This window comes from Anomaloglossus baeobatrachus, chromosome 5 (assembly GCF_048569485.1).
Source record: "Anomaloglossus baeobatrachus isolate aAnoBae1 chromosome 5, aAnoBae1.hap1, whole genome shotgun sequence".
In the NCBI taxonomy this organism is placed as follows: domain Eukaryota; kingdom Metazoa; phylum Chordata; class Amphibia; order Anura; family Aromobatidae; genus Anomaloglossus; species Anomaloglossus baeobatrachus.
Window position 1 is genome coordinate 241,466,601 of NC_134357.1, and position 144,179 is coordinate 241,610,779.

At 46.8% G+C, this 144,179-nt stretch overlaps 2 protein-coding genes across 2 annotated transcripts; both read right to left on the reverse strand.

The window, feature by feature from the left end:
• Positions 1-8,760: 8,760 nt before the first annotated feature.
• Positions 8,761-24,928, reverse strand: CLP1 (cleavage factor polyribonucleotide kinase subunit 1). The gene is made up of 3 exons (XM_075349271.1): positions 24,810-24,928; positions 23,850-24,500; positions 8,761-10,030 (listed from the first exon to the last, which is right to left on the reverse strand). The coding sequence occupies exons 2-3, from the start codon at positions 24,492-24,494 to the stop codon at positions 9,353-9,355; spliced, it is 1,323 nt and encodes a 440-aa protein (XP_075205386.1). The 5' UTR covers positions 24,495-24,500; positions 24,810-24,928; the 3' UTR covers positions 8,761-9,352.
• Positions 24,929-54,023: 29,095 nt separating this feature from the next.
• On the reverse strand, positions 54,024-114,071 carry LOC142311139 (uncharacterized). The gene is made up of 7 exons (XM_075349285.1): positions 113,996-114,071; positions 107,551-107,879; positions 103,597-103,697; positions 103,167-103,343; positions 102,980-103,055; positions 83,285-84,281; positions 54,024-55,622 (listed from the first exon to the last, which is right to left on the reverse strand). The coding sequence occupies exons 2-7, from the start codon at positions 107,876-107,878 to the stop codon at positions 54,905-54,907; spliced, it is 2,397 nt and encodes a 798-aa protein (XP_075205400.1). The 5' UTR covers position 107,879; positions 113,996-114,071; the 3' UTR covers positions 54,024-54,904.
• Between the last annotated feature and the right edge of the window lie 30,108 nt (positions 114,072-144,179).

Genomic DNA, 144,179 nt, shown 5'->3' on the forward strand with positions numbered 1-144,179 from the left:
TCTAAGCTATTTGCAGCGATCGTAGCCACCGGGGCTGCGTTTTCGCCATGACGTACTGGGTAAGTACCAGGGAGCCCCGTAAGTACCAGGGAGCCCCGGACGTTAACCCCTTAGCGACATATGACGTACTGGGTACGTTATGTACCCAGTACGTCATATGTCGCTAAGGGGTTAACGTCCAATACACACACACACCATTCTTCTCACCTGTCCCGCGCTCCCTCGGCTGCCTCATCTCTGCTTCGTGCGGCCCCCAGGCCCGTGCCCCCGGTCACTATCGCGGCAGCTGCAGTGTCACTGTCAGTGATTTATGTGAGATGACTTTATTGTCGGCACGAGAGCGCAGCGCCAGCAACACATTCATCTGACATGAAGTGTAGACAGTGGCTGCGGCGCCTGCACTTGCCGCGATAGTGAACAGGGGCACGGGCCTGGGGGCCGCACGAACTACCCTGAGGGGCCGCATGCAGCCCGCAGGCCGCGTGTTTGAGACCCCTGGTATAGACGGTCAACCAAGCCATAAATACTGTATGTACTGTCAGAAGTGTTACTGCCAGCTATGTCCTTTTTCTTGTGTCTTCCTAGGGACACAGTAGTTTTCATAGAAGTCATTATCGCAGAACTGACTTCTCTATGGCTGCAGCAATCTTTCGTTTATCAGTATATCTGACACATTTTCCAGTTTTTTTTATTTTATACTAGGTTGAGGAGGCAAAGAAAAAAAAAAGATGAACTTTCTCTACAGGGGTGAACCATTGAAATTATCTTGGACTGAGTCCACAGCAGAAGAAGCCTTGATATAACAGTACCATCCTTGTGTGGATTAATTCTATGAACATCTTCCTCTTTTCAATAAATGGATTCAATGTGAATAGTTTTTAAATATACCACTACACCTTTTTAATCTCTTTATTAATGACCTTGTGGATGGGATTGATAGTACAGTGTCAGTCTTTGCTGATGACACCAAACTATGTAGGATATTAAAAACTGACCTGGATAGTACAATATTACAAAAAGATCTGGATAAGATGTCAGAATGGGCAGATACTTGGCAAATGAGATGTAATGTTGATAAATGTAAAGTAATGCACCTAGGACGGAGTAATCCTATAGCTGCGTATACATTAAATGGAAGTAAACTCGGCACTACAGAACAGAAGAAGGACTTGGGCATTCTCATTACAAATAAGCTGAGCAGCAGTGATCCCAACGTATTGTTACCCCTCTATAAATCACTTGTAGGGCCACATCTGGAATGGGATTCAGTTTTGGGCTCCACATTTTAATAAGGACATTCAGAAGTTAGAATCAGTTCAAAGGCAACTAGACTACTACAAGGAATGGAAGGCCTCCCATATGATGACAGGTTGGAAAAGTTAGATATGTTTAGCTTAGAAAAAAAGATGTCTCAAAGGAGATCTCATTTATATGTATAAATACATGTGTGGTCAATATAAAGGACTGGCACATGACTTCTTTGTTTCAAAGACAATACTAAGGACCGGGGACACTCACTGCGAGTGGAAGAAAAGCGATTCCGACAGCTAAATAGGAAGGGTTCTTTACAGTTAGAGGTAGTAATGGCAGATACTATAACGGCTTTTAAAAAAAAGGGCTGGATGATTTCCTTATTACACAAAACATTGTTAGTTATAAATGACTTAGGGACAAAATGTAGAATTGCTGGAGGAAGGTTGAACTAGATGGACCTAGGTCTTTTTTAAACCTATGTAACTATTACTAATCATTGTGGATAGAGAGTAAATTCACAGAATTCTGGTCCAATATACTGCTCCAGCATCACATTGAATTATACATTAGGTAGTGTGAGGGTGAATAACAGCAAGTGGATCTTTATTGCTTATGAGGGCATGGCCATCAGATATTTTTTGTGTGATCTCACCAGAGTACCACTTTAAGGGCACTTTTCCACCTGCGATTTTCTTGTGCGAGTGCAATCTGATAAAACATTGGATTGCACTCACACCAGTATTAATGAATGAGGCAGCGTTAATTCACTAATAAACTAATTCAGGTCAGCTACAGGAGTCATCACATGACTGTGCTACCATGGCAACCACCCAAAAGTGGGGGCGGCGGTAAGTGAAAGTAATGGCCGTGCGCATATACATGTCGCTGCCAGACTTTGGCAGCGAGATGTAAGGGGTTAAAAGTTGCAGGTGGAAGCAATTCCACTTGTAACTTGCAGGCACACATGTCAGCTGTTAAAAACAGCTGATATGTGCACGGATCGCCGCGACCTGCCCACGGCAGGGGGCGGGTATTAACCTCACACATTCCATGACGGATATATCAGTCATGGGTCGTGAAGGGGTTAATTAACAAAAAAGCGTGTGCACATGGCCTTAAAGGGAACCTGTCAGGTGTAATATGTACCCAGAACCACGAGCAGTTCTGGGTGCATATTGCTAATCCCTGCCTAACTGTCCCTGTATACACTGGCATAGAGAAAGAGATCTTTAGAAATAGGATTTCAAAAGATCCTTTATGATATGCTAATGAGTGCAGGGATGGGCAATTAATTTTCCCATGGGGCCTCATGAGAAATTGGGATGGTTTTAGAGGGCCGGACTAATATAATTAACTCGGTTCTACTATATATATATATATATATATATATATATATATATATATATATATATATATTATACTAGAAGGTGGACCGATTCTAACGCATCGGGTATTCTAGAATTTATTGTGTAGTTAATGTATGTTTTTTGTTATATATATCGATGTTGTTGTGTGTAGTTGCCAGTGTTTGTGTAGGGCACTGTAAATGTTCTGGGTGTTGTCTGGGTGTGGGGGGGTGAGAGCGGTGTTGTATGTGTGTTGCGTTGTTTGTGGAGCGCTGTGTGTCTACAGCGTTCTGTGTGTGTGTTGCACGGTTTGTGTGGGTGTGGAGTGCGTGTGTGTGTTTTGGGGGAGGTATGTTTTGTGCAGTGTGTGTTGCACGGTATGTGCGTATATTTGTGTATGCCGCGGTGTTTGTGTGTTGTGTGTGTGCGGCGTTGTCCGTGTGTGTGTGGGTGTCTGTGTAGGGCGGTGTTTGTGGTTCCCAGTGTGTGTGTGGTGTTTTGTGCGGTGCGCGTGTGGCGCTGTGTGTGTTTTGGGGGGAGGTGTGCACCCCCATCGTGCTCCATCCCCCCATGCTGCGCACCCCCCATCGTGCTCCATCCCCCATGCTATGCACCCCCCATCGTGCTCCATCCCCCATGCTGTGCACTCCCCATCGTGCTCAATCCCCCATGCTGCGCACCCCCCATCGTGCTCCATCCCCCATGCTGCGCATCCCCCATCGTGCTCCATCCCCCATGCTGCGCACCCCCCATCGTGCTCCACCCCCCATGCTGCACACTCCCCATCGTGCTCCATCTCCCATGCTGCGCACTCCCCATCGTGCTCCATCCCCCATGCTGTGCACTCCCCACCGTGCTCCATCCCCCATGCTGCGCACTCCCCATCGTGCTCCATCCCCCATGCTGTGCACCCCCCATCGTGCTCCATCTCCTATGCTGCGCACCCCCCATCGTGCTTCATCCCCCACGCTGCACCCCCCCATCGTGCTCCATCCCCCATGCCGCACCCCCCATCGTGCTCCATCCCCCATGCTGCGCACCCCCCATCGTGCTCCACCCCCCCATGCTGCGCACCTCCCATTGTGCTCCATCCCCCATGCTGCGCACCCCCCATCGTGCTCCACAGTCACACATCAGACAGTATACACGAACACATCTGATCGCATACGCTCACACCCCACTTCTCCCTGTGCCCTCCGGTGGGCAGTTCCAGCAGCTGTGCTGCATGCCGTGCTCCTTTGCCGACACTCACAGATCCGATCGCACACACCCGATCGCATACACGCACACACCCGATTGCACACACGTACACGCCCGATCGCATACACGCACACACACACTGACGATATCGCACATACGCGCTCACACAACACAACATCCGGAGATACCACATGCTTCCGGCCATGTGATCCTCCGGCAGGTCCTGGAAGGTCACTGCACGCACAGTATCGCCACTGAGAAGTAAGCGATATCACTGGATGTTGTTGTGTGTGGATGCGATCTGATGTGTGTATGAGGTGTGTGTGAGAGTGAGTGTGATCTGATGTGTGTGTGTCTGTTCTTATGTGTGTGTGTGTGTTCCGCCGCTGCAGGACCTTGATGCGCTCACCTGCTCCCGGTCGGCGTCTGGTGAGTATGACTGCGGGGTCTTCTTTCTTCTGTCTTCTCTGTTCTGGGGGTGCGTGCGGAGGTCCGGGGCGAGCGGCTAATCCATGTGGGGGGCGGGGCCAGGCCGAGGCGAGCTGCCAATCCGTGGGGGGGCGGAGCCAGGCCGAGCCCAGAGCAGCTAATGCATGCGGGGGGCGGGGCCAGGCCGCGGCGAGCGGCCAATCCGTGGGGTGGGGGGGCAGGCCGAGCCCAGCGGCCAATCCAACAGTTGTCACTTTTATGACACTTACTGTGACACTGTCACGTGACACAATTTTGGAGCAAGACAGACAGACAGACAGAATAAGGCAATTATATATATAGATATATAGACACACACATATTATATATACACACACACGCATATATATACTGTGTGTGTATATAATATATGTACACATACACACACTGTATACATACATACACACAAAATCCCCATATACTACATCACTACACCCGCCACATACTACACCTGTAATATACATCCCTATACACTACACCTGTAATAAACTACACCTCTATATACTATACCACTATATACTACATCACTACACCCCTATATACACCTGTAATATACTACATCACTATATACTACACCTGTAATAAACCGCACCACTACATCACTATATACTACACCTGTGATAACCTACATCACTAAACCCCTATATACTGCACTTGTATTATACTACACCTGTGATAAACTACACCACTACATCACTATATACACCTGTATTATACTACACTCCTATATACTACACTTGTATTATACTACACCACAACATCACTATATACACCTGTATTATACTACACTCCTATATACTACACCTGTATTATACTACACCCCTATATACACCTGTATTATAATACACCACTACACCCCTATAAAACTACACCACTACATACTACACCCCCCCATATACCACACCTGTAAAACTACATTCCCATATACTACACAACTACACCCCAAATATTTGTCAACAGTTACCCCCCTTCCCCCCGCCCGCCCCCCCATTGTCCCCGCAGGTTACTTGTAACCACACACCTCTCCCTTCTTATTGTTCCCTCCTCAGGCACCTCCGCACGAGCCCACCGCTGAGCGGCTTCTTTTTCACATGCCCAGGCTGCACCAATGCTGTTTTCCTAGGAGCCCCCGCCGCTGCTTCTCTCCGTACGGGCCCACGCCGCTGCTGTTCTTGTACGGGCCCCCGCTGACATGCTGCTTCTCTCCGTACCTGCCCCAGCTGCTGCAGCTTCTTCTTCCTGCCGGGAACTTTTCAAATGACACGCGCGCGCCGTACTGACGATATCAGGGCGCGCGTGTGTCACACAGAAAGGTGTCGGGCAGGGAACAGAGGAGAGATTCCTGCATTTTGCTGCCTGCACTGTGCGGAGCTGCAGGATCGCTCCCTGCCCGGCATGCAGTGTGTGATGAGGGCGATCTGACCAGGGGTCTCCCGAAGCCTGGAGCTCCGGACAACAGGTCAGATTGCACTCATCACTGACCAGCTAGCAAGGACGCCCTGAACAAGGCTGGCCGGTCACAGAGAGTAGGCGGGCCAGATGTGGCCCGCGGGCTGCCCCTTGCCCAGGTCTGGACTAGTTGGAAGGGCGTCACTTCCTACGCTCATACTGCCCTCTTAGCATGTTAGTACACCCACAGGGGTGTGCTAACATGCTATTCAATGCCCACTGCATCAACAGCAGTGACACGCGTACCTGTGTCCGTTGCACTGCCTCAGAACGCTTGGCATAGGGTCAGTGCACATGATCAGAAGTTCCCAGCAGTTCCAGTCATGCGCCCTACACCAGTTTGAGGCCGAGATGCATACACCCAACTTCATAGAGCGGATGACAGAAAGTCCGTGGATCATGCGCAGAGCAGAAAGCCAGCGTCAGGCGTGGTGGCAGCAGAGAGGAGCGCAACCACATCTCTGACTCTGCACAGTGCTTACATGCTAAGAGGCCCGACTACCCAAGGGAACTAACTCCCTTGCAACTAGTCGCTGGCCTCATTAGCATATAATGAAGGATCTTTAGTAATACGTCTTCTAAAGATCCCTTTATCTATGTTACTAGATATAGAAACCATTAGGCAGGGATTAGCAATATACACCCAGAACTGCTCTGGGTGCATATTGCACCTGACAGGTTCCCTTTAGGCTAAGTTCACACACTGCGTTTTTTTTTACGCTGCGTTTGTGCGTTTTTTGACACAAAAAAAACGCACAAAAAACGCACCGCAGCAAAAAGGCATGCATTTTTACTGCGTTTTTAATCAGTAAACAATGCCATTAAAGATTGTTGGGAAAAAAAAAAAGGTCTGATGTCATTTCCTTCTTCAATATGTTCTTCATTCTCCACTAGTGTATGCAGGAGAGCAGACAGAAGCTGCCAAACTACAAGGCTCAGCATCCTCCTTCCAGGACTGTATGCAGGATTTCTTTGCCCCCCCCCAAAAAATGATGTGGGCTTCACCATATTTTTGTATGCTATCCGGGTACAGCAGGCAGGTACGCGCTGCCCCCAACCCCCTATTTTTACCTGGCTGGGAACCAAAAATATAGGTAAGCCTTTTTTTTTTTTTTAATTATTTCATGAATTTCATGAAATAATTAACAAAAAAAAATGACGTGGGCTTCGCCCAATTTTTGTGTCCAGCCAGGTTCAACTAGGCAGCTGGGGATTGGAATCCGCAATGCAGGGTGCCCAAGCTTTCTGGGCACCCCCGCTGCGAATTGCAGTCCGCAGCCACCCCAGAAAATGGCACTTTCATAGAAGCGCCATCTTCTGGCGCTGTATCCAACTCTTCCAGCTGCCCTGATTCCGGGTGGCTCGCTGGGTAATAATGGGGTTAGAACTAGCTGTGTATTATCAGCTGGCTCTAAGCCCGAAATTCATGGTGTCACGCTAATATTAGATATGGCCACCATCAATTTCTAGTAAAGAGTAAAAAAAAAAACACAACACAAAAATATTTTTCTACTAGAAATAAAACACAACACAATTAGTGACTCCATCTTTATTAAAAATAAAGAACCCCCCTCTGCAGTAATCTTGGGTCAAGGGCCCCACGCCGTCCAATCCGGATCCAATATCATCTGATCGGTTTGCTGGAAGTCAAAGCGATCAGATGATGTGTCAGGTTCAAGGCCTGAATCACATGACACAGCAGCTGATTGTATAAACGGCTTTAATACAATCAGTTGATGCATCAGTGCAAAAAAAAAAAAACAAAAAAAAAAAAAACTACACGTCTGTGCAGCGTCGGACTGGCTACCGTAGGAATCTCCAGTAATGCCGGGCCTGGAGTCAGGTACCTGCACTGCACTCCGGAGCTGTCACCTGAGCTGTCACCTGAGCTCCGGCGTGCAGCCTGGACTTTACAGCGAGCGCTGAGTGACTGATTCCCCGGCACTTGCGGTTCAGTTCATGACAGCTGCAGACATCCCGGGCTGATCTCCGGTGCTCTCACCTGAACTCCGGAGATCACCGCGGCCTATCTGCAGCTGTCATTAACTGACTGCAAACGCCGGGGAATCAGTCACTCTGCGCTCGCTGTACAGTCTAGGCTGATGCATCAGTGCGCAAAAAAAAAACAACAACAACAACTACACACGTCCGTCCTCACTCCCGTCCGACCGCTGCAGGAGCTGCCGGTAATCAGTGATGAAGTCTCCTGACGGCATCAGCTGATAGCCGGCCGGGCGGTAAAATCCGGCGTCACCGCGAGACTTACGATCAGCTGATGAGTCAGCTGCAGGACCTGGCGGTGATCACCTATCGTACGTGCCTGGGAGCCGTCACACAGCCAAGGCAGGGGTGGCGGTACCGGGAGTCTGCAGACAGGTATGACATTTTTCTACTGTTCACTTTTGATTTAGCAGCCGCTTCCACCTCCTGCACGGGAGCGGACATGGCACCGGGTGGGAAATGGAAGCAGCGGTGGCGGTACCGGGAGGATTCACACTTCTGTGTTTAATGACAGAAGGAATTCTCTTCCTGTACATGTCACTTTACTACCCACCCCTTGCGTTTATAGCTGCGTTTTTAGTCATAAAAACGCACTAAAACGCAGCTATATTTGCAATTTGCGGTTTTCATTGCATTTTTGAACATCTCATTGAACTCAATGGGTGGAAAACGCAGTGAAAAAACGCAAAAATAATTTGCCCACAAAAAACGCAGCTAAAAAAACGCTGTGTGCAGACAGCAAAAATGAAAACTCAGATTTTGCTAGGGAAGCAAATTCATGCAGTTTTCTGAGCAAAAACGCACCCGAAAAACGCACTGTGTGAACTTACCCTTAAGTTTATTTCTCCTGGTGCAACTTCAAGCAATCTGTGCCACATTGTAGAGCTGTGACTATAAAACCCTTCTTTATCCAAGAGAATATAAACTACGGCAATTTTTTTCCAGAATCCTCCCAAGGCTCATTAAGGTTGATAATGTAGCCAATTTATAGAAACATTTCTACAAAACATTTCATATTCATAGTAATACACCTTACATAGGTATGTAAAAGCGCTGTGGAATTAATAGTGGTACATAAATTAATATTATATATTAAGTAAATAATTGTGCAGTTTATTAGTGAATTATCTGCTGTTTTTTCTGTTGTCCCCTGTGTCTGTACTCTCAGAATCTTAGACGCATCGTCACTGTGGACCAGGAGACTGTGTAATTCAGATATATTTCTATCATATTAGAAAAAAAAAGGAAAAAAAAAAAGGAACATCTATGTTCAAAACGCATTGCCTACATCAGGAAATACCAAAAAGCAATGACCAGTCACATTTAGAACAGGAGTAGTAAACAAGGTCACATGACTACACAGTACTTCTTCCACCAGGAGAATTTTTTTTGAGAAATGGAAAAATATAACAAATAAAAATGTTTTTCTGTAAAGTGCAAGCACTATAGTGCTGTTTAAGTAGGCTTATGTTCCATAAATAAAATGTGTTAACTTAAAAAGAGACAAATGTATAATAATGATCATTGTAAACGTTATTCAAAAAAGTAAAATAAATCTTTAATACAATGGTAAACATGCCTTTTGTGCCACACGACGCAGAAGACATTGACAAATATGAACAGTTTTCTGTATATTATTTTAAATCCATGAATCGTATGTCCATAATGAGCAGGACACATTTAGGCAATGGCCTAGGTGCTGGTGAGAGAACAGTCAATGTTTGTCTTTCAGTATCAACTCCAGTAATGACAATGAAGCCAGCAACATTTTTTTCCTCCAGACCATCATCTGCTGCGCTGCCATCTATAGGCACAACACTCAGGAGATGATGTGCCATGTCCCTGCCTGGTGTGACAGGCACCAGCTTTAGCTGGTTATCTTCTTGTGACATCCCCAGTGGAAGGCAGGAGTCGGGGATGGATGGGGCTCCAACTTTATAGACTTTCACCTCGCAGAATTTGACCTCAAAGGCATGAGGATAAAGCGATCCACGTGGGCCATAGAAATACTCCCGAACCCGCAGATCCCTGGCTTCCCTCCGACATTCTTTTGAACGTTCTGAAGCTCCACCAGACTTTGGAAGAAGCAGTGTGTGGACAAAGTGGGGGAGGTCCCTCCTCAAGTCATTATATAGTCTTTCCTGGTCCAGGACTATGACAACGTCCACTTCAAAGGCAGAGGCAGCATGTATCAATGCCTGATAACCTGATCCTTTCACCCAACCACAGGTGTTTATGAGACAGCCACTGACTGATGCGCGACGATTCGCTTCACATCGGAGGTTGAAGACATGAGCCAGGCGGGATGTCAGCTGAGGGAGATGGAATATGGAGGTTAGACTTTACAAACTATGTAATAATGCCTCAATAAAAACCTATCATTAGTATGTGGCACCCATAACAAGCGGCCACGTAATAAAAACCTTTTCTAGATAATCCTGATAAATAAAATCGTCCTTAAACAGCAGTAAAAAGTCTTTACTTTTCTGTAAAAGTCAGGTTCCAACTTATGGGATGTAAGAACCCAGCATTCACAACCCTCCACAATCACACTGAGATCTTGTCCTGACTAAAGCCCACGTCTCACTAAGCGACATCGCTAGCAACATCGCTGCAGAGTCACGGTTTTCGTGACGCAACAGCGATCTTGCTAGCGATGTTACTGTGTGTAACATCCAGCAACGACCTGCCCCTGCTGTGAGGTCGCCGGTCATTGCTGAATGTCCTGGACCATTTTCTTCAAACGCGATGTCCTGCTGGGCAGGACACATCGCTGTGTTTGACACTGTGCGACAGGGTCCCAATGACAGGAGAGATCGTTATACAGTTCGCTACTGCGACCTGTATCGTCGCTGAGTCGTTGGTAAGATCTGACTGTGTGACATCTCACCAGCGATTTACCAGCGATCCCTATCAGGTCGCATCGTTTTCGGGATTGCTGGTAAGTTGCTAAATGTGAGGGGGGCTTTAAGCACTGTTTGCACTTTAAAAACAAACAGTAACTATAGTTTGCATTTTTAAACAGCTATTCTTTAATTAGAACAGAGATCTTGTGATAACCTGGCATTTAACAGATACATTATGGGGGCCACTGTAAGCTATGGATAACTGATGAGTTTTTTAGGCATTTCTATTTTGTATCAGTCAGTAGTGATGGACAAAATGATTTGTGGTACATAATTCAGAGCTGTGGTCCGCTCCTCTGTTCAGCCGAACTTCGTGTCTGGCATCTCCTGCATGCTTCCCTGGCCATGTGATATGATATGTCAGGCCTACAGACTAGAATCGAGGACCGGACCAGAACTCAACTGGGTAACACAGAGCTTAAAAGGGAACCCATCACCAGATTTGGGACTTCTAAACTAAAATTAGCACCTTAAGCAGCGCCTGTGCTGCATTCTATAAAGGAGCACATTACTCCCCGACCACCCCCCTCCTCCGTTCTCACCTGTGGACCTCAAAAATACCTATATAAAAACTCCCACCCCGCATGTAAATTGTCCAGTCCGATGGGCATACTAAGGGTGCTTTCACACTTGCGTTGTTTGGCATCCGTCACAGTGCGTTGTGTGCGCACACCAGGCACTACCGCCCCCATCATCACCGCACACATCCCGGCACTACCGCCCCTATCATCACCGCACACATCCCGGCACTACCGCCCCCATCATCACTGCACACAGCGGCACTACAGCACCCATCATCACCGCACACACCAGGGCACTACCGCCCCCATCATCACCGCACACATCCCGGCACTACCGCCCCCATCATCACCGCACACACCAGGGCACTACCGCCCCCATCATCACCGCACACATCCCGGCACTACCGCCCCCATCATCACCGCACACATCCCGGCACTACCGCCCCCATCATCACCGCACACATCAGGCACTACCGCCCCCATCATCACCGCACACACCAGGCACTACCGCCCCCATCATCACCGCACACACCAGGCACTACCGCCCCCATCATCACCGCACACACCAGGTACTACCGCCCCCATCATCACCGCACACACCCCGACACTACTGACCCCATCATCACTGCACACAACCCGGCACTACCGCCCCATCATCACTGCACACGCAGCTACTACCGCCCCCATCATCACTGCACACGCAGGCACTAAAGCACCCATCATCACCGCACACACCCTGACGCTACTGCACCCATCATCACCGCACACACCCTGACACTACTGCACACACCCCCATCATCACTGCACACACCCCCCGGCACTACCGCACCCATCATCATCATCATCATCATCTCCCACACAGGCACTACAGCACCCATCATTGCCGCACACAAACCGACACTACTGCACCCATCATCACTGCACACACCCTGGCACTACTGCAGCCATCATCACCGCACGCACCCCGACACTAGCACACCCATCACAGCACAGGCAGGCACAACTGCACCCATCATCACCGCACACACGCCGGCACTACCTCAGTGACGTCCCCGCTGACAACGCAACTCCCTTCAGTTTCTGTGTGGAGCTCACAGGAGTAGTGCTGCGCGGGCCCGGACTGTAAATGTCCGGATCCGCGCGGTTTCAGCACTATTCCCGGGCCCGATCCGCGCGAGGGATTCCAGGTGCACGATCCGCAACCGGCAATTAATAAAAAAAATGAAAAAAAACTAATAAATAAATGAGCGTTTCATACTTACCGAGGCTCCGTCATGGCGGCACACTGCTTCCGGGTCGTGCTTTCACTTCCTATGCTGTCACACAGCTTTCTGTGTTTTCCCCGCCCACCGGCCATCCTCTCAGCTGTGATTGGTTGCAGGCTGACGTGCCCCCAGCCTGTGACAGTGTCTGCCGTGCAGTCATCGCTTATCGCGGTCAGTACTACGCTGCACTCAGAGCGAGCAGTCGTGCTCTATGGCTGCTCACTGTGACATGTAGCAGAGCTGGATGTGTCTTCGCTGGATCTCATGTGGATTATGTCGGAGCTGCAGGGTGTTGGGATAATAAAGTGGTGAAGGAGGAGGCTGCATTTGTATTTTATTCTAAATAAAGGATTTCTCTGTCTTGTTTATTTACTGTAATTTTACAGGTTTGTGATGCGGGTATCTCACAGACGCCCGTGCGATCACAAACCTGGGGTTTAATAACAGCCGTGCACTGGTATTAACCCCTGCTATTACCTTGATTGCCACTGCACCAGGGCAATCAAGATGAGCCAGGTATACCGGGCGGCTGCGGGCTGAGGATATACCAGCCCCCAGCTGGCGTTATCATGGCTGGGAATGAAAATTGGGGGGGACCGCACGTCGTTTTTTTTTTTTTAATTATTTAAATTTAAAAAAAAACGCATGCGGTTTCTTAGGCAGCAGTCACACTTGCAAGCTACTCCCACAAGTCTGACAGCGCATCACCCACACACACATCTGACAGGAGCGTGCATGTGTTTATAGGTACATGCACGCTCATGTTCAGACAGTGGCAGGCTGTGCGGTATGATGTCAGACCCGCACGAGTCTGACAGCGCATCACCGGCAGTGCTGCACACTTCTGACAGGAGCGTGCATATGTGTGCAATTTTATCCCACATCTGCATCTCCTGGCAAAAAAAAGCCAAAAACCAGCAGTATGAAAACCATTTCATTACAGTTTTCTGCCAGGAGATGCAAATTTATTGATGAAGTAATACACCAAAATCCTGCACCAAATTTGCACCTCCTGGCACAAGACCGCACAAAAACAGCGTCTAAATGTTGGTTTCTTATTAATTTTTGGACCAAGGGATGTAAATTGTGTGATTATTACAATTTTACACCATATATGGGAAAATAACTGCGGCAAAAAATTGCGGCAAAACACTGCGTTTTTTTGCCAGGAGGTCTAGATTGGATGCAGAAATATGGTGTAAAAATCTCAGCATCAAATTTGCATCCCTTGGCCCCCCAAAAAAAAAAAAAATTCTGCCACAGGTGGAAATTTGGTGCTGAAAGCTGGTGCAGACGATTTCAGCACCAAATTTGCACCTCCTGGCAAAAAAATCGCGGAAAACTAACTGCGGCAAAAAATTGCGTTAAAACACCGTTTTTTTTTGCCAGAAGGTGTAGATTGGATACAGGAATTTGGTATAAAAATTTCAGCACAAAATCTGCATCTCTTAGCCAAAAAAAATTGCGATTTTTTTTTTTTTTTTCCTGCTAGGAGATGCAGGTCTGTGAACTCTGTGACCTCCACCTGAGGTCAGGTTACCTGCGATAACAGATGAAGGACCGTTGGAACTTCCACCTGTGACCGCAAATGACCTGAGTGACGTCACCGCTCAATGCGCAGCTCATTCATTCTCTGGAGCTCACAGAGAGCGGTCGGTCGTGCCGCTCTCTGTGATATTCAGATGTAGCAGAGCTGAAGTGGCGTGGGACTTCTCCTGTGGATTACGTCGGAGCTGCAGGGTGTTTGGGGTTAATAAAGAGGAGAAGCAGGGGGTGTTTTGTACTTTATTCCAAATAAAGGATTGTTCTCTGTGTCTGTGTTTATTTACTGTCACTTACAGGTTTGTGTGATGCAGGTATCTGATGGACGCCTGTGCTATCAAACAAACCTAGGGTTTAGCAGCAGCCGTGCGCCGCTGCTAATCCTGCTATTACCCCAACTGGCACCGCATGACGCCAGCGGGAAGAGCCAGTAGCGCACACCGGTATGGTCGCATCTAACAGATGTGTCTCTACCGGACGGCTGCGGGCTGAGGATATACCAGCCCCCGGACGGCGTTATCTTGGCTGGGGATGAAAATAGGGGGAACCGCACGTCGTGTTTTTTTTTTTTTTTTTAAATGTCACCAGAATCACACATGCGAGGGGTGCACGCGGGTCTGCCATGGCAGCACCCGGCAGCCTCGCACGTGTGACGCGTGACAGCGGGGCTGCAGCCGTCCGCTATACCTGTGCTGCCGAGTGTTTATTTTTACCACCGTGAACTGACCGACAGACTGTGCTGCTTTCCCCGCCCACCGACCTGGCGCCTGTGATTGGTTGCAGTTAGCTGACACGCTGTCACTCAGGATGGGGGCATGTCTAGCTGCAACCAACGCGAGCCGGTGGGCGGGGAAAACAATGAATATTGAATTGTCGGCTCCGGAAGGTAACAGCGTGACCCGGAAGGAGTGTGCCGCCATGACAGCGCCTCGGTGAGTATGCCGCGCTCGCTCCTAGCCCCCTAGCCCCTCCACAAACGTTTTTAACCTCCGGATTCCAGTCCCCATTGACTTACATGGGCACCGGATTCCAGAGCGGATTGGACTTATTTTTAAGTCCGTTAATGACCCGCCGGCCACGGATTATTGGCATCCTGCTTAACTCTACACAGAAGCGGCGGTGTTCTACTGCCGCTCCTGTCAGCTTCATGTAGCAGAGCTGTATGCGTCGCGGGACCTCGTAGATTACGCCAGACCTGAAGGGGTATTTGGGGATTTTAATAAAGTGGTGAAAGAGGGTATTTTTTGGTCTTCTATTCCAAATAAAGGATTTTCTTCGAGTGTATGTGTTTATTTACTTTCACTTACAGGTTAATCATGGAATGTGTCTCAGACGCCTGCCAGGATTAACCTAGGACTTAGTGGCAGCTACGGGCTGCCATTAACTCTTTACCTCGATTGCCACCATACCAGGGCAATTCAGGATGAGCCGGGTAGAGTCCCGGGACTGTTATCTAATGGATGTGGCAATTCCGGGCGGGTGCTGGCTGATATTTTTAAGCTGGGGGGCTCCCCATAACGTGGGGCTCCCCATCCTGAGAATACCAGCCTTCAGCCGTGTGGCTTCATCTTGGCTGGTATGAAAATTAGGCGGGACCGCACGCTGTTTTTTTCAATTTCTTTATTGTACTGCACAATATAGACCCGCCCACGGGCAGCTGTGATTGGTTGCAGTGAGACAGCTGTCACTCAGCGAGGGGGCGTGTCTAACTGCAACCAATCATAGGCGCCGGGGGAAGCAGGGAATATGAGATGGAATAATGAGCGGCCAGCATTTTCAAAAGAAGGAGAAGCCGCCAGAGCAGTGAGACAGCGCCGCGCCAGTGATCGGTGAATATGAGATAAGGGGTGAGAGAGACCAGGAGTGATTTTAAACGATTTAGATCGTTCTGCTGGACATGCTGAGCATGCGCAGTAGAACATAACGGAATCCATCAGCGGATTCCGCCACTTTGTCTATGGGGGCGGATTCCGCCACAATGCACTATCATTAGACACCTTGGCGGATTCTAACGGAATCTGTCAAGGTGAGATATTTTAACCAGGGCTTGGGAGTCGGAGCTCATTTTGGTGGAGTCGGAGTCGGAATAAAATGCACCGACTCCAAAAATATATAATAAATTGGGGACAGTAGTGCAATGCAGAATGTTCTGAATATTTTACTAAATAATAACACTTAGTATATTGCTTATATTTAAGTGAAACATTTATTGTAGTACAATGTGAACATCAGACATTTAATCATTTTTATGATACAATAATCAAGATATTTACACAAAATATATTTTTTCGGAATACAACTTTAGAACACAAAAAACTAATAAATTGTTAATATGTAATACAAATAAATATATATATATATATATATATATATACACACACACACACAAGATATATGTAATCTACTGTATATTACATAGTGTATTACATGTTTACAATTTATTACAGTTTGTGTTCTAAAGTTGTATCCAATAAATATATTTTATGTTCTAGCCAAATATCTTGATTATTGTATCATACAAATTATTAAATGTCTGATGTTCACATACACATGTTCATGTACTACAATAAATTTTTCACCTAACTATAAGCAATATATGTAGGAGTTGGAGTCGGAGTTGGAGTCGGTGCAAGAGAAATTGAGGAGTCGGAGTCGAAGGTTTGGCTTACCGACTCCACAGCCCTGATTTTAACGACCCAAAAAACGCTACATGCAGCGTTCCCTCCGCTCGACACTGCATCAAAATAACGACTCAGCATCGTCCAGCGGATGCAACGCAGACACTTGCGTTACAGTGCGTCGTCAATACAAGCCTATGGAGAATAGCGCAGTGCGTTAACGGACTGCGCTATTCTCCATAGCGGCGGATTGCCCTGAACACAAGTCTGAAAGCTCCCTAATCTGCGCCTCCTGTCCCTCATTTCACCATCCTCCTGAGATGATTGAAATGGATGGCGCCTCAGACGCCATCCACGTAGGTGGGCAAAAACTCGTCTGCACAAACAAACTCCAAGCTCGCGCAGGCAAACCGCACAAACCAGCAAGTTATCTGCGTAGGCACAAGATTTTGCCCGGCGATGTGGATGACGTCACCTGCTTCATTCACGTAGACAGACAAGATCTCAAACTTGCACAGAGAACTCGCCGGTTCGCGCAAACGCACCAATGTTTTTGGCTGTGCTCACAACAGGGCAGAGCAAAGTGCACCTGTGTGAGTCGGGAATGTGGAGATTTTCCCAGCTACGTGAAGGGCGTCCGAGGCATCATCCATGTCAATCAGCTCAGGAGAATGGCGAAAGGAGGGACAGGAGGCGCAGAATATGATGCCTATCAGACTGGACAATTTACATACCAGGCGGGGAGAGCGGTCAACAGGGGACGTCAGGGGGATAACGTGTACCTTTATAGAATACAGCACTGGCACTGCTTAAGGTGCTAGCTTTAATTTAGGAGGCCAAAATCTGGTGACAGGTTCCCTTTAAAGTCATCTGTACTTAGAAGACTATGTCCTGATAAAGCTCACAACGAGAGGCAAAAGAAGGGAATTTTGTTTACTTACCGTAAATTCCTTTTCTTCTAGCTCCAATTGGGAGACCCAGACAGTGGGTGTATAGCTACTGCCTCTGGAGGCCGCACAAAGAACTACACTTAAAAGTGTAAGGCCCCTCCCCTTCTGGCTATACACCCTCCCGTAGGAGTACGGATTCCTCAGTTTTAGTACCAAAGCAAGAAGGAGGAAAGCCAATAACAGTTTCAAAAACAAATTCAATCCGATAACAAGATCGGAGAACTTAAGAAACAACATGAACAACATGTGCACCCGAAAAACGAAACCCTAAGAACAAATAGGGCGGGTGCTGGGTCTCCCAATTGGAGCTAGAAGAAAAGGAATTTACGGTAAGTAAACAAAATTCCCTTCTTCTTTTTCGCTCCTAATTGGGAGACCCAGACAGTGGGACGTCCAAAAGCAGTCCCTGGGTGGGTAAAAAGATACCACATGAACGGGCTGTCAGACAGCCTCTTCCTACAGGTGGGCCACCGCCGCCTGAAGGACCTGTCTACCTAGGCTGGCATCTGCCGAAGCGTAGGTATGCACTTGATAGTGTTTGGTAAACGTGTGCAGACTCGACCAGGTAGCCGCCTGGCACACTTGCTGAGCCGTAGCCTGATGCCGCAATGCCCAGGACGCACCCACGGCTCTGGTAGAATGGGCCTTCAGTCCAGATGGAATCGGAAGCCCAGCAGAACGGTATGTGTGAAGAATTGGTTCCTTGATCCACCGCGCCAGGGTGGATTTGGAAGCTTGCGATCCCTTATGCTGACCAGCGACTAGGACAAAGAGCGCATCAGAACGGCGTAGAGACGCCGTGCGAGAAATGTAAATCCTGAGTGCTCTCACCAGGTCCAACAGATGTAAACCCTTTTCAAATTGGTGAACTGGATGCGGACACAAAGATGGCAAAGTGATATCCTGATTGAGATGAAAGGAAGAAACCACCTTGGGAGAAAACTCTGGAATTGGACGCAGTACTACCTTGTCTTGGTGAAACACCAGGAAGGGAGATTTGCAAGATAACGCCGCTAGCTCGGACACTCTTCGAAGAGACGTGACCGCCACAAGAAAAACTACCTTTTGTGAAAGCCGAGAAAGGGAAACCTCTTTCAAAGGCTCGAAAGGCGGCTTCTGGAGAGCAATGAGAACCTTGTTCAGATCCCAGGGTTCCAATGGCCGTCTGTAAGGAGGAACGATATGACAAACTCCTTGGAGAAACGTGCGTACTTTAGAAAGCCGTGCCAAGCGCTTCTGAAAGAATACGGATAGCGCGGAGACTTGACCCTTAAGAGAGCTAAGCGACAAACCTTTTTCCAACCCAGACTGCAGGAAGGAAAGAAAAATTGGCAATGCAAATGGCCAGGGAGAAAACCCTTGAGCCAAGCACCACGCTAAGAATATCTTCCACGTCCTGTGATAGATCTTAGCTGAGGATGGTTTTCTAGCCTGTCTCATTGTGGCAACAACTTCATGAGATAAACCTGAGGCCGCTAGGATCCAGGACTCAATGGCCACACAGTCAGGTTCAGGGCCGCAGAATTCAGATGGAAAAACGGCCCTTGAGACAGCAAATCTGGACGGTCTGGTAGTGTCCACGGTTGGCCTACCGTGAGATGCCACAGATCCGGGTACCACGACCTTCTTGGCCAATCTGGAGCGACGAGTATGGCTCGATGGCAGTCGGACCTGATTTTCCGGAGAACTCTGGGTAACAATGCTAGAGGTGGGAACACATAGGGGAGTCGGAATTGCGACCAATCCTGAACCAAGGCGTCTGCCGCCAGTGCTCGGTGATCGTGAGACCGTGCCATGAAAACTGGGACCTTGTTGTTGTGCCGTGACGCCATCAGATCGACGTCCGGCGTCCCCCAGCGGCAACAGATCTGCTGAAACACGTCCGGGTGAAGGGACCATTCTCCTGCGTCCATGCCCTGGCGACTGAGAAAGTCTGCTTCCCAGTTTTCCACGCCTGGGATGTGAACTGCGGATATGGTGGACGCTCTGCTTTCCACCCACGTCAAAATCCGCTGGACTTCTTGAAAAGCTTGGCGACTGCGTGTTCCCCCTTGGTGGTTGATGTACGCCACCGCCGTGGAATTGTCCGACTGAATCCGAATCTGCTTGCCTTCCAGCCATTGTTGGAAGGCTCGCAGGGCAAGATAGATTGCTCTGATTTCCAGAACATTGATCTGCAGGGTGGACTCTTCCTGAGTCCACGTCCCCTGAGCCCTGTGGTGGAGAAACACCGCTCCCCACCCTGATAGGCTCGCATCCGTCGTGACCACTGCCCAGGACGGGGGAAGGAACGACTTTCCCTGTGACAATGAGGTGGGGAGAAGCCACCAACGCAGAGAGTCCTTGGCAGTCTGAGAGAGGGAGACAGTCCTGTCGAGGGACGTCGATTTCCCATCCCATTGGCGTAGAATGTCCCATTGTAGAGGGCGCAGATGAAACTGCGCGAACGGGACTGCCTCCATTGCTGCTACCATCTTTCCTAGGAAATGCATGAGGCGCCTCAGTGAGTGCGACTGGCTCTGAAGGAGAGATTGCACTCCAGTCCGTAGCGAGCACTGCTTGTCCAGTGGAAGCTTCACTATCGCTGAGAGAGTATGAAACTCCATGCCAAGATAAGTCAGAGATTGGGTCGGGGTTAGATGAGACTTTGGAAAGTTGATAATCCACCCGAAACTCTGGAGAGTGTCTAGTGCCACCTTCAGACTGTGCTGGCATGCCTCTTGAGAGGGTGCCTTTATAAGCAGGTCGTCTAGATACGGGATGACCGAGTGACCCTGCGAGTGCAGAACAGCTACTACTGCTGCCATGACTTTGGTGAAGACCCGGGGGGCTGTTGCCAGACCGAAAGGTAACGCTACGAACTGCAGGTGTTCGTCGTGTATGACGAAGCGTAGGAAACGCTGATGCTCTGGTGCAATCGGCACGTGGAGATACGCATCTTTGATATCTATTGATGCTAGAAAATCTCCTTGAGACATTGAGGCTATGACGGAGCGTAGGGATTCCATCCGGAACCTCCTGACTTTTACGTGTCTGTTGAGCAACTTTAGATCCAGGACGGGTCGATACGATCCGTCCTTTTTTGGGACCACAAACAGATTGGAGTAAAAACCGTGACCTTGTTCCTGAAGAGGGACGGAGGTCACCACTCCTTCCGCCTTTAGAGCGGCCACCGCCTGCAACAGAGCATCGGCTCGGTCTGGTGGTGGAGAAGTTCTGAAGAAACGAGTTGGCGGACGAGAACTGAACTCTATCCTGTACCCGTGAGACAGAATATCCCTCACCCAACGGTCTTTGACGCGTGACAGCCAAATGTCGCCAAAGTGGGAAAGCCTCCCACCGACCGCGGGTGTGGGAATCGGAGACTGCAAGTCAGGAGGACGCCGTCTTGGCAACGGTTCCTCCGGCTGTCCTTTTTGGGCGTGACTGAGACCTCCAAGAATCTGAGCGTCTCTGGTCTTTTTGAGTCTTTTTTGACGAGGCGAATTGGGACCTGCCCGGTCCTCGAAAGGACCGATAACCAGACTGACCCTTCCTCTGTTGGGGTTTGTTTTGTCTGTGTTGCGGTAAGGATGAGTCCTTACCCTTGGAGTGTTTGATGATTTCATCCAAACGCTCTCCAAACAATCGGTCACGAGAAAAAGGCAAATTGGTTAAGCACTTCTTGGAATGAGAATCTGCTTTCCAATGTCTCAACCACAGGGCCCTACGCAAAACAACGGAGTTGGCTGACGCCACTGCCGTGCGGCTTGTAGCGTCAAGAACAGCATTAATCGCGTACGACGCGAATGCCGCCATTTGCGAAGTCAATGGTGCTACCTGCGGGGCAAATGCACGTGTGACTGAGTCGACTTGCGCAAGCCCGGCTGAGATAGCTTGGAGTGCCCATACGGCCGCAAAAGATGGCGCTAACGACGCTCCAATCGCTTCATAGATGGATTTCAGCCAGAGCTCCATCTGCCTGTCAGTGGCATCTTTAAGTGCCGCTCCATCTTCAACTGCAACCAAGGATCTAGCTGCAAGCCTGGAAATTGGAGGATCCACTTTTGGACACTGGGTCCAACCCTTGACCACCTCAGGGGGAAAAGGATAGCGTGTATCTTTAAGCCGTTTAGAAAAACGCCTTTCAGGATAAGCGTGGGGTTTCTGGATTGCGTCTCTAAAGTCAGCGTGGTCCAGAAAAGTGCTTAATGTACGCTTAGGGTATCTGAAATGGATTCTCTCGTGCTGCGAAGCTGACTCCTCTACAAGAGGAGCTGGTGGGGAAATATTTAACATCTTATTGATGTTAAATATAAGATCATTAACTATGGCGTCACCATCTGGTGTATCTAGATTGAGAGCGGTCCCAGGATCAGAATCCTGATCAGTTACGTCCGCCTCATCACCCATAGATTCATCTCGCTGGGATCCTGACCATTGAGATGAATGTGAAGGCCCGTCATAGCGAGCCCGCTTAGGCTGCCCGGGGCCATCGTCCGAGTCAGAGTCTTCACCCTGAGGTGTATGTGCCCGTCCCGGAGCTTGGAGGTAATTCAGCTGAGGGGGACCAGGGGGCAATGATTGCGCAGTGTCCGTGGCCTGAAGTACAGGCCTAGCTCGCAATGTGTCAAGAATTTGTGACATAGTGAGAGACATTCTGTCAGCAAAAGCTGCAAACTCAGTTCCTGTCACCTGGACAGCATTCACAGGTGGTACACCCTGGGTCACGTCCAGCAGAGGTCCCGACTGTGCAAGCGCCGCAGGGGCCGAGCACTGCACACAATGGGGGTCCGTGGAGCCTGCCGGTAGAAAAGTCCCACATGCGGTGCAGGAAGCATATAATGTCTGTGCCTTGGCACCCTTGCGTTTTACGGACGACATGCTGCTGGCTCTCTGCAATGTGAGAGAGTCTATAGCCAAAGGGCGACCAGCGCTATGCAATACAAAGTATTTGTAGAAACAAAATACTAAGAATACTACTGGCACAAGAGGGGGTGAGCCCTGAGGGCTGCTTACCGCCCGCTGAATAGCGGGTAAGAGGCGCAGAATTCCTTGTCTGGGTCTCCCCGGCTCCCCTCTGCAGCTCAGCGTGTCAGCAGGAATGGCTGCCGGCGTCTGGAGAGGGGCGGTCCGTGGGAGTTCCTAAACAAAAGTGCGGGAAACAGTGTCCCCTCTGTGCCTATTGTGAGGGCTGGAGTATGTAAAAACGACTCCAGCCCTCGGCGCTGATGCACTGACCAGCGTCCCGCCCCTCTCCTGACTGGCAGGTCTGGGGGCGGGAACGAACGGAAGCAGGCCGCAAAAGCCGGGGACTCGAGTTATCAGCGCGGCCGCCGTAAAAGCGCGGCCCGCGCTGAAGTCCCCGGCGCACCACAAGTGCCAGCCGCGCCGCAGTCCCAGCGGCCGGCGCGACCGATTCCCAGAAGTGTGCCTGCTTCAGCGAAGCTGAATGAGGCCATGGCACAAGCGCCGCAGCGCTGATGTCCCCGGCGCACTACAACACCCAGCATGCTGCGGTGTGAGCGCCAAATGCACGGGGACACAGAGTACCTTGAGGAAGCAGGGCCATGTCCCTGATGTACTCCGCTCCATCCAGCATCTTCTCCAGGGGCTGTAGATGGAGCACGGTCTCAGTGCCTGGAGACCAGTAAATCCCACTTCACCCAGAGCCCTGTAAAAAGGGATGGGGAAGGAATCAGCATGTGGGCTCCTGCCGCCGTACCCGCAATGGGTACCTCAACCTTACAAACACCTCCGACATACAGTGGGGTGAGAAGGGAGCATGCTGGGAGCCCTGTATGGGCCCTCTTTTCTTCCATCCGACATAGTCAGCAGCTGCTGCTGACTAAAAACAATGGAGCTATGCGTGCGTGTCTGACCTCCTTCGCACAAAGCTAAAACTGAGGAATCCGTACTCCTACGGGAGGGTGTATAGCCAGAAGGGGAGGGGCCTTACACTTTTAAGTGTAGTTCTTTGTGCGGCCTCCAGAGGCAGTAGCTATACACCCACTGTCTGGGTCTCCCAATTAGGAGCGAAAAAGAAATAACAATTTCAGTAGAATGCACAATGAGGCTGTACTATACTTTTACCTCTGGCTGAGCCTATGATGAAGTAACGTCATCATAATGTGTTGTACTCTTCTGCTGTTCTAAGAGTTATTGCTCCATAGAGTATCCAAAATCCTACACAACCACAAATGACAGATATACGGAACTTCAAGTACTGGTAAAATATCCAAATTCTGGCCAAAATCAAGACCTGGGCTAGGTTGTTTTTTCTTATTACAAAATCCCAAGAACGTTAGATCTATTTAACTGGCACCCAAGTGTCTCAGACAGTTACTCACCTTATTGTACAGCTTAATGTTCGTTCCCGGAGTAGTAGATCCAAAATGATAGACAAGTGGAGCCTGAGCGGAGAACCCTTCCTCTACATCTGCAGGTCTCTCCACACACAAGGCCCCAACTGTGCCAGGTACTGACACTGAGCCCTGCCCCACATCCAGCTCCACCAGGGTTGGCCTCCGACCTCTGCGCACACCATAATTCAGTAGGAGACGGCACAGCGTGGATTTGCCCACATCTGAAGGGCCGGCCACTAAAACCCGGGGCCCCCGCTCTCCTTCGCGCTCTGCTTGGGCTCGCATCTGCTCAAGGCCCACGTGAGCATTGAGATAGAGCAACATTGGGGTATCTTTAGACACATAAGCCACATCAGGGCTTCCCCACAGCTGGACAGTGCAGCCATGCCATGTGAACACAGCCCCCCTGCTTCCTGGTGGGAATGTGTACTTCTTGTTCTTGGTCAGTTCTGTGCCGAACGCCTCGGCGAGCCCGGAGATCAGCTCCACCTGGACTGGGGCCGAACCTTCCACCTCCAGCCGCAGCTCCGTCTCTCTCTCAAGCTCAAACTTAGTGGAGGGGCCGCTGGAAGAGGGCCAGGACCCCCCAGCCTCAGAGCTTCCACCAATAAGAGGCTCATCCGACGACATCTTGACCTGAAATGAGACACATGCACATGTGAGAAGGAGAATACCAGAGGACATATAGGCACAGCCAGATTATAGTCATATATGAAAGCCCATGGTGGAGACACAAAGAAACCCCTGGAGTTGGGCCACACACAAAGCAGGGCTGGTGCAGCTCTAATGCCAGGGGGCCGCTGTGGGGGCTTACTATGGTACACAAGGGGCACGCATTATACACTACTATGGGCAGCTACAATGCAGCCAATAAGAAAAGGACAGCAGCTATGCCTGACAGGCCGAGGCGCCTCCAACAGCCGCAGCCCCGTGTATGCCACTCACCGGTCCGCGCTCTCCTAATTATGCCTGGTGAGCTCGTGCTGCTCCGTTCAGGGCCTGCCGACGTCAGAGCATCACGTGACTGGCTCTGGCCACGTGACTAGCAGCATGTGTTCAGGGCTCCGCTGTGTGCGGCCGGTGTGTTTTTGCTGGAGAGGTGCCTGTGCACTGTGCAGTATGGTTACATGTGTAGAGGGGTGGATGGGGCTACTACTAGTCAGGTGACCAGACCAGAGTAGCTGCACTGTAGCCTGACCTGTGTGATGCGGAATGCCCCTGGGCGTTCTTCAAGGGGCTTTCTCTATAAAGTGTTCAGTCTGTTGTTTAACCCCTCCACCCCCGGACAATTTTTCATTTTCGTTTTTTCCTCCCCTGTTCCAAGAGCCATAACGTTTATTTTTCCGTCAGTATATCATAGATAGGGTTTGTTGTTTGCGGGAGGAGTTGCACTTTTGAATGACACCGTTCATTCTGCCCCATATTATACTGAAAAATGGGAACTTGATTTCAAGTGCCGGGAAATTGCAAAAAAAAAGTGCAATTGCACAATAGTTTTGGGTTTTTATTTACCATGTTCACTATGCAGTAAAACTGACCTGCCAGTATGATTCCCCAGGTCGCAGACCCGGACTGACCATAGGGCAATTCTGGCAAATGCCAGATGGGCCGGTGCCTGTAGGGGGCCGCTCTCTGCTGTCACCGCCACGCTCCTCAGCAGTGTGTGCATGCCGGGTACACTAGCTGCAGCAGGACCAGGAGGCAGCGCGCTATGCTGCGCCGGCCCTGCTGTGATAGTGTGCCTGGCATGTACACACTGCTGAGGAGCGTGGCAGTGCCAGTGACTGCAGCTTCCTCCTTCCTATTCAAATGTATTTGCGTCTTTCAGCACAGCACTATCAGCAGCTTCTCACACTGCAGTGCGGGCAGCCGCAGGGATGACAAGCACTGCCGTCAGGAGGTTAGATGAGATCATTACCTGCTGTGACGATCTCCTGCACGCCTGATGTCAGCGCTGTCACTGCCTTCTATGCCCGCCGCGTTCTCACGTCACATCTCGCGGGCAGTCCGAGACTCTCACTAGCGGTGACGTCACGGGCTCCCGCGATTCTTCGCTGTGAACGCGGCGGGCATAGAAGTCAGTAACAGCGCTGACGTCAGGAGTGCAGGAAATCGTCACAGCAGGTAATGATCTCATCTAACCTCCTGACAGCAGCGCTAGTCATCCCCTGCAGTGACCTGGGCTGACCTATTGATGTTAGCTCAGGTCACTGCACTCCTCTCCCAGCCAATGGGGAACATTCTGTTCTTCATTGACTTGGACAGTGATTATGGTATGGATCGTCGTGGGACCCCTTATTGGATTACGCTGGACCCGGATTTAATTGTTCTTTTAAATAAATTGGTGAAAGAGGGAATGTTTTGGGGAGTGTTTTTTCAAATAAAACTTTTTTTGTTGTCTATTTTTTTTATTACTGACTGGGTTGGTGATGTCGGGTATCTGATAGACGCTGTTACGGGGGGCTGTCTGATAATAACCTAAAGGAGTATCAGACAGTCAGGGTCCACCGTGCAAAGACTCTGCTGCAGACTATGGCAGAGTGCAATACCTCTGTTAACTCACAGAAGGATATAATAAGTAAGTAAAGCAATTCCTCCCTTACTTGGAGGGTGTGTAGAATGATCTCTGTTAATAACCACAGAGACAAAGGCAATATGTGCGAAATGGCACCTACCTAGGTCCGCTCTTCTAGTGGTGCAAAAGAGACGAACAGCAGCGTAAGCCGCACAAAGCTCCTACCTGCGTTCGCTCCACTAGTGTGCGAGGACACGAACCACTAGATATGGCACCTGCCTAGGTCCGCTCTTCTAGTGGTGCAAAAGAGACGAACAGCAGCGTAAGCCGCACAAAGCTCCTACCTCTGTTCGCTCCCCTAGTGTGCAAGGATACGAACAACTGCCAGACGCAGTATAAGGAACGTTACCCTAGCGGCAACGTCCACCTACGAGTCGAACCACAAGGCCCAGCCAGACCATGTGCCTAAGGCACCTGCCTATGTCCGCTCCCCTAAGAGGTAAGGATACAGACAGTAGCCGAAGCTGTAAGGTATAAGAACGCTACCCTGCCGGTAGCGCTCACCTAGCATAGACAGAGGAATGCCTAGAGGAACGCGCACAGAGCGTCTACTCTTATGCATGAACCAAGAGGACTGAGCGCCATGCGGCATGTGTCAGGGTCTTATATAGACTCTGTGCCTCATCCAAGATGGAGGACACCAGAGCCAATCCGCTGCCAGAACGACAGGAGTGACGTCATGCTGGCCTATCACCGAGCAAGGCATCACAAGCACATGACCAGCGACCAATCGGCATAGAAGGTGTCAGAGACATGTGACCTCGTGTCAGCGATGATGTCACCCGCACATGTGCAATGGCTCCAATATAGGACTTAGTCTCCGGCGCTCGCACATGTGCAGTAGCAAGAAATCTGGACTTAGTCTCCAGCGCTCGCACATGTGCAGTAGCAAGAAATCTGGACTTAGTCTCCGGCGCTCGCACATGTGCAGTAGCAAGAAATCTGGACTTAGTCTCCAGCGCTCGCACATGTACAGTAGCAAGAAATCTGGATATAGTCTCCAGTGCTCGCAGCAACCGTAACAGACGCCATAACATCACTAACACCAGGGCTTGATGCCAGATGACATTACACATCTGGCATCAACCCCATAAATTACCCCGTTTGCAACCGCACCAGGGCAATGGGATGAGTTGGGGCGAAGCGCCAGGATTGGCACATCTAATGGATGCGCCACTTCTGGGGCGGCTGTGGCCTGCTATTTTTTAAGCTGGGGAGTGTCCAATAACGGTGGACCTCCCGCGTCTGAGAATACCAGACCACAGATGTCCGCTTTACCTTGGCTGGTGATCCAATTTGGGGGGGTCCCCACGTTTTTTGTTTTAAATTAATTTAAAATAACAGCCTGGGGTGCCCTCTGTTTTGGATTACCAGCCAAGGTGAAGCTGCCAGATGTGGTCTGCAGGCTGCAGCCGTCTGCTTTACCCTAACTGGCTACAAAAGATATGGGGGAGCCTGTGTTGTTTTTTTTTTAAATTTATTTATTTATTTTTTGGCTAAATACAAGGTTAAGCACCCTTTAGTGCCACATGAAAGTCACTAAAGGGTGCCAGCTTAGAAAATGCAGGGAGGTGGGACATTATATATGTCTTTCTCATCTATCTATCTATCTATTCATCTATTCATCTATCCATCTTTCTATCTATCTATCTATCCAGTATCTGTCTACCCATTATCTATCTATCTATCCATCCATTATCTATCTATCTATTAATATATCTATCTTTCTATCTATCCATTATCTTTCTATCTATCTATCTATCCATTATCTATCAATTATCTATATTATTTATTACTGTTAAAGCATTAAAAAACGCAGGGACCAACCTGCAAAAAAATGCACCAAAAACGCACCAAAACACAGTAAAAACGCACGTGTTTTTCGATGCGTTATTGGTGCCTTTTTGTTAACGGAGGTGCGCTAATCCTTCACTCAAGAAATTTCTTAAGAAAATTATTTGAGAAAAATCCTTTTTCTAGTGCGCACATAGCCTAAAGGTACCTGGATGTAAATGATTATTTGTGATATTGCCTGCGTCTTATCAGTATTGTGGTTCCTGTATGGACCGCAGTCTGATAACAACAACTCCCAGCATCTCCTTACCATTGTTAAGGACATGCTGGGAGTTGTAGATTCCGGCATCTTCCGAGCCTTCCGATTAATTTTTATTGTAAACTACAGAGCGTTTTCCGAGTGGAAAACACCAGAAGAATGGAGCGGTCACTTCTTTTAATCACTTGGTCATTTTAGAAACCTGAAGTGGGTAAAAGATGCTCAAAATCCTGAACCTGTGTACAGCGAGAAGATGCATATGGTCATTCCAGTATTTTTCATAGTGGTTTCCATGGTGGGATCTGCCCCCCAAAAAATGTCATTGCACATTCCATAAGGCCTAAAACACACTTCCGCATAAAAAACGTCCGTGTGACACGGTCCGTTTTTCGGGTCCGTGTTCCGTTTTTTTGGGGCGTTTCTCCGGTACGTATGGCATCAGTGCGATCGCGTATGCGAGCCGTGTGTACGTGTAAAATGTCCGTGTTTGTGTGTAAAATGCCCGTGTATGTGTACGTGGAATGTCCGTGTGGAATGTCCGTTTGTGTGTTGCACAATGTCGTTGATACATGTCGGCTGACAGCAGACAGAGTTGCGCGATGAGAGTGAACTCGGGTGAACTTCACCCGACTTCATTGTCATGCCGCGGCTCTGTCTGTGTGCCGCGTACTGATTAGCGGTCACCTGTGAAGGATTCACCAGTGACTGCTAATCCCCCGAGTGACTGAAGTGAGCAGCCCTCTCTCATACTTACCGCTCCCCGATCACCAGCGCGGCGAGGAACAGCTGTGCAGAGAATACGCGGCAACAATTACTTTGAATATGCCGGCCGCTCATTAATCAATCTCGTATTCCCTGCTTTCCCCGCCCACCGGCGCCTATGATTGGTTGCAGTCAGACACGCCCCCCACGCTGAGTGACAGCTGTCTCACTGCACCCAATCACAGCAGCCAGTGGGCGTGTCTATACTGTGCAGTAAAATAAATAAATAAATAATTTAAAAAAACGGCGTGCGGTCCCCCCCATTTTAATACCAGCCAGATAAAGCCATACAACTGAAGGCTGGTATTCTCAGGATGGGGAGCCCCACGTTATGGGGAGCCCCCCAGCCTAACAATATCAGTCAGCAGCCGCCCAGAATTGCCGCATACATTATATGCGACAGTTCTGGGACTCTACCCGGCTCTTCCCGATTTGCCCTGGTGCGTTGGCAAATCGGGGTAATAAGGAGTTATTGGCAGTACATAGCTGCCAATAAGTCCTAAATTAATCATGTCAGGTGTCTCCCCGAGATACCTTCCATGATTAATCTGTAAATTACAGTAAATAAACACACACACCTGAACAATCCTTTATTAGAAAAAAAACCACTAACAAATTGCCTTGTTCACCAATTTTATAAGCCCGAAAAAGCCCTCCATGTCCGGCGTAATCCAGAATGGTCCAGCGTCGCTTCCAGCTCTGCTGCATGAAGGTGACCGAAGCTGCAGAAGACACCGCCGCTCCTGTCAGCTCCACGCAGCTAATAAAGGAAATAGCGCGATCAGCTGAGCTGTCACTGAGGTTACTCGCGACCAACGCTGAATACAGCTGATCGCGCTATTCCCTTCATTAGCTGCGTGGAGCTGACAGGAGCGGCGGTGTCTTCTGCAGCTCCGGTATGTATGTGTCCAAAATTATCACCAGTGACAACAGCAACTTCCTGATCACCTATCTGTAGAATAGGTCATCAATATTAGTTCAGGGGTGTCTGATTTTGTATCCTGCCCATCAGCTATGTGACCGCAGCACTATGGAGAGCAGCATCCTTTTCATTATCTGCGAGACCCAGCTCTGTAGGGAAAATAGCGGCTTCACCAGGTCCTGCTACTAAGAGCAATAAATAGGACTGAGCTGTAATACTGGACGCAGCCGTGACTGCATGTTATATGGTTGTGTTACACAATCTACAAGGGCACAAAGATATTACACATTCAACACGCGAAAAGTGGGCTTGTGCACCCCCAAATGCCAGGGCTGAATTTTAGTCCCAGTCCGGCCCTGCCAGGTCGGTACCATTTAGTAGATACTAAACATGGATAGTTTTTTTTTTTTTCCACCACTGAGATAAAAGTATCAGAATTTGTAAAGAAAAAGAAATAGCGCTTTTGTTGCCATTTTCCGAGATCCATACTGTTTTCATTTTTTTTGGATCTGGGGCTCAGTGATAGCTTACTTTTTGCCTCCAGAGCTGACATTTTTAATGGCACCATTTTTGTGTAGATGCTACGTTTTGATCGTCTGTTATTGCATTTTAATGCAATGTTGCAGTGACCAAAAAAAGTAATTCTGGCGTTTGGAATTTTTTTCTCGCTACACTCGCCGGGTTCAGAAATACACATTCCTATCAAAATATTAAATCAATTATTCTGATTGGTACATGGCATGGTGAGAAAAAAATTACAAATGCCAAAATTAAGTTTTTTGGTCACTTTAAAAAATTATTAAAATGCAATAACAGGCAATCAAAACATCTCATCTGCACAAAAATGGTATAATTAAACACGAGAGCTCAAGACTCAAAAAATAAGCCATCACTGAGCCCCAGATCCCGAAAAATAAGAACACTACAGGTATCAGGAAATGGCGACAAAAGCGCAATTCTTTTTTGGACAAACTACTGATTTTTATTTTCACCGCTTAGATAAAAGTAAACCTATACAGTTTTGGGATCTACGAACTTGTACCAACCTGAGTCATCAAATTGACACATCACTTTTATATATATACTAGAAGGTGGCCCGATTCTACGCATCGGGTATTCTAAAATTTACGTATTGTGTAGTTCATGTATGATTTTTGTTATATATATATATATATATAGAGAGAGATGTTGTCTGTAGTTACCAAGTGTTTGTGTAGGCGCTGTACATGTTCTGGGTGTTGTCTGGGTGTGACGGGGGGTGAGAGCGGTGTTGTATGTGTGTTGCGTGTGTTGCGTTGTTTGTGGAGCGCTGTGTGTCTGTAGCGTTGTGTGTGTGTTGCGCGGTTTGTGTGTGTGTGGTGTGTTTTGGGGGGAGGTATGTTTTGTGCAATGTGTGTGTTGTGCGGTATGTGCGTATATTTGTGTGTGCCGCGGTGTTTGTGTGTTGGGTGTTGTGTGTGTGCAGCGTTGTCTGTGTGTGTGGGTGTCTGTGTAGGGCAGTTGTTTGTGGTTCCCAGTGTGTGTGTGTGGTGTGTTGTGCAGTGCGCGCGTGTGTGTGTGTGTGTGTGTGTGCATCAGCCTCTCTTCTCTCAGCCTACCTCTCCCAGCCTCCCTCCTCCCAGCCTCCCTCAGCATCAGCCTCCCTTTCCCAGCCTCCCCAGCATCAGCCTCCGCCAGCATCAGCCTCTCTCCTTCCAGCCTCCTCCAGCATCAGCCTCCCTCTCCCAGCCTTCCCCAGGATCAGCCTCTCTCCTCCCAGCCTCCGTCCTCCCAGCCTTCCCCAGCATCAGCTTTCCCCTCCCAGCCTCCCTCAGCATCAGCCTTCCCCAGCATCAGCCTCTCTCCTCCCAGCCTCAGCCTCTCTCCTTCCAGCCTCCCCCAGCATCAGCCTCTCTCCTTCCAGCTTCCCTCAGCATCAGCCTCCCTTTCCCAGCCTTCCCCAGGATCAGCCTCTCTCCTCCCAGCCTCCTTCCTCCCAGCCTCCCTCAGCATCAGCCTTCTGCTCCCAGTCTCCCCCAGCATCAGCCTCCCCATGCATCAGCCTCCACCAGCATCAGCCTCTCTCCTTCCAGCCTCTCTCCTTCCAGCCTCCCCCAGCATCAGCCTCCCCTTCCCAGCCTTCCCCAGGATCAGCCTCTCTCCTCCCAGCCTCCCTCTCCCAGCCTCCCTCAGCATCAGCCTTCCGCTCCCAGTCTCCCCCAGCATCAGCCTCCCCAAGCATCAGCCTCCACCAGCATCAGCCTCTCTCCTTCCAGCCTCCCCCAGCATCAGTCTCTCTCCTTCCAGCCTCCCTCAGCATCAGCCTCCCGTTCCCAGCCTTCCCCAGGATCAGCCTCTCTCCTCCCAGCCTCCTTCCTCCCAGCCTCCCTCAGCATCAGCCTTCCCCTCCCAGTCTCCCCCAGCATCAGCCTCCCCAAGCATCAGCCTCCACCAGCATTAGCCTCTCTCCTTCCAGCCTCCCCCAGCATCAGCCTCCCCAAGCATCAGCCTCCACCAGCATCAGCCTCCCTCATCCCAGCCTCCCCCTCCCAGCATCAGCCTCTCTCCTCCCAGCCTTCCCCATGATCAGCCTCTCTGCTCCCAGCCTCCTCCAGCACGCCGTGCTCCTCTGCCGACACTCACACACCCGATCGCATCCACTCACACACACCCGATCGCATCCACTCACACACACCCGATCGCATCCACTCACACACACCCGATCGCATCCACTCACACACACAGACACTGACGATATCGCACATACGCGCTTATACTCACAACATCCGGGGATATCACATGCTTCTGGCCATGTGATCCTCCGGCAGGTCCTGGAAGATCACAACAGCACAGTACCGCCGCCGAGAAGCAAGCGATATCCCAGGATGTTGTGAGTATGTGGATGCGATGTGATGTGTGTGTGTGAGTGAGTGTGATCTGATTTGTGTGTGTGTATGTGTGTGCTGTTATGTGTGTGCTGTTATGTGTGTGCTGTTATGTGTGTGTATATTCCGCAGCTGCAGGACCTTGATGTGTGGATGCGATGTGATGTGTGTGTGAGGTGTGTGTGAGAGTGAGTGTGAGCCGGTGTACACTGGTAACTATGATACACATCGGGTAACTAAGGGACCTTAGTTACCCGATGTGTATAATGGTTACCAGCTTTCACGGCCTCCGTGAAGATCCCAGCATCGCAAGGTTATGTGTGGCACTGCTGGGATCCTGACGGAGCTGGTGTAGAAGCAAGAGATATCCCAGGATGTTGTGATGTGTGAGGTGTGTGTGAGAGTGAGTGTGAGAGTGAGTGTGATCTGATGTGTGTGTGTACTCACCTGGGAATCGGGGCTCCGTGTCAGTTGGGCCAGAGCGAGCGTGCATTGCGTGAGGGGGGCGGGGCCTGCAGAGAGCCGGGGCGAGAGGCCAATCCGTGTGGGGGGGTGGGGCCATGGCGAGCCCAGCGGCCAATCAGCTTTGTGTCACCGTAAGGACACAATTTCGGAGCATGACAGACAGACAGATAGACAGACAGACAGACAGACAGACAGACAGACAGACAGACAGACAGACAGAATAAGGCAATTATATATATAGATATTTACTATATAGTGAACATGGTGAATTAAAAAACAGCAAAAACATTGTGCAATTGCAATTTCACTTATCCACTATTTCTATACATTTGGAAAAAAAAAATCCCATTTTCCAGTACACTACATGGTGAAATGAATGGTGTCATTTAAAAGAAAAGTACAACTCATCCTGCAAAAAAACAAGCCCTCATATGGCTATATTGATGGAAAAATAGAAAAGTTATGGCTCTTGGAAGAAGGGGAACAAAGAAACAAAAATAAAAACTGGAAAAATCGCCTGGGGGAAAGGGTTAAAAATAAAACATTTGGGTTTAAAGCAACATGTTTGTGGCAAAAATGTATTTTGTTTACTTTCATGGCTCAATGTTATAAAATTCTGTGAAGCACTTGGGGGTTCAAGGTGCTCACCAAACATCTAGATAAAAGACCCCAAAAACAATCGTGCAATGGAATTTGTTTTATTTTTTTTTGCAGTTTTTCCGCACTTGGATCTTTTTGCCGTTTCCAGTACACTATATGGTAAAACTAATGGTTTCATTCAAAAGTACAGCTCATTCCGCAAAAAAAAAGTCCTCATATGGCAATATTGACAGAAAAATTAAAAAAAAAAATGGCTCTTGGAAGAAGGGGAAAATCGCCTGGGGCTGAAGGGGTTAAAACTTTATTTTTTATTTATTTTACTAGTACTTTATTACTGCACAATCCAATCGCTTCTCCTGGTCAGAGCAATGCTTCAAAATCGCTCTGAACAGGAGAAATACTGTGTTAGGCCAGAGTCACATTTGCGAGTGACTCACATTGAATCACCCAGCACAGCCACATGCTCTCCGGACAGGAGCATCACAGGCAGCTGCATAGAAATACATGCAGCCGAGCTGCTCCTGCCAGAAGAGCGGCCAGCTGCACCGGGCGCTGCGGTGCGAGTCACTCGCAAGTGTGAATTTTGGCCTTACTGTGAATGCTGGCACACTGCTGGCATTCACAGGCAACGTCATCATCTGACCCCACGCTGCCATGCCAACACATTGGCACCCAGATGATGGGGAACGGCGCGATACCCGCCAGAGCGCATTACATCACGCTGTCAGAGTTTAATAGTGCAATCTAAGGGGCTAAAAGAACAGGTGGATCTCTGATCCACCTGGACCTGTTAGCCTCATATCTGCTGATCAGATCAGCAGACATGTGCAGGTATGACTGCGGGCTTGTACAGGTAACGGGACAGACACGGCCAGGGGCATATCAGTACGTCCTTGGTCATGTAGGGGTTGAAAAAATTGCTTTACTCCCAGCCTTGATCTAGCGCTAAGCCTTCGCTGCAGCTCCCAGAGTCTGTTGTCGTCTGCAGTAATTACTTAATGTGGACAGTGCCACAGCCAGTCGCTGAGCTCAACCCTTATAGGCGACAGAAGCTGCTGAACTCAGTGATTGACTGCAGCGCTGCAGACATCAAGAGCATTGGCAAAGAGTCTATGCTGGACTTGGCAAGGATGAGAGAACAGTTGTTTACTTATAACAAACTGCAATTGGGGAAACAATGGAAAACCCTTTTCAGGACTCCAGTGTAAATGGCGGCCCTCGTGCTGTTTGAGTTGTTAGGCACATTTATTATAATAATAATAATCTTTATTTGTATAGCGCCAACATATTCCGCAGCGCTTTACAATTCAGGAGGATCATATACAAACAAGTAACAGTTATAGAAAATACAATATTTAAAGGGAAAAAAGACAACCCTGCTCGTGAGAGCTTACAATCTACAATGAGATGGGGTGGGGGGCAAGGTACAAGTGCTTATTTACAATGACAGTCCTGCTATCTCAAGATGGACCAGTTGGCCAGAGCCTTGAGATGCATTTGGGTGCCATGGAGTTTGACGTGGGGTTATTTTCTGAGAAGTTGTGGAGGGATTAGGTGAAATTAGTTTGGCTAGGGATTGTGATAGGCCACCTTAAAAAGATGCATTTTTAGGGTGCGTCTGAAGCTGAGTAAATTGTGATTCATCCTAACTTCTTGGGGTAGAGCGTTCCAGAGGTTTGGTGCAGCTCGGAAGAAGTCTTGGATTCGGCAGTGGGAGGTTCGAATTAGTGTGGATGTTAGTCGAAAGTCACTTGCAGAACGTAGAGAACGGGTGGGATGATAGACAGAGAGGAGGGTGGAGATGTAGGGGGGTGCCGCATTGTGGAGAGCTTTGTGGGTGACAACAAGCAGTTTGAATTGGATCCTGTGATATATGAGCAGCCAGTGCAATGACTGGCACAGAGCAGAGGCATCCGAGTAGCAGTTAGCCAGATAGGTGACCCTGGCTGCTGCATTAAGGATGGACTGTAGAGGAGAGAGTCTAATTAGGGGGAGACCAATTAATAGAGAGTTAGGAGTACTTTGCACACTACGACATCGCAAGCCGATGGTAACGATGTCGAGCGCGATAGTCCCCGCCCCCGTCGCAGCTGCGATCTCTTGTGATAGCTGCCGTAGCGAACATTATTGCTACGGTAGCTCCACATGGACTTACCTGCCCTGTGACATCGCTCTGGCCGGCGACCTGCCTCCTTCCTAAGGGAGCAGGTCGTGCGGCGTCACAGCGACGTCACACGGCAGGCGGCCAATAGAAGCGCAGGGGCGGAGATGAGCGGGACGTAAACATCTCGCCCACCTCCTTCCTTCCGCATAGCCGGCGTGAGCCACAGGACGCAGGTAGGAGATGTTCCTCGCTCCTGCGGCTTTACACACAGCGATGTGTGCTCCCGCAGGAACGAGGAACAACATCATAACATCGGTCCTTCCGAAATTATGGAAATGATCGACGCTACACCGATGATACAATTTCGCTGATTTTGCGCTCGTTAATCGTATCAAAAGCGATTTACACACTCCGATATCGACAGTGACGCCGGATGTGAGTCACTTTCGATTTGACCCCACCGACATCGCACCTGCGATGTTGTAGTGTGCAAAGTACCCCCTTACAGTAGTCAAGGCGAGAGTGGATCAGGGCCACGGTGAGGGTTTTTGTCGTTTCTATTGTGAGAAAGGGGCAGGTTCTAGAGATGTTCTTGAGGTGCAAGCGGCAAGAGCGGGCAAGAGATTGTATGTGGGAGGTGAAGGAGAGATCAGTGTCAAGTATAACACCCAGACAGCGGGCTTGCTGCCTAGGACTTATAGTTGTGCCATACACAGATGTCAGGTTTAGGAAGGGTGGGAGATGGAGGGAAAAGAAGAAGTTCAGTTTTGGAAAGGTTAAGTTTCAGATAGAGAGCAGACATGGTGTTGCAAACTGCAATCAGGCAGTCACTAGTGTTCTGTAGTACAGCGGGGGTGAGCTCAGGGGATGAGGTGTATAGCTGTGTGTCATCAGCATAAAGATGGTACTGAAAGCCAAATCTGCTGATGGTCATTCCAATTGGGGCAGAGTAGAGGGAGAAAAGAAGAGGGCCAAGGACTGAACCTTGAGGGACCCCAACAGTGAGAGGAAAAGGAGAAGATGTGGAGCCAGCAAATGATACACTGAATGAGCGACCAGAAAGATAGGAAGAGAACCAGGGAAGCGCAGTGTCCTTTAGGCCGATAGAATGGAGCATAGAGAGAAGGAGATGGTGGTCAACAGTGTCGAAGGCGGCAGAAAGGTCAAGAAGAATAAGCAGAGTGGTCACCGTTACGTTTTGCTGTGTTTTGGTCACTTTGACAAGGGCAGTTTCTGTTGAATGTAAAGGGCAGAAGCCAGACTGAAAAGGATTTAGAAGAGAGTAAGTGGAAAGGTTGCGGGTGAGACGAGAGTAGACTAGGCGCTCCAAGAGTTTGAAGATGAATGGGAGATTGGAAACTGGTCTGTAGTTGCTTGTGCAGGACGGATCAAGAGAAGTTTTTTTAATAATGGAGTAATGATAGAGTGTTTGAGGGAGTAGGGGAAGATACCAGAAGAGAGAGAGAGATTGAAGATTTTAGTTAGGTGACTGGTGACAACCGGAGAGAGGGACTGGAGAAGGTGTGAGGGAAAGGGATCAGTAGGGCAAGTGGTAGGACAAGAAGAAGAGAGGAGCCTGGAGACTTCCTCCTCTGTGACTGAGTCAAATGTGGAAAGTGAGCTGGATGGGATATGGGGAGGGATGGGATTCACAAAGCTTGGTGGCTGGGAGCTGATCTCTCGGCGGATGTTTTCTATTTTCTCTGTGAAATACGAGATCAGGTCATCAGCATGAAGGTCTGTGATAGAGGTCTGTGCTTTGGGACTGAGGAGGGAGTGAAAGGTGTCAAAGAGCTTTTTTTGATTGTTGTATAGTGAAGAGATCAGGGTGGTGAAGTAGGTCTGTTTAGCCAGGTGAAGGGAAGAGTTGTAGGTCCTTAACATGAACTTCTAGTGGATGAAGTTTTTCTGGTGTGCGGGTTTTATGAATGCAGGGGGAGATGTAGCTACATGTGTCAGAAATCAGGCACATATTATACAGAGAACCTGTTCTTCATGGCTTCACAATATTTATGGTGTATTTTCAGAGTATCGCCTAATGTGTGACACCATATGGCAAAACTTTGGCTCAAATTTCTGGCACAAAGTAAGTGTCAGATAAGCATTGTGTTGGTTTTATCTTGGAGTAGTCTAAAAATGTGCCAGACTTATAAAACTGCATGAAAAAATGATAAATCTGTGTAAATTAGTAGTGATAAATGTGCCCCATTACAGTACAGGCCCAGTGGATGGGATGTATAGAAATCTCACAGCCACTGCTTTTTTTCTACGCTGTGTAAACTGACCTGCGGTGCGAGAGGCAAATCCAGAATCTAATAGTTTCTCTTACAGTTACTCAGAGTTTTACTTGCAAATTTTCCCCTTGTATTAGATGCAGAAAACCCCGCAGGTAAAAAAAAAAAACACAAAAAAACGCAGTAGACATAACTGTATCAATAAAGTTTTGTCAAATGACAGGAAGTATCAAAAACACAGCAGCTTTTGTGCCGTCCCCACGCCTGTAGCAGCCGGGCTGCTCGGATCTGGACCCGCTGTGTGGCTCGAGGGATCCTCCGGACCCGGGGATCACGCGGACACGCCAAATGAAAAAGGGGGACGTAATTGTACGGGCTTGGCCGTATTCAGTTTGTGGTGCCACCCACGGTGTGTGGTGAAAGGTGGCACCACCGCTGCTCTTGTGGGACACCCCGGGGGAGATATAATGGCAGCTGGATGTTAACCCCTCCGTGCGTAGGGATGGTTGCCCCGGGGCCCAGTGGCTCTGTACAGGGGATGGCGATGGCAGCGGCCTGCGCGCCTGGACGTACCAGGGGATGTTTGGTCGCCGTCTTTTCCCTCTGCACTGTTTTTGCTTGTGCTAGACTTCCCGGTATGCAACACGGGAGTCCGCTCCCGGCTTGTTGTGTACCTGAGGAGCCGTACCCGCTGACGCTGAACCATGGGATCTACTGGGCCCTGGCGGTTGTCCTATCCCTCTCTGTGGGTGGTTGTCTGCCTTTGGGATTTTGGTTGGGACAGGACCTAAAATCCTGCCCTCAATTGGTTAATTAGCTAGGCCATTGGTTCCGGTCCTGGCTTCAAGGTCCAAGTATCCCCTCTGTGCACGGTTTCCGGGTTGGTTCTCCGATGTCGGCACCGGTCCACCTCGGATCTCCGGCTGCCGTCTTCCCGTCGCCTGCTGACGGGGATCACAGTCTGCCACCTAGCCAAGGCACCGGGGCTCCAACCCTGGCACCAGTCAATTTGAGCTTCACCTCCGCTGGAGCTACACCTAGCCCCAGCCTCCACTCCTCTCAACTTGAACTCCAGACTTCAACAACTGTTTTATCCGCCCCGGGCTGTTTAGACCACTAGGTGGGCGTTTCCTAACCACCTGGTCCTGCCCACTGGTGTGTCTGTCTTGCCCTTAGGGGGGTGGCTAGGGTTTCAGGTCGGCTGTATGTAACCCTGTGAGGGATGATGTTATGCGGGGGCTTCTTGTGTGACTACCTGGCTCTGCTAGGGCATCACACTTTATTTATAGCCTGATATAGCAAAAAGAGACAAAAACTGCAGAGTGAAAACCACAATGAAAATACAAGCAACCTAATGGGTGTAGAAATGCTACAGAAAATCGGCAACATAAAAAACTCACTAAATACTCATCATGGGAAAGCATCCTTAAATTTTAGCCATCGTTTTGGTGTCTAGAGTTGTTCAGCCATGCCTTTCTTTGGTGAAAGAAAGTGTCTAATACACAAATATGTTCAAGTCATGAAAGACAGTTTTGTGTCACAAATTAAGCGTCATACTAAATTCATGGGATATGCCGTAACAATAAGACTTGGCATATACCGTATCTTGAGAAAGCACATTGTGTTGAGTGGTGAGGTGATCAGAATTATTACAAACCAATGTGAATGAAGACCACTTCAATGATAGCGGCGCATCTCAGGGTCCTATTCTTGAGATAGATGGGACTATATTGTGGTTATGCCATAAATATAGAAATACTTCTTTCAATGGATTCTTTTGGCGCTATATAAATAAACTTTATTATTATTATTATTATTGATTCTTCCCTATGACATATCGTATCATTCAAATATTCAAATATAATATAATTCAAATTTCGCTCCTTCCCTTCCGAGCCCTGTCGTGCACCCAAACAGTTGATTTCCACCACATATGAGGTGTCTGTGTACTCAGGAGAAATTGCACAACAAATTGTACAGTGTATTTTCTCCCGTTACCCTTGTGAAGTAACATTGGAAAAAAGTAAAATTGTCATTTTTTTCCTTCCACATTGCTTTAGTTTCTGTGAAGCACCTGAACAGTTAATGAAATTTCTTGAATGTGGTTTTGAGTACTTTGAGGGGTGCAGTTTTTAGAAGGTGTCACTTTTGGGTATTTTCTGTCACCTACATCTCTCAAAGTCACTTCAAATGTGATGTGGTCCTTAAAAATAAAAAAATGGTTTAGTAAATTTTGTTGGAAAATTAGAAATTGCTGATGAACTTTGACCCCTTATAACTTCCTAACAAAAAAAATTGTTTCAAAAATGTTGCTGATGTAAAGTAGACATGTGGGAAATGTTATTTATTAACTATTTTATGTACAAACCTTATTTTTCGTTTTATAAGACACACCCCAAATTTAGAGCAAAAACAGGTGAAAAAAAAAAAATGGGGTCTATCTTGTAATCCAGTGGTGTCTTAGGCTAAGTTCACATTTCCGCTAAAATCTATCAGTCACAATCCGCTGCTCTTGTAAACAGCGGAATCCGTTTAGCGGATTCCGCTGCTCCCATAGACTTGTATGAGCAGCGGATTGTAACTGATGATGCTGCGTTGCACCCTCCGCCCGACTGATCAGTCGTGGAACGACTGACCGCCGGGCGGGGGGAATGCAGCATGTAACGTTTTTTGAGCAGCGAGATCCGTCGGATTTCGCTGCGCATGCTCTCTGGCTCCCTGCACACATCACCAGCTTTGGTTGGTTACCCGATATTTACTCTGGTTACGGTGCAAGGAGCCAGCGCTAAGCGGTGTAGGCCCGTAACCAAGGTAAATATCGGGTAACCAAGGTAAACATCGGGTGCTTTGCTGTTACCCGATATTTAGGCTGGTTACGTGTGCAGGGAGGCCGACACTTCCCCGCTCGGCCCCGCCCCCTCCCGCACTCCGCACATGTATGTACACACACACACACACACACACACACCTGTCCCCAGCCATGCAGACAAGCACTGCCACTGACACCCTCGTCTGGCCCCGCCCCCTGCTCGGCTCCGCCCCCTCCCGCACTTTGCATGTGCACACACACACATACATACATACATACATGCACATACACACACTCACTCACACATACACTCACCTGTCCCCAGCCATGCAGACCGCAGCACTTCCACTGACATCCTCAGCGCCTGGCCCCGCCCCCCGCTCGGCTCTGCCCCCGAACTCCGCCCCCCGCACACAACGGAATCCGACAAAGAATTCTGTTCTTTGTCATCCGTTGTACAGCGTTGAACAGCGCATCAGTCACATGCGTCAAGCGACGCATGTGACTGATACAAATCAACGGAAATGTGAACTTAGCCTTACCGGAGGGGGCAGTAGCAATGGTGGAGGAGTCACAGGAGGCAGGGGCAGTGGGTGTCACAGAAACTATAAGCTCGGGCTGCAGCGGAGGCTCGGGCTGCCGTGCTCGGGCAGCTGCTGCGGCTGTGGGCGGTGAGGACTTCAAAGAAATGGCGCCCAGAGTCTGCGTAGATTGAACTCTAGGCTCAATGGCAAGCTGAGCTATCAACTGCGCAAGCGCCACCTCCAGGTGCCAGTTTCCTGAAGTCCGCTGGATGGAGATCAATGGGTTGGAGGCAGCGTCTGCGCAGATGAAAGCTCCATCTGCGCATGCGCCAACTCCTGGCAGCATTATTTGAAGCCCTCACCGCTAGTCCAGCCGCTGGAGACCCTGCACAGCAGCTTCAGCTGCCAGAGACCCCGCGCAGACACCACACAACCACTGCAGACACCGCACAGCTGCCCCCGCACCAGCCACTCTCCACCACCCCAGTAAGCTACATTCAGATTATAAGACGCATTCCTCACTTTCCTCCCAAATTTTTGGGAGGAAAAGTGCGTCTTATAATACGAAAAATATGGTAACTCTCTGGTTTAAGGGCATAAAAATTCATAGTTTGAAAACTGCTAAATTTTCTCTATTTCCAATATTTTCACAAATAAACGTAAAAAATATCATCCTAAGTTTACCACTATCTTGAAGTACAATATGTCACGAAAAACAATGTCAGAATCACCGGGATCCATTGAAGTATACGAAAGTTATAACCTATCAAAGTGACACTGGTCGGAATTGCAAAAAATGGCCCGGACATTGAGGTGAAAACTATGCTCTGGGGTAAACAGGTTAATTTTTATGCCCTTAAACCAGACAGTTATATCACACAAAATCATTAATAAATAACATTTGCCACGTGTCCGCTTTACATAAGCACCATTTTTTAAACATTTGTTTTCTTACATTTTTAACCCCTCTAGATCAACAATTTCTAATTTTTCCAACAAAATTTAGAAACCAATATTTTTAGGGACCACATCACATTTGAAAAGACTTTAATAGGCCTATGTGACAGAAAATACTCAAGTGACACCATTCTAAAAACTTCACCCCTCAAAGTGCTCAAAACCACACTGAAACAGTGGTTTTTCACAGGAACATAAGCAATGTGGAAGAAAAAAAATGAATATTTTACTTTTTCCCAGAAAAATATTTCTTTAGCCTCAAATTTTCATTTTTACATAAGTAACAGGATAAACTGGACCATACAATTTGTTGTGCAATTTCTTCTGAGTAGTCTAATTCCCCATATATGGTGAAAAACTACTTTTGGGAGCGCAGCAGGGCTCGGAACGGAAGGAGCGCTATTTGCATTTTGGAACACCATTTTGGCTGGAATCAATAGCGGATGCAATATTGAGTTTGAAGAGCCCCTGATGTCCCTAAATATGGGAAACCCCCTCCCTACTGTTTGGGCGCATGGCAGGGCTCAGAAGGGAATGAGCACATTTGAATTTTGGCTGGAATAGATTGCGGGCGCCATGTCCCATTTGAAGGTCCCCCTCACATGCCAAAACAGCAGAAGCCCCCATAAGTGAACCCATTCTGGAAACTACACCTTTTAAGGAATTCTTCTAGGGGTGTAGTGAGCAATGTTAACCCTCAGGTGATTCACGGAAAAAAATACAAATTTTTCCACTAAAATGTTGCTTTGGCCACAAAGTTTTAATTTTCAAAGATGGTAATGGGAGAAAATGGACCACTTTTGAGGACCAGTGAAAAGCTCAGAAGGAAAGGAGCACCATATTGAAGTTCAGATTTATTTGGAAAGTTTTGGGAGTGCCATGTCACATTGGCAGAGCCCCTGAGATGCCATAAAAGCAGAACCCCGCAGCATAGGTGACCCCATTTTACAAACTACAGCCCTTTCCCATGATGCTACACAAAGAAGCAGTGTGTTTAAAACATCCACAGGGGTCTCTCTATTTAACTCAGATGTTGCCAATAAACCTTCAGACGCTTCCAAAGTCATTACTTCATCATATGGGCTGTCCCATATTGTCTACAGACATAGTACTCTTAGTGTATATAAACTTTTGACTTTATAGAAAGTAATAAAAATGCCTTAAAACATTCTCTCTATCTCATTATTCTGGCATTTGGCAAATATAAATAATTTTGGTTCCTAATTGACCTAAAACGGGAAAGGTTTACTCTGATTTCATGTCAGATAGTGAGTAAAACATGCAGATGTGCCTTTTTAGCTAGTATATGTAATCTTCTGGTTTCAAGTGTATGTCACTGAATTTTATACCACTGGGCGGTGAAGAAAGAATAAATATTTTTTTTTTCCACTAAAATTTTCTTCGAGCCCCAAGTTTTTAACTTTTATAAGGACTAATGAGGAAAAAAATGGACCACACAGATTGTTGTGTAATTTTTCCTGAGTACGCCAATATCCTCCATGTAATCGGTAACTACTTTTGAGGTATAGTGCAAAGCTCAGAAGGGAAGGCGCGACGTATTGGACTTCAGGATTTGTTGGAATGGTGCAATGTAATATTGGCAGATCTCCTGAGGTGCCAGTACAGCAGAAATCCCCCACAAGTAACCCCATTTTACACACTGCACCCCTCAATGAATTAATTTAGGGGTACACTGAGTATATTCACACCACAGGTGTGTCACAAAATTTAATATTATTGGGCGGTGAAGAAAAAATAGTTGAATTTTTACCATTAAAATGTTGTTTTAATCCCAGATTTCTAATTTTTATCAGGGGAATAGATAAAAAAAAAATCCCCAGTATGTTTTACACAATTTTTCCTGAATATGGCAATACCCCATATGTGTCTTTACAGTACTGTTTGCAGTACTTTTTGGCCACACAGTAGGGTTCGGGAGCGAAGGAGTGCTATTTGACTTTTGGAGCACAGATTTTCCTAAAATAGTTTGCAGACTTCATTTGTAGAGCCCCTAAATGCAAAAAAAGCAGAAACTCTCTAAAGTGACCACATTTTGGAAATTACTCCCCTTTGCGAATTTAATTACAGTTGTAGTGACAATCTTGTCTCACCCATGGACTCAAACGCAGTGAAAGTTGCAGAACTAAAAACTGCAAATAAGCCCTTGTAGTGCCCAGCATAATATATTGTAGTGCCCGTACATTGTTCTGGAAACACACACCCCATAAATTAAGCAGGCTTTCCTCACTACAACAATACCAGACATGTGGAAGCTAACTGTGGTTTAGGCAGACTGCAGAGTTCAGAAGGAAGGGGGCATCTGAATTTGGGAGAGCAAGTTTGGGTGTTCTTTGTTTTGTTTTTCTATTTATTTTTTTTGTAAGTGGGGGCAGCCATAGCGCTTTTCCAGAGCCTTTTTGCTACCTTTCTGCTATGTGAAAGCTCCCTATATTTCCATTAACAGATGACGGACCAGAGTGCGGACTTTTTTGTGGGTTGACTTGAATGCTATCGGTAGCAACTGTGTTATAGAACATTTATCTTGTGTTCTATGCTGAGCACTTACATAAGGGTTTACATCTACATCTCTGAAATATGTGATTCAGGTGAAATCTCCAATTGATCCATTTACTGGTGAGGCAGCAGAGTTACTCCAGACTCAGTTTGGCCTCTATTCAGCGGTGTCCGTCTTTTCAAAGGTGCACAAAACTGTTGTCGACTGCAGTTTTGTGCACACCTAAACAGACGTGTAAAAAGATGGACACCACCGGACCACAGGCCGGACGGGAGTTCAGAGTGATCCCATCTGCCACTTTATAGTGAATTTTCCTTTGGAAACTATGTCTGAATCACATTTTTCAGAGATTTGCATGTAATCCTCGGTGTAAGTGCTCAGCGTAGAGCACAGGATAAATACATACATATATATATGTAGAATTTTGCATATATATATGAAACAATTTTGCATTCTCTCTCTGTAATATTTTTAGCTTTTGAAGCAGTTTTGCATGAAATTATAGCAACAATATGGGAATTGAAAGCACAACTAAATATTGTACAGCTTCCGATCCAAAATTAGCCAATCACAGATGAGGTTCTTGTGACCAATCATAACCTGGATATGGCAGCCAATCACATTCCATTACATTGCCTCACATCTGCTGCTTAGTTTGTTTGTTTTATCTGTAGGTCTATCTAGTAAATCATACTGTAGAGCTTTATGATGGGAGCCTTCAGATTTTTGTCAGCGGAGGATCGTGTGCGAGTTGTGGTGCTACATGAAGAGGGTTATACTGGCCCCCAGATCGCAAGGAAGGTCGGCTGTAATCAGAGTACAGTTGTAAGAATTTTGCAGAAACATAAGAAGCTTGGAATTACCCAGGACAGGCCCAGATCTGGTCAGCCCAGAAAGTCAACTAAAAGGGAGGATAGAGTACTGATAAGAACATCCCTTGCCAATGGAAAGCTCACCTCTCCTCAGCTTCTGCGAGAATGGCAAGAGACGTGCAATATTGAGGTAGTAACATCAAATGTTAGGAAGAGATGTTTGGAAGCAGGATTGAGAGGGTGCAAGGCCTGAAAGAAGCCATTGATGACAGCCATACAAAGACAAAGACGAAAACTGTGGGCATTGAAATATTCAAAATGGAGGAAGGAGGAGTGGGAAAAAGTGCTATTTAGTAATGAAAGCACTTTTTGCATTTTAGGAAATGATGGCAAGTCTTATGTGAGAAGGTTTCCACATGAAGAGTACAAGCCAGAGTGTTTGAGCTTCTCTGTGAAACATCCGATGAAAGTAATGGTCTGGGGCTGTATGGCAGCTAATGATGTTGGAAGGCTTCATATTGTGGAGGGCATGGTTAATGCAAAAAAATACATAGACATCCTTAATAAGAAAATGCTGCCTTCTGCTCAACACCTGTTTTCAGGGGATTATATCTTCCAGGATGATAATGCTCCTTGTCACAGAGCTAAGACAGTAACGGAATGGAAAAAAAAGAACAAGGTGGCTGCTATTGACTGGCCAGCCCAGTTCCCGGACCTCAATCCAATTGAAAATTTGTGGCACAAGGTATCAATAGAGATATCTAAAAAAAACCGCCAAGGACCAAAAGAGAGTTGATTGAGGCTCCGATACAGGCCTGGAACCACATCATCACCCGTGAACATCTGCAGAAGCTTGTTCACTCAATGCCACAGAGATGCAAAGGCTGGCCAATAAAGTATTAGAAGCTAAAGATGCACTCAAAAGGCCCTTTTCAGGACTCTGAATTAAATAAAAAAATAATAAATCTTAAAAAGTAAAATTTAAAAAAGTCTGTGTGAACTTGCATTGGACGTTAATGAACTTAGAAACCTGTTCACCATTCTACACACTGTACTGGTGTAGGTATGGTTATGATGTAAAAAAAATATCAAAAATGCACATATCATAACAATCTATACACTTGGGACATTCAAAAATGAGTATGGCATACAATGAGGGATTACAAAAACAGATATGTTCCACCAGTTTCACTGTAGAGATGCAGAAGTATGAAATATGTAGTTTTCTTTATGCCTATGCAGGACTTATGAACACCACTGTACATACAGTTAGGTCCAGAAATATTTGGACAGTGACACAAGTTTTGTTATTTTAGCTGTTTAGAAAAACATGTTCAGAAATACAATTATATATATAATATGGGCTGAAAGTGCACACTCCCAGCTGCAATATGAGAGTTTTCACATCCAAATCGGAGAAAGGGTTTAGGAATCATAGCTCTGTAATGCATAGCCTCCTCTTTTTCAAGGGACCAAAAGTAATTGGACAAGGGACTCTAAGGGCTGCAATTAACTCTGAAGGCGTCTCCCTCGTTAACCTGTAATCAATGAAGTAGTTAAAAGGTCTGGGGTTGATTACAGGTGAGTGGTTTTGCATTTGGAAGCTGTTGCTGTGACCAGACAACATGCGGTCTAAGGAACTCTCAATTGAGGTGAAGCAGAACATCCTGAGGCTTAAAAAAAAAGAAAAAATCCATCAGAGAGATAGCAGACATGCTTGGAGTAGCAAAATCAACAGTCGGGTACATTCTGAGAAAAAAGGAATTGACTGGTGAGCTTGGGAACTCAAAAAGGACTGGGCGTCCACGGATGACAACAGTGGTGGATGATCGCCGCATACTTTCTTTGGTGAAGAAGAACCCGTTCACAACATCAACTGAAGTCCAGAACACTCTCAGTGAAGTAGGTGTATCTGTCTCTAAGTCAACAGTAAAGAGAAGACTCCATGAAAGTAAATACAAAGGGTTCACATCTAGATGCAAACCATTCATCAATTCCAAAAATAGACAGGCCAGAGTTAAATTTGCTGAAAAACACCTCATGAAGCCAGCTCAGTTCTGGAAAAGTATTCTATGGACAGATGAGACAAAGATCAACCTGTACCAGAATGATGGGAAGAAAAAAGTTTGGAGAAGAAAGGGAACGGCACATGATCCAAGGCACACCACATCCTCTGTAAAACATGGTGGAGGCAACATGATGGCATGGGCATGCATGGCTTTCAATGGCACTGGGTCACTTTTGTTTATTGATGACATAACAGCAGACAAGAGTAAACGGATGAATTCTGAAGTGTACCGGGATATACTTTCAGCCCAGATTCAGCCAAATGCCGCAAAGTTGATCGGACGGCGCTTCATAGTACAGATGGACAATGACCCCAAGCATACAGCCAAAGCTACCCAGGAGATCATGAGTGCAAAAAAGTGGAACATTCTGCAATGGCCAAGTCAATCACCAGATCTTAACCCAATTGAGCATGCATTTCACTTGCTCAAATCCAGACTTAAGACGGAAAGACCCACAAACAAGCAAGACCTGAAGGCTGCGGCTGTAAAGGCCTGGCAAAGCATTAAGAAGGAGGAAACCCAGCGTTTGGTGATGTCCATGGGTTCCAGACTTAAGGCAGTGATTGCCTCCAAAGGATTCGCAACAAAATATTGAAAATAAAAAATTTTTTTTGGGTTTGGTTTATTTGTCCAATTACTTTTGACCTCCTAAAATGTGGAGTGTTTGTAAAGAAATGTGACAATTCCTACAATTTCTATCAGATATTTTTGTTCAAACCTTCAAATTAAACGTTACAATCTGCACTTGAATTCTGTTGTAGAGGTTTCATTTCAAATCCAATGTGGTGGCATGCAGAGCCCAACTCGCGAAAATTGTGGCACTGTCCAAATATTTCTGGACCTAACTGTACATATATATTATATAATATATATATATATATATATATATATATATACATATATATACATACACATATATATATACATACACATATATATATATATATACGGTATATATATATATATTATATATATATATATACGGTATATATATATATTATATATATATATATATATATATAGTTACGATTTTTCTTTTTTCACTTTTCTACTTAGGCCCTATATAGGACATTAACTTTTATTAGTCTGATGACTGGTATAATGTGTTGTAATGCAGCGGCATTTCAATACCTTATATCTGTCAGTTCTGCAATGACAGAGGCCTCTTAGACCATGCTCTTGGCATGGTATAACAGGATGGCCACGCAGTTGGCTGAGACAGAAGTTGTCATGATGATCTCGGGTTTACATGGCAGCAATTGGGTCCCTCTGATCATGTTGCAGGGGTTCTGATCGGGTGTGAGAGGGGGTGCACTCCCTCTCCCAGCCCCGTAAATGCTGTGATCACTATTGATTGTCGCATATAGAGGGTTAAACAGCCAGAGCGCGGATATAAGTTACACCAAGCTCCCGGCGACAATTGTGCTGGCACAGCACCTGTGCCCGCATGATCGCCATGATGTAAATTTACGTCTTTTTGGAGAAACCCGTTCCTGACCACGACGTAAACGTCAAATGTCGAGAAGGGATTAAAGGTGTTTTCACACAAACAAAGTTAATTTTAAAGTCCTGGATTTATAACAATTTCCACAGTTGGATGTGTTTAAAAAAATGTTCCTTTACTGACATAATTTTATAAATGTGCCTCTACTGTGTAATGGCCGTGTCTGACTATACAGGGACATGGTCTGATCATACCACATCTCCTGGGCAGGAGAGGAAATAAAAGAGTATACAGATATTACAGCATGGGATCATAGCAGATTCTTTTTGTGAGGTAAAACATTTCCCTGCCTGGTTTTAAAAAAATGTTTTACTTCAAAGAAAGAATAATTTGCGATCTTGTGCTGTAATGTCTGTATACTTTTTTTTACTTCCACTTCAATTACAGATGGGAGGGATGACGATTGAGGGTAGAAAAGATGCACTGAGCATGGCTTCGAGACATCCAATAGACCGTTAACATAAACGCGGAACACGTTTAAAGCTTGATTTTAGAGGTATGAAAGGCTTGTGCAGAGACGTTATAAGGAGCTGAGGAGAGATGTACAATGTGTTACGGCAGGTTTATAATGGCGAACCTTGTGACAGGTTCCCTTTAACAGCATGTTCACATGGGTTGGATATACTGCTGATTTTTCAGAAGAGGATGCGGTGTATTAGGCCATGTGCCCATGTTGGGGTTTTGGTGCGTTTTTTGAAGCGCTTTTGATTGCAGATTTGTCACAAAACCTGAAGGGAATCCTGAAGTGTCATGCACATGTTGCTTATTTATGACCTGCAGATTTGGTGCAGAAAATAATTTGTGACATGTCCATTGTTTTCCGCATTTTTTTTCACCCATTAACTTCAATGGACTAGTATCAAAACGCTATAAAAATTCAGGTAACAAAATGATTGCGGATTTGCTGTGTTTTTGCTTGTGTTTTTTGCATCCTTTTTTTTTATAGAGACAGATTAGAGTTAAATAATAGATACTGATTGACAGACATATTGCACAACCCGCTCACATATAATAAAATTTCACCCTGTGCAACTTACTGGACAGCTTTTCATGACTACATAAATGAATGAAAAAACACCATGGGTCCCCCCAAGTTTGATAACTGGCAAAGGAAAGCAGAGCGCTGCGGGCTTATATTATCAGGCAGGGGAAGTCCATGGTTATTAATCCCTTTCCAGCCCAAAAATACTGTTTCCCCTTAAGTAAGACATGGTCTTATATTATTTTTTTGCCCCCGAAAAATGTGTTAGAGCTTATTTTTGGGGTAGGGCTTATTCTCAGGGAAACACTGTTGGAGGAAAGTTTACCTCCAAAATACTGCAGAGCCCTCTTCCCAGGAATCATACTTACCAGACCTCGAACGTCTGCGTGGCTCCCAGGTCCTCCTGCGATCTTCAGTGGGCGCTCCCAGCAAGTATGCTCCACGTGGTCCTCCCCTCCTTCTGGCTGATACTCATACATCAGATCACACAAACAACTCATACACACACATCAGAGCGCACATGCAGACACAATCACACACACTCACCACATCCAGCGATACTGATTGCTTACGGCCTGCAGTGGAACCTGGGAGGCAGTGTAGTGGAGCGCAAGGGTCTGTAGTTCCAGGTTCAACTGCCGGCCGTAAGCAATCAGTATCGCCGGATGTGGTGAGTGTGTGCGATTTGATGTGTGATTGTGTGTGCGATCTGATGTATGTGTGCAATCTGATGTGTGTGGGTGTGCATTCCACCGCAGGTCCTGTTGATCGGCCTATGGCGAGTATGATTGTCTTCTTTCTTCTGGGGGTCTCTGCTTTCTATAATGAAGTGTCCTGAAGTATTCTCTTTTTATCTGCATGAACACTTCAATATTGAACCGCGACTAGGGCTTATTTTGGGGTAGAGCTTATATTTATTTGTGTGTGGTGAGTATGACTGCGGGATCTTCTGTCTTCTTTCTTTTGGGGATGTGTGCTTTCTTTATTGAAGTGTCCTGCAGTAATCTTTAACCTTTTTATCTGCATGGACACTTCATTATTGAACCGCGACTAGGGCTTATTTTCGGGGTAAGGCTTATATTTAAGCTGAAAATGTTGAAAATTCCTGCTAGGGTTTATTTTCAGGGTAGGGTTTATTTTCTGGGAAATACGGTCCCAGCCTAAAGCCTCCCCAGAAGTGGCGCATCACATTGGATACTCGAATTCTGGCGTTTTGCTTCTGCTCTTTCCAATTGCCCTGGAGCGTTGGCAATCAGGATAATGGTAGTTGAGGTTGATGTCAGCTGTGAACTGTCAGCCGGCATCAAGCCTCGGTGTTAGTAATGGAAAAGTATCTATCAGGATCCAACGTAGTCCACAAATTGAAACCTGAAAAACATTGAGAGAAATCCGAGAAGAAACAAGAGACTGTCCCTTGTTCACCAATTAGAAAGCAAAGTTTGTTCACAGGTCCACCACAATCCACTGAATCTTAGGCAAGAGCACATAGTGAGCAGGAATATCTGAAGATTGACGTCACAGCTCGCAAGAGCCGACTCCTCTGGAGAGCAGTAATATGACTGCTCTTCAAACATTCCTGCTCACTCTGTGCTCTGGACTACATAAGATTTGGGTGGACTATGGCAGACCTGCGTGGGAGCTTTTGCTTTCTATTAAATTGGTGAATAAGAAACAATTTCTTGTTTTTATTTCTCTCATTTTATATTTTTCAGGTTTTGACTCTCTGGACAACGCCAAATTCCCTGGCCGACTTGCATGGGGTTTGTTGTTTTTTTTTTTATTTGAAATAAATTTGAGAACCAGAGAAAAAGTCAGGAAGTGTTTTTTCAAATGAACTGTGCTTTGTTTTTTTACTTACTGGGTTAGTACTGGGGGTGTCTGATAGATGGATGCCTCTCCATTACTGCAGGCTGCTATTTTTAGGCTGGAAAGTCCCGAATAACCATGGCCCTTCCCACCCAAAAAAGCCCTTGGTTTGTCTACTGTCCCTTGGCTGATTTTTTTTTTTTTTTTTTTTTTTTTTAAAAAGGGGGGTGAGGGGACCCGACACCGTTTTGTTTTTATTATTATTTTATTATAATTTTAAAAAAAATCAGCGTGGGATCTCCTATTTTTCAAAACCAGCCAAGGTACAGCTGACAGCTGAGGGATACAGCCTGCAGCTCCTGCTGTACCTGTGCTGGTTAAGAAAATTAGGGGGACCCCTACGTCATTTTTTTTTCTAAAGCCATTTATTAACTCTGCTAAACAGCTGTATAAGTCATCTACTATATTTTATATATTTACCATTTTTCTATCTTTGCACATCTTTTACATAATAATAATAATAATAAAAAAAACCAAAACATTAATTTCAGTATCATGCATTTTTTTCAGTACCAGTCACACGGATGGCCATACAGATGGCCAAAATGGACCGTGCAACACATGATTTTTTTACACTGCTGTGTGAATGGTGACTTAAAGTGAGCTGTGATATGGTCTGACAGCCTAGACAGGAGATGCTTGATTCTTCCCGTGTTTTCTTAGTAAAGCACAACGTCAATCTATCTCTATATAATGCTGGCACTGCCTCCATATACCATTGCTATAATTCTGTGGCAGAATACCACTCGGAGATGAATGCCGGTAATGCGACACTCATTACTGACTATTCAATTCACATTGTTGCTTGATGATGGTAACAAAATGCAGCCAGACTACTGACTGTAATGATGCAGGTGGTATCACAGTGTGCTCCATCATACATAAATATCAGTATGCGCCTATTGGAGACTGGTACCAAGACATAGTTGACTATATCTTGCTGATCGCCTCAACTAGGCGTTTATACCTAAAAATGATTTATGATATAGCACACTTTGAATCCATCTGGCATCAGGCTATGTGCGCACGTTGCGTACTAGCCCTGCAGAAATTTCTGCAGCGATCTGAACAGCACACGTGCGCTTCAAATCGCTGCAGAAACAGTCCGTAATGGAAAAAAAAAAGCCGATTCCATGCGCTCTGACTGCAGCCCCTCCCATAGACAGAGCGGGGGCTGCAGGCAGACCGCAGGAAAGAAGTGACATGTCACTTCTTAGAACGCGCGCTTCGGGCAGCAGCCGAAGCGCTGCGCTCTAATACGCCACGTGCGCACGTCTCCTGCATAATCTTCATAGATAATGCAGGGGACGCAGGACGCATGCAGTTACGGTGCGGTGCAGATCGCAGCGTAACTGCATGTAATTACGCAACGTGTGCACATAGCCTCACAGTCAATGGCCCTATACACATATACACAATTCAGGCGGTGTGGACGCAAGTCCTGAGGAAGCCACTGAACGTAGGGGTCAACAGTGATGTGAACCCTGTCTAAAATTAATTTTATATAACTCCCATCTGCAAATAATCATAACAATATAACAGTTCATTTAGAAAGATAATTGATTTTAATTTTTACAATTCTATTTTTAGACAACTCCAATTTCAATTTGAAGGTACAGAAGGATTTGTACAACCATTTGGAATGCTGTTTATTAGAGAACATAAATTATTGCATCTGTAGGAAAAATAACAGGGAATACAGGAAAAAAAAAACATGCACCATGGGACAAACAAAGAAATAGTGGGTCACAGTGTTTATATGTCGCAGTATAAAGGGGATAGGTCTTATCAGGTACTTGAATAACCTAACATCATTGCCAGCATTTGCCAAACTCCTGAGACGCAATATCAGTACATATCAATATTAGAAATGTATGTCGCAACACAGTGGTGTACCAAGGACTTAAAGGGATGGTTGCCCTGAAAACATTTTGAAACAAAAAAAAGAAATAACTAATTTATTTTTTGTTTAAAATGTTTCACTTTTAAGATGTGGCGTCACTATTGCAGTAGATACGGGGCTGTGCAGATGACCCAGACTTCTGGCCGGGTGCCCAGGATTTCAGATCCTACTGTAGAAAAGAGGCTAGCTTCCCCACCACTCTCCTTTCGATGGCCTACGAGATGCCTCAGTACAATGACGTCACTGCATTGTGAGACCGGTACTGGGCTATTGTATACATAAGGGAGGAAGATTCCGTTCCTTGGATTAGGCAAGTATAAACTTGCTTTTTGTAAGAGGTGGCATTATTACTTTTGGGGGATGACTGAGGCATTAAAGAGCCAAGAATAAATTTAAGGGGTACTTAATACTTTCTAAAGGGGATACCAAAAGGGTATTCTTTTAGGGGGGTAGCAAACATTATCATCTATTTAGTGGGTTCTTGATGTCCTAACCCAACACTGCATATATTCTTTGTCGTCTACCTGATGTGGACCCTCTGATGTCTAACAAGATGTGAATTACTCATAAAACATTTCCCACATTCAGAGCAAGAAAATGGTTTCTCTCCTGTATGACTTTTCTGGTGCCGTAAAAGTTTGGAGTTATTGAGAAAACATTTATCGCAACTTGGACATGAAAATGGTTTTTCTCCAGTGTGGAACCGGTGATGTCTATTAAGCTCTGATGAGCTACGGAAACACTTTCCACATTCCGAACATGGGTATGGCCTTTCATCTGTGTGAATTCTCTGATGCTTTATGAAATCTGAATTCCTAATAAATCGTTTCCCACAATCCATACAAGAATACGGCTTCTCCTTGGTGTGGATTCTCTGGTGACTGTTTCGTTCAGAGCTACTTAGAAAAGCTTTTCCACATACTGGACAGGAATAAGGCTTCTCTCCTGTGTGGATCCTCTGATGTCTGTTCCGTTCTGAATAACTGGTAAAACGCTTTCCACATTCTGAGCAGGAATACGGTTTCTCTCCGGTGTGTATCCGGTGGTGTACAATAAGATATGAATTACTGCTGAAGCATTTGCCACACTGAAAACAGGAATACTGCTTTGCTCCAGTATGGATTTTCTGATGGGCAATCAAGTTTGAGTTGGTACTAAAACTTTTACCACATTTTGGGCAACAATACGGTTTTTCCCCAGTGTGTGTTCGCTTGTGCGCTATAAGGTTTGAGTTACTGCTGAAATATTTACTACATTCTGTACAACTGTAAGGCGTTTCACATATGTGTACTTGCTGATGTTTCTGAAGAAGTGATGCAGTTTTGAAATACTTTCCACAAGTAGAACATAGGAAATCTGTGTCTTCTGGAGACTGGTTTGTGTCTTCACTCCCATACTCATCAGTAAAAGTAGACAGAGTGGTATATTGTGTATCATCTGTGGGTGTATAAATGTCAATGTTTGATAAATTGACTTCTTCATAGGAGGTTGATTCATCTGTAATATGAGAAAAGGTGTATTGTGCATGACCTATAGGTAAATAAAGGTCTGTATCTGTAATTCCTTCTTCACATGAGATGGGTTCCTCTTTAATATGCAGAGACATGTAGTGCAGTGGATCTGCATGTGTATAGAGCTCAGCAAGTTTTGCATCTTCATCTGACACGGAGTCCTCCTTGAGATTTGGTAGATATTGTTGTGCAAGATCTGCGGACTTATAAATGTCATTGTCTCCAAGATTTCCTGCAGAACTCGATATCGATTCCTCCTTAATATGAGCACAAGAATCTTCTTGTGCATGATTTGTGCCTATGTGAATTCCTGAATAAATTAAGTCATCGGCCTCAGTTGAGTCATATTCCTCTTTGATATGTATTGATATATATTGTGTGTGATCAGAAGTATTTGCTCGATCATTTGTGAAGGATTCTGTCTTTATACAGTAAAGATGTTGTTGTGAATGGTCGTTTGGTGTATAAATCGGAAATATTTCTTCCTTAACATGGGTAGAAGAATAGAGCTGTGTATTCTTTGTGTATTTATAAAGATCAGCGGTCTCCTCCTTAATCTGGCTGCACAGATCTGGCGGTGTATGATGTATGGGTGCATGAATGTTAGTGCGATTATTTCCTACATAGGAGCAGAATTCTTCCTTTATAAGAGGTGCACACGGTTGTAAATGTTCTGTGGTTATATTTATGTGACTTTCTTCATCTGATGGTTCCTCTTTCATTGCTGTATATGGCCATGTTATATCATCTACAGTTGTGTTCACGTTGGTGGTAGTCAGGAGTTCTGTATTGCCTGATGCAGATATCTTAGTAACGTTCTCCATACAGTTGATCATATTTGATTGCTTTGATGATCAGTATTTTTTACACTTTGAAGTTTTTAAAAGGTACTTTGATTTTCATGCACTTTGGTGAAGAAATGGAGTTTAAAATCCTTCAAATATATCTGTGTTTCCAGTGAAATATGCTGGGAAAAAAGAAAAATAAAAAAAAAAACAACAATTTGGTTAACTGGTCTTTCCAAAACCTGCATGCACGGAAATGCAGTATCATTTCTTAGTTAATTGGGTATTAAAAAACAGAAACCCCCACAAGTGAGCCCGATTTGGAAACTAGACCGCTCAAGAAATTCATCTAAGGTGTACTGAGCATTTTTATCCTGCAGGTGATGCACAAAACTTTATAACCTTTAGATGTGAAAACAAAACAAATTGCATTTTTTTTTTCCGATAAAATATTGTTTTAGAATCAAATTTATAATTTACAAGAGCAGTAATAGGAGAAAATTGACCCCATAATTTGTTATACATTTTCTCCTGAGCACAGAGATATCCCATATGTGATAAAAACGAATGTCTGAGCACATGCAAAGCTCAAAAAGTGGAGTGCTATTTAATTTTTGGAAGCAAATTTGATCACCTTGTTGCAACTGCAGAGCCCAAGAGGTGCAAGAAAAGCAGGAAACCCCCAAAAGTGACCCCACCGTACAATTTTCACCTCTCAATGAAGTAATTTACTGCTGCAGTGACTATTTTGCAACATCCACGCCATGCCTTTTTTTTTCTGGAGAATTGAAAATATGCCAGCCTAGTGCCCATACATTGTGTCCAGCTTGTGCTTATGGCAACATACACCCAGTAAAGTAAGTGTGCTCTATCCACTACAATAATGCAACAAACATGGTCGCTTGTGGCGGATTAGGCACAATAGGGATTTAAAGGAGAGGGGCATTTTAATTTGGAAGTGCAAATTTCACTGCATTTTATTTGAGGGGTGGGAGCCCTTGTTTTTCGAGTCTTTGTTCTACAAGTAACATATAACCCCCCTCCCTATATTTCCGGTAACAGATGACGAACCCGAGTGTGGGTTGTTTTTCTACAGGATAAGTTAGGGGTTTTATTGGTAACATTTTGGGGTACATAACATATTTTGATTGCTTTCAGTATAAGGCTGGGATCACATTCTTGTGATCTGTGCTGAGCACTTACTTTGGGTTTCCATATCAATCCCCCAAAATTGTGATTCAGACGAAACCCGTCAGAACCACTCACTAGAATGAGACAGATGGAGACACTTTGGACTCAGTTTTGCATCTGGTCCGGTTTCTGGTAGTATTCATCTTTTTCTTTTTAGGCATGGAAAGAACTGTGGTCGTCCACAGTTATGCGCTAAAAAGACACACAAAAAGATTGCACACCACCAGGACAGAGATCAGATGAAGTCCAAAATGACTCCATCTGCCCCATCATAGTGAGTGGTTCAATCGGGGCTTTTGTCTGAATTGCGGTTTTCGGGATTTGGACAGAAACCTCAAAGTAAGTGCTCAGTGGAGAGCGCAGGATAAATGTGAACTGAGGCTTATTCCGATTTTTGGGAAGCAGAATGAAGAAAGAGACAGCAGTATTGGAATAGTTCTTATTTTTACTTTTGCGCAGTACACTGTATGGTGTAAGTGATAAGACTCCTTTATTCTTCGGGTCGGTGTGATTACAGAGATACCAGATTTATAGTAAAAATTATTTTTATAAAATAGTTTTTTTGTCTCCATATTTCGAGACCTGTAACTTTATTCTTCGGCAAACGGCTATATGAGGGCTTATTTTTTGCTCGATGAGTTGAAGATATTTTTTTTATACCATTTTGGGGTATATAACATTTTTTGATTTTTTTTTTTCCATATTTGTCAGCTGCAGAATGAATAAAAACCAGCAAATCAGTAATTATTTTTATTTTCTTTTGCTCGATTCACCGTGCGGTAAAAGTGATAGCATCAATTTATTCTTCGGGTCAGTACAATTACAGCTCTCCCATATTTATTTAGCTTTTTTATGCTTTGCTACTCTTACACACAAAAATACAGTAATATTTCATAAAAATTATTTGTTTTTGTATCTCCATATTCTGAGACCTGTCTCTTTATTTTTTTTCTGAATTATCCATGTTAGGGCTTTTTTTAGCAGGACACTATGTCATTTTCCTTTTTACCATTTTCTACACATATGACTTTTTGATCGCTTTTTGTTAAATTTTTCCTGTGCGAGCACGATGAAACAGCGACATTTTTTGCATGTTTTTATGGCGTAGGTATTATGGAATAGATAATATGACAGTTTTATAGCTTGGGTCGTTCTGGATGAGGAGATACCGATTATGTATACTTTATTTTTTTCATGTAAAAGGTTGCATTTTTAGTAGCGAAACGGGTTTTTGTAATTTTTGTGCTCTTTTTTGTGTTGTGGTTTTTTTTACATATTTTAATTAACTTTTTATTACTTTTTGGCTTAGTTCCTCTGTGGGACATGAATATTTTTTAGTTTGTTCTCTGGTCTCATGTACTGCAGTACTACTGTATTGCAGTCCATGAGACCGGTCAGTGACTCACAGAGAGCCTGTTTGACCCTGCTCATAGCGTGATCTATCAGGCCACCGTGCTCTGGGGTCATCAGATGACCTCAGGGTAACATGGAAACAAGCGGTACCTGCTATTACGATCGTCGGCGTGGGTAGTTGGCCCCGATTAATTTGAAAACTGGTCCGAGCCGGTATCAGTTGTCATAAGCAGTTGTCACTCGCAGGATTTTTGGCCATGGGGGAGCTCTATTTACTTATTCCTGATCTCCATCTCAGTGGTTAAACCTGTAACACTGTAATGTTCTGGTGCCTACAGGAAAATGCAAAGCTTTGACCCCAAAGTAAGGCTGTGTACCCACAATGACTTATTGGTGAGTTTCTGACTCTGCACATTTTCACTGTGTTAGAGACGCAGCCATTTACAGTTCTAGCAAAACAGATGGGATTTATAGAGATTTCCTGCCCACTGGTTTTTTTTTTGGGGGGGGGGGCTATTCTCAGTGTAAACTGACTGCGGTACATGTTTTAGACCCACAACATGTCAATATTTCTTGCGGGTACACTGAGTTTGATGTGCAGATTTTTCTCATAGACTTTCATTAGGTGCAGAAAATCCACAGGTAAAAAACCCCACACATGCGTTTTTAGTGCGTTTTCGCATGTCACTACATCCAGAAAGTTGTCAAATATCAGAAGCAGCTTTGTTTAAAATATGACATACCAAGAAGTGACAAAAACACAGTCAAAATATGATAAAAATGCAAGTAACCTAATTTACATAAAAGGTGACAAAATGCTTTCCAAAAGCTCTTCATGGGAACATATACTGAGCAGATAGAGCTCAATGCTGGTAGTTCTGACTAACTCAGGCCAGCAAAGTGCAATGCATCTGTCTGAGGCAGCACTGAACTTTGCCTGCCACAATCACTGCACAGCAGCCCTATCAGGACATCCAGAACTGCCAAGTATTGGGGGCATTATTATGCCCAGCATGCCTCTGTAGCCCACATTACAATACCATGTTGAAAACTAAGCAGCTCTGCTTCTGCTACAAATTGCACTGAGAAGGGCAACTAAGCAATACACAGCAACACTTAAAAGGCAGCTACCGGGAGAAAGTGAACTGTATTCCTCCTGGAGCTGTCAGCTTTCAGTCATAGCGTGCTTGGAGAGGCTACATTCACTGCTTACAGCATTGTAAATGCACCCTGACACTTTACATGAAAAGATACGCTGCAAAGCCAGCTGTCAATTAAGGTACTGGGGTGTACTTGCAGCTGTCACTGTGTACTGTGCAGTGATTGTATGATTGTACCCACGCCTACACACCTCTATGACTGAAAGCTAGCTGTTTAATAATGGTGCTAGGGTGTACTTGCAGCTGCCACTGTGTAATCAGCAGTGACTGTACCCGCAGCTGCACACCTCTATGACTGAAAGCTAGCTGTTTAATAATGGTGCTAGGGTGTACTTGAAGCTGCCACTGTGTACTGTGCAGTGATTGTACCCACGCCTACACACCTCTATGACTGAAAGCTAGCTGTTAATAACGGTGCTGGGGTATACTTGCAGCTGCTACTGTGTACTGAGCAGTGACTGTACCTGCAGCTGCACACCTCTATGACTGAAAGCTTGCTGTGAACGGTACTGGGGTGTACTTGCAGCTGCCACTGTGTACTGTGCAGCCACTGTACCCATACCTGCACACCTGTATGACTGAAAGCCGTCGGTTCATATGAGGAATAAAGTTCATTTTTTCCTCGTAGCTGCACTTTCAGTGAGGTGGCCGGTCAGCATTATAAAGCTATTACCCTACAACAGCTTTTTTCAGGTAGATTCCTTGTGGAACTCACCTGAAAAAAAAAAAATGACCATATGCACTGCAATGTGAAAACGACTTGCTGTACATATGTTCACCCTTAACACATTCTCTTAAGTGCTTCAGGCTACAAAAACCGTGCCGTGGCTAAAAGCAGTGACCCGGCCATCCTTCAGGCGGCTTCCTCCAATATTTTATGTTAAATGTTAAAAAAACAAAAAGCGGGTGCCAAAGACGTCAAAGAAGTCGCAAAGAGTGAACGTCCTCAAAATAAGGTCTTGGGGATAGAAATTACTGTTAAAAGTGCTCGGACTGGCTTACCGAGCACCCACAGAACGGTCAGAAATGGCTGCCCAGCCAATGGCCCTCACAGCGGCGCCCACCTCAGCCACTGATTGTCTGGGTGGTCTTTTCCAGGGTATTGTGCTAAGATCAGTAAATACTCAAGCTGGGTGGGTGAGTGTGGCGTTCGGGGTACAGGGGGGTGTGGGGGTACTATTTTTATTTTGCATAATTAGTAGTAGCCCTTTTGTAAGTGTTTTCTATCCATGAGAGCTCCTTAGTCCACCACCACCACTGATGGTAGATTTCCATGGAAGAACGTCTGGTTTCCTTGGCTTTGTCTGCTCATTACAATGCAGCTCTAATTTCGCATCCATTATATCGGTATCATTTACATCTCCTAACACCAGGAAAGGAAGGCCCCGCCATACACCAGCGCATGCAAATCTCCGAGACCGCTACTAGCCCCAAATATACCTGCATCAACGCATCCTCTGCCTCTTGTCTGTTAATGCTGGTCAAACCGGAAGTTAACAATAAAGCTTTTCCTGCCCGTGCGTTCCATCTGCGCTGGGTTCAGGGCGGCTTCCTGTTTGTGCGTTCCAATTTGCTACGTGTTGTCTGCGTGTCAACGGCTCTTCCGTTTCAGTGGAGGTGGAATGCTGGGAGTTGTAGTCCACACCGCTGAAGATGAAATGGCTGTCCTCGGAGTTCTGGACTACAGTTCCCAGATTCCATGTTGCTTAATGGTGACACTGAGCGTGTGCATGCAATGCAGCTAGTTAAAAGATATTGATGATTATCTCAACTAATGAGCAGAGTGAATGAATGAACGCCACACTCAGTGGACAGGCATAGTTCCTAATGCTCCTAGGTACTAGCTCTGTAATAAAGCTCACACTATATAGTGTGGTAGTCTCCGTTTTGGTGACTGCTATGAGGGCTAGACCCCCACAGCTCCTGGTCATTGTTAGTCTACTTACTGGTCACATTGGCAATATTCAGAGATGCAGCGCTGCCACTCACCAGGTGAGGATGGTCATGCACCAGAGATTAGCCAAGTAGGCTTTTCTGGCCAATTCCAGTGTGCCAAAACGAGAAAGTAGAGACAAGCGGTGCCAGGTGAGCGACAGACTAACGTCATGAAGAACTGTGTCTGGGTACCCCTCTAATGAGGCTCACATGCACCTTCTATTAGGGTAGTGGCCACCGTACTTATATGGACACCGTGTCTATGCCTGATATGGTGTAATTGTGCCATCATTATTTGGTGAAGGTTACACAGTGACTTTGGCTGCCACACAGGTCATGTGACCAAAGATTACTCTATGCCACAGCTACATAACAGCATAATGAAGGGAAGCGGGGTCAAATTGAGACCCTCAAAGTACTAAGGCCCATTTCACACATCTGGCATTTCGCCGGATATGGCACACATGCAGTACAGTACATTCCTTTACAGTGGAAGCGCGACACCATGCGGTTGTGTGCTTCATACGCAAACGCATTTGTCCGCATGGTGTCGCGCTTCCGGATCTAGCGAAGTACCGGATCCAGCGGAGTGCCGGATCCAGCGGAGTGCCGGATCCAGCGGAGTGACGGATGTGTGAAACAGGCCTTACAATCTCAACAAGCAAGTCTGAAAACATCTCACTTATTCCAACCTTTGTGACTTGCTTGTCACAGTACCTTGTGGATCACAATATGACGCCAATCATTTGAATTATTCTGCTATAGGGGGGCTGCATACAGAACCCTTTCCTATTAAGCGCCTGGAATCGCTTTTCTTCCACCTGTAATGAATTCCCCCTGGTCCTTGGTATGATCTTTGTAAGGAATAAATCATGTGCCAGTCCCTTGTATTGACAACATACAGTACAGACCAAAGGTTTGGACACACCTCATTCAAAGAGTTTTCTTTATTTTCATGACTCTGGAAATTGTAGATTCACATTGAAGGCATCAAAACTATAAATTAACACATGTGGAATTAAACACTTAACAAAAAAGTGTGAAGCAACTGAAAATATGTCTTATATTCTAGGTTCTTCAAAGTAGCCACCTTTTGCTTTGATTACTGCTTTGCACACTCTTGGCATTCTCTTGATGAGCTTCAAGAGGTAGTCACCGGAAATGGATTTCACTTCACAGGTGTGCCCTGACAGGTTTAATAAGTGGAATTTCTTGCCTTATAAATGGGGTTGGGACCATCAGTTGTGTTGTGCAGAAGTCTGGTGGATACACAGCTGATAGTCCTTACTGAATAGACTGTTAGAATTTGTATTATAGCAAGAAAAAAGCAGCTAAGGCCGGTTTCACACCTGCGTTGAACGGCATCCGTCAGAATGTGTTGTGTGACGCATGTGACGGATGCGTTTTAAATAGTGTGATACAAAGGCAACGGATTCCTGTGAAATAACGCGTTGCGCTAAGCCGAGAGAGAGAGAGCCCCCATCATCACTGCACACACCGCGGCACTACCGCCCCCATCATCATCATCACCGCACACACCCCGGCACTACCGCACTCAACATCATCACTGCACTAACCCCGGCACTACCGCACTCATCATCATCACTTCCCCCCCCCCCGGCACTACCGCACTCATCGTCATCACTCCATACATCCCTGCACTACCGCACTCATCATCATCACTCCATACACCCCTGCACTACCGCACTCATCATCATCATCACACACACCCCGGTACTACCGCACTCATCATCACTGCACACACCCAGGCACTACCACCCCATCATCACCGCACACATGCAGGCACTACCGCACTCATCATCAGCGCACACACCGAGGCACTACTGCACTCATCATCACCGCACACACCCAGGCACTACCACCTCCATCATCACCGCCCACACGCAGGCACTACCGCACTCATCATCACCGCACACACTACCTCAGTGACGTCCCCGCTGACAGCGTGACTCACTTCAGTTGCTGCCTGGAGCTTACAGAGAGCGGCGGTGTTCTACGGCCGCTCCTGTCAGCTTCATGTAGCAGAGCTGGATGCGTCGCGGGACCTCATGTGGATTACACCGGACCTGGAGGGGTATTTGGGGATTAATAAAGTGGTGAAAGAGGGTGTTTTTTTTATCTTTTATTCCAAATAAAGTATTTTTTCGGGTGTATGTGTTTATTTACTTTCACATACAGGTTAATCATTGTGGGTGTCTCATAGACGCCTGCCATGGTCAACCTAGGACTTAGTGGCAGCTATGGGCTGCTGCCATTAACTTCTTATTACCTCGATTGCCACTGCACCAGGGCAATTCGGGATGAGCTGGATAGCGTCCTGGAACTGTCGCATCTATGGATGCGGCAATTCCGGGCGGTTGCTGGCTGATATTGTTAGGTTGGGGGGCTCCCCATAACGTGGGGCTCCCCATCCTGAGAATACCAGCCTTCAGCCGTGTGACTTTACCTTGGCTCGTATCAAAATTAGGGGGGACCGCACGACGTTTTTTTAAATTATTGTACTGCACGATATAGACACGCCCACCGGCGGCTGTGATTGGTTGCAGTGAGACAGCTGTCACAGCGTGGGGGCGGCTCTGACTGCAACCAATCATAGGTGCCGGTGGGCGGGGGAAGCAGTGAATACTAGATGGAATAATGAGCGGCCAGCTTTTTCAAAAGAGGAAAAGCCGCCGGAGCTTTGTGATAACTCTGCAGCGTCGCGCCCGTGATCAGTGAGTATGATAAAGGTGGGGAGAGAGACCAGGAGTGATTTTAAACGATTTAGATCATTCTGCTGGACATGCTGAGCATGCGCAGTAGAACGTGACGGAATCAGTCAGCGGATTCCGCCGCTTAGCACTTAGCGGCGGAATCCGCCACCATAGACAATAATTAGACACCATGGCGGATTCCAACGGAATCCGTCAAGGTACGCTATTTTAACGACACAAAAAACGCTACATGCAGCATTCCTTCCGCCCGACGCAGCGTCAAAAAAACGATGCTGCATCGTGCAGCGAATGCAACGCAGACACTTGCGTTACAGTGCATCATCCATACACGTCTATGGAGAAAAGCGCAGTGCGTTAACGCTATTCTCCATAGCGGCGGATTGTGCTGAACGCAGGTGTGAAACCGGCCTAAGTAAAGAAAAACGAGTGTCCTTCATTACTTTAAGAAATGAAGGTCAGTCAGTCCGAAAAATTGAGAAAACTTTGAAAGAGTCCCCAAGTACAGTGGCAAAAACTGTCAAACGTTACAAAGAAACTGGCTCACATGACGACAGCCCCAGGAAAGGAAGACCCAGAGTCACCTCTGCTGTGGAGGATAAGTTTATCTGAGTCACCAGCCTCAGAAATCGCAGGTTAACAGCAGCTCAGATTAGAGACCAGGTCAATGCCACACAGAGTTCTAGCAGCAGACACATCTCTAGAACTACTGTTAAGAGGAGACTTTGTGCAGCAGGCCTTCATGGTAAAATAGCTGCTAGGAAACCACTGCTAAGGACAGGCAACAAGCAGAAGAGACTTGTTTGGGCTAAAGAACACAAGGAATGGACATTAGACCAGTGGAAATCTGTGCTTTGGTCTGATGAGTCCAAATTTGAGATCTTTGGATCCAACCACTGTGTCTTTGTGCGATGCAGAAAAAGTGAACAGATGCACTCTACATGCCTGGTTCCGACCGTGAAGCATGGAGGAGGAGGTGTGATGGTGTGGGGGTGCTTTGCTGTTGACACGGTTGTGGATTTATTCAAAATTGAAGGCATACTGAACCAGCATGGCTACCACAGCATCTTGCAGTGGCATGCTATTCCATCCGCTTTGCGTTTAGTTGGACCCCAAACACACCTCCAGGCTGAGTAGGGGCTATTTGACTAAGGAGAGTGATGGGGTGCTACACCAGATGACCTGGCCTCCACAGTCACCAGACCTGAACCCAATCGAGATGGTTTGGGGTTAGCTGGACCGCAGAGTGAAGGCAAAAGGGACAACAAGTGCTAAGCATCTCTGGGAACTCCTTTAAGATGTTTGGAAGGCAATTTCCGGTGACTACCTCTTGAAGCTAATCAAGAGAATGCCAAGAGTGTGCAAAGCAGTAATCAAAGCAAACGGTGACTACTTTGAAGAACCTAAAATATAAGACATATTTTCAGTTGTTTCACACTTTTTTTGTTAAGTAGATCATTCCACATGTGTTAATTCATAGTTTGGATGCGTTCAATGTGAATATACAATTTTCAGAGTCATGAAAATAAAGAAAAGAGTGCATGTAATGCGAGATTCGTTGCCAAACGCAGTATGTTGCCATTGTTTTCTAATGCTGCTATGGCATGAGAAAAGATTCGTAGATAGACACTGGCCCATAGTTTTACACTGGAGTGAGTGCAATAAATTGTTTTATCAGATTGCACTTGTCCATGTAAAACGCAAGTGGATCCGAGGTCTTAATGAGGTCTCCTCTGAGACATCTTTTTCTAAGCTAAACAAACCTAACTTTTCCAACCTGTCATCATATGGGAGGCCTTCCATTTCTTGTAGTAGTCTAGTTACCCGTCTTTGAACTAACTCTAACTTCTGAATGTCCTTTTTAAAATGTGGAGCCCAAAACTGGATCCCATATTCTAGATGTGGCCTTACAAGTGATTTATAGAGGGGTAACAATATGTTGGGATCACATGATTTAATCTCTTTTCTTATACACCCAAAATCTTGCCTGCTTTCGCAACTGCTGCTTGACATTGAGTATTGCTGCTCAGCTTACTTGTAACTAGAGTACCCAAGTCTTTCTCCTGTTCTGTAGGGCCGAGTTTACTTCCATTTGATGTATATGCAGCAATAAGATTACTCTGTCTTAGGTGCATTCCTCTAGATTTATCAACATTAAATCTCATTTGCCAAGTGTTTGCCCATTCTGACATCTTATCCTAATGGTTTTATACCAGGAGATGCAGATCTGTACACTGAGTTTACTGAGGTCACCTGAGGTTATGTTACCTGCAGTCACAGGTGGAGGAATTTGGGAACCTCCAGCTGTGACCACAAATAACCTGAGTGATATCACTCATCACACGGTTCAGTCTCTGCCTGAAACTCACAGCAGACGGTCATGTTCTATGCCCGCTCGCTGTCACTTCAGATATAGCAGAGCTAGAATTATCTTGGGACATCATGTGGATTACATCGGACCTGAGTGTTTTGGGGGTTAATAAGGTGGTGAAAGAGGGTGGGGTTTTTTCATGTTATTTCAAATAAAGGAGTTTTTCAGTGTTTGTGTTTTATTTCTTTTGACTTACAGATTAGTAATGGGGGTCTCAGACTCCTCCCATTACTAATCTCAGGCTTAGTGGCAGCTGTGGACTGGCATTAACCCCTTATTACCCTGATTGCCTCCGCACCAGAGCAATCGGGAAGAGGCAGGTAAAGCTCCGGGTTTTCACATCCAATAAATAGCAGGCTGCTATTTTTAGGCTGGGGCGCCCAATAACCATGGGCCTCCCCAGCCTGAGGATACTAACCCCCAGCTGTCGGGCTTTATCATGGCTGGCTATCAAAATTGTGTGTGGGGGGGAAAGTGCACACCGTTATTTAAAAAAAAAGAAGCTGCATGCGGTTCCTTGTTATGGTCAAGAGACCGCTGACATTCCCATAAATATCCCATTTAAGTGTAAACACCTTTCTTTATCCACTACCCCAAGAGTCCAGAAGGAAATAACCTGGTAACCCCCCCCCCCAAAAAAGAGCACAAGAGTGGTTGGAATCTAACAGGCGGCACCCCCCTGACTATATATACACACAACTAGAAATAGCGGTGGAGCATATCTACTCCACCTAGATGCCTCGTTACCACGCCTAAGAAACTAGCTAGCCTTAAAGATAAAGAAAGGAATCCTAACTTGCCTCAGAGCAGCCCCAAAGGGATAGTTAAAGCCCCCAACATATATTGATGATGATATAAGACGCAAACAATACACAGTTGGTTAGGAATAGACTTGAGCAAAGAGAGGCCCTGTTAACTGAGACACCAAAGGATAGGATAGATCACTGGGTGCTGCCAGCAAAAACCCTAATATTTGCCAACTCCTGATGATCAACATTCTCTTAGGACCACACGATTCTCCACCCACTACATAAGGGAACTCTTGTGCAGGGCACCAGGCAGGATTAGCATCCAAAGAAGTTGTCACAAAAATGGCTTAGTAGCAACTGCCATAGGCAGAAAAATGTTCAGTGTGCAACAGGACTAATAATGAGCAGTCCATTGAAGTGGTATACTAAGAACAACAAAAAGTAAAGGCCTTGATCCGAAGGTAGTTATTTGGACCAGAGCACCTCCCAGCTCCAGCTCTATCACAGTTCCTTTATCACTAAGCAATTGCGGAATTTTATGTCCCGAGATAATAAATATCTTGACTTGTCCTCCATCCCAGGCCCATTGACACCGGTGCATAGTAATTCAGATTTTCAGGCGGGTTTCCATAGATCAACATTCCTCCATAAAAGGAAGAGTGACCATCCTATTATTCGTTACTTTATCTCAGACACAGGTATTAAACCCCACCTAATTACTCTTCAGATATCAACAAATCTCAAGATATGTGGTTCTTCTACGAACAGCTGAAAAGTTTTATAGTGTCTATGGCTAGGAGGGTAGACATCTATAGGGCACTCACACCCTTTGAGACCCTTTGCCTAGAGAAGGATCCTCCAGGCCATACCGTTTCGACCTTGTATGACTTGTTTCTCAGATGCAGAGGTGCGAGGGAAGGCTTGCCTGGGTACTTTGGGAAATAGGAGAGAGAGTGGGGGAGGTCATTCTCGGCTGAGGAGCGGACCAAAATCCTTCTCTTTATTGGTAAAACTTCACACTCTCGCCTTGACTACTGTAACTCTCTATTAATTGGTCTCCCTCTAACTAGACTCTCTCCTCTACAGTCCATCCTTAATGCAGCAGCCAGGGTCACCTATCTGGCCAACCGCTACTCGGATGCCTCTGCTCTTTGCCAGTCATTGCACTGGCTGCCCATATATCACAGGATCCAATTCAAACTGCTTGTTCTCACCCACAAACCTCTCCACAGTGCGGCACCCCCCTACATCTCCACCCTCCTCTCTATCACCCCACTCGTTCTCTACGCTCTGCAAATGACTTTCGACTAACATCCACACTAATTCGAACCTCCCACTCCCAGATCCAAGACTTCTTCCGAGCTGCACCAACCCTCTGGAACGCTCTACCCCAAGAAGTTACGACAAATCACAACTTACTCAGCTTCAGACGCACCCTAAAGACGCATCTTTTTAGGGCGGCCTATCACACTCCCTAATCAGATTCGATTCACATAGTCCCTCTACAACTCTCACAACATAACTCCACATCAAACTCCATGGCACCCAAAGGCATCTCAAGGCTCTGGCCCACTGGTCCAGGAAACCATTATCTATCCCCCATTTCCGTGAGATGGCTGGATTGTCATTGTAAATAAACACTTGAACCTTGCCTCTCCCCCCCCCATCTCATTGTGTAGATTGTAAGCTCTCACGAGCAGGGTTGTGTTTTTTCTTTTTTTTTTCTTCTAAATATTGTATTTCTATAACTGTTACTTGTTTGTATATGATCCTCCTGAATTGTAAAGCGCTGCAGAATATGTTGGCGCTATAGAAATAAAGATTATTATTATTATTATTAGTATCACAGGAGAGGTGCTACAAGATCCTATCTAGGTGGTATAGGTGTCCTGTGAGTATCCACGCTGCCTTTCCATCAGCCTCTGACGTGTGCTGGAGATGCCAAAAGGAGAGGGGAACCCTCACTCATATCTGGTGGCCATGTCCCCCGGTGAGATCATTCTGGGAGAGCATTTTCCAGTTACTCAATAAACTATCCTTGAGGCAGATCCAGCCCACAAAAGAGTTAGCTCTCCTGTCCCTCAGGAATGTTTCTCCTTCAGGGTTTAGGAAAGGTTTATTAAGACATTTTTTAACAGCTGCTAGAAACCTAATTCCAAGATAGTGGAAGCAAACTAGAATCCCATCACGGGATGAATTCATAGCAGAGTGCAACGAGATCCTCAGGATGGAGACCTTGATAGGTCAGACACTCGGCAACAAGGACAAAGTTGATGCTACGTGGGCCCCGTGGATCATGTTCAGGGACTCACCGGGTATGGGTCTATGGATTCACGGGAGGCAGGTATGTAGATAATTTTCCATTCTCTTATTTCTGTACCTGGAAGGTTAGCCTTGAAAATGTGGTTTTGATGTAGGAGGGCGCGTCCATTCGGCTGGGAACCCTTTGTACCCTTCCCCTTTCACCTTACTTTCCCACGTTTCTGTTGTCTTTACTGTCTCTAAATTCTTCTTCCACCTCCTCTTCTTTATCTCTTTATTTTTCAACTTGTTCTTCCTATTCCACACACATACGAATTGTACTTGCTATTTTTGGTTGCCAGTGGCGCAGGTGTAGTCAAGGAACTGTGATGTTTTTAGCAGCTAGCTTGGGATATACAGTTAGGTCCAGAAATATTTGGACAGTGACACAATTTTCGCGAGTTGGGCTCTGCATGCCACCACATTGGATTTGAAATGAAACTTCACAACAGAATTCAAGTGCAGATTGTAACGTTTAATTTGAAGGTTTGAACAAAAATATCTGATAGAAATTGTAGGAATTGTACACATTTCTTTACAAACACTCCACATTTTAGGAGGTCAAAAGTAATTGGACAAATAAACCAAACCCAAACAAAATATTTTTATTTTCAATATTTTGTTGCGAATCCTTTGGAGGCAATCACTGCCTTAAGTCTGGAACCCATGGACATCACCAAACGCTGGGTTTCCTCCTTCTTAATGCTTTGCCAGGCCTTTACAGCCGCAGCGTTCAGGTTTTGCTTGTTTGTGGGTCTTTCCATCTTAAGTCTGGATTTGAGCAAGTGAAATGCATGCTCAATTGGGTTAAGGTCTGGTGATTGACTTGGCCATTGCAGAATGTTCCACTTTTTTGCACTCATGAACTCCTGGGTAGCTTTGGCTGTATGCTTGGGGTCATTGTCCATCTGTACTATGAAGCGCCGTCCGATCAACTTTGCGGCATTTGGCTGAATCTGGGCTGAAAGTATATCCTGGTACACTTCAGAATTCATCCGGCTACTCTTGTCTGCTGTTATGTCATCAATAAACACAAGTGACCCAGTGCCATTGAAAGCCATGCATGCCCATGCCATCACGTTGCCTCCACCATGTTTTACAGAGGATGTGGTGTGCCTTGGATCATGTGCCGTTCCCTTTCTTCTCCAAACTTTTTTCTTCCCATCATTCTGGTACAGGTTGATCTTTGTCTCATCTGTCCATAGAATACTTTTCCAGAACTGAGCTGGCTTCATGAGGTGTTTTTCAGCAAATTTAACTCTGGCCTGTCTATTTTTGGAATTGATGAATGGTTTGCATCTAGATGTGAACCCTTTGTATTTACTTTCATGGAGTCTTGTCTTTACTGTTGACTTAGAGACAGATACACCTACTTCACTGAGAGTGTTCTGGACTTCAGTTGATGTTGTGAACGGGTTCTTCTTCACCAAAGAAAGTATGCGGCGATCATCCACCACTGTTGTCATCCGTGGACGCCCAGGCCTTTTTGAGTTCCCAAGCTCACCAGTCAATTCCTTTTTTCTCAGAATGTACCCGACTGTTGATTTTGCTACTCCAAGCATGTCTGCTATCTCTCTGATGGATTTTTTCTTTTTTTTCAGCCTCAGGATGTTCTGCTTCACCTCGATTGAGAGTTCCTTAGACCGCATGTTGTCTGGTCACAGTAACAGCTTCCAAATGCAAAACCACACACCTGTAATCAACCCCAGACCTTTTAACTACTTCATTGATTACAGGTTAACGAAGGAGACGCCTTCAGAGTTAATTGCAGCCCTTAGAGTCCCTTGTCCAATTACTTTTGGTCCCTTTAAAAAGAGGAGGCTATGCATTACAGAGCTAAGATTCCTAAACCCTTTCTCCGATTTGGATGTGAAAACTCTCATATTGTAGCTGGGAGTGTGCACTTTCAGCCCATATTATATATATAATTGTATTTCTGAACATTTTTTTGTAAACAGCTAAAATAACAAAACTTGTGTCACTGTCCAAATATTTCTGGACCTAACTGTATACCCTCAGCCTGCGTGCTGTGCAATTGTTTGATTATCTTCTTCTATTCTAATAAACTTTGATTTGAACAAAAGTAAAGGCCTTCACTGGATTCTCAGCAATGTCCTTTTGTTAAAGATCAGCAGTGGGAACACAATGGAACATAAAGCGCATATGTAAGTAAAAACAGAACAATGTTCAGACAGAGAGAAAAACTCCACTATTAGTTTTTTCACTGAGAATGAACATTTTTCATAGCATTTCAAAACGAATTGAAACAGAATGAAAATACACATTGCACATAAAAGAAAAATGCATGAAAACTATTCAGTCACAGGCTAGAAAACAAAGTACTGATCCCAGGCTCCAAAGGTGAGATCAGGATGACTAGGAAAAAAGGCAAACATTGCATCCACAAAAGCAGACAAACTGTAGTAGACAACACTGGAGATCTCCAAGAGAAAAAGACAAGCTGGAGAAGTGTCCGGCGGGTCAAAGCCACACGCCCGACATGACAGGTGGACCTGGTATTCAAGACATGTTCACTGGAGAAAAACGTATAGCATTATAAGGCACAGCCACAGTGTAAAAGATGTTGAGGTGCACTTGTAGGTTTCCACACCATATGTCAAGAGAATTAGAAATTCACTGGAGAAAAACTGACACAGGAAATTATATCCCTGGCATCAGCTTGAGGTAGAATCTCTTCCTTTATACACCAAGGGCTGGACATGATTGGCCCACTGGGATTGGAGCCAAGCCCCACACCTGTCTCTCTGACAAGCACAGAACCTGACTCACTTCCAGCACTGGCCACTAGAGGTAGCCCAGAAACATCCTCAGGAAGAATGTTAACCCCTTCACAACCAGCAACAGCCAAACCAACAGAAACACCATTCATAACAGTTACTCTTATTTATATATTTAGCCAATATAAGTGCACGGCTGGGGGTGGCAGCCTGTAGCCTTATACTTTATCATGGCTGAGTATCATAATATGGGGGGAAACTATGACAATTTTTAAATTTATTTTTACATCAATCTAGATGCAGAGAGGGTCTGTGACTGCAAGCAGTCAGACACACTGTTACACAGGCTGGGGGTGCGTCTGACTGCAACCAATCACAGACGCCAGGACTGCTGGTTGCCGGGGAAAGCAATGCATATGGATGAGTGGCTCCGGAAGTAGAATGAGTGGCCCGGAAGCAGTTACAGCGGTGCAGGAGACTGGTAAGTATAACGCCAATCCCCTATCCTTTCTACCACCATTTTTAAGCCAGCCCCCATAGACTTATATGGGGACTGTCGTCCGGCCAGATATCCGGTATCAATTCTGTGCAGGAACAGTTTTTTGTTTGTTTTTTTTTTTAACTCGGTTAGACCAGCCGATCCAAGTTATCTGCAAGTCCACCCATCACTGTAGGTAACACTCATCGGTTTGGATCTCTTGTGCCATTGGCTATCCCTAGTAGACGCATTAATCCATGCATTTCTTTACTGACCTACTTTTGTCTGCAGGAAAGACTGTGGTTTTAGTGGTTGTGGATAGATTCAGTAAGATGGTACATTTCATTGCATTACCGGCACTTCCGAATGCTAACACTCAAGCTCAGGTGTTGAAGAAGATTGTGAAGCTTCAAGGGGGTTTCTTCTGATGTGGTCTCAGATTGGGGAACAAAGTTTGTTTCCAAATTTTGGAAAGCATTTTGTCCTCAACTGGGGGTACATTTGTCTTTTTCTTCTGCCTTCCATCCTCAGTAGAATGGTCACACTGAGGACATAAATTAATATTTGGAAACTTACCTTAGGTTTTTTGTCTCAGAGAACCAGGAGTATTGAGCATGTTACCATTGGCCGAATTTGCTATAAATAATCGTCACCAGTAGAGATGGGCAAACCCTCAGATGTTCTGTAATGTGCCTGCGCGCTGAGACTTCAGGATGTGATGTAGCAGAGATGGAATCGTCTTGGGACCTCGTGTGGATTACATCGGACCTGGGTGTTTTAGTGGGTTAATGAGTTGGAGAAAGAGGATGGGTTTTTTTTTGTATTTTATTTCAAATAAAGGATTTTTTTCAGTGTTTAGCGTTTATTTCTTTTCCTTTACTGGATTAGTAATGGGGGGTCTCATAGACCCTTCCCACTATTAATGTAGCGCTTAGTGGCAGCTGTGGGCTGTCATTAACCCCTTATATTACCCCCGACTACCACCACACTAGTGAATAGAGAGGAACCAGGTAAAGTGTCAGGACTTATGCATCTAATGAATACGACAATTGTGGCTGGCTGCAGGCTGCTACTTTTAGGCTCGGGGGCCCAATAATCATGGACCTCCCCAGCCTGAGAATACCAGCCCCCAGCAGTCGGCTTTATCATGGCTAAGTATCAAAATTGGGGGGGACCGCACGCCGTTTTTTTAAATTACTTAAACATTAAAAAAAACTATTAAAAAAAGCCGCATAGGGTCCCTCTTATTTTGATACACAGCCAAGATATGAACATGGCTGGGGGCTGCAGCCTATAGCCATCTGCTTTATATGCGCTGGGTATCACAATGGGGGAGACCCTACACCAAATTTTTTTATTTATTTTTTTTACACCACTTTAGGGACGCAGACATAGTATTTGATTCCAACCAATCACAGACGCTGTCATACAAGATGGGGGGGGGGAGATCTTACTTTAACAGATTCAGGGACTGACGGTGTGCAGGGGAAAGAGTGAATATGTACGAGAGGTAATGAGAGAACACGGAACCAATGTGACAGCGGCGCAGGAGAATCGATAAGTACAATTATCCAGTTTTACAGCCCCCTAGCCCTTTTTACCACCATTTTACATCATAATATACAGGTCCTCGTAGATTTATATGGGGTTTGGCGTCCGGACAGATGTTCGGGTTCAAGTAGGATCTTGAACTGGATTTCATTTATTTTTTATGTCCAGGCAGACCTGCCGAACCCAAACATTGCGGGCTCGCCCATCTTGAGTTAGGATTAAAGGTTTCAGACAGAATGAAAGCCATTTGAGTTTTATGCTGTGATAAAGAATTATTACAGTTCAAAACACATTGCACATTGGAGGAATTCATAAACATCAAACTATGGCTTTGTATACCGATTTTCAATGCATTGATTTACAATATATTTTGGGCTTTATGGATGTGCTATATTGTTGATCAATGTGTTTCAAAGTTGCTTTAAAAGCTACTAACGAGGCCATGCACTCTGCAATTGATCAAACTGGGTGAACACCATTTTTTGAGGTTTTACAGAGACAAAAACCTTGCTGAACCAACATATATTTCTTATTGCCACAATTTGAGTGACCCATACTGTAAAGCTTTATTATTCTTCATCTTGCATGGTAAATGGCATTTATAAAATTACTATTTTTGCTCATCTCACAAAAAGAAATAAAAAAACCCAAAAAGTTGTATTTATCCCAGAACAGTACCAATAAAAAATTAAGAATCGGAAAAAAAGAAAATACATGCACAGCTATGTAAACAGAAAAAGTAGAAGTTATTGGTTGTTCTAAAACATGACAACCCCCGTCAAAAAATAAAAAAAATATATATATATATTATACAGTGGTACCTCGCTTAACGAGTAACCCAGTTAGCGAGAATTTCACTTAACAAGCAAAGCTTTCTGTAAATTTGTAACCCGGTTTACGAGAAAGCTTTGCTGTGCGAGCAAAATCCTCACAGCACACACTTCCGGTTCCGTCCATCCACCGCGCTCTGAACCACACTTGCAATAATATAATAAGCATATGTGTACCTTCCGTTTCATCGCCGGCCTCCTGGGTCCTGTAATTCGCCGCTCCACTCCAGGCTGTGCATTGCCATCGATAGCGACGAAGCAGGAACTTCCTGGTTCCTGTCACCGCTACTCAAAGGCAGCGCGCTGGCCAATCGGAGGCAAGCGGCTCTGCCTTTGACGTCAGCGCTGTGGCAGGAAGTTCCTCCCTCGTCGTTATGGTAACCCGATACACGGCCCGCACCAGAGAACAGCAAGTCCCAGGAGACCGGCGATGGAATGGAAGGTAAGGCTACTTTCACACATCCGGCTTGAGCCGTGCGGCTCAATCCGGCTGTGAAACCTATGTAACGGATGCGGCGAAAACACCGCATCCTTTGCATACGTTTTTTACATGCGGCCGGTCTGGTTTTTGCCGCTTGCGGCATGCTACTGAGCATGCACAGTGGCAAAAACCGCATGCGGCGGCCGGATGCGGTTTTTGCCGCATCGCGCCGCATCCGGCATCCATAGGGAAGCATTGGGAAAAGCGCCGCATCGGCCGGATGCGGCGCGATGCGGTTTTTTTTTGCCGGAGCAAAAAACGTGGCAGGGAACGTTCCATCCGGCCGCCGCATCGGCTAAATCTGCCGCATGCGGCAAAAACCGGACCGAACGCAAGCCCATGCGGCACAATGCGGACCTAATTAAAGTCTATGCAGGAAAAACGCAACCGGCAGCAAAAAAAAACGGTTGCGGTTTTCCTGCAAAGTGCCGGATTGTGCCGCAGAGCAAAAGCCGGATGTGTGAAAGTAGCCTAAGGTGAGCATATAATATGTGCATGTACGTACGTGCTTGTGTGTGTTTGTGCATGTTTGTGCATGTTTGTACATGTTTGTGCATGTTTGTGCATGTTTGTACGTGTGTGGAATGGCAGAATAGGGGACCAGGATGGGACATTTAACAAGTTGTGGAAGGAATTGTCTGCATTGCAATGATTCCCTATGGGAAATCTTGCTTTGCTGAACGAGTAACTTGATTAACAAGCACAGTCCCAGAACGGATTGTTCTCGTTAACCAAGGTTCCACTGTATATATTACATACATTATACTGTATATCTACACTGTTGAAAAAAAATAAAGGGAACCCTTAAACAGCACAATGTGACTCCAAGTGAATCACACTGTGAAATCATCCTGTCCAGTTATGAAGCAGCATTGATTGTGAATCAATTTCTCCTGCTGTACTGCAAATGGAACAGAGAACAGGTAGACATGATAGGCAATTAGCAAAACAACCCCTATAAAGGAGTGGTTCTGCATGTGCTGACCACAGACCATCTCTCTATTCTCATCCTTTTTGGCTGTTGTTTTGGTAACTTTTGCATGTTGTTATTGCTCTCACCCCTAAAAGTAGCATGAAGCTGTGTCTACAACCCACAGAAGTTGCTCAGGTGGTGCAGCTCATCCAGGATGGCACATCAATGCGAGCTGTGGCAAGAAGGTTAGCTGTGTCTGTCTACACAGTGTTCAGAGCATGGAGCAGATACCAGGAGAAAGGCCATTACACCAGGAGATGTTTAGGGGGCCAATAGAGGGCAACAACCCAGCAGCAGGACCACTGCCTCCTTCTTTGTACAAGGAGGGACAGGAGCAATGCAGCAGGCCACTAATTTCCATGTGTCTACTCAGACTCCATGAGGCTGGTCCTGACTTCAACAAGTGGGTCTTGGGATTCCAGCCCAACACTACGCAAGGTGATTGGCAGATTCGACCTTGGCACCCTGAGCTCTTTACAGATTGTCACAGTGTGACAGAGTCTGGAGATGCCGTGGAGATCATTCTGCTACCTGAAACATCGTCTAGCATGACTAATTTAGGTACCGGGATGAGATCTTCAGACCTATTGCGAGACCATATGCAGGTGCAGTACATCTCATGTAGCTCAAGAGTGTCAGCAGTTCCTGCATTCTGAAGGTATTGATGCTATGGATTGGCCTGCTGGTTCTCCACACCTGAATCCAATCAAGCACATCGGGACATCATGTCTCATTCCATCTACCATCTCCATGTTGCACCAAAGACTGTCCAGGAGTTGTTTGATGCTTTAATCCAGGTCTCGGAGGAGATCCCCCCCAAGAGAACATCCGTCACCTCATCAGGAAAGTACCCAGGCGTTGTAGGGAGGTCATACAGGCATGTGGAGGCCACGCACACTACTGAGTCTAATTTTCTAGTCTTACGACATTTCCACTGAAGTTGGATCAGACTGTAATTTGACTTAGCACTTTGATTTTCAGTATCATTCCAAATCCAGACCTCCAAGGGATAATAATTGTGATTTTCATTGATAATTTTTATATTTTATTGTTCTCAACGCCTTCCACTATGTAACAAAGATTTGCAACTGGAATATTTAATTCATTCATTTATTCATTGAGATCTAGGATGTGGTATTTTAGTGTTCCCTTTATTTTTTTTTGAGCGGTGTATATTTATAAAGTAAAACATAAAAATATAAATTGGGTTTCACTATAATTTTATATACCTGTAGAATAAAGATAAAATGTCAACTCTACTGCATGGTGAAAATTCTTTTTCACAAAATTATTTTCAATTTTATTTTTTTTTGCTCATGCCGCCTACCAAACAATGAAGTGAAAAGTGATAACAAAAAGTCATATGTTCTCAAAAATACAATCATTAAAACTACAACTCGTTCTGCAATAAAAAAAAAATAAATAAATAAAAAAAATTGCAGTATTTTAGTAATTTTGCCTCCCAAAGAGTGTAATAAATAGTGATAAGTGTAATAAAGAGGTTTTTTTCATAGTGTGTTTATTGTAAAACAAAATAATATAGCATAAATACTTATATCCAAATACATATATATACACATACACATATATATCCAATATCGCCATAATTGTACTAACCCACAGAATAAAGTTAACAACTTATTTGTGCAGCATAGTGAAGAAAGTAAAATTTAAAAATAAAAAAATAAAGAGGCAGAATTGTCGTATTGTTTATATTCCACTTCAAAAAGAGTTACCGTAATTACGGTACATTTTCTTAAGTTATATCTACCCCTATATGATGCCAGTAAGAAATACAACTCATCCCACAAAAAAATAAAACCTGATACAGCTTTTTCCAAAAAAATTAAAAAAATAAAATTAAAAAAGTTTATAAGTTAAATATCAACATGCAGTAAATAAACGCATGATGTGGCAACATGTTTCTCCAGGTCATGATAATAGCAATACCAAACTTGTACAGATTTTTTTTATTCAATGTCGGTAAAAAAAAAATCAAGTTTACAAAATTCTAAAACCCATAAAAGTTTTTATTTTTCTGTTGATGGGGATTTGTTGGGGCTTGTTTTTTTCTATTGTGAGGGTATATTTAAAATGATACTCTTTTGGGGATATAAGATGTTTTGTCCGCTTTTTATTGCAGTTTTTAAAAGGAGTTGTGGTGTGTCCATTTTTTTTTATCTATTTACAATAGGGGTTATTTACACAGGTCTGCAAGGGTAAAATTATTTGAAAACTCTGCTGATTTTTATATTCTTTCCATCAATGAACTCAGTAAAAATATCAAAAAATTCCATTCAGATTTTTCACAAACACTGACTCCAAGGGGCTTTTCTTTGCACCATACTTTGACCCCTTTGCGTGGCCTTTGGTGGATGATTTTGGTGTCATTAGATTAGTTAGAAATTAATGGACGCAGTCCTAAGATTGGCTGCTCTTCATTTTTCCCTGAGCAGTATAAGAAATGAAAGCTGTGCTGTGAGTGGTTGTTTTGAGAAGTAAAGAGATTTTTTTTTTTTTTTAAGCGTGAAAAAGACTTAGCACTCCGGTAGGATGGAAATTAGCTTCATAATTTATTAGAATATCCAAAACAGTACCAGCAGAGATGTTTCGGTCGTCATAGGACCTTCATCAGTGTGCAGTAGTAACTTGTAAGGAAGAACCTCAGGAAGCACAAGCACGAAGTTTGCACTGCGGCATACACCACTGTAATGTATTTCAAGTTGCCCTTTCCCCAGTTTGAAATGTAATTAAGAAATGGCAGTTAAAACAGGAACAGTGGAGGTTAAGGCGGGCTTTGCACGCTGTGACATCGGTAACAATGTGTTACCGACGCTGCAGCTATAGTCCCCGCCCCCGTCCCAGGTACGATATCATGCGATTGCTGCCGTAGCGAACATTATCGCTACGGCAGCTTCACATGCACTCACCTGCCCTGCGACGTCGCTCTGGCCAGTGAACCGCCTCCTTACTAAGGGGGCGGGTCGTGCGGTGTCATAGCAACGTCACACGGCAGGCAGCCAATAGAAGCGAAGGGGCGGAGATGAGCGGGACGTAAACATCCCGCCCACCTCCTTCCTTCCGCATAGCCGGCTGGGACGCAGGTAGTAGATGTTCCTCGCTCCAGCGGCTTCACACACAGCGATGTGTGCTGCCTGCTGGAACGAGGAACAACATCGTACCGTCGCAGCAGCGGCATAATGTAAATGTCGGACCCTACACCGATCATACTATAACGACGCTTTTGCGCTCGTTAATCGTATGTAAAAGGCTTCACACACTACGATGTCGACAGTGATGCCGGATGTGCGTCACTTTCGATTTGACCCCACCGACATCGCACCTGCGATATTGTAGTGTGCAAAGCCCGCCTAAGATAAGGTATGTAAGACCAACCAAAATTTCTGTAAGAGCTGATCGTAGGATTGCTAGAGAGGCAATTCAGAACCCCTGCTTGACTGCAAATGACCTTCAGAAAGATTTAGCAGACTCTGGAGTGGTGGTATATTAGTCTACTGTTCAGAGACACCTGCACAAATATGGGCCTTATGTAAGAGCCATCAGAAGCCTCTCCTGCGTCCTCACCATAAAGTTCAGCATCAGAAGTATGCAAAAGAATATCTAAACAATCCTGATGTATTTTGGAAATGAGTCCTGTGGACCGATGAGGTTAAAACAGAAGTCTCTGGCCACAATGATCAAAGGTATGTGTGGACAAAAAAGAGCACATAATTTCAAGAAAAGAACATCTTGCTAAAGATTAAGCAAGGGGTCATTCAATCACGCTTTGGGGTTGTGCTGCATCCAATGGCACGAGGAACATTTCACAGGTAGACAGAAGAATGGATTCAATGAAATTTGAACAAATTCTTAATAAAAACATAATACCATCTGTAAAAAACTGAAGTTGAAAAGAGGATGGCTTCTACACATGGATAAGGATCCTAAACATATGTAAAAATCCAAAATAAACTACCTCAAGAGGTCCAAGCGAAGGTTTTGCAATGGCCTTCACAGTCCTCTGATCTGAACATGATCGAAATTCTGTGGCTAGAGCTCAAAAGAGCAGTGCATGCAAGAAAACTCATGAATCTCCCAGAACTGGAGGGCTTTTCCAAGGAAGAATCAATGAAACTCCCTTAAGAATTGAAAGACTCTTGGTTGACTACATAAAGTTTTTATAAGCTGTGACACCTATTAATGGGGGTGCTACTAGGGATTAACCATGCAGGTGCCCAAACTTTGCATTGGCCCATTTTCCTGTTTTTGTTAATTTTAAAACATAAAAGATGACACACACACACATACACACATATATATATATATATATATATATATATATATATATATATATATATATATATATATGTATGTATATATATATATATATATATAATCTTTTATATTTTAAAATTATTTTATTACTATTTTTTTTGTCCTAAAATACAAGGAAAACCTGTCATCTTTAACTTTATGCCGTTTCGAGATCATTTAATCTTTAGCTTGCTTAACTGTCTACAATAACAGTAATTTTGACGAGGGGTGCCCAAATTTTCACATGCCACTGTAAGTCCATCACGGAGAACATGCTGAAACGTTTCAAAGAGTTGGGTTGGCTGATGAATTTGAAGTTACATTTCTTACATTCCCATCTGGATTACTTTCCTGAAAATCTTGGTGCTGGTGCTTGGTGAAAATCTTAGAGAAGAGCAAGAAGAAATATCAACGAAATGGAACAATGATACCAAAGTAAATATAAAATGAACATGATGGTGGACGAGGGACTACTGCTGGATACTTTACATAGAAGATCCGTAGGCCTTCTATAAGAGAAAAGGTATAAAGAGAAGCTTTGAAGAGAAAAGGAAAAGGCGCAAGAATTAGTTTCCAATAAAGTTGCAGCATTTTCAATACATTTTTATATGTAATATTATGTACATTTTTGGCTACAAAAAAAAGTTTCTTATTCATCTTGCTTGTATGTAATTTCATGAGCGTTTTATGCAAAAATCCATAAGTGATGGTTAAATATAGAAGTGTTTTTTTCTTTTTAAATCAGAGCACAAGAAAACATAAGAATCAGTGATTGGAATTGAAAATCTTTTCATAAACCCTAAGTTTGCATACCTGTTGAAAGTCAGAATCTCATCTCTTAGTCTGCAGTTTTCACTACTCTGCAGCTCTGCTTGTTAAGCTTGACTGTTTGTATACCACAAGGACTTCAGAGTCTTCAGAGCTCAATTATGATAAGGCAAGCATAAATACTCTATACAACAGATGATTCTCAAGCTAGGAAATTGTTTTGTTCTTTGTATCCTAAGCGAAGGTTGAACAATTTGAATAAAACTATAGAAGGCACCTTAGTTTCACTGTTACCCTCAAAGCAGACCCCAAGTAATTGTAATTTATAAAGTTTGAGACTGTAAATAATGAGAATTTTTGGTCTTGGTTGGAGCTACTCTTTAATTATAGCATTTCACTGTGAACTCCATTAAATAATGGCCATTGTAATCAGCCATGTGTAGGATAGGAAATGACAACCACCAGAGGGCTTTGATTCTGTCCACAAGTAATGGCGAATGAGAACGCAATAATCGTTAGGATCTTATCCAGTCCACCAGTAAAAAAAACAAAGGATGAAGTTGAGCTTTACATCCTTGATGTTAAAATGTAGGAAAAATGCCACTGGACAACTTTTTACACTACAGATACACTGTCTTCCTTGTGAATTCTCGCATGTGATATCAAGTGAGACCTGCACCTGAAGGATTTTCCGCAGACTGAACATGAGAAGGGCCTCTCGTCTGTGTGTATGCGCTCATGTGTTTTAAGTTGTGACAGCTGTCCAAATGATTTGCCACAAACCGTACATAAGAAACGTTTTTCTCCAGTGTGACTCTGTCGGTGTGTGATAAGAGCTGAAGTGCACAGAAAAATTTTCCCACATTCAGGACAAATGCTCTTCTGAAATGTTTTATGGATTGTCTGATGTGTCTGAAGATCCATGTTGGTGGTGAAGTGTTTTTGACATCCGATACATTGATAGATATTTGCATCATCAAAAGAGCAGGTCACAGGATCTATGGTTTTATCTCGCTGGGTGAGGTTTACAGGAAGGAGATTGTCTTCCTGAAAGTCAATATCATCCTTACGAGACTCTTCAGTGGAGGTGTTGTCTTCCTCAGAGCTGGAGTCATCTTTAATACGAACTAGTTTGTATTCAATCTCGCCATCTGTGCCATGACATTTTTCCTTTGCATTAGCCTTATGATGTCCATCTTTACATGAGAATGATTTATTCTTGATATGTAAAAATGGTTTCGGAAGTAACCAATTTGTTGGTCGCTCCTCAACATCAATAGATGACGCTTGTTGCCTATGACAAATGGGTGTAAAAGCCATGTTACCCGATTGGGTACTTTTGTCATACAAGGCTTTTTCATCATTACCAGTTGAGCATGAATCCTGTTGTCTGTGATTAGTAAATTCCCAGGCATCTTTGTCTATGAGACTTTCTTCATCACAGGATGGTGGCTCCTCCTTAACTAGAGTACATGTAATGTCAGTGTCTGTATGTTCTTCTTCCTCCTCCTCCTCTTCTTCTTGTGAGATGCATTCATCCTTATCATGTGTTGATATATATGAATGATGGCCATCAGGAGTAAAAATGGAGGTGTCCATTAGAGTTCCTTCTTCATATAGCATGGATTCTTCCTTGCTGTCAGACGTATATATGACAAGGCCATGCTCCGTTATATCTGCAGAAAGGAAATAATGACAACCATTAAAGTCCTGAAACAAGTTGTCAGAGGTTAATACAAAACTATTACTTAGTAGCAGAGATTAAGGAAATAGAGCAGATTTTTTTTCTTATAGAAACAGTGCCACTTTTGGCCATGTGTAGGGAGGGGCTTCAGCAGACCATGAACAATTAAATGACATGGTAACTTAAAGAACCTTGCTCCCCTTCTAACTGTGTGTACTTGGGCTGGCCCAGCCCCAGTGTGTCCTGATGTTGGTTTAGGCAGGGATAGGGTGTGGTGTGAGAAAGTTGGAAAAAGGTACGAGTGCGTGGGACGAAGAGGTCCAAGATTGTGCGGAAAAAGCTGGACCAGAGTGCGTGTCGGACCAGTGGCCCTAAGACAGAATGTGACACCCGGCTCCCAGAAGACTGTTTAGCCGGAGAGCAAGAGAGAGAAGAATACGCATAGCTGAGTCAAAGTGGTTTGCCCCGATCCCTGCAGGCCAAAGAGGCAGATAGGAATCCTTGCCATAAATGAAGTGTTCCCCACAGAGTCCGCACCAAGATCTTGAGACTGAACTGAAGTAGAAAGGCTCTTCCTCCTTACAGCACAGTGAGTGCTTTATCAGGACGTCACCATGTTAAGGTTAGGATAGGCCACAGTAGTTAGGGTGCTGTAGTAGTCCGGCCCAAGTAGTGAAGGCCAGTTAGGGATTAAGAAAGAGTAGCCGTTGGAAAATGTTTTCATTCAAAAGTTGGAGTGCAGGCGGTTGGCTGCTTTCTAGCTATCTGTCTGGCTGTTTGTACTGCTACTATGAATACCCACTGTTGACTGCATCTCCTGGTCCAATAATGCCAGTCTTTTGTTTGTCTCCTTGTCTGCTGTACCGTGTACTTGAATCCTGCTAGATGGTGCACACTGACACCATTACACATGTATGCAAATTAGCTCTCATAGAGCAAAAGAAACTAACTCATGCGTACCATGTAGCTACTCTATAAGTCAATGTCCAATCCTTTGAGGAGTCTTTGCAAAGAAGGGAATTTTGTTTACTTACCGTAAATTCCTTTTCTTCTAGCTCCAATTGGGAGACCCAGACAGTGGGTGTATAGCTACTGCCTCTGGAGGCCGCACAAAGAACTACACTTAAAAGTGTAAGGCCCCTCCCCTTCTGGCTATACACCCTCCCGTAGGAGTACAGATTCCTCAGTTTTAGTACCAAAGCAAGAAGGAGGAAAGCCAATAACAGTTTCAAAAACAAATTCAATCCGATAACTAGATCGGAGAACTTAAGAAACAACGTGAACAACATGTGCACCCGAAAAAAACGAAACCCTAAAAACAGATAGGGCGGGTGCTGGGTCTCCCAATTGGAGCTAGAAGAAAAGGAATTTACGGTAAGTAAACAAAATTCCCTTCTTCTTTTTCGCTCCTAATTGGGAGACCCAGACAGTGGGACGTCCAAAAGCAGTCCCTGGGTGGGTAAAAAGATACCACATGAACGGGCTGTCATACAGCCTCTTCCTACAGGTGGGCCACCGCCGCCTGGAGGACCTGTCTACCTAGGCTGGCGTCTGCCGAAGCGTAGGTATGCACTTGATAGTGTTTGGTAAACGTGTGCAGACTCGACCAGGTAGCCGCCTGGCACACTTGCTGAGCCGTAGCCTGATGCCTCAACGCCCAGGACGCACCAACGGCTCTGGTAGAATGGGCCTTCAGTCCAGATGGAATCTGAAGCCCAGCAGAACGGTATGTGTGAAGAATTGGTTCCTTGATCCACCGCGCCAGGGTGGATTTGGAAGCTTGCGATCCCTTATGCTGACCAGCGACTAGGACAAAGAGCGCATCCGAACGGCGTAGAGGCGCCGTGCGAGAAATGTAAATCCTGAGTGCTCTCACCAGGTCCAACAGATGTAAACCCTTTTCAAATTGGTGAACTGGATGCGGACACAAAGATGGCAAAGTGATATCCTGATTGAGATGAAAGGAAGAAACCACCTTGGGAGAAAACTCTGGAATTGGACGCAGTACTACCTTGTCTTGGTGAAATACCAGGAAGGGAGATTTGCAAGATAACGCCGCCAGCTCGGACACTCTTCGAAGAGACGTGACCGCTACAAGAAAAACTACCTTTTGTGAAAGCCGAGAAAGGGGAACCTCTTTCAAAGGCTCGAAAGGCGGCTTTTGAAGAGCAAGGAGAACCTTGTTCAGATCCCAGGGTTCCAATGGCCGTCTGTAAGGAGGAACGATATGACAAACTCCTTGGAGAAACGTGCGTACTTTAGAAAGCTGTGCCAAGCGCTTCTGAAAGAATACGGATAACGCGGAGACTTGACCCTTAAGCGAGCTAAGGGACAAACCTTTTTCCAACCCAGACTGCAGGAAGGAAAGAAAAATTGGCAATGCAAATGGCCAGGGAGAAAACCCTTGAGCCAAGCACCACGCTAAGAATATCTTCCACGTCCTGTGATAGATCTTAGCTGAGGATGGTTTTCTAGCCTGTCTCATTGTGGCAACAACTCCCTGAGATAAACCTGAGGCCGCTAGGATCCAGGACTCAATGGCCACACAGTCAGGTTCAGGGCCGCAGAATTCAGATGGAAAAACGGCCCTTGAGACAGCAGATCTGGACGGTCTGGTAGTGCCCACGGTTGGCCTACCGTGAGATGCCACAGATCCGGGTACCACGACCTTCTTGGCCAATTTGGAGCGACGAGTATGGCTCGCTGGCAGTCGGACTTGATTTTCCGGAGAACTCTGGGTAACAATGCTAGAGGTGGGAACACATAGGGGAGTCGGAATTGCGACCAATCCTGAACCAACGCGTCTGCCGCCAGCGCTCGGTGATCGTGAGACCGTGCCATGAAAACTGGGACCTTGTTGTTGTGCCGTGACGCCATCAGATCGACGTCCGGCGACCCCCAGCGGCAACAGATCTGTTGAAACACGTCCGGGTGAAGGGACCATTCTCCTGCGTCCATGCCCTGGCGACTGAGAAAGTCTGCTTCCCAGTTTTCCACGCCTGGGATGTGAACTGCAGATATGGTGGACGCTCTGCTTTCCACCCACGTCAAAATCCGCTGGACTTCTTGAAAAGCTTGGCGACTGCGTGTTCCCCCTTGGTGGTTGATGTACGCCACCGCCGTGGAATTGTCCGACTGAATCCGAATCTGCTTGCCTTCCAGCCATTGTTGGAAGGCACGCAGGGCAAGATAGATTGCTCTGATTTCCAGAACATTGATCTGCAAGGTGGACTCTTCCTGAGTCCACGTCCCCTGAGCCCTGTGGTGGAGAAACACCGCTCCCCACCCTGATAGGCTCGCATCTGTCGTGACCACTGCCCAGGACGGGGGAAGGAACGACTTTCCCTGTGACAATGAGTTGGGGAGAAGCCACCAACGTAGAGAGTCCTTGGCAGTCTGAGAGAGGGAGACAGTCCTGTCGAGGGACGTCGAATTCCCATCCCATTGGCGCAGAATGTCCCATTGGAGAGGGCGCAGATGAAACTGCGCGAACGGGACTGCCTCCATTGCTGCTACCATCTTTCCTAGGAAATGCATGAGGCGCCTCAGTGAATGCGACTGGCTCTGAAGAAGAGATTGCACTCCAGTCCGTAGCGAGCACTGCTTGTCCAGTGGAAGCCTCACTATCGCTGATAGAGTATGAAACTCCATGCCAAGATAAGTCAGAGATTGGGTCGGGGTTAGATGAGACTTTGGAAAGTTGATAATCCACCCGAAAGTCTGGAGAGTGTCTAGCGCCACCTTCAGACTGTGTTGGCATGCTTCTTGAGAGGATGCCTTTATAAGCAGGTCGTCTAGGTACGGGATGACCGAGTGACCCTGCGAGTGCAGAACAGCTACTACTGCTGCCATGACTTTGGTGAAGACCCGGGGGGCTGTTGCCAGACCGAAGGGTAACGCTACGAACTGTAGGTGCTCGTCGTGTATGACGAAGCGTAGGAAACGCTGATGCTCTGGTGCAATCGGCACGTGGAGATACGCATCTTTGATGTCTATTGATGCTAGAAAATCTCCCTGAGACATTGAGGCTATGACGGAGCGTAGGGATTCCATCCGGAACCTCCTGACTTTTACGTGTCTGTTGAGCAACTTCAGATCCAGGACGGGACGATACGATCCGTCCTTTTTTGGGACCACAAACAGATTGGAGTAAAAACCGTGACCCTGTTCCTGAAGAGGGACGGAGGTCACCACTCCTTCCGCCTTTAGAGCGGCCACCGCCTGCAACAGAGCATCGGCTCGGTCTGGTGGTGGAGAAGTTCTGAAGAAACGAGTTGGCGGACGAGAACCGAACTCTATCCTGTACCCGTGAGATAGAATATCTCTCACCCAACGGTCTTTGACATTTGCTAGCCAAATGTCGCCAAAGTGGGACAGCCTCCCACCGACCGCGGGTGTGGGCATCGGAGACCGCAAGTCAGGAGGACGTCGTTTTGGCAACGGTTCCTCCGGCTGGTCTTTTTGGGCGTGACTGAGACCTCCAAGAATTTGAACGTCTCTGGTCCTTTTGAGTCTTTTTTGACGAGGCGAATTGGGACCTGCCCTGTCCTCGAAAGGACCGATAACCAGACTGACCCCTCCTCTGTTGGGGCTTGTTTTGTCTGTGTTGCGGTAAGGAAGAGTCCTTACCCTTGGAGTGTTTGATGATTTCATCCAAACGCTCTCCAAACAATCGGTCACGAGAAAAAGGCAAATTGGTTAAGCACTTCTTGGAATGAGAATCTGCTTTCCAATGTCTCAACCACAGAGCCCTACGCAAAACAACTGAGTTGGCTGACGCCACTGCCGTGCGGCTTGTAGCGTCAAGAACAGCATTAATCGCGTACGACGCGAATGCCGCCATTTGCGAGGTCAATGGTGCTACCTGCGGGGCAAATGCACGTGTGACTGAGTCGACTCGCGCAAGCCCGGCCGTGATAGCTTGGAGTGCCCATACGGCCGCAAAAGAAGGCGCTAATGACGCTCCAATCGCTTCATAGATGGATTTCAGCCAGAGCTCCATCTGCCTGTCAGTGGCATCTTTAAGTGCCGCTCCATCTTCAACAGCAACCAAGGATCTGGCTGCAAGCCTGGAAATTGGAGGATCCACTTTTGGACACTGGGTCCAACCCTTGACCACTTCAGAGGGAAAAGGGTAGCGTGTATCTTTAAGTCGTTTAGGAAAACGCCTTTCAGGATAAGCGTGGGGTTTCTGGATTGCGTCTCTGAAGTCAGCGTGGTCCAGAAAAGTGCTTAATGTACGCTTAGGGTATCTGAAATGGATTCTCTCGTGCTGCGAAGCTGACTCCTCTACAGGAGGAGCTGGTGGGGAAATATTCAACATCTTATTGATGTTAAATATAAGATCATTAACTATGGCGTCACCATCTGGTGTATCTAGATTGAGAGCGGTCCCAGGATCAGAATCCTGATCAGTTAAGTCCGCCTCATCACCCATAGATTCATCCCGCTGGGATCCAGACCATTGAGATGAATGTGAAGGCCCGTCATAACGAGCCCGCTTAGGCTGCCCGGGGCCATCGTCCGAGTCAGAGTCTTCACCCTGAGGTGTAGATGCCCGTCCCGGAGCTAGGAGCTGAGGGGGACCAGGGGGCAATGCATGCACAGTGTCCGTGGTCTGAAGTACAGGCCTAGCTCGCAATGTGTCAAGAATTTGTGACATAGTGAGAGACATTCTGTCAGCAAAAGCTGCAAACTCAGTCCCTGTCACCTGGACAGCATTCACAGGTGGTACACCCTGGGACACGTCCAGCAGAGGTCCCGACTGTGCAAGCGCCGCAGGGGCCGAGCACTGCACACAATGGGGGTCCGTGGAGCCTGCCGGTAGAAAAGTCCCACATGCGGTGCAGGAAGCATACAATGTCTGTGCCTTGGCACCCTTGCGTTTTACGGGCGACATGCTGCTGGCTCTCTGCATGTGAGAGAGTCTATAGCCAAAGGGCGACCAGCGCTATGTAATACCAAGTATTTGTAGAAACAAAATACTAAGAATACTACGAGCACAAGAGGGGGTGAGCCCACTGGGCTGCTTACCGCCCGCTGAACAGCGGGTAAGAGGCTGCAGAATGCCTTGTCTGGGTCTCCCCGGCTCCCCTCTGCAGCTCAGCGTGTCAGCAAGAATGGCTGCAGGCTTCTGTGGAGAGGGGCGGTCCGTGGGAGTTCCCAAACAAAAGTGCGGGAACAGTGTCCCCTCTGTGCTGACTGTGAGGGCTGGAGTATGTAAAAACGACTCCAGCCCTCAGCGCTGATGCACTGGCCAGCGTCCCGCCCCTCTCCTGACTGGCAGGTCTGTGGGCGGGAACGAACGAACGCAGGCCGCAAAAGCCGGGGACTCGAGTTATCAGCGCGGCCGCCGTAAAAGCGCGGGCCGCGCTGAAGTCCCCGGCGCACCGCAAGTGCCAGCCGCGCCGCTGTTCAAGCGGCCGGCGCGACCGAGTTCTAGCGTGGGCAGCGTCCCGCCCCTCTCCTGACTGGCAGGTCTGGGGGCGGGAACGAAAGGAAGCAGGCCGCAAAAGCCGGGGACTGTAGTTATCAGCGCGGCCGCCGTAAAAGCGCAGGCCGCGCTGAAGTCCCCGGCGCACTACAAGTGCCAGCCGCGCCGCAGTCCCAGCGGCCGGCGCGGACTATTTCCATAAATGTGCCTGCTTCAGCAAAGCTGAATGAGGCCATGGCACAGGCGCCGCAGCGCTGATGTCCCCCGGCGCACTACAACACCCAGCATGCTGCGGTGTGAGCGCCAGATACACGGGGACACAGAGTACCTTGAGGAAGCAGGGCCATGTCCCTGATGTACTCCGCTCCATCCAGCATCTTCTCCAGGGGCTGTAGATGGAGCACGGTCTCTGTGCCTGGAGACCGGTAAATCCCACTTCACCCAGAGCCCTGTAAAAAGGGATGGGGAAGGAATCAGCATGTGGGCTCCTGCCGCCGTACCCGCAATGGGTACCTCAACCTTACAAACACCTCCGACATAAGTGGGGTGAGAAGGGAGCATGCTGGGAGTCTGTATAGACCCTCTTTTCTTCCATCCGACATAGTCAGCAGCTGCTGCTGACTAAGAACAATGGAGCTATGCGTGCGTGTCTGACCTCCTTGCGCACAAAGCTAAAACTGAGGAATCTGTACTCCTACGGGAGGGTGTATAGCCAGAAGGGGAGGGGCCTTACACTTTTAAGTGTAGTTCTTTGTGCGGCCTCCAGAGGCAGTAGCTATACACCCACTGTCTGGGTCTCCCAATTAGGAGCGAAAAAGAAATAGACATTGTTTCTTTCGCTCTAAGAGAGAGCTAAATTGTATCCCTTTCTCCCATGTAGCAGTAACTCCATATTTAGCCAGCCTCTAAACGGAGACCCAGAACTTCCCTCACTTTCACTGGTCCATGGGATGTGCTTGGTATTGAAGCTCAACCTCAATCATTTCAATGAGGTGAACTGCAAGATCAATTAAGCCAAGTGACATGAGTGATATCTTAAGAAGATAAAAATCAGACTGTTATTTCCATTTCAAGAAGACAAAAAGGAAGGAAAATAACATAACTGAACTGTAGAAAAAGACAAGGACCACACATCCAAAAATTATACATTGATCCACTGGGGCTAAGCCAAAATTTACAAAAGTGAACATGATGTTCTTATATAACATTTTGATCAGACTGGATAAAACCCACTGCCCCATCATAGGGAGCCGCTCAGGAGTAGTGAATCGTGGCAGCAGATAAATGGTGATTTATGCTAATGAACAGCAAGTATATTGAAGTGATAGAGGAACCAAGTTGTCAATAGAGCTGTCAGTTTGTAAAAAGTAATGAAAGTAGAGGCACCTTCACAGATCAGACATGTCAACATCACTGACTTTGCTAGAAAGAAAATGGAGGCCCAAAGGATTATAATGTACTGCAATGTATGTGCCTTTTCTCTGCAGTTATGTTGTTTTCCTTTGTTTAAACATGTATAAAAAGCCCCTACACCCTGTTCTGGGGCTTGTCTCTTGTCTTGACACCTGCATGTGTACTTAGCCTCTGCTAACCTGTGTTGTGTTTTGGCTCTTTTGCGCTTCCTAAAATAAACCTCAGACCCTGCTTCAAGAAGGATTGTCTAGTGTCTTCCCAGACTTTGTACAGCGCTTGAGGATCTATAAAAGTATTCACAACTACAAAATCGACTGCTTACGTCAGCAGACTTGCAGAATACAAAACCTCATGGGTGTGTATTATGATCTAACAAAGATGCGGCGCCAGTTAGGGATTAAGAAAGAGTAGTCGCAAAAAAAAAAGACTAACATTACAATTTATTATTACATGTTATACCATGATTTATAAAAAAGGCAAAATCACAACTTTCAATGTAGGTCAGTTTATGAAAAATATTACATGGAACCATGTATTCAACAACTGGCATATACTACAGACTTATAAATATAAATAAGAGGCCTAAGGGCTAGGACACACGGCGAGTAAAACAGACCGAGTGGTGAAGTTGGAAAAACTAGAAGCGGAGAGGGATAAAGATGGGTTGACTGCCAAGTTTTTTGTGAGATGGAGACATTTTATTGAAAGCCAATTCACACAGGGAGAAATAATTAACCTGATGGCACCTTTTGTTCACTCGGAGTGGTATATCCTGAGCGATATCCAGGACAGCCTGGGTAAACTGAGAATCACCTAGGAGGGGGCTCTGGAGGGAGGGGGTGACGAGACGGTTGGGAATACCAAGGCACGCTAGCAAAATTGAAATCATTCAGGGACGACACAGAGATTTAACGAATTGTATTGCATATGTTAAATTATATTTCATTACCTCTATTTTGGTTTAATGTTACTGTATACTATCTTAAATCGAACAGCAACATGGAACTCCAAATTGGGGTATCACCCACCTCTATGTCACATTTTGTCAGACGGATGTTCTTCTTTTGCAATGATATTTGTCATGTTTTTACAAATTTGAAAAATCAATAAAAAACGTTTGGAAAAAAAGCAAATAGACCAAGTGGAATGTGGTTTACAAAAAAAAAAAAAAAAATCACATTCCTCCTGGACCCATGTTACTCTATGGGGCTGATCCCATCTGTGATTATTTTCTCAGCCCTAATCAGACCGAGAAAACAGTTGCAGCATGCTGCGAGTGAAATCTGATCCGTATTTACTCGCACCCATTCAAGTCTATGGGTGTGAGAGAAACAACACACTGCACTCGCATGACACAGGAGTGTAGTTCAATAATCGCAATGGAGGAGATAGGGAGAATAATCCCTCCCACTCCCTAGCAGTGCCCGCCCTCTCCTCTGCAGCTGTGATCAGATCGCAGCATCGGATCAGAGTGGCATGACACTCTGCTTACACTTGCAGCACAGCAGGAGATACCATATCGCATCCGGTGCACTCGCATCGGATGCCATACGCACATGTGGCCCCAGCCTAATAACTGGAGATGGGTAAATTTCTTCTCAGAACTCCTGTCCATCAGTCAATCTCTTAACTTCCAGGCTCCCTTGTGTGACTTTTGATTAACCATCTGACATGATAAAAGAAAAGAGGGGAGCTGCCTGAGAATGGCATGCAACAATTAAAAGTGTAAATTCACGAGCGACCTAGAGGCTTTCTTAGGTACAATGACATTACCCAAAATTACAGAGACAGAGAAACACAGTCTAGAGGGCCCTATCACACTTGAGGAGATAGAGAGAGCTTTGCATGGCATGGCAAATGAAAAAGCCCCGGGGGTAGATGATCTGCCGGTGGAGGTATACAAATCTTTGGAAGAAATACTCTTACCCAATTTGCTGAGTGTCTTGGAGGAGGCAAGGGAGAGGGGGACAATGCCAGAGTCTATGAGTGAGGCGATAATAACAGTAATACCTAAAGAGGATAAGGATCCAAAGAAGGGAATTTTGTTTACTTACCGTAAATTCCTTTTCTTCTAGCTCCAATTGGGAGACCCAGACAATTGGGTGTATAGCTTATGCCTCCGGAGGCCACACAAAGTATTGCACTTAAAAGTGTAAAGCCCCTCCCCTTCTGCCTATACACCCCCCGTGCATCACGGGCTCCTCAGTTTTGGTGCAAAAGCAAGAAGGAGGAAAAATTATAAATTGGTTTAAAGTAAATTCAATCCGAAGGAATATCGGAGAACTGAAACCATTCAACATGAACAACATGTGTACACAAAGAACAACAGACCGAAGGGAACAGGGGCGGGTGCTGGGTCTCCCAATTGGAGCTAGAAGAAAAGGAATTTACGGTAAGTAAACAAAATTCCCTTCTTCTTTGTCGCTCCATTGGGAGACCCAGACAATTGGGACGTCCAAAAGCAGTCCCTGGGTGGGTAAATAATACCTCATAATAGAGCCGTAAACGGCTCCGTCCTACAGGTGGGCAACCGCCGCCTGAAGGACTCGCCTACCTAGGCTGGCATCTGCCGAAGCATAGGTATGCACCTGATAGTGTTTCGTGAAAGTGTGCAGGCTCGACCAGGTAGCCGCCTGACACACCTGCTGAGCCGTAGCCTGGTGCCGCAAGGCCCAGGACGCCCCCACGGCCCTGGTAGAATGGGCCTTCAGCCCTGAGGGAACCGGAAGCCCCGAAGAACGATAAGCTTCGAGAATTGGTTCCTTGATCCACCGAGCCAGGGTTGATTTGGAAGCTTGTGACCCTTTACGCTGGCCAGCGACAAGGACAAAGAGTGCATCCGAGCGGCGCAGGGGCGCCGTACGAGAAATGTAGAATCTGAGTGCTCTCACCAGATCTAACAAGTGCAAATCCTTTTCACATTGGTGAACTGGATGAGGACAAAAAGAGGGTAAGGAGATATCCTGATTGAGATGAAAGGGGGATACCACCTTAGGGAGAAATTCCGGAACCGGACGCAGAACCACCTTGTCCTGGTGAAACACCAGGAAAGGGGCTTTGCACGACAACGCTGCTAGCTCAGACACTCTCCGAAGTGAAGTGACTGCTACTAGGAAGACCACTTTCTGCGAAAGGCGTGAGAGAGAAATATCCCTCATTGGCTCGAACGGTGGTTTCTGAAGAGCCATCAGCACCCTGTTCAGATCCCAGGGTTCTAACGGACGCTTGTAAGGAGGGACGATGTGACAAACCCCCTGCAGGAACGTGCGTACCTGTGGAAGTCTGGCTAGGCGCTTCTGAAAAAACACAGAGAGCGCAGAGACTTGTCCCTTAAGGGAGCCGAGCGACAAACCCTTTTCCAATCCGGATTGAAGGAAGGACAGAAAAGTGGGCAAGGCAAATGGCCAGGGAGAAAAACCCTGAGCAGAGCACCACGACAGGAATATCTTCCACGTCCTGTGGTAGATCTTGGCGGACGTTGGTTTCCTAGCCTGTCTCATAGTGGCAATGACCTCTTGAGATAACCCTGAAGACGCTAGGATCCAGGACTCAATGGCCACACAGTCAGGTTGAGGGCCGCAGAATTCAAATGGAAAAACGGCCCTTGAGACAGCAAGTCTGGTCGGTCTGGTAGTGCCCACGGTTGGCCGACCGTGAGATGCCACAGATCCGGGTACCACGACCTCCTCGGCCAGTCTGGAGCGACGAGGATGGCGCGGCGGCAGTCGGACCTGATCTTGCGTAACACTCTGGGCAACAGTGCCAGAGGAGGAAACACATAAGGGAGTTGAAACTGCGACCAATCCTGAACTAAAGCGTCTGCCGCCAGAGCTCTGTGATCTTGAGACCGTGCCATGAATGTCGGGACCTTGTTGTTGTGCCGGGACGCCATTAGGTCGACGTCCGGCATGCCCCAGCGGCAACAGATCTCCTGAAACACGTCCGGGTGAAGGGACCATTCCCCTGCGTCCATGCCCTGGCGACTGAGAAAGTCTGCTTCCCAGTTTTCTACGCCCGGGATGTGAACTGCGGATATGGTGGAGGCTGTGGCTTCCACCCACAGCAGAATCCGCCGGACTTCCTGGAAGGCTTGCCGACTGCGTGTTCCGCCTTGGTGGTTGATGTATGCCACCGCTGTGGAGTTGTCCGACTGAATTCGGATCTGTTTGCCTTCCAGCCACGGCTGGAACGCCTTTAGGGCAAGATACACTGCCCTTATCTCCAGAACATTGATCTGAAGGGAGGACTCTGTCTGAGTCCAAGTACCCTGAGCCCTGTGGTGGAGAAAGACCGCTCCCCACCCTGACAGGCTCGCGTCCGTTGTGACCACCGCCCAGGATGGGGGCAGGAAGGATTTCCCCTTCGACAGAGAAGTGGGGAGAAGCCACCACTGAAGGGAAGCCTTGGCTGCCCGCGAAAGGGAGACGTTCCTGTCGAGGGACGTCGACTTCCTGTCCCATTTGCGGAGAATGTCCCATTGAAGTGGACGCAGATGACACTGCGCAAAAGGAACTGCCTCCATTGCTGCTACCATCTTCCCTAGGAAGTGCATGAGGCGCCTCAGGGGGTGTGACTGGCCTTGAAGGAGAGATTGCACCCCTGTCTGTAGTGAACGCTGTTTGTTCAGCGGAAGCTTCACTATCGCTGAGAGAGTATGAAACTCCATGCCAAGATATGTCAGTGATTGGGCCGGTGTCAGATTTGACTTTGGAAAATTGATGATCCACCCGAAACTCTGGAGAGTCTCCAGAGCAATGTTCAGGCTGTGTTGGCATGCCCCTTGAGAGGGTGCCTTGACAAGCAGATCGTCTAAGTAAGGGATCACCGAGTGTCCCTGAGAGTGTAGGATTGCCACCACTGTTGCCATAACCTTGGTGAAGACCCGTGGGGCTGTCGCCAGGCCAAAAGGCAGTGCCACGAACTGAAGGTGTTCGTCCCCTATGGCGAAACGCAGGAAGCGCTGATGCTCTGGTGCAATCGGTACGTGGAGATAAGCATCTTTGATATCGATTGATGCCAGGAAATCTCCTTGGGACATTGAGGCGATGACGGAGCGGAGCGATTCCATCCGGAACCGCCTGGTTTTTACATGCTTGTTGAGCAGTTTTAGGTCCAGAACAGGACGGAAGGATCCGTCCTTTTTCGGCACCACGAACAAGTTGGAGTAAAAACCGTGACCCCGTTGCTGAAGAGGAACAGGGATCACCACTCTTTCCGCCTTCAGAGTGCACACCGCCTGCAGAAGAGCATCGGCTCTCTCGGGGGGCGGAGATGTTCTGAAGAAACGAGTCGGAGGACGAGAGCTGAACTCTATCCTGTAACCTTGAGATAGAATGTCTCTCACCCATCGGTCTTTTACCTGTGGCAGCCAGGCGTCGCAAAAGCGGGAGAGCCTGCCACCGACCGAGGATGCGGTTTGAGGAGGCCGAAAGTCATGAGGAGGCCGCTTTGGGAGCGGTTCCTCCGGCGGTCTTTTTAGGACGTGACTTAGACCGCCATGAATCGGAGTTCCTCTGATCTTTCTGAGGCCTTTTGGACGAGGAGAATTGAGACCTGCCCGCGGTCCGAAAGGACCGAAACCTCGATTGTACCTTCCGTGGTTGAGGTCTGTTTGGTTTGGACTGGGGTAAGGATGAGTCCTTTCCCTTGGATTGTTTAATGATTTCATCCAATCGCTCACCAAACAGGCGGTCGCCAGACAATGGCAAACCGGTTAAGAACTTTTTGGAAGCAGAGTCTGCCTTCCATTCACGTAGCCACATGGCCCTGCGGACTACCACCGAATTGGCGGATGCTACCGCCGTACGGCTCGCAGAGTCCAGGATAGCATTAATGGCGTAGGACGCAAACGCCGACGCCTGAGAGGTTAAGGACACCACTTGCGGGGCAGATGTACGTGTGACTGTATTAATCTGCGCCTGACAAGCTGAGATAGCTTGGAGTGCCCATACGGCTGCGAATGCTGGAGCACAAGACGCGCCGATAGCTTCATAGATGGATTTCAACCATAGTTCCATCTGTCTGTCAGTGGCATCTTTGAGCGAAGCCCCATCTTCCACTGCAACTATGGATCTAGCCGCCAGTCTGGAGATTGGAAGATCCACCTTAGGACACTGAGTCCAGCCCTTGACAACATCAGGGGGGAAGGGATAACGTGTATCCTTAAGGCGCTTGGAAAAACGCTTGTCTGGACAATCTCGGTTTTTCTGGACTGCCTCTCTGAAGTCAGAGTGATCCAGAAACGTACTCAATGTACGCTTGGGAAACCTGAAACGGAATTTCTCCTGAGAAGCTGACTCCTCAATTGTAGGAGCTGGGGGAGAAATATCCAACACCTGATTGATGGTCGCTATAAGGTCATTCACTACGGCGTCACCTTCAGGTGTATCTAGGTTGAGAGCGGCTTCAGGATCAGAATCCTGATCTGTTACCTCCGCTTCATCCTCCAGAGAGTCCTCCTGCTGAGACCCTGAACAGTGTGATGAGGTGGAGGGAATTTCCCAGCGAGCCCGCTTAGGCGGCCTGGGACTGCGGTCCGTGTCAGAGACCTCACCCTGGGACCTATGGGTCACCCCAGGGGCACTTTGCTGTTCCAATTGAGGGGGACCTGGGGTCAAAGATTGAACAGTGCCCGGGGCCTGAATCACCGGTCTGGACTGTAAGGCTTCTAGTATTTTAGCAGACCATTTATCCATACTCTCAGACAGTTTGTCAGCAAAAGCTGCAAACTCCGTCCCTCTCACCTGGACAGTGGTAGCAGGTGGTTCCACCTGGGCCACCAGTAGCAGAGGCTCCGGCTGAGTAAGTGCCACAGGGGCCGAGCATTGCACACAATGAGGGTCAGTGGAACCTGCCGGTAGTATAGCTGCACATGAGGTACAGGTTGCAAAGTACGCCTGTGCTTTGGCACCCTTGCTTTTTGCGGACGACATGCTGTTGTCTCCTCTGAGAACAATCCAGGAGGGTATATAGCCAAAAATCAACAGAGCGACCGTACAGTGCAAATGTATAGCCTATAAGCCTATATATATATATATACACTTCGGCACTCAGTGGGGCCAGCACCACAGGTGCTGCTTACCGACCGCTCAGAGCGGTTGTGTGATCACCAGATTCCCTGCCTGGGTCTCCCTGTGTTGTCTCTCCTCTCCAGCGTCTGAATCGCTGACAGGAATGGCTGCCGGCGTTCTGTGGGGAGGAGGGGACCGTGGGCGTGCCCAAGAAAGTGCGGGAATCTAGTGCCCCAGTGTACTGAGTGAGGGGGGAGGAGGATAGTAAAGTATGCTCCAGCCCTCAGCGCTGACGATCTGTGCAGCGTCCCGCCCTTCCCCTGACTGGCAGGCCTGTGGGCGGGAATATGCGATACTAGGCCGCAGAAGCCGGGGACTAAAGTTATAAGCGCGGCCGGCAATAAGCGCGGATGTTAAAATTTTGGCCAAAGTACTCTCTAATCGATTAACAGAAGTGATATCTACCCTAATCCACCAGGATCAGTCGGGTTTTATGCCTAATAGACCCATGGCAAAAAATATACGACGATTATACCTTAACATGCAACTGCTGGTGTACAATCCGGGACAGAGAGTAAGAGCTTCATTAGATGCTCATAAAGCATTTGACAGTGTGGAATGGGGATATCTGTGGGGACTGCTAAGACATATGGGATTTGGCCCTAATTTTATATCCTGGATACAGCTGCTATATACTAGACCAGTAGCTAAAGTGAGGATTAATGGAATGTTGTCATACACGGTGGACTCGCCAAGGATGTCCGCTCTCGCCTCTCCTTTTTGCTCTGGCAGTGGAGCCACTGGCGGCTGCTATACGGCAGAACAGAGACATAAAGGGATTTGTATATGACCATCTAGAAGAGAAGATAGCCCTCTATGTAGACGACATTCTATTGTTTCTGGGAGACCTAGGGGCATCGTTGAGCTGTGCCATGCAGGTGATCGAGCGGTACGGGAGGGATCTCTGGACTGACTATCAATTGGACCAAATCGAATCTGCTTCAGGTGGACGCGGGAGTGGATAGGTCGATCCTGGGTGATGAGGTCAACAGACTGCGGGTTGTGGACCAGTTTAGATATCTGGGCATTCAGGTATCCATGCCAATTGGGAACTACATTACTATTAATCTAGTCCCTTTGCTGAAGCAACTGTGAAGTAAGATAACTGCTTGGAATAAACTTTATTCATCAGTAATAGGACGGATTAATCTTATTAAAATGGTGCTTATGCCCAAGATACTCTGTGTTGCACAATTTTCCTGTTTGGATCCCTCAGAGTCACTTTAAGGAGATTGATTCCATGTTCCGTGCTCTAATATGGAAGAACAAAAAAGCCAGACTTAAACTCGAGATGCTACAGAGACCAAAGGATGAGGGGGGCTAGCACTACCCAATCCGGGAATATATTATCTGGCAGCTCAGAGTCAACATTTCAGGGAATGGGCAGATTTGGGGGTGGTAGACCCAGCATCCAGACTGTTAGGGCATGTTCTGCATCGGAAGCCATTAGTGTTCGGACTGGAGGACGGATCATTTGGGAGAATAGGAAAAATGAGCCCCACACTTAGCCTGATGAATAGAATCTGGAGGAAGATCAAGCAATTAAGAGGGATTACAGCAATAACTGAATTCTCTCCATTGTAGGACAATGAAAACTGCTCTGAGATATACAAGATAGGCAAAATTAAGGCATGGGCACGTAAAGGTATATGGTATATGGGACAAATTCTTAGCCAGGGACGTCTGAAATCGTTTACACAAATACAGGATGAGTTTGGGATATCCCCACTTGGGTGGTACCAGTACAAACGGTTGGCGCATGCAGTAGTGGCTCAGGGGGTTAAGCAATCATTGCTGGTACAGGCAGACCTACTACTGAAATATGTGTGTAGTGATGGACCCACAAGAGGAATCATATCTACTATGTATAGGGACCTACTGCATACATATTTGCTTGATCACCCTGTAAACACTAGGACTAAATGGGAGGCAGAGATAGACGGGATCACTGATGAGGTATGGGATAGTGTTTTGGAATACATACCGAAATTATCAATGAGTGAACCAGCAAGATTATACCACCTCTACGTGGTGCATAGCGCATATAGATCCCTGCTAATTATGTGTAAAATGGGATTGAGGAGTAACTCCGACTGTCCTAGATGTAATGGAGAAGGTGCCGGCATTTTCCACATGATGTGGATGTGACCCAGGTTGGCATCCTTTTGGATAACTGTTATTAATAGAATAGAAGGAGCTTATAGATGTAAACTTCCCAGACAACCCCTGGTATGTTTTCTAGATTACGTGGAGGAAATTAGAGTAGACAACAATTTTAAAATAGTGATAGCCAGACTGCTGTATGCGGCAAGGAAAGTAATTGCCAAACACTGGATGCAGGGGGACCCACCGACTAGAGGGGAATTTGTCGCATATGTTAATCATATTGTTCGAATGGAGAGAAGCATATATGGGAAAAGGAAACAACTTGCACTTTTTGATAGATTGTGGAATCCGTGGTTGCAATATGGATAAATATTAGAGTTGGGAGATGTTGGACTATGGGCAGAGATAGTTAGTTCTATACATTCCAATATATGCTATTGAAGGGTTAAAATGTAACATCTTTGATATTAGATGGGTAATATGTACACTGAGCGGGGAGGGGGAGGGAAAGTTTATAGTTCTGCTCGTTATTGCTGAAAATATAACACATGTTTTGTATACTTGGTGAAAAATAAAAATTTATCTGATTAAAAAAAAAAAGTGTAAATTCACATATTCATTCCAACTGTACTATAATACAAAATGAGATTTTTAACAAACAATTGATACATTTTTTGAGCCACCCCTGACACGTCATGGCAAATCTCAATAGGGGGGTCCTACTCTATATTTTATATTTTCATTGTGCCATGCGGCCTCCTAATTACATTAAAAGCACAACCATATTGAAGCAACATATATACCTGTAACATTTCAGAACCGCTTCCATGCTGCAAAGAGAGGCAGCTGCGAATAAAGACAGCCCAGGCCCCAGCATTTTTTTTTTGTTTATTGGTTCGGTGGCTGACCCCCACCTGACCGCGCACATCTGTTTTGATTTGCAAATTCCTTCTGTGTCTATCAAAATTAATTTTGGTGGCTGTTCATACTCAGCCACCTCGGCCACCTCACCCACCTCGGCCACCTCACCCACCTCACCCTTTTCCACAGGCATTTAATTAAGCCCCATTTTCTTGGGCCTGCTCCGCCTTCATTCATGGCTGCTCATCAGGCACTGTGACGGCCAGTTCTGACATTGTCCTGGTGTGTGGTATCTGCTGCACATGCTGGGACCTGAGCTGCCTTTATTCGCAGTTGCCTTTCCTTGCAAACATGGAAGCGATTTCTGACATGTTACAGGTATATGTGTTGCTTCAATATGGTTCTGCTTTTAATGTATTTAGGAGGCCGCATGGCACAATGGGAATAAAGTATACACAGTAGGAGGTGGCTCAAAAAATTGATCAATTGTTTGCTAAAAATCTCATTTTGTATTATAGTACAGGTGTAATGAATATGTGAATTTTCACTTTTAATTGATGCATGCCATTCTCAGGCAGAGCTGGCTCTCCGTACTTTTATTGTTCATCTGACATGATGTTGCACCAGCCAGGCTGATCAAAAGCTACACCAGGGATCCCAGAAGGTAAAAAATATGCAGAGCTTCCATTCAGCGATCACAGAGCACTGATCTGGCCGATGGACTTGTGAGTTGATCCACTCATCGCTACTAATAACATAATGGGTAAAGCTTCTAACAAGTCAGAGGTTACATGTAATAATTCTTACCATGTGATCTGAATGACTGCTCATTACTCAACATGTCCGCATAAAAGTCATGGTGTCCTTCTAAATAGTCTCCCTCCTAGAAAAACAAGTATGGTACAATGTTACAAAAACATTAAGCAGCAGCCATCATGCAGACATAGCCAGTGGTGTCAAGGCACAATACTTCGGCATTGCCGGCTGTACTCACCTCTCCATTCAGCAGCTGGATGATCTTGTAGGCAAGTTCTAGAATCTGTCGATCATTGTTTTCCTCATTGCTGTGGCAGGGAGGAGGTGGTGCCACTGCTGTTGGGATTTGAGGCCCATCTAATTCTCCCAGCTCCCTCATTTTAGCACGTTTACGAGACTTCACCACAGTGTAATCCTTGGTAGGAAGAATGAAAACATTATCCACAACTACGTCCATTGTAAACGTGTCCACTAAGTAACATTGTAAACGTATAAACGTATTCAGAAAATATTAATTAAATCTTAAACTTAAGAGTTAATTTTATAAAAGAGTGGTCGAGATTGCTAGTGGATTTCAAAAGTGGCCCATCATCTACGGAGAAAGCAAGACCCCTGCTTTACTATCAGAGACGAGAGTACAATATTGCAGAATTCCCAGAACCTCTCACCTCTCCAGTCAATAGGTAGATGATCTCCAGGGTGATATTTAATATTCTCTGGGTCATTCGGTTTCTGATCTTCTTTACACTCTTGGGGCGAGAAGGACGTTCTACAAAATGAATAGTATTATTAGCTTACACTCAATATGGTAACTTTTTAACCCTTTTGCTGGAAGTGTTATTGTTTTTTCTCCTTTTTAAATTTAGAGCCTCTAGTAGTCAGGACATTTTTCACACTTAATGTTTACAATTAAAATTAAGTTTATAAATTAAAAAAACTAAGGATACTAAACCTGCATGTGAATATACTTTCTGAAAGTAGACACATTGCCAACATGCCACTCACCCCTTTTACTCACGCAGGCTCCTTCATGCAATTTTGCGTCACAGTGAAATATTTTATAAATATAAAATGCACAAAAATTTGGACTCGATCATGGCTAAACATTTGATGCAGACAGAAAATTAGACCCCACACCTACTTGTGTCTGCCCTATCCCCTTCCCACCCTGTTGAGTTTCCATTTTTGCGCTTTAATTTTTTCCACTCCTTCATCCAAGAACCAAAACTTTTTTATTTTTCTGGTGACAAAGACATAAGACGGCTTGTCTTTTGCAAGACGAGTTGTATTTTAAAATGACACCATTAATTTTATTATATGATGTACTGGAAAACCGCAAAAAAAAAAATCCCAAGTGGCATGAAATTGCCAAAACAGCCCATTTGTGCTATTGTTTTTTTTTGTATTTTGGTTTTTTACAGCGTTCATTATATGGTTAAAATGAACTGGCAATATGAGGGTTTTTTATTTAAACTGAGGAAATAAATTCGTCATTTGTAGCTAATGTTTTTGCTACTACACCTTCTAACAGCAGCCAGATGCATGATAGCTCTCCATGTGAAACAGCGCGCAAGGGAAACAGCGCGCTAGGGAGAGAGACAAAGAGAGAGAGAGACAAAAAGAGAGCGCATTTTAAAAAAAATGCTTATGTTTTTTACTTTAGTTTGTATTCCCCTTAAGGCCGCTTTACACGCAACGACATCGCTAACGAGATGTCGTTGGGGTCTCGAAATTCGTGACGCACATCCGGCCTCGTTAGCGACATCGTTGCGTGTGAAATGTAGAAACGACCGTTAACGATCAAAATTACTTACCTAATCGTTGATCGTTGACACGTCGTTCCTGTCCCGATTATCGTTGCCGTTACAGGACGCAGGTTGTTTGTTGTTCCTGTGGCAGCTCACATCGCTATGTGTGACACCGCAGGAATGAGGAACATCACCGTACCTGCGGCCGCCCGCAATTAGGAAGGAAGGAGGTGGGCGGGATGTTCGGCCCGCTCATCTCCGCCCCTCCGCTTCTATTGGGCGGCCGCTTAGTGACGCTGCTGTGACGCCGAACGAACCACCCCCTTAGAAAGGAGGCGGTTCGCCGACCACAGTGACGTCGCTAGACAGGTAAGTATGTGTGACGGGTGTTAGCGATGTTGTGCGCCACGGGCAGCGATTTGCCCGTGACGCACAACCGACGGGGGCGGGTGCTTTCACCAGCGACATCGCTAGCGATGTCGCTGTGTGTAAAGCCCGCGTAAGGGTACTTGAACCTGTGACTGTCTTATCTCTTGTACCATAGTATTACTGTATGTAAGAAAAATCGCTGTCCAATGAATGATAGCGACAGGCTGGCCTTCAAAGAAGTACCGTCATGACAGGCGGGGGGGTGTTCAGCAGACTGCTGGCCATCATGGCAAACCATTGGTACCCTGCGATTGGGTGGTTAGAACAGCATATGACATACCACTATGTCATAGGTCAGTAAGGGGTTGAAGGGAAACCATCTTCAAAAAATAAGCCTTGAATGTTGTTACGTTCGGACCTTTCATGCACTTACGCAGAATTCTCCCAGCCCTGGCTCCGTGTGAGAGGCCCAAGGACATCAGCACGAGCAGCGGGGATCAGAAGATACAGGATGGGTGACAGTGACAAGTGAAGAAGATGGAGAGGTGAATGTAAGGATTTTTTTTCAATTTTTACACATTACTCTTATGCACTGTGGTCACCAGAGGAAAAAAGCATCGGTAATAAAAATGAACTTTTAATAAATATATTAAAATGGCTCAACGTCCAAAAATTCATCACCCAGTGAAAAAACAGTACCACAAGATGTTTTATAGCACCCTGGGTGCTCAAATACACATATAAAGGAGATGGGGGACTTCAGATATCACACCCCTTATGCAACTAGCACCCCCTTCTTCTCACAGGTCCTCAGCCTGTACCTTTAATATCGGTAGTGTAGCACAGTCAAAAGTTGCACACAATTTGCATTGGCAATGGGGTAAACGCTTACCAACTGACCCCATTGCTAACCAATTAAACTGGTATTACCTCTAAAGTGATAATGGGGGGCCCACAATACGCCACATATTACCACAAGTAATCAGGGGAGTTGGAGGCAATAAAGAGGTATAATGAGCGGATTTTACTATATAACATTCCCCACATGTCTACTTTACATCAGCAACACTTTTTAAGCAGTTTTTTGTTAGGAAGTTAGAAGGGTCAACGGTTCATCAGCAATTTCTCATTTTACAAACAAAATTCACAACAACAATTTTTTTTAGGGACCACATCACATTTGAAGTGACTGAGGGGCTACTATCACAGGCTAAAACACTTAATAAAATAAAAATATGTTGCATCACCTTATTTTGAGAGCTATCATATTTTATTTTTCCGACAAAAGTCATATGAGGTCTTGTTTTATTGCGGAATAACTTCACTTTTTTTTATACCTTTTTTATTCCTTTTTATTTAGATTTTTAGGAGGCAGAATGAACAAAAACCAGCATTTCAGAAATTGCTTTTTTTTTATGTCATTCACTGTTTGGTAAAAATTATAACATGAATTTTTTCCTCAGGTCAGTACGATAACATTGATACCATATTTATGGGGGGTTTTTTTCATGCTTTGCCTCCTTTACACAATAAAAACAAATTTATAGAAAAAAAATTGATTTTGCATTATTGTATTCTGATAGCTATGGATTTTTTTATTTTTTGGCTGAAGGCGCTGTATCTCACTTGTTTTTGGTGGGACAAGATGACCTTTTGAGGGATACCATATTTTTGTATATTTAACTTTTTGGTTGTGTTTTATTTCACTTGTTTTACGGCGGCTTGATGAAAAAGCCTAATTTTTGCCTTTTTTATGATGTTTACTGAAGGGGTTAACTAGCGTGACAGATTTATAGGTGGGGTCATTCTAGAAGCAGCGATATCAAACGTGTACTTTTTTTTGTTTTTACATAAATATAATTGTTTATTGGTATAATATTTTTTTGCTATTTAACTCGAGATTTTTCAAAAATTATATATTTTTTTTTACTTTTTATTATTTAGTCCCCCAATGGGACATTAACTTTTATTAGTCTGATTGCTAGTGTAATGCATTGCCAGTGTGACAACAGACATGCCTGTTCAACCGTGCTCTTGGCAGAACTATGCAATTGACAAAACAGATTGTAATGGCTGTGAGATTCTGTTGGTTTTTTGTGTTGATTATGTTGATGATGATGGAGCTCTTGGTTTGAGTGCTCATCTGCGCACGCACCGACTCCGGTTGCCATTTCCTTGAAACCCGCATCGCCAATATTTTCAGAATGGCCCGTGCCTCACCGCAGCCTTGGCACAGGGCAGCCCCGGCACAGAACAGCCTTGGCACAGAGCAGCCCCGGCACAGAGCAATGCTGCTGCCCGCAGTGGGCATCTGGGTTCCCCGCTGCACTGCCTGCAGCATTGCCATACTCCAGCACTGCCCCTGCCTCCTGTGACCCCCCCCCCCAGTAAGACACCACCAGATTATAAAACGGACCCCATATTTATTTTTTTTTACCTTTTTTCTCTCTAAATTGGGGTGCGTCTTATATTCCGGTGCGTCTTATGAAACAAAAAATATGGTACCTTTTTTTTTCTGTAGCTTCTTTCCAGTAGTGTTTGCCTGTACAGTACAGTTAAAAATTGTTGGGACAGCGTCCTTCTTCAGGCTCTTCCTCATTCCCTCATTAGTATAGGAATCTGGAGTAAAATGCTGAGAGCATATGCGAAATGCATCCGTCTTCTTCCCTTCAAATACTTTATCAGTGAAAGCATCAATGTCTCCGAAGTCTTGACCTGTCTGCATTAGCCATGCCTTGATCATCTCCTTGCTCCTTGGGAAGGCATGGATGGTGATAGCGGGATTCTTCTTCTTCCAGCTGAAGGAACATCCTTTAACAATACAGGATGGCATCCTACAAAAGTAAAAGGCAAGCGCTTATTACAGAAACAATGTAAGAGCTGTGCCAGCTCATCAGATATACGTCTTCTGAATCTCCCAGCAGGGCTTTCTTGCATGAGAGGAAATCAGTATAGGTCACGCCAATAAGGATAAAAGACACGAAATGTAGTTTAGAATGTCACCATTCATTTAACCATACAATGTACTGTAAAGCAGAAAAAAACAAGTGTGGTGAAAGTGGACTCCCCACCATGCAATGACTCCATTTTTTGGGGGGAGGGAACTGTTTCTGCAGCTGTCATTGTCTGGTACAAATGTTCTGATGACATGATTCTCCAGATCAGTACGATTATGGCGATATCAGATTGGTATAGTAGGTTTTTTATATAGTTGTGAAGAAAAAATAAATCTGAGATTTGTTGTGTCGCCATTTTCGCATACCAGTGACTTATCTTTTTCAGGTGATTGAGCCAACATGGACTTTTAGGAGCGGCCAGATGATGTTTTATTGAAGCCTTCTTAGTGTACATATGTGTTGATCACTGTTTATGGCATTCATTTGGCAAAGGTACGACAATTCTGGCATTGGGATTTGTTTATTTGCTTTACGGATTTAGTTTATGGGTTAAATAGTTTTAGATTTTGATAAATTCTGTGAATATGTTTATTTTTTAATGTCTTTTTATCAATTTTATTACGTTTTACAGTAAATTGTATGGTAAAATCAATGGAGTCATAAAACTACAAAAACTAAGCCCCTGTACGGTTATGTTGAAGGACAAATAAAAAAGTTATGGCTCATGGAGGAAAGGTAGAAGATGAAAAAAGCGTCCAAATTATTGACTGCGTCTGAAGTGGTTAAAGGATCAAGTGGCTTTGTCTTGTTGGGCTGGATCACCATTCACTGCTATACATACAGCTACCCCACGGTATTCATATACTATGTACTTTTTTCTTTAGGTCTCTACAACAGTCTCCTTGGGCTCGCTCACCCCACTGTATAACACCAATGAGCACTATCAGATGTTTTATCGGATAGCACTCGGTCCAGTGTTATATTATGGGGCAGTGCGGATCTGAGGTTTTTCGCATACTTATTAGGCATAAGAAAAAAAATGGCAGCATGCTGAGAGTGGCTCTGCAGATAGGATGCAACGCTATGAGTATGTGAAACATCGGACAGCAGATGTGGACCCAGACAATGGAGAGGATGGAGACGGCTGATCACAGCATAATGACACTCAGATCATGCTCAGAGCAGAGTCTGACCCTGTGTCATTGCCATAATTGATCCGATTCTCTTGGAAGACAGAATCATTGCAGCCCTAAATACAACTTCACCATCACAATGTGCACCAACACTGGTGTTAAAAGTATAAGCTGCGGCCACCACCAGTGAGCTCTTATATACAGCATTCTAGAAAGCTGTATATAAGAGACCAGGCCGCTGTGTAGAACGTAAATGGCACTTTATAATACTCACCTAAACGGTCGCTGCGGTGGAGTTGGGTCATATGGATGTCTCCGTTCTCCAGTGCCAGCGCCTCTTCTCTTGGCCATCTTTGTCATCCTTCTTCTGAAGCCCGGGTGCATGACACGTCCTACATCATCCACACTCGCCGGCATTCAGGTCCTGCACAGGACTGGCGTGTATGTATGACGTAGAAGTGTCATGCACACAGGCTTCAGAAGGAGAACAAAGATGGTCGAAAGAGGAGATGCCCATATGACCAAACTCCACCGCAGCGGCCGTTTAGGAAAGTATTATAAAGTGATTTTTACGTTCTACACAGCGGCCTGGGCTCTTATATACAGCATGTTAGAATGCTGTATATAAGAGCCCGGTGGTAGTGGCCGCAGCTTATAGGCCCCAAATCTGCTGACGGGTTGCCTTTAATGTGTTAATCTTGTACTCCATGTCACTCAAGTGGCGGCAAGTGATTATCGGACAATAAAAAGACTTCCCACTCTCAGGACATACTTGTTAGCAGGTCATATTATCTTTTCTGTTAAGTCATGAAGGAAACCTAGCTTTTACAGGTCTATTCCCTGACTGAATGACAAACCCATTTTCCCATAGCGTCCACCAGTTCAGCTCTTATAGGGCAGATGTTCTCACCTAAAGAGACCTGTTAATAATGTACATGGAGCACAATAAAAGAGCATTGCGCAGACCTTAAATGAATTTTCCACTACTAATGTGACCCCCTTTCATTTGTCCTAAAGGCTGCTTTACATGCAGTGACATCGCTAGCGATGTCGCTTGTGAAAGCACCTGCCCCCGTCATTTGTGCGTCACGAGCAAATGGCTGCCCGTGGCAAACAATATCGCCGATACGTGTCACACCAACTTACCTTCCTAACAACGTCGCTGTGGCTGCCGAACAAACTCTTTTTTAAGGGGGCGGGTCGTTCGGCGTCAGAGCGACGTCACACAGCGGGCCACCAATAGAAGCGGAGGGGCGGAGAGCAGCCGCATGAAAGACACGCCCACCTAATTGCCGGAGGACGCAGGTACGGTGTTGTTCGTCGTTCCCGGGGTGTCACACGTAGCGATGTGTGCTGTCTCAAGAACGACGAACAACCTGTGTCCAAAATGAGCAACAATATTTGGGAAATGAACGACGTGTCAACAATCAACGATTTTGTGAGTATTTCGGATCGTTAGCGGTCGCTGGTAGGTGTCACATGCAACGACGTCGCTAACGAGGCCGGATGTACATCACGAATTCTATGACCCCAGCGATATCTCGTTAGCGATGTTGCTGCATATAATGGGGCCTTTACTCTTCCTAATGAACACTTTCCTAATATACTTCTGATACCTCCCCTGCTCCTGTAAGCTGACCTCTCTGTGGTGTGTAAATACCTTTATAAACTGTGTTCAGAATTATTAGGCAAATGAGTATTTTGATCACATGATGCTTTTTATACATGTCGTCCTACTCCAAGCTGTATAGGCTTGAGAGCCAACTACCAATTAAGTAAATCAGGTGATGTGCATCTCTGTAATGAGGAGAGGTGTGGTGTAATGATATCAACACCCTATATAAGGTGTGCCTAATTATTAGGCAACTTCCTTTCCTTTGCAAAATGGGTCAGAAGAGAGATTTGACGGGCTCTGAACCGTCCAAAATTGTGAGATGTCTTGCAGAGGGATGCAGCAGTCTTGAAATTGCCAAACTTTTAAAGAGTGATCACCGAACAATCAAGCGTTTCATGGCAAATAGCCAACAGGGTCGCAAGAAGCGTGTTGGGCAAAAAAGGCGCAAAATAACTGCCCATGAATTGAGGAAAATCAAGCGTGAAGCTGCCAAGATGCCATTTGCCACCAGTTTGGCCATATTTCAGAGCTACAACGTTACTGGAGTATCAAAAAGCACAAGGTGTGCCATACTCAGGGACATGGCCACGGTAAGGAAGGCTGAAAAACGACCACCTTTGAACAAGAAACATAAGCTAAAACGTCAAGACTGGGCCAAGAAATATCTTACGACTGATTTTTCACAGGTTTTTTGGACTGATGAAATGAGAGTGACTCTTGATGGGCAGATGGATGGGGCAGAGGCTGGATCAGTAAAGGGCAGAGAGCTCCACTCCGACTCAGACGCCAGCAAGGTGGAGGTGGGGACTGGTATGGGATGGGATCATCAAAGATCAACTTGTGGGAACTTTTCGGGTTGAGGATGGAGTGAAGCTCAACTCCCTGACCTACTGCCAGTTTCTGGAAGACAACTTCTTCAAGCAATGGTACAGGAAGAAGTCGGTATCGTTCAAGAAAAACATGATTTTCATGCAGAACAATGCTCCATCACATGCATCCAACTACTCCACAGCGTGGCTGGCCAGAAAAGGTCTAAAAGATGAACAAATAATGACATGGCCCCCCCTTGTTCACCTGAGCTGAACCCCATAGAGAACCTGTGGTCCCTCATAAAATGTGAGATCTACAGGGAGGGAAAACAGTACACCTCTCGGAATAGTGTCAGGAGGCTGTTGTGGCTGCTGCACGCAATGTTGATCGTAAACAGATCAAGCAACTGACAGAATCTATGGATGGTCGGCTGCTGAGTGTCATCATAAAGAAAGGTGGCTATATTGGTCACTAATTTTTGGGGGTTTTGTTTTTGCATGTCAGAAATGTTTATTTCTAAATTTTGTGCAGTCATATTTGTTTAACTCGTGAAAATAAACAAGTGAGATGGGAATAGATTTGGTTTTTATTAAGTTGCCTAATAATTCTGCACAGTAATAGTTACTTGCACAGACAGTTATCCTGCTAAAATAGCCAAATCTAAAAAAACCCCACTCCAACTGCCAAAAATATTAAGCTTGATATTTATGAGTCTTTTAGGTTGATTGACAACATACCGTAGTTGTTGTTCAATAGCAAAAAAAAAAAAATCCTCAAAAATACAACTTGCCTAATAATTCTGCACACAGTGTGGATGTTCTGGCTTTGATGCCTTCAGTCTAAACACCGAAATCAAACAAAATGAGCGGTGCACGTTACTGGTGGGGGCAGGGCTGCCTCTCTGTGGGTGACAGCAGTCTGTGCATACATGCCTAGATCACACTTCATTCTCCTTTACAGTGCGCTGTTTTCATGTGGCAATCATTAGTATAGCACAGGGTGATATATTATCTAATAATCGGCTCATGGCAGCGCTTGTCAGATGAAAGGCCCGCACTGTAAAGCAGGCTGAGAGTGAAGTGTGATCTGGGCATGCATGCCCACACTGCTGTCACATAGAAAGTCAACCCTGCCCCCACCAGTGACGTGCTTTGTTCAGTTTGTCCAATTCCGGTCTCCTTAACGGAAGGATCAAAGCCAGATCAATATAAGAGCCCGGGCCGGGGGTATAGCATAAAAACCACTTTATAATACTTACCTAATGGTCGCGCGGTGGGCCTTATGGGCGTCTCCGTTGCCGGCACCGCCTCTTTTGGCCATCTTTGTTCTCCTTCTTCTCTAGCCACGGTGCATGACGCGTCCGACGTCATACACACTTGCCGGCATTCAGGTCCTCAGCAGGGCAGATTAAAGTATTGTAGTGCGCCTGTGCAGGACCGGCGAGTGTGTATGACGTAGACGTATCACGCACACAGGCTTCAGAAAGAGGCCGAAGATGGCCGAAAGAGGAGACCGGACAAGGGACACGCCCATTAGGCCCACAGAGTGACCGTTAGGTAAGTATTATAAAATGTTTTTTATGTTGTCACAGCCTGGGCTGTTATATACAGTATGTTAGAATGCTGTATATAAGAGCCCAGTGATGGTGGCCGCAGCTTATAGGCCAAAAAAGTGGCGACAGGTTCCCTTTAACTATGTGCTATTTTGTTTGTTTCTACAAGCCCCACCTGATTGTAAAGTGCAGCGGAATATGTTAGCGCTATAAAAATATTATCATCAGTGGACAAAAATGTATTGGACACATCAGCATCTTTAAAAAAACAAAAAAAAAAAACAGTTAAATAATTTTGGTATTGTAGCCCGCAGATTAAGCCATCAGGTCAAAAGACAAAGGTGACATTTATGTGTCTTTTTTCTCACCATAGTCACCTGGTAGAATAAAGTCCCCAACCCCTTAAAGGGAACCTGTCAGGTCCTGTATGCACGTAGAACCAGGTTCAGTTCTGGGTACATAATGCTAATCCCTGCCTAACCGTCCCTGTATACACTGGCATAGAGAAAGAGATTGCTAGAAAAAGGATTTCTGTCTCTTTATGAGGGGGGCTGCATTACAGTATTAGCTGATCTGCTAAGAATGACATATCCTGCAGATAGGTAACCAAATACTTATGCCTAGACAATCCATTGAAAGGCTTCTAGAGGAAGAAGCAGAAACCCCCTTTAAGTAGTAAACTAGGCCATGTCCATAAAGGGTTAAAGAGAAGCCTATCACAAGCAGTACTCTTATGTTATGGGATCACACTAAAACCCGTCATATAAGTCCATGGTCATCAGGGAGAACCAGTGACTGTCTCTATAATAGCAAAGCTACGTCCTGTAGACGGTCAGTCAGAACAGCAGACTACATGTCCCAGCACGCCCTGCGGCTGCCTGCCTCCATTGTTCATGTATCCGGACACATGTAATTGTATAAGGTGTCTGCACTCAGCCCTCACCTGCACAATAGTGATTAACAGTCAGCGAACACAGACCGGGCGCCCCCTCCAAACACGCCTCTCCACAGGCCGGAAGTAGCCTTCTTTGTATTCCATACCACTTCCGGTTTTGCGTTCCAGCATTTTGACCTTTCCTGCCTATACTTCCGGTGAGGAGTGCTCTCTGCGTTCCAACTAATTTTCCGGCTGAGCGCTCCAAACCCGTTTCCCAAACAGCTGCCATGCAGTTCAAATGATGGCCACATGATGGCAACAACGCGTTCCCTTATTCACAAGCACCAGATGGCAGTTGTAATACAAAAAGCGGCCGTAAGGGGGCGGCACAGTCATAGTTCCTACTCATTGCACTACACGATGCTGAAGTTGGTTTCTTATTCGTCAGTTTCTTATTCGGCAATTTAGTTTTTTCAGTTTTTTATGCATTTATCAACAAAAACAACACATCACAATAATAAAATACAATGCACTGATGTGCCCTAATATAAATACACTCAAAACCAGCTGCGAAAATTATAAAACTGGCAAAAAAATGGGCACCAAAGTATGTTAGTGAAAGGGTTAAATGGCTTTGGGCGGGCCACTGATCTAACACCACAATTGCATATCTAGTGATGCCCCTAATCAAACTCAAGTGACTCCAGCCTGGCCCAAAGGGGTTCTTGGCATCAAAACTGGCATCAAACTGGGCACACAGCCAATTTTCACAGATTTGAATAAGTAACTGGTGTTTTGAGGGGTTAAATGGCTTTGGGCCACTGATCTCACAAGACATTTACATACCTAGTGATGCCACACATAAAATTCAGATCACTACAGCCTGGCCCAAACAGGTTCTGGGCATCAGAACTGGCATCAAAGTGGGCACACAGCCAATTTTCACAGATTTGAATAAGTAACCAGTGTTTTTGAGGGGTTAAATGGCTTTGGGCCACTGATCTGACTCCACATTTACATACCTAGTGATGCCACACATCAAATTCAGATCACTCCAGCCTGGCCCAAATAGGTTCTGGGCATCAGAACTGGCATCAAAGTGGGCAAAATCCCAGTTTTCACAGATTTAAATAAGTAACTGATGTTTTTGAGTGGTTAAATGGCTTTGGGCCACTGATCTCACACCACATTTACATACCTAGTGATGCCGCACATCAAATTCAGATCACTCCAGCCTGGCCCAAACAGGTTCAGGGCATCAGAACTGGCATCAAAGTGGGCAAAATCCCAGTTTTCAAAGATTTGAATAAGTAACTGATATTTTTGAGGGGTTAAATGGCTTTGGGCCACTGATCTCACAACACATTTACATACCTAGTGATACCACACATCAAATTCAGATCACTACAGCCTGGCCCAAACAGGTTCTGGGCATCAGAACTGGCATCAAAGTGGGCATACAGCCAATTTTCACAGATTTGAATAAGTAACTGGTGTTTTTGAGGGGTTAAATGGCTTTGGGCCAAGGATCTCACACCACATTTACATACCTAGTGATGCCGCACATCAAATTCAGATCACTCCAGCCTGGCCCAAACAGGTTCAGGGCATCAGAACTGGCATCAAAGTGGGCAAAATCCCAGTTTTCACAGATTTGAATAAGTAACTGGTGTTTTTGAGGGGATTAATGGCTTTGGGCCACTGATCTCACACCACATTTACATACCTAGTGATGCCACACATCAAATTCAGATCACTCCAGCCTGGCCCAAACAGGTTCTGGGCATCAGAACTGGCATCAAAGTGGGCAAAATCCCAGTTTTCACAGATTTGAATAAGTGGTGTTTTTGAGTTGTTAAATGGCTTTGGGCCACTGATCTCACACCTGATTTACATACCTAGTGATGCCGCACATCAAATTCAGATCACTCCAGCCTGGCCCAAACAGGTTCTGGGCATCAGAACTGGCATCAAAGTGGGCATACAGCCAATTTTCACAGATTTGAATAAGTAACTGGTGTTTTTGAGGGGTTAAATGGCTTTGGGCCACTGATCTCACACCACATTTACATACCTAGTAATGCCACACATCAAATTCAGATCACTCTAACCTTTCCCAAACAGTTTCAGGGCATCAGAACTGGCATCAAAGTGGACAAAATCCCAGTTTTCACAGATTTGAATAAGTAACTGGTGTTTTTGAGGGGTTAAATGGCTTTGGGCCACTGATCTCTCACCACATTTACATACCTAGTGATGCCACACATCAAATTCAGATCACTTTAGCCTGGCCCAAACAGGTTCAGGGCATCAGAACTGGCATCAAAGTGGGCAAAATCCCAGTTTTCACAGCTTTGAATAAGTAACTGATATTTTTGAGGGGTTAAATGGCTTTGGGCCACTGATCTCACAACACATTTACATACCTAGTGATGCCACACATCAAATTCAGATCACTCCAGCCTGGCCCAAACAGGTTCTGGGCATCAGAACTGTCATCAAAGTGGGCAAATGGCCAGTTTTCAAAGATTTGAATAAGTAACTGGTGTTTTTGAGGGGTTAAATGGCTTTGGGCCACTGATCTCACACAATATTTACATATCTAGTGATGCCCCACATCAAATTCAGATCATTCCAGCCTGGCCCAAACAGGTTCTGGGCATCAGAACTGGCATCAAAGTGGGCAAAATCCCAGTTTTCACAGATTTGAATAAGTAACTGATATTTTTCAGGGGTTAAATGGCTTTGGGCCACTGATCTCACACCACATTTACATACCTAGTGATGCCACACATCAAATTCAGATCACTCCAGCCTGGCCCAAACAGGTTCTGGGCATCAGAACTGGCATCAAAGTGGGCAAAATCCCAGTTTTCACAGATTTAAATAAGTAACTGGTGTTTTTGAGTAGTTAAATGGCTTTGGGCCACTGATCTCACACCACATTTACATACCTAGTGATGCCGCACATCAAATTCAGATCACTCCAGCCTGGCCCAAACAGGTTCAGGGCATCAGAACTGGCATCAAAGTGGGCAAAATCCCAGTTTTCAAAGATTTGTATAAGTAACTGATATTTTTGAGGGGTTAAGTGGCTTTGGGCCACTGATCTCACAACACATTTACATACCTAGTGATACCACACATCAAATTCAGATCACTACAGCCTGGCCCAAACAGGTTCTGGGCATCAGAACTGGCATCAAAGTGGGCATACAGCCAATTTTCACAGATTTGAATAAGTAACTGGTGTTTTTGAGGGGTTAAATGGCTTTGGGCCAATGATCTCACACCACATTTACATACATAGTGATGCCACACATCAAATTCAGATCACTCCAGCCTGGCCCAAACAGGTTCAGGGCATCAGAACTGGCATCAAAGTGGGCAAAATCCCAGTTTTCAAAGATTTGAATAAGTAACTGATATTTTTGAGGGGTTAAGTGGCTTTGGGCCACTGATCTCACAACACATTTACATACCTAGTGATACCACACATCAAATTCAGATCACTACAGCCTGGCCCAAACAGGTTCTGGGCATCAGAACTGGCATCAAAGTGGGCATACAGCCAATTTTCACAGATTTGAATAAGTAACTGGTGTTTTTGAGGGGTTAAATGGCTTTGGGCCAATGATCTCACACCACATTTACATACATAGTGATGCCACACATCAAATTCAGATCACTCCAGCCTGGCCCAAACAGGTTCTGGGCATCAGAACTGGCATCAAAGTGGGCAAAATCCCAGTTTTCACAGATTTGAATAAGTAACTGGTGTTTTTGAGTGGTTAAATGGCTTTGGGCCACTGATCTCACACCTGATTTACATACCTAGTGATGCCGCACATCAAATTCAGATCACTCCAGCCTGGCCCAAACAGGTTCTGGGCATCAGAACTGGCATCAAAGTGGGCATACAGCCAATTTTCACAGATTTGAATAAGTAACTGGTGTTTTTGAGGGGTTAAATGGCTTTGGGCCACTGATCTCACACCACATTTACATACCTAGTGATGCCACACATCAAATTCAGATCACTCCAGCCTGGCCCAAACAGGTTCTGGGCATCAGAACTGGCATCAAAGTGGGCAAAATCCCAGTTTTCACAGATTTGAATAAGTAACTGGTGTTTTTGAGGGGTTAAATGGCTTTGGGCCACTGATCTCTCACCACATTTACATACCTAGTGATGCCACACATCAAATTCAGATCACTTTAGCCTGGCCCAAACAGGTTCAGGGCATCAGAACTGGCATCAAAGTGGGCAAAATCCCAGTTTTCACAGCTTTGAATAAGTAACTGATATTTTTGAGGGGTTAAATGGCTTTGGGCCACTGATCTCACAACACATTTACATACCTAGTGATGCCACACATCAAATTCAGATCACTCCAGCCTGGCCCAAACAGGTTCTGGGCATCAGAACTGTCATCAAAGTGGGCAAATGGCCAGTTTTCCCAGATTTGAATAAGTAAATGGTGTTTTTGAGGGGTTAAATGGCTTTGGGCCACTGATCTCACACAATATTTACATATCTAGTGATGCCCCACATCAAATTCAGATCATTCCAGCCTGGCCCAAACAGGTTCTGGGCATCAGAACTGGCATCAAAGTGGGCAAAATCCCAGTTTTCACAGATTTGAATAAGTAACTAGTGTTTTTGAGGGGTTAAATGGCTTTGGGCCACTGATCTCACACCACATTTACATACCTAGTGATGCCCCACATCAAAATCAGATCACTCCAGCCTGGCCCAAACAGGTTCAGGGCATCAGAACTGGCATCGAAGTGGGCAAATGGCCAGTTTTCACAGATTTGAATAAGTAACTGATGTTTTTGAGGGGTTAAATGGCTTTGGGCCACTGATCTTACACCACATTTACATACCTAGTGATGCCACACATCAAATTCAGATCACTACAGCCTGGCCCAAACAGGTTCTGGGCATCAGAACTGGCATCAAAAACTGGGATTTTGCCCACTTTGATGCCAGTTCTGATGCCCAGAACCTGTTTGGGCCAGGTTCTGGGCATCAGAACTGGCATCAAAGTGGGCATACAGCCAATTTTCACAGATTTGAATAAGTAACTGGTGTTTTTGAGGGGTTAAATGGCTTTGGGCCAATGATCTCACACCACATTTACATACCTAGTGATGCCACACATCAAATTCAGATCACTCCAGCCTGGCCCAAACAGGTTCTGGGCATCAGAACTGGCATCGAAGTGGGCAAATGGCCAGTTTTCACAGATTTGAATAAGTAACTGATGTTTTTGAGGGGTTAAATGGCTTTGGGCCACTGATCTTACACCACATTTACATACCTAGTGATGCCACACATCAAATTCAGATCACTACAGCCTGGCCCAAACAGGTTCTGGGCATCAGAACTGGCATCAAAAACTGGGATTTTGCCCACTTTGATGCCAGTTCTGATGCCCAGAACCTGTTTGGGCCAGGTTCTGGGCATCAGAACTGGCATCAAAGTGGGCATACAGCCAATTTTCACAGATTTGAATAAGTAACTGGTGTTTTTGAGGGGTTAAATGGCTTTGGGCCAATGATCTCACACCACATTTACATACCTAGTGATGCCACACATCAAATTCAGATCACTCCAGCCTGGCCCAAACAGGTTCTGGGCATCAGAACTGGCATCAAAGTGGGCAAAATCCCAGTTTTCACAGATTTGAATAAGTAACTGGTGTTTTTGAGGGGTTAAATGGCTTTGGGCCACTGATCTCACACCACATTTACATACCTAGTAATGCCACACATCAAATTCAGATCACTCTAACCTTTCCCAAACAGGTTCAGGGCATCAGAACTGGCATCAAAGTGGACAAAATCCCAGTTTTCACAGATTTGAATAAGTAACTGGTGTTTTTGAGGGGTTAAATGGCTTTGGGCCACTGATCTCTCACCACATTTACATACCTAGTGATGCCACACATCAAATTCAGATCACTTTAGCCTGGCCCAAACAGGTTCAGGGCATCAGAACTGGCATCAAAGTGGGCAAAATCCCAGTTTTCACAGCTTTGAATAAGTAACTGATATTTTTGAGGGGTTAAATGGCTTTGGGCCACTGATCTCACACCACATTTACATACCTAGTAATGCCACACATCAAATTCAGATCACTCTAACCTTTCCCAAACAGGTTCAGGGCATCAGAACTGGCATCAAAGTGGACAAAATCCCAGTTTTCACAGATTTGAATAAGTAACTGGTGTTTTTGAGGGGTTAAATGGCTTTGGGCCACTGATCTCTCACCACATTTACATACCTAGTGATGCCACACATCAAATTCAGATCACTTTAGCCTGGCCCAAACAGGTTCAGGGCATCAGAACTGGCATCAAAGTGGGCAAAATCCCAGTTTTCACAGCTTTGAATAAGTAACTGATATTTTTGAGGGGTTAAATGGCTTTGGGCCACTGATCTCTCACCACATTTACATACCTAGTGATGCCACACATCAAATTCAGATCACTTTAGCCTGGCCCAAACAGGTTCAGGGCATCAGAACTGGCATCAAAGTGGGCAAAATCCCAGTTTTCACAGCTTTGAATAAGTAACTGATATTTTTGAGGGGTTAAATGGCTTTGGGCCACTGATCTCACACCACATTTACATACCTAGTGATGCCACACATCAAATTCAGATCACTCGGGGGTGTGGCCTGCATGCTGAAGGCAATGGCTGCTTAAGAGTGAAGCTCTGTGCTGTGGCTGTACAAACTGGCTCAAAGCTGCTTCAAATCGCTGAGAACTCTCCTCTGAAACAGTGAGTAATCCCCCCTGCACAGTATGCCAAAGGGTAGACCCCGGAAATCTGGCCCCCCAGCCAAGCTTACTGACTTTTATCCCAGGGATAGGGGATCCCCCTCTCCTCAGAAGATGTCTGCTGCTGCAGTGTCTCCCTTACACCAGGAAGAGACAGGGGGGGAAGCAGTGTCACAGGCACTCCTCTCACAGAGGAAAGGCTGCAAGCCATGCTCAGTTCTCTGAAGTCATCACTGCAGGAGGATTTCAGGGATCTTAAGAACATGATTAAAGAAGTTAAGGAGGAAATCAAATCACTGGGGGACCGTACAGACCATGTGGAGTCTAAAATGGCCGAACTTGCTCAGTCACACAATGATCTGATTGATGCTAACACAGCACTAGAGGAGGAGGTGGGAATACTGAAAAACAAGCTTGGGGATCTGGAAAATAGATCCAGAAGGAAGAATCTTAAAATTAGGGGCATTCCTGTGTCAGTAGCTGATAAAGAGCTGCCAGATTTCTTTCACAAGTTTCTCCAACTACTGCTCCCAGAACACACAGAAAGATATGTCATAGTGGATAGAATACATAGAATCCCTAAACCTAAAGGTATCGACCCCACTCTGCCCAGGGACACGCTGGCACAACTGCATTTTTATAAAACAAAGGAAGCAGTGCTCCAGATACTGAGGGATAACCCTATCCTCCCAGATGAATTTAATGATTTAAAGGTGTTCCCGGACCTGTCTGCTGCAACTCTGGCAAAAAGAAGAGAATTTTCCCAGTTCTCCAGAATCCTGAGGGAGCATAACATACACTATAAATGGGGATTCCCGGTGAAACTGATTATCTTCAGGGATTCTAAAACACATGTATGCCAGTCCCCTCCTCAACTAAGCAAACTACTTGAGTCCTGGGGATTACCCCTTACAATGCACTCAGACTCACGCCGGGAGCAGGGGGATGCTCAGAAGAAAAAGATCAATCCTGAGTGGGAACCAGCTTGAGGGAGTCTCGCCAGCCGCAGGCGTGTGTAGCTCTCATGTGACCTGTGATGTCACTTAAGCCCTCTGTTGTTCTCGCCTATGGCGAGCAAGTACTTCCCAGCTGTCCGGTAAGGATGAAGCTGAAGTATTCAAGTTTTTTTGTTTTTGTTGTTTTTTCCCTCCACCCGTGCACCGTCCCTAACTGGTCCTCCTTGCCTGCCTCTGCCTGCCCTATGCCTCTCAGTCGGCCTGCCTGGAAACATCGTCCTTTCTGGGATCCACCATGAGTATTAAGTTTCTGTCTCTCAATGTGAAGGGTCTCAATTCTCCTGCAAAAAGATCCATGCTGTGGAGAGAAGTTATAGCATCCAAATGTGATATAGCATGTATTCAAGAAACTCACCTTCTTACTGATGACAATAAAAGGCTACTACATCCAAGATTTCCACATATGTTCTTTGCAAATGACTCTAAAAAAAAAAAAGGAGGAGTGGCTATCCTGATTAAAAACTCTGTGGCTTTCAAAATGATTCATGTAACCTATGGTGCAGACGGGAGATATATTATTCTTAAGTGCCTCCTGAATGGGCTTTTGTATACCTTGGCATCGATTTACGCTCCAAACTCATCTCAACTAACATTTGCCCGGAAATTTTTCCAGATGTTTAGGAGCACCGCACAGGGGTCAGAGATAATCTGCGGGGACTTTAACACTCCAGTTCTTCGATCTATGGACTGCTCGGCGGGGTCCGCTAAGTCAGGAAAGGAACTGAAACAGTTGGTCGCGGAGTTTCATCTACATGACATATGGAGATACCTTCATGCATCGGAAAGGGACTATACTTTCTTTTCCCCAAGGCATCGGTCGTACAGCAGGATCGACTTCTTCCTGACGGATAGTAAGACTGTTAACAAGTGTACGGGTGCTGAAGTGGGTCTGATAACATGGTCGGATCATGCTCCGATAACTTTGGTTGTACAGGACTCTACTAGTGGATTTATGGTGCCTCAGTGGAGACTTAATACTAGTTTACTGAACCAAAAGAACGTTCAGGAGGAGGTTGTGGCAGGCCTGTTGGAATACTTTGGACATAATGACAATGGGGAGGTCTCTGACGAGACCTTATGGGCTGCACACAAATCAGTTATTAGAGGGCAGTTTTTAAAAACTGCATCATTCTTGAAAAAGCAAAGAGAAGCAGAAATTAAAGAAATTATAGCCCATATTCAACACTTAGAAACTATTAACAAGGCCTCCCCGTCGTCTACACTGTCCAGGCAAATTCTTACTTGCAGGTTCCAACTGCGATCCCTCCTGTTGTATAGATATGAACATAATCTTAAAAAGAGTAAATCAACTTTTTATGCGATGGGGGATAGAGCCAGCACCTTACTAGCTAGAAGAACAAAAAAACGGGAAATTAAATCTAAAATTGAATTTTTGAAGGGCCCCGACGGATCACTTATAAGGCACCCTAATGGGATAGCAGACGCCTTTGCCAAGTATTATGCTGCCCTGTACAATTTAAGGGATGACCCGCAAACCCCTCAGCCAACACCGGAAAAAATTCAGGAGTTTTTGGACGGTCTGGAATTGCCTCGGGTCTCAGACCGGCAATTAGAATCTTTAAATCTTCCCTTTACTATACAGGAAATTTTGGACACCATTAGAGCTTCTAAACGAAACTCAGCCCCAGGCCTGGATGGGCTTCCCTATGAATATTATCAGCAATTTGCCTCTATTCTAGACCCTTTTTTACTAAAGACCTTTAATTTGTGGCAAATGGCCGGGACTATTTCCTCAGAGAACCTAGAAGCAGTTATCACTACACTACCCAAACCGGGGAAAACGGCAGATACCCCTGGGAATTTCAGACCAATTTCATTGCTCAACTGTGATTTAAAAATTTACTCAAAAATGGTAGCCACCAGACTCCATAAAATAATCCCCTCCTTGGTAGCCCCGGATCAGGTGGGTTTTGTGGCGGGCAGGCAATCCAAAGATGGCACCAGGCGGATGCTGGATTTAATTGGGGTGATGGAGAAGTCGGGTGTCCCTGGTGTATTCTTGTCACTCGACGCCGAAAAGGCCTTTGATAGGGTGCACTGGGGATATCTGGAAAGAGTGCTTATGAAATTTGGTTTTAAAGGAAGAATTAAGTCATCTGTTTTGGCCTTGTACTCTCACCCAAATGCTTCAGTTCTAGCCTCGGGTTTTCGCTCATTAAAATTTTCTATAACCAATGGCACCTGCCAGGGGTGCCCGCTGTCCCCTATTGTTTTTGCTCTGGCGGTGGAACCTCTGGCGGAGGCAATTAGGGTGAACCCGAACATAACTGGTATAAGGGTAGGGGAGCATGAACATAAATTGGGTCTATATGCGGATGATGTAATAATATCATGTACTAACCTTGAATATTCCTTTCCAGCAGTGATGTCCACCCTGTCGACCTTTTCTGAGGTGTCTTATTACAAATTGAATGCCACTAAGTCCTTAGTACTACCATTTAATGTACCCGCAAGGTCCAGAAGGATTTTGGAGGCAGCCTTTCCTTTCCAGTGGTGCGAAGACAGTATCCCTTATCTAGGTATCCGTTTGACACCAACCCATTCCCTCATCAGATCCAATCTCGATCACCTACTCAAAAACTTGGGTCAGGCTCTAGGCAGGTATGAGAAGTTGTCGCTATCTTGGATGGCGAGAATTCAATCCTTTAAGATGACGTTCCTTCCTAAGCTGCTGTATATGTTTAGGTGTCTCCCTCTTAAAATTCCATATAGATATTTGATAAAACTGCAGTCGATGACCAATAAGTTTATTTGGGGTAATAAAAGAGCTAGAGTTGCTAGTAAGATTATGCATCTGCCATATGGAATGGGAGGTCTGGGTACGCCTAATGTGATGGCCTATTATAAAGCTTCTCTTACAGAATCACTCAAAGAATGGTGGAACACGGAGAGCTCCCATAGGTGGGTTCAACTTGAGAACTCTCTGACAGACCAGGGTTCGACGAGGAAACTGATGGAGGTGGAATATCTAAAACGTACTAGGTCCACCCTGTGTCTCCCTACTATGACAGCATCAATAGCCATATGGCGCAGTGAGATGATCCCTAAGATCCAGGTCCCGCTGTCAGAAATTTCGCTCAGAGCATTAGAATCCCACATTCCATATACAAATTTGAGTAGATGGGAAGCAGCGGGTTTTGGAGTTTTGGCAGACTTTTACGATGGTGCAGAGATTAGGCCCTTCAACGATATACTTCGGGAGCACCCCTCCCTAAAGGGGTGTTTTTATCAACACCTGCAGATTCGCCATTTTCTAAGCACAAAATTCCCCCCGGGATCAAACCCGACCTTACCCACTGTTAAGGCACTATTGTTTAAAAAACTAATGAGGCAACCGGGAATCTCTTTAACCTACAAATGGTTGAACAACCCCTCTGACGAGCAAAAGCTCCCATACATGACTAAATGGGAATCAGATTTAGGCATTAACACCTCCCCCTCGGCGTGGCATACTGCGACGCAGTGGGTGCAAAGATCCTCAAAATGCATTAACCATTTGGAACAGCTGAAAAAGGTGCATCTACGTTGGTACCATACGCCGGCAAAATTGGTGCATTACATTCCCAACTACTCACCGCTCTGTTGGAAGGGCTGCCTCCAGAGGGGATCACTGGGACACTGTTGGTGGCACTGTCCGAGGGTCCAACCTTTTTGGATAGCAGTTTTCAGACTCATTAGTGAAATAACAGGTGTGCACACCAACCCCAACCCAGGGCTGGCAGTTCTGAATTTGGGCATAGACTCGTACCCGCAGAATTTTAGGGGACTGATTGTGCAAATTCTAATAGCTGCCAGACAGTGTCTGAGCCACTCGTGGAAGGCCACTGAAGCTCCCTCTGGAGCCGAGTTATATAGTAGGATCGACCAACAATGCCAATATGAATACTGCCTTGCCCACTCCCTAAAACAAAAAACTAGAATTCTTACAATATGGGAACCCTGGCTGTCATCCAGCCATGCAACACCTATTACACAACTATTCCCCGGGCAAAGAGCACCTAGTTGAGATAGAGCCGATGGAATTATAGCCCTGGCTCGGCTAGCCAGGGGGCTAAAGCATTGAGACCCTGACTGAGGCAGCAGTTTATGAGAGAAATCTAGGAGGAGTTGATGGCCCCGGCTGGTGGATGGACTGGGGTTGGTAATGCAGGCAGGCATCTAACCCTGTACCCCTACTACCCCCCCCACTTCCCCCCCAACCCTACCTTCTTCCCCTCCCCCTTTGTTCTTGTTCCCCCTTACTTGAATGAAGTCCCCATCTTTCCTCCCCTCTCCTCCCTCCCCATGTTGTTGTGTGGTTAAAGTGTAAGGCAGAGGAATTGTAACTGGATTGTCTCGGAGTATATTAATGTATGGAGCCCTCATGTGCGAGCAGTTGACAATTGTTCTCTTAAATTACCATGTATGATTTTGTATCTGCCGTGTTATCAATAAAAACTAATTGGATTAAAAAAAAAAAAATTCAGATCACTCCAGCCTGGCCCAAACAGGTTCTGGGCATCAGAACTGTCATCAAAGTGGGCAAATGGCCAGTTTTCACAGATTTGAATAAGTAACTGGTGTTTTTGAGGGGTTATATGGCTTTGGGCCACTGATCGCACACCACATTTACATACCTAGTGATGCCCCACATCAAAATCAGATCACTCCAGCCTGGCCCAAACAGGTTCAGGGCATCAGAACTGGCATCGAAGTGGGCAAATGGCCAGTTTTCACAGATTTGAATAAGTAACTGATGTTTTTGAGGGGTTAAATGGCTTTGGGCCACTGATCTTACACCACATTTACATACCTAGTGTTGCCCCACATCAAAATCAGATCACTCCAGCCTGGCCCAAACAGGTTCTGGGCATCAGAACTGGCATCAAAAACTGGGATTTTGCCCACTTTGATGCCAGTTCTGATGCCCAGAACCTGTTTGGGCCAGGCTGGAGTGATCTGATTTTGATGTGGGGCATCACTAGGTATGTAAATGTGTTGTGAGATCAGTGTCCCAAAGCCATTTAACCCCTCAAAAACATCAGTTACTTATTCAAATCTGTGAAAACTGGCCATTTGCCCACTTTGATGCCAGTTCTGATGCCCAGAACCTGTTTGGGCCAGGCTGGTGTGATCTGAATTTGATGTGTGTTATCACTAGGTATGTAAATGTGGTGTGAGATCAGTGGCCCAAAGCCATTTAACCCCTCAAAAACACCAGTTACTTATTCAAATCTGTGAAAATTGGCTGTGTGCCAAGTTTGATGCCAGTTTTGATGCCCAGAACCCCTTTGGGCCAGGCTGGAGTCACTTGAGTTTGATTAGGGGCATCACTAGATATGCAATTGTGGTGTTAGATCAGTGGCCCAAAGCCATTTAACCCTTTCACTTACATACTTTGGTGCCCACTTTGATGCCCATTTTTTTGCCAGTTTTATAATTTTCGCAGCTAGTTTTGAGTGTATTTATATTAGGGCACCTCAGTGCATTCTATTTTATTATTGTGATGTGTTATTTTTGTTGATAAATGCATAAAAAACTGAAAAAACTAAATTGCCGAATAAGAAACCAACTTCAGCCCCGAATAAGAAACTGGACGAATAAGAAACCAACTTCAGCATCGTTTGCACTACTTGCATTTAGAGGAAGTTCCCTTGAGACCCGCAACACACATCCGTCTTTTTTGTACGTGTGCGGTACGTATTTGCACGTACCGGAGACACGTACACACGGAGACCCGTGTTATTCTATGGTAGATGGCACACACACGTAAAATCACACGGAACGTGTGTCCGTGTGGTAAGTACGTGTGTGCGCTTTTCTGCACGGATGACATGTCCGTTTTTGGCTGGCAGCACGCAGGCACGGACCCGCTAAAGTCTATTGGTCCGTGCCTGCACGGACCGCACACGGAGTATGTGCGTGTTCAGCATGTTTCGTGCGTGTGCGTTTTTACACTAGCGATCTTATTTTTATTTTTTAAATTAAATTCAGTATACTTACCTTTTTTCTGCTGTTCTCAGTCATACTTACATTGGCGCTCGTTTTTTTTCTTCCCCCGGCTCATACCGCTCCCCGATCACCAGCGCGGCGAGGAACAGCTGTGCAGAGAATACGCGGCAACAATTACTTTGAATATGCCGGCCGCTCATTAATCAATCGCGTATTCCCTGCTTTCCCCACCCACAGACGCCTATGATTGGTTGCAGTCAGACACGCCCCCCACGCTGAGTGACAGCTGTCTCACTGCACCCAATCACAGCAGCCGGTGGGCGTGTCTATACTGTGCAGTAAAATAAATAAATAATTAAAAAAAAACGGCGTGCGGTCCCCCCCAATTTTAATACCAGCCAGATAAAGTCATACGGCTGAAGGCTGGTATTCTCAGGATGGGGAGCCCCACGTTATGGGGATCCCCATAAAAGAGTGAAAATGTGAAAAATGGAATCTGCATTACTGCCATGAACATATGAATCAAGAGAAATTTAGCTACTGAATTGATCAATGCAATAGAGCCCCAACACTACGCCAAAGTATTGCATTGATCAATTCAGTAGCTAAATTTCTCTTGATTCATATGTTCATGGCAGTAATGCAGATTCCATTTTTCACATATTCACTCTTACATATAGCTATTGGATTTTTCAAGTCAGTATTCACACAGCAGTTTCTGCTATTCCATGTATTCCCCTTACATAGTCACTGGTGTGCATACCTTCTCTCCCCATAGTTAACCCCTTCAGGACACAGACAATTGTCATTTTTGTGTATTTTTTTTAACTTTTCAGGCTATATAGTCTTATTAGCAGAAGTGTAATGATCACAGGGGGTGCGACCATGAGCAGCAGGGGCGGGCTGGCACATTTCAGCCTGGGAGGCAATCACAAGGCAGTGGCCCTCAAGTTGCAGCGGCCCACCTTTGGCCAGTTTATCTCTGGCCGCTGCATTAAAGCAGAAGTGGTAACAAGTATAGAGGAGCGGACCCGTGGAAGTTCATGTCCTGTGGCTTCAGCCAGACACTGTCTACAGTTTTATTCTGGACCTGGACTTGAACTAAAAAAAAAAACCTAAACCCCATTTTAAGTCAGTAATTGGGCAGATCAGATTTCCACCCACAAGTAGCCAACCATAAACAGAACACTTCAGGGTGGTGGGGCTTGATTATTATTGTTAATTTCTTTATTTTAATCTATTTTTCTACACAGTACATCCAATAATGCTGATTTTACCCCCAGTGCGAGCCATTCAAACACTGCAAGCGGCTCCCACTGGACTGAGCACCAAGAGTACCCAACCACACTAATGCTCGCTCCAGTGGTTTGCATACGTAAAGCACTCAAACTCTAAGCCCCTGTGCGCACTTGCCGTTTTTTGCTGCGGTTTTGCTGCATGTTTCGCTGCAGAAAATGTTCATAACATCTCTGCAGTGATTCACCAGCAGATCCTATGGAAAAAAAAATGCTGTGCGCACTATGTGTCGCGGGCGGGGAGGAGGGTGTCAACGCTGTGCTCTCCCACTGCTCGGGTCCGGCCGCCGCTGCTCTGCGGCTACTGCTGCTCGGTGGCTCGAGCGATAGGCCGGATCCCGGGGACTCGAGCGGCGCTCCTCGCCCGTGAGTGAAAGGGGTGGTTTTGTTGGTGGGGGATTTGATTAATGTCCGTGACGCCACCCACGGTTGTGGTGATTGTGTGGACACCACCGCTGCTCTGTCTGGGGATCCCGGGAGTGGTGGTATGGAGCAGCTAGATGTTGGTTTGCCCCTCCGTGGGTAGGGGGGTTTGGTGATCCCGGGGCCCAATGACGGGAGTTAGGGTGATGGACAGGCGGGTTATGGGGCCTGTGGAGGTGCAGGGACGCAGGGGCAGCGCCGTGCCGCACGGCACGGAGGTACTCAACCAGCCCAAGGATGATGACACAGTTCACGGTAAACAAACGGCTGGTTGGACGGGTCCCTCGGACGGCTGCGGTGTAGATGTTCTCTGCAAGTTAGCAGTGACTGTCTCTCCCCTGCACCTAGAAACGGTTGTTGGTAGCGATGGATTCCCACCGGTAACCCGCTCCCCAGCTTGGATATGAGCCGGAGGAGCCCCTCTCTTGCCCGCAGGCGCTGGCCCTGGGAAACTGGTGCCTTGGCGGTGGCGGTGTCTCCCCTTCACGGTTGGACTGTTGCCTTCAATCGGGACTTTGCTGCTGGGAGACTCGGAGGTCCCCTTCACTGACGGATTTGGCAAATTACAGCGACTCCTAGCCTTGCCGGGATCCGAAAGGCCCCTGCCAATGGTGCTGGCTTCTCTTTGTATACCGCTCCGGTACCGCCGGGCCACCACCCGTCCACGGTCCTTTCGGCAACCTCCGATCAGCCTTTCCTGCAGACGGTCACCGCCGTCTGCCAACCTTGCTGTCTCAGTCCGTGGCACACACCCGGACCAACTTCAGGCTCTGTTGCTGTCACTTTCCTTCACTTCCACTCCTGTCACTAGCTCCTCTACCACTTCCTTCAACTTTCAAACTCATCTCCCCACTGAACTGCTGGTTTTCCCGCCTCCAGGGCTGTGAACTCCTCGGTGGGCGGAGCCAACCGCCTGGCCCACCCCCTGGGTGAACATCAGCCCCTGGAGGAAGGCAACAAGGATTTGTGTTCTGACCTTGGTGTGCCTGCAGGGAATGTGGGGTGTGTGGTGGTGTCATGACCTGTGACCCCTGGCTTGCCCAGGGCGTCACATTCCCCCTTAGCAAAACGCAGACCGTCCTCGGGCTGCCCGTCCAACACCGGTTTTATTTTCCTTTTTTTTTTTCTGAAAGATAAAAACGGTAACACATACAGGTATACTAACATCATCCCACAACGGGAGGCACTTTTCTTAAACATTACTAACGGTTTTAAACGGTTGCTGCTGCCGCTCTCTCCCACCCAAGTAACCTGGCCCTGATGCTGCCCCTAAGAAACAGGCAGCACCCCTTGACCCCAGTCCTGAACCAAGTTACCCGAGCGGGATCTGTCCTTCCCCTCCAGAGGGTAGCCACCAGTTCCTGTGGTGGCTGGGCCCCAGCCTGCTCCACTGCGGGCCCTCCCTCCAATCTGCCTCTCCGGAGGCGGTACGGTGGCAGTTGCAACAAAAACACATTATTTACAAGCAACTAACGTTTGTGGTTGCCCTGCAAGTTCACGGGCTTGTCCATAGGAGTTCCTATGCAAAACAACTTTTTCAAACGGTCCCCACGGGGACAACGGTGCCGGCAACGGCCGGTTGCAAATCACGGATGCAGACAATCAGGTTACTGTTCGGTAATCATTTTAATTTTGTCATCAACTTTTAAACTTTTAAACCAACACTATGCTGGTCCCAACGGGGACTGTGACAACGGTGCTCCGCTGCCCTACTCAGAGTCCTCGGCATCACCTGAGGGAGGGGGTGTAGCGCTCACGCGGGCCTCCTGGCTGCCCCTCAATTTTGCATCTAGGGCGAACCACCCCCTCTCTCCACAGTGCCGGGTGTACTGGACCAAGTGGCCCGGCATCAGATTTCGACCGGGGTGCTCCTCTGGCAGGTGAGCATTAACATCCCGCCGGGCTATAAACACTTCGGCCTCCAGGCCCTGTTCATATATGAATCCATAGCCCCGGCGGACATCAACCCGCCTCACCTGCCCTTCATACAACGGGCCCCGGACACGGAAAGTTGCCTGACGAAGGTTCTCTTTTTCCCGGATTGCACGGGCCACCAACTCCACCTTCTTTCTTTCCCTCTCCTCAATCTCCAGGCTCAACGGTACCGGCTCCCTGTCCCAGTACGGCGCTGCTGCGAGCTCCGGCGCACGGGTTGGGCCCCGCGGGACATTTTGGACGCTGCCCACTGTTAGGGATCTGGGCGGCAGGTCCCGCGGCTTCTTGGCCTTGGACGCCGCCTTGCAGCGGCAACCCGGCGCAACCTCAGCCAAGGTGTGGGGGATGGGCACAGGGGCTTTCCTCTGTTGGGCCTTTGGCACGGAACGGGCTATCAGCTCCGGCTCGGGGGACTTCTCGGGGGACGCCTCCGGTTTGGGCTTCGGGGCTTTCCACGGCAGCACCTCCGGGCGGCTACCGGATCCGGCTGCAGGTCGGTCCGCCGGGGCGGGCATGCTGGGTATCGCTACCGGTTGCGGTGGCAGCGGGCCTAGTGGCGGAGTCACGGCTTCCGGGACGGGTGGCGAGGGAGGCAGCAGGGCGAGAGGGTTTAGACCGGGTCCCGCAGCCGCGATGACCGGCCCTTCAAGGGCATCGGGGCGTGGGTCACTCACCCTCCCTTCCTCAGCGTCCTCCTCACGTCTCCACACGGTCGCTATGACATCCGCCATGTCGGTCTCCCACTCCTCCATGAGGAGCTGCATCTTGACCTGCAGTCTCTGGTAGAGCTGCGCGGTCCGGATCTCCACCCACGCCGCGGTTCCCAGCGCGGGGGCTATGGTGCTTCGGGACGGCATCCACATGCTGCTGGCGGCTTCTCCCAGGAACAAGATGGCTGCAGAGTCCTGGCGTCCCTGCTTTTATAGCCGTGGCTACATGCGTCCAGTCGCCATTTCGTCCCCCTTGGCCTTTTTCCGGCTCCTCCTCTATCAGGGCGGGGTTTTGGCCTTCACGCCTCCACTACTCGAGAAGGCGCTCGAGCAAGAGCTTTTCGCGCCAAAGATGGCGGCTTCTGAAATTTTCCGGCCGGACACCTCCGGCGGTAACAAGGCGCACCTCTACCAGACGGCAGAGCGGTAAGATCCTGTTCGTGACGCCAAGTTGTCGTGGGCGGGGAGGAGGGTGTCAACGCTGCGCTCTCCCACTGCTCGGGTCCGGCCGCCGCTGCTCTGCGGCTACTGCTGCTCGGTGGCTCGAGCGATAGGCCGGATCCCGGGGACTCGAGCGGCGCTCCTCGCCCGTGAGTGAAAGGGGTGGTTTTGTTGGTGGGGGATTTGATTAATGTCCGTGACGCCACCCACGGTTGTGGTGATTGTGTGGACACCACCGCTGCTCTGTCTGGGGATCCCGGGAGTGGTGGTATGGAGCAGCTAGATGTTGGTTTGCCCCTCCGTGGGTAGGGGGGTTTGGTGATCCCGGGGCCCGATGACGGGAGTTAGGGTGATGGACAGGCGGGTTATGGGGCCTGTGGAGGTGCAGGGACGCAGGGGCAGCGCCGTGCCGCACGGCACGGAGGTACTCACTCAGCCCAAGGATGATGACACAGTTCACGGTAAACAAACGGCTGGTTGGACGGGTCCCTCGGACGGCTGCGGTGTAGATGTTCCCTGCAAGTTAGCGGTGACTGTCTCTCCCCTGCACCTAGAAACGGTTGTTGGTAGCGATGGATTCCCACCGGTAACCCGCTCCCCAGCTTGGATATGAGCCGGAGGAGCCCCTCTCTTGCCCGCAGGCGCTGGCCCTGGGAAACTGGTGCCTTGGCGGTGGCGGTGTCTCCCCTTCATGGTTGGACTGTTGCCTTCAATCGGGACTTTGCTGCTGGGAGACCCGGAGGTCCCCTTCACTGACGGATTTGACAAATTACGGCGACTCCTAGCCTTGCCGGGATCCGAAAGGCCCCTGCCAATGGTGCTGGCTTCTCTTTGTATATCGCTCCGGTACCGCCGGGCCACCACCCGTCCACGGTCCTTTCGGCAACCTCCGATCAGCCTCTCCTGCAGACGGTCACCGCCGTCTGCCAACCTTGCTGTCTCAGTCCGGGGCACACACCCGGACCAACTTCAGGCTCTGTTGCTGTCACTTTCCTTCACTTCCACTCCTGTCACTAGCTCCTCTACCACTTCCTTCAACTCTCAAACTCATCTCCCCACTGAACTGCTGGTTTTCCCGCCTCCAAGGCTGTGAACTCCTCAGTGGGCGGAGCCAACCGCCTGGCCCACCCCCTGGTGTGAACATCAGCCCCTGGAGGAAGGCAACAAGGATTTGTGTTCTGACCTTGGTGTGCCTGCAGGGAATGTGGGGTGTGTGGTGGTGGTGTCATGACCTGTGACCCCTGGCTTGCCCAGGGCGTCACATATGCGGATTTTGACAGCTGCATGTTTTGCTGCGGGATTCCCACAGCAAAAACAATTGCATGTCACTTCTTTTCCGCAGGTACCTGCGGTTTCGAGGGCGGGCAGATCAATCACCCTCTGACTCTGGGTCGGCGGAGGATTGATCCCCGGTATCTGGCCAGATGCTGCTACCCATATAAAGTTTATGGGGAACAGAATCTGGCCCAAAAGTGGTAGGAGGAAACGCTTCATACTCACCGATGACCGGGCGGCTGTCACACTGCTCCCGCGGCAGCTCTTTTATCTTCCAGAGCCAGCTCATTATTCCATCTCGTATTCACTCCTTCCCTGCTCACCGGTGGCTGTGATTGGTTGCAGGCAGGCAGGCACACCCCCACGCTGAGTGACAGCTGTCTCAGTGCAACCAATCACAGCCGCCGGTGGGCGGGTCTATAGCGTATAGTAAAATAAATAAATTATTTAAAAAAACGGCAAAGAATTTTGATAACCAGCCAGGATAAAGCCTCACAGCTGGGGGCTGGTATTCTCAGGCTGGGGAGCCCCACGTTATGGGGAGCCCCCCAACCTAAAAATATCAGCCAGCAGCCGCCCGGAATTGCCGCATTCATTAGATGCGACAGTCCCGGACTTTTCCCAGCTCTTCCCGTTGCCGTGATGCGGTGGCAATCGGGGTAATTAAAGAGTTAATGGCAGCAGCCCATAGCTGCCACTAAATCCTAGTTTAGTGATGGCAGGCGTCTATATGACACCCTCTCATCACTAAACTGTAAGTGAAAGTAAATAAGCACAAACACCCCAAAAATCCTTCATTTGAAATAAAAGATAAAAAAGCCCCCTCTTTTACCACTTTATTAACCCCTAATAACAGCCCTCCAGGTCCGACGTAATCCACAAGATGTCCCACGGCACTTCCAACTCTGCTACACCTGGCACTCACAGTGAGCGTCAGAGACCATGACCGCTCACTGTGAGGATCAGGACACAAGTGAAGTGAGCCGCCGGGATCAGCGGTGACTTCACTGATGTGCTTTGCAGTGACAGGTGGAGGACCACTCCCGCTCTCACTGCACATCAGCTGACTGAAGTCACCGCTGATCTTATACTCACCTTCCCTGCAAGGCTGCCTCCGGACACTGCTCTCCTGCTTCCAGGCCGGCTCATGCATATGCAGTTATGCAGTGCACAGCTGACCCGCAAACAGCAGAGCGCCGGAGGCAGCCGCGCGGGACAAAAGCACGGCCCGGAGACTTGAACCCCACGGACAACAGGAGCGGGGAGAACTGTAAAATCCCGCAGGGAACAACATGCGGCAATTCCACACCAGATCCGCACCAATACGCAACATACCCCATGCGGATTTCGGTGTGGATTTTTTTGCATTTTTTTTCCCGCAGGTGCGGAAATCTTTAAGAGCCTGTGGAATTTTCTTAAGAAAATTTCATTTTCTAGTGCACACAGGGCCTAAGGCTACATGTGCACGCTGCATCTTTTTGTGTTCTCAAACTGCAGCCAAAACTGCACGTTGTCAGAGAGCCTGGAAATGTGACAAACATGCTTGTAATTGTAATTTCACAACATGCGTTTTTCACAACATGCGTTTTTCACAACATGCGTTTTTGCGGCGTTTTTGTGACAAATGTTGATAAAAACGCAGGAAGAATGAACATGCTGCATTTTTTTTTGTCACAGACGTTTGACAAAAAACGCTGACAAATAAACTGCAATGTGCGCATAGAAAATCTGACTTCTCATAGACTTTGCTGGGAAGTCAGATGTCAGAAAGTTCTGACAACAAAACTGCAGCCAAAAACGCAGCAAAACACGCAGCGTGCGCATGTAGCCTAACACTTTATTTGTTGTTGTAAAGTCTCTGTTCCTTGCAAACGCTGAACTTTACTGTTTGGGTTCGCTCATCATTAGTAACAGGTTTTAATAACAGGCTAGTACATAGATATGGGGGGAAAAAACACGGAGCTTGCTGCATACGTAGTGTGAGGTAGCACGGTCGGCTGCGCAGCAGAAGACACGGGATCCAGGCATTAAGGTTCACAGCACACGGTTTAATGTCCAAACAAAAGTCCACAGCAATATACATGTGCCTCTCCAGCAGAGAACTCAGGGAGTTCTGTTCACTCCCTCACACCCGGCACACCTGCCCTCGTTCCTGTTTCCATTTAACCCCTCCTTCAGCCTGTAGGGAAACAGTATTAACTCTAGAGTGGATTTACTTTCTATCATGGAGTGAGCACAACCGGGGCGAGACATACCGGCCGTCATAGATAACCCCGGTCACAGTCTCACATACCCCCCCCCTCAGTTCAAGCGAGCGGGGTTGAACTCCAGCCATCAAACACGGGCCGTGGGACAAGGCATCGGCGTTGCCCTGCAACCTACCGGCCCGGTGTTCAACCGTAAACCGGAAGTTCTGCAGAGAAAGGAACCACCGGGTAACCCGGGCATTCCGTTCCTTGGCGGACCTCATCCAGACCAGTGGAGAGTGATCCGTCACCAAGCGAAACTGCCGTCCCAGCAGGTAATAGCGTAGGGACTCCAAGGCCCACTTGATCGCCAGGCACTCCTTCTCCACTACGCTATAATTCCGCTCGGGAGGGGTGAGCTTCCTACTTAAGAAGGTGACGGGGTGTTCCTCCCCCTGAACCACCTGAGACAGCACTGCCCCCAGGCCGACCTCCGAGGCGTCAGTCTGTACTATGAACTCCTTCCGGAAATCAGGGTGTACAAGAACGGGCTGTCCGCACAGGACCCCCTTCAGGGCCCGGAAGGAGTCCTCGGCCTGCGGAGTCCAGCGCACCATGACGGACTTCCTGCCTTTGAGAAGGTCCGTCAAGGGGGCTGATAGTCCCGCAAAATCCTTTACAAACCTCCTGTAGTACCCCACGATACCCAGGAAGGCCCTAACCTGCTTCGTGGTCAGGGGTCTAGGCCACTTCTGGATCGCCTCAACCTTGTTAATTTGGGGCTTAATCACTCCTTGGCCTATCACGAAGCCCAAGTAGCGGGCTTCCGTGAGTCCCAACGCACATTTCTTGGGATTGGCTGTCAATCCGGCTGTTCGAAGTGCGTCCACCACCGTTTGTACCTGTTCCAAGTGGGTCTGCCAATCGGAGCTGTAAATAATGATGTCATCAAGGTACGCTGATGCATACGCCTGGTGGGGTTCCAGCACTAAGTCCATCAACCTCTGGAACGTGGCCGGAGCGCCACGTAACCCAAAAGGCAAGACAACATAGTGGAAGAGACCCTCCGGCGTAACAAAAGCGGTTTTCTCCTTGGCGGACTCCGTCAGTGGCACCTGCCAGTACCCCTTGGTCAGGTCGAGCGTGGTAAAATATCGCGCCTGTCCCAGCCTATCAATCAGCTCATCCACCCGGGGCATGGGGTAGAGATCGAACTTGGATATTTCGTTCAATCTCCTAAAGTCATTGCAGAACCTTAAGGAGCCATCGGGTTTTGGTATTAGGACAATCGGACTAGCCCATTCACTTCGGGATTTTTCGATGACCCCCAGGCGTAACATTGTCTTTACTTCCTCCGATATGGCTTGTCGTCAAGCCTCCGGTACCCGGTATGACTTCAGGCGTACCTTCAGGTGGGGCTCGGTGACAATATCATGTCGTATCAGACTGGTCCTACCGGGCAGCTCGGAGAAGACATTGGGGTTCTGCTGAACCAACCGTCTGGCCTCTCGCCTCTGAGTCTTGGTGAGGGCTTCTCCAATCCTTACTTCCGGTTCGTCCTCTCCGGAGGTCGCTGGAGCCGGATGTGAACGACCCGAAGAGGAGGGAGGTGGGGAAAAAACAGCCATCAGGCTTTCCCGTTCCTGCCAAGGTTTTAATAAGTTGACATGGTATATTTGTTCAGGTTTCCGCCTACCGGGCTGCAATACTTTATAGTTAACCACCCGACTCTTTCCTTTATCTCGTAGGGGCCTTGCCACTGAGCCAGGAATTTACTCTCCGCCGTGGGGATTAATACCAACACCCGATCCCCGGGTTTAAAGGTCCGCACGGTGGCTTGTCTATTGTAGCGACCGCTTTGCGCGGCCTGAGCCTCCTGTAAATGCTCCTTCACAATTGGCATGACCGCGCTTATGCGGTTCTGCATACCCAAAATGTGTTCAATCACACTTTTATGGGGGGTGGGCTCTTGCTCCCATGTTTCCTTTGCCAGGTCCAACAATCCCCGGGGATGTCGCCCGTATAACAATTCAAAAGGCGAAAACCCCGTGGATGCCTGTGGCACCTCTCGTATGGCAAACATCAAATAGGGAAGCATCATATCCCAGTCTTTCGCGTCTTTTGAAATCACCCTTTTGAGCATGGTTTTCAGGGTTTTATTGAAACGCTCGACTAAACCGTCCGTTTGAGGATGATACACAGACGTACGCAACTGCTTGATCTGGAGTAGCCGGCATAGCTCTTTGGTCACTTTAGACATGAACGGGGTCCCCTGATCTGTAAGGATCTCCTTGGGCAACCCCACCCGGCAGAACACAGCAAACAACTCCCGAGCTATAAGCTTTGCTGCAGTATGTCTGAGAGGTATCGCCTCGGGATACCGGGTGGCATAGTCAACGATCACTAGGATGTGTTGGTGCCCTCGAGCGGACTTTACGAGGGGCCCCACCAGATCCATCCCTATCCGTTCAAAAGGGACTTCTATAATGGGTAACGGTACCAACGGACTGCGAAAATGGGTCAGGAGTGCAGTAAGCTGACACTCCGGACAGGTTTCGCAGAACCGTTTTACCTCCCCAAAGACCCCGGGCCAATAGAACCTTTGCAATATTCGCTCCTGCGTTTTCTTGACCCCTAGGTGGCCACTCATCAGGTGTTTATGAGCCAAGTCGAGGACCCGCCGGCGATGCGGCTGGGGCACCACCAACTGTTCTACCCCCACGCCCCGTATTTCATCTACCCGGTAGAGTAAATCTTGCTTAAGAGCGAAATGGGGGTACCTTACCTGGGCACCGGGCAGCTGTGCCACCCCGTCAACTACTATCACCCGACTCCGGGCATGTATTAACGTAGGGTTCTGGAGTTGGGCTGTCCCAAACGTATCCGGGGACGTCTCCAACTCCGGGATGGGCTCGACCATCTCAGCCTCTCCTGCCAATACCTCTAGGGGTGACCTATCGGGTTCACACTCTGTCCCTATCATGGTGACCCCTACGGCAGGCGTCCCGGATTCAGGATTGTAGGGCTCAGGTCCCGGACTGACCGATATCTGAGGGGACTTAGGGGGTCCCCTCCATAAAGTCCAAAAATAGGGCAGATCCCTTCCTAGGATCACGTCATAAGGAAGAGTGTTAAGAAGTCCCACCTCATGTTGCACCTGACCACAAGGTGCTGTGATGGTGACAATCCCCGTGGGATAGTCTCGGCGGTCCCCATGTATGCAAACCACCCGCACGGTACGTCCTGTGGCCTTTACTTTAGCCCTCAAGGTGGATCGAACAAGGGTCACTAAGCTTCCGGAATCCAACAATCCTGTAACCGGACATCCATTCACCTGTATTTGGCACAAGTGGGGCTCCGTCTCTGGGGGGACCAGGTCAGCGGTACACACCACCTGAGCATACATTGAACCCCGCCGGGTAACCCCACAATCCATGGGCTCCGTGGTGAGTGGACACTGGGCTTCCATATGTCCCACCTGCTGGCACCGCCAACATCTAATGGGGACGGAAACCCCCTTGACGGGTTGTCGTTTAGGGTACAGAACCTTCCAGACCTCAGGAATGGCGGCCGCGGCCTCAGACGGGACGGTAGGGGACTCCTGCACCGTTGTCAGCGGTGGGTCCTTGGCCCTAGGCTTGGAGGGGCCGGACCGACGGGCGGTACGCAAAGTCTCAGTGTCCCGTATCAAGTCCTGCGTAGCCACATGCCGCTCTACCAGGGACACTAATTGGTCCAGGGTACACTTTTTGGGGTTCCCCCGTCAGATAGGGCGACAATACCTCAGTCCACTGGGGGGTCGGCAGCTTTTCCCGCTCGGCCATCCGCTCAAACACTGCCAGGAACGCTTCCACATCACCCCCCGGGGTCATCTTTTGCAACGCTTGTCTCACCGCTTTCCGGACGCTGCAGTCGTCACCCGGTCCCGGGGTTGTTGCTGCCGGTCCGGCACGGATCGACTTGGCCAGGAGAATCATCTGTTCTTGATGTCTTTGTTCCTGCAATTGCAAGGCTTGCTGCTGACGTGTATTGGCCTGAACCAGCTGTTCTTGGTGCCTTTTGTCCTGCATTTGCAAGGATTGCTGCTGACGTTCCAACGCCCGGAGCAGGTGTGCATTGGTCTGTTGCTGCTGTGCATTAGCCTCTTGCAGCTGTGCATTAGTCTGTTGCTGCTGCTTTAGTATGTCCTCCATGGCGTCGCCGGGTTTGGGCTGTAGTACAGCCGCTCGAATCCAGGACATGTGCTACTGGGTCACCAGGAATGGATGCTACACCTCACCGGCTGTCATGCCCGCCGATTCTCCACCATATGTGAGGTAGCACGGTCGGCTGCGCAGCAGAAGACACGGGATCCAGGCATTAAGGTTCACAGCACACGGTTTAATGTCCAAACAAAAGTCCACAGCAATATACATGTGCCTCTCCAGCAGAGAACTCAGGGAGTTCTGTTCACTCCCTCACACCCGGCACACCTGCCCTCGTTCCTGTTTCCATTTAACCCCTCCTTCAGCCTGTAGGGAAAGAATATTAACCCTAGAGTGGATTTACTTTCTATCATGGAGTGAGCACAACCGGGGCGAGACATACCGGCCGTCATAGATAACCCCGGTCACAGTCTCACAGTAGATATTGCAACACAAGGAAGCTGACTACATAGATTTAGGAATTAAACTAACTGGCCACATAGACACAAGAAGGGGACCAAGATTACTACATAAATACATGAACTAAAAAGTGCTTACTACAGAGAAAAGGTAGCAGAACCGAGCTTACTACAGAGATATGGGAATAGAACCCATTATACCAAAGAGATATGGAAACATAACCAAGCTTACTATAGAGATATGGAAACATAACCAAGCTTACTATAGAGATCTGGGAGCAGAACTGAGCTTACTACAGAGATATGGGAGCAGAACAGAGTTCACTACAGAGATATGGGAGCAGAACCGAGCTTACTACAGAGATATGGGAGCAGAACCGAGCTTACTACAGAGATATGGGAGCAGAACAGAGTTCACTACAGAGATATGGGAGCAGAACCGAGTTCACTACAGAGATATGGGAGCAGAACAGAGCTTACTACAGAGATATGGGAGAAGAACCGAGCTTACTACAGAGATAGGAGAGCACAACTGAGCTTAATATAGAGGTAAAGGAGCAAAACCAAGCTTACTACAGAGATGTGCTAACAAAGCTGTGCTTACTACAGAGATATAAGAGCAGAACTGAGCTTACTATTGCAATAAGGGAGCAGAACCGAGCGTACTACAGAGATACAGGAGCAGAACCGAGCTTTACAAGGAGCAGAACTGAGCTTACTACAGAGATAAGGGAGCAGAATCGAGCTTACTAAAGACAGGAGGGAGCAGAACCGAGCTTACTACAGAGATATGGGAGCAGAACGGAGCTTACTACACACACAGAAGGGAGCAGAACCAAGCTTACTGCAGAGATAACGGTGCAAAACCCGGCTTACTACAGAGATATGGGATCAGAACCAAGCTTACTACAGAGACATGTGAGCAGAACAGAGCTTACTACAGAGATGTGGGAACAGAACCAAGCTTACTATAGAGATACGGGAGCAGAACCGAGCTTACTATAGAGATACGGGAGCAGAACCGAGCTTACTATAGAGATACGGGAGCAGAACCAAGCTTACCATACAGATACAGGAGCAGAACCGAGCTTACTATACAGATATGGGAGCAGAACTGAGCTTACTATAGAGATAAGGGAGCAGAACTGAGTTTACTATACAGATAAGGGAGCAGAACCAAGTTTACTATAGAGATATGGGAGCAGAACCAAGCATACTACAGATAAGGGAGCAGAACTGAGCTTACTACAGAGATATCGGACCAGAAACGAGCTTACTACAGATAAGGGAGCAGAACTGAGCTTACTACAGAGATATCGGAGCAGAACTGAGCTTACTACAGAGATATGGGAGCAGAACCGAGCTTACTACAGAGATATGGGAGCAGAAACGAGCTTACTCTAGAGATAAGGGAGCAGAACCGGGCTTACTACAGATAAGGGAGCAGAACCGAGCTTACTACAGAGCTTACAAACTAGACAAGATTCTGGAGTAGTGGTGTGCTGTCAATGGTAACAATTTGAATGGGTCTTTCCTAATAGAGCAGAACTAAGCCAAATGTGAGGAAGGAATACTGCACAGGCAGATTACAGTACCAGCAATGTGCTGTCCTGGTTAGCAGAAAGAAATACAATACTTTATCCACAAATGCAAATTGATAGACATGTTACTGTATATAGTATACAGGCTCGGTCTGGCGTGGCGGGGTACCGGGAAAACCCCCGGTAGGCCCCGCCCTTGTCTGTAATTTATGCTGTCTCCGGCAGCCTGCAGGGCCCCCCGCCGGGTGTATTATGACCTGCGGCCGTGGCTCGCCAGACGCCACCGCAGGTGATAATATTGTATGCAGGCTGCAGGCAGCAGTCAGATGACAGCGGGGCGGGGGTAAGGCACCCGGAGGTTTGCTGCAGCGCGGCAGGGGCAGAGCAGGATCCATCCGAGAGGAAGAAGATGCATTCTAGTGGTGCATCAGCAGGACCTGCGATGACTCATGCCCATGTGACCGTGTGGGAGGAGCCGGGCAGGAGCTGCCGTTCAGGAATGATTTGCCGAGGAAGACGTGTCCGGTGAGGGGGGGGGATGAGTGGGACATGGGGAGGGGGTGTGTGCAGGATGAGTGGGACATGGGGAGGGGGTGTGTGCAGGATTAGTGGGTGGGACATGGGGAGGGGGTGTGTGCAGGATGAGTGGGTGGGACATGGGGAGGAGGGGTGTGCAGGATGAGTGGGACATGGGGAGGGGGTGTGTGCAGGATGAGTGGGTGGGACATGGGGAGGGGGGTGTGCAGGACGAGTGGGACATGGGGAGGGGGGATGTGCAGGATGAGTGGGACATGGGGAGGGGGGGTGTGCAGGATGAGTGGGACATGGGGAGGGGGGGTGTGCAGGATGAGTGGGACATGGGGAGGGGGGGTGTGCAGGATGAGTGGGATATGGGGAGAGGGGGGCTGTGCAGGATGAGTGGGACATGGGGAGGGGATGTGTGCAGGATAAGTGGGACATGGGGAGAGGGGTGTGTGCAGGATGAGTGGGATATGGGGAGGGGGGGTGTGCAGGATGAGTGGGACATGGGGAGGGGGTGTGTGCAGGATGAGTGGGACATGGGGAGAGGGGGGTGTGCAGGATGAGTGGGACATGGGAAAAGGGGTGTGTGCATGATGAGTGGGACATGGGGAGAGGGGGGTGTGCAGGATGAGTGGGATATGGGGAGGGGGGGTGTGCAGGATGAGTGGGACATGGGGAGGGGGTGTGTGCAGGATGAGTGGGACATGGGGAGGGGGGGTGTGCAGGATGAGTGGGACATGGGGAGGGTGTGTGTGCAGGATGAGTGGGACATGGGGAGGGGGTGTGTGCAGGATGAGTGGGACATGGGGAGGGGGGGTGTGCAGGATGAGTGGGACATGGGGAGGGGGGGCTGTGCAGGATGAGTGGGACATGGGGAGGGGGTGTGTGCAGGATGAGTGGGACATTGGGAGGGGGTGTGTGCAAGATGAGTGGGACATTGGGAGGGGGTGTGTGCAAGATGAGTGGGACATGGGGAGGGGGTGTGTGCAGGATGAGTGGGACATGGGGAGGGGGGGCTGTGCAGGATGAGTGGGACATGGGGAGGGGGGGCTGTGCAGGATGAGTGGGACATGGGGAGGGGGGACTGTGCAGGATGAGTGGGACATGGGGAGGGGGGGTGTGCAGGATGAGTGGGACATGGGGAGGGTGTGTGTGCAGGATGAGTGGGACATGGGGAGGGGGTGTGTGTAGGATGAGTGGGACATGGGGAGGGGGGGTGTGCAGGATGAGTGGGACATGGGGAGGGGGGGTTTGCAGGATGAGTGGGACATGGGGAGGGTGGGTGTGCAGGATGAGTGGGACATGGGGAGGGGGTGTGTGCAGGATGAGTGGGATATGGGGAGGGTGTGTGTGCAGGGTGAGTGGGACATTGGGTCCCCCAGTGTCATTATCCTGTACCCCTCAGTGTCAGTGTCATTATCCTGTACCCCAGTGTCAGTGTCATTATCCTGTACCCCTCAGTGTCAGTGTCATTATCCCGTAACCCCAGTGTCATTATCCTGCACCCCCAGTGTCAGTGTCAGAATCCTGTACCCTCAGTGTCAGTTTCAGTATCCTGTA

Coding starts and splice junctions, on each gene's coding strand:
- CLP1 (XM_075349271.1), bottom strand. CDS start 24,494: ATGTCGTCGGATGAGCCTCTTATTGGTGGAAGCTCTGAGGCTGGGGGG. Junction 10,031..23,849: donor ACATTAAGCTGTACAATAAG/GTGAGTAACTGT, acceptor CATCTCCCTCAG/CTGACATCCCGCCTGGCTCA.
- LOC142311139 (XM_075349285.1), bottom strand. CDS start 107,878: ATGCCATCCTGTATTGTTAAAGGATGTTCCTTCAGCTGGAAGAAGAAG. Junction 84,282..102,979: donor GCAGTCATTCAGATCACATG/GTAAGAATTATT, acceptor TCCTTTCTGCAG/ATATAACGGAGCATGGCCTT. Junction 55,623..83,284: donor GTCTGCGGAAAATCCTTCAG/GTGCAGGTCTCA, acceptor TAAATATTTCAG/CAGTAACTCAAACCTTATAG.